The following is a 144,179-nucleotide window of genomic DNA, read 5'->3' on the forward strand; positions in this document are numbered from 1 at the left end:
GTAGGAAATATATCTTCTCTATTTTTTTAACGTATCGTTGCCTTCAAATGCTAACCAGAAATGTCTTTAAGAAACTGTATGTGAATAGCTAAAACACATATAGTATTTCCACCTATTTGTGCTCTTAGCCAACATTCTACTTCCCCTCCCCTCTAAAAAAAGTGAATGCTGCAAAAAAAAAAAAAATCACGTATTACCATTTAGAAATAATTATAACCTTGGAAGGCTGGTTTTCATGCCTTCCATTTTCATCCTAGAAAAACCTTCCTGAAGAGGTTACCATAGTAATGGCTAACTTCTATTAAACAACTATTTTATGTGCCTGGCTCAGAGCTAAGCACTTTGTATGTATAATCGCATTAACCCTTCCAACAACTTAACAAGAAGGTACTGTTACTATCTCATTTTGCAGATGAGAAAACAGAGACCTAGAGGAATAAAGTAACTGGCAAAGCCCATGTGGATTTTGAGGAGTGAAACCAAAATTGAACAGAGGAAGGTTGACAGCATTTTAAGTTCTAAGAGAACTTAATTACTATAATGGTCTTACCACCTGTCATAAGATAAGGTACTGATTGCTGGCTGCTTTCTATATTCCAGAAAGATGATGAAGTCTTTCTTAGCCACATTGCATTTAATTCTTGCTACAACCTGGAGAGGTTGCGTCTATTCAATTCTAATATACAACTAAGAAACTGTTCAATAATTGCTCATGACTTAAATTAACATTTTTCCTGTCATTCTTTATCCCCCCCATCCTGCTCTACTATTCTTTTTTAATTGAACCTACTTCCACCTGATAGGTGTTTTTATTTTTTTAATTTTTTTTTATTTGAGAGGGAGGTAGACAGAGAGAGAGAGAGAAGAGCAGTGGGAAGTACAGAGACCAAGTTCCTCCCAGGGTGCAAGAGCAGGGACCGACAGCCCAAACAGCACACAAGCCCCTTTTGTATTGATTCCTTCAACCACTGGACAGATACTTGTGATGTACCTAGTGTCTCTAAGGCACGGCTCTAGGCTCTGGGGGTGCACCAGTGAACAAAACACAAGGAGCTGGTGATAGAGGGGAGATGGGCAATATACAAATGAATATAAAAATGTCAAGTGGAGGGACACCTGGAGGGCCCAGTCAGTTGGGCATCTGCCTTCAGCTCAGGTCATGATCCCAGGGTCTTGGGGTCGAGCCTCACATTGGGCTCCCTGCTCCATGGGGAGCCTGATTCTCCTGTTCCCTCTGCCCCTCCCCTACTGCTTCTTCCAAGGGCCTGAAGTGGTTCAGCTTTGCACCCAACCTCAACTTGGGAATATGTCTGTCATTTTTCTTCTCTTGGCCCTGACCTAGAGGAGGCAATGACCGCAGCATCAATGAAAAGCAGTTCTGAAATCCTGTAAAGGCCAGAAACAACGTCTGGCAAATCCTCAAGCTCCCATTAGCTAAATAATGGAACGTAGCAGATGCACTTTAGACCTGTTCCTTGAGTCTGGAGTGGATGCCAAATTAACAATATTCCATCATAACTCTTCCAGAGAACGGGATGAGTTTCTTGGCCTAATCTTTGTCGTCCTGGCATCATAATGCCGAGGAAAAAGGGTCTAGGGATTTGTCTCCAACAACCTGCCGCCCCAGGCAATAATGTGATCCTTTCAGCATCCAGAGACTCTCCCCATCTCTTTCAACTGCCGACTTTTGCATCCTGGCCTTTAAGATGACACTAATATATGTGGACGACATGGAATCTGACCCTGGAATAATTGTTCTGGTGAATTGAATCTGACATAGTGTGCCCTGAAATTGAGCCCTTGACGATTTCTTCAGCTTCATCTCCTACTATCCCCGATGAAGCTGCTTCATGGCAACCATGCTGCCTCCACTCTGTGTTTGCTCACGCTGTCTCCTCTTCCTGAAGGCCCCTCCCCTTAGTGACCTCGCCAGTGTTTCCAACTTCCTCCCCGGGGCCCCCACCCCCTGTATGAGCAGTGCTCTCACTCATCATCAGATACTTACGGAGTGCCAGTTACTGAGGAGCATGGTGATGCTATAAGGTAACCGTAGGACCCTCTGGCATTTCCCCAAATTTCTCGTGGAAACAATACTGGAGTTAATATACTGTGATCAGAGCCCTGAAGCAAGTCACTCCCAGATTTATGTGCCGCTTAATCAGAAAATAGGCTGTACGTGGTGAAGATAGAACATCTAGTATTTGCAAAAATCCTGTTCATTTGCAAATTGGAATTACCTGACTGGAGTGTTTTTAGAAAACAGACAGAAACTGGCCCTTCAGTGTTTCCAATGAGGGAAGAAAGTTGATCATAATCTCAGCTATGAGGAAAGAAGGAGAGAGTTAGGACACTTTTCTATCTTGGAATGGTTTCCTGCTCAGACAGGTCAGTCCTGGCTACAAGCAGAGCCCCTTACCCACTACTCCCCATACATCTTTGCATTTCACCCCAAGAGCAAGTGAACTGGCCCTGCTCCGTGGCCTCCGCCATTCATAAACTCAGCCCCCTCACCTTCAGAGAGCAGGGGCAGTGGGGACCTCTATGAGATTTACAGGGTCTTGCGATTTCTAGGCTGCTCTCTATCCCTTTATTTCCAGAAGCCTCGATCTCTTGTGGTTGAATGAATCACAGCAAGGACAACCCAGAAGAGCGGTGTCATCATTCCTTTTGGGAGATTGCAAGACCAGCAGTGAGCAAAACAGATGACTTCCTTACTGTCCTAGAGGATAGATTCTGGTGGATGTTGCTATGATGCCCTGTGTGCATTTCTATGTGGGCATCTTCAACATCGGGCTGCAATCGTTGGTTTATGTTTCTGTCTCTTGGGCTGTAAAAGTGTCTGGAGTCCCATTCATCTTTGTGTCCATGGTGCCTAGAGTAACTCCAGCTCCCAATCAGTCACACAAGGACTATTTGGTGAGTGAATGAAACTGATCACAATAACATAGACTTCTATATAAAAGCAGGGCGCTTAGAAGCCTTCCTTAGTCATTTTGGGGGGAGAAGTGTTTTGGGGAGGTACTTTATTCATCCATTTTGGGAGAAGTGGGAGAAATATTAAATCTACAGTAACTTTTATATGGAGAAGTAATTGTTACAGCATAAAAGAATTTGAGCTTTGGCCAGCAAAGGTAAAGGAGTCAAGAATGGTAGATGGTGAATCGTGAGAAAGAAGAGAGATAATGTTTTGAAATACCCCCAGATCAATTGGGTATGGGGCTGGGGGCTGGCAGTGAATGAGAAAATGCTCTAGAAATAAATCGATGTGAAGACTGATCTCTACAAAGTTAGAAATGAGGGCAGTATTTCTGCAGCCCGGCATGGGCTGATTGTCCTTCAGCTGCACTTCAATTCAGTGGAAAGTACTGGAATAAAACCTGGAAGGATACAGGAGAAATTTTGTAAGCAGCATGGAGGTAACCTACCTTTTGTTTCAGTAATTAGAGAAAAGAAATACGGATGTAGTTTGCATACTCGGGAAGTATATTATTTGTGTTCTTAGCTATAGTTCTTTAGGGTGACTCTATTTAACATGAAGCATTACCTTTAGTTTGTTTGCTATTTTTCTTAATTTTCCCTTTTACCTCCTTAAAGATAGATTTAAATTGCAAACTGTATTTCCTTATTTCCTTCATGATATAATAAAAAAACAAGAGTCCTCACAAATTTAATTAAGCATTGACTATTTGGTTTTTATGTGCTTCTTTGGATATAATAGAGTGACATTTGTTCCCTCCTCCTCCCCCTCTCCCTTCTCTTTTGCTCCCAGACTAGCTCTCACTTTCACTTATCGAGTCTGGTAAAAGTATAAAATAACAAGACTGTGTCAGAGAAGGAAAATTTTTTTAAAAAGTCAACTTACGACAGAAGTCAACGTACAAGTAAAGAAGTCCCTCCCCTGCCAGTTTGCTATGACAATTTCCAACTTTTCAGAATTGAACGCTCACTGTGTTTCTCTTACTTTTTGAAAGTCTTTCCAATATCTTTCAACACCTTTCCTCCACATCTTTTTTAAGGATTGTAGACATTAAAATATTCTTCACTGTAATGAACATAGATTGAGGTTTTCAGCCCTTATACACACTAACTTAAAAGAAAGAAATAAAAAATCCACTTTATATTAAATTTTTTTCACTCATTTGTCATACCAACAATGCAAATACAAATTTAATCTAAATGTACAGACAGACTCATGAGCAACAGTGCAGCCTTTCTTCATCCTCTATGCTAAGCGATATAAGAAGATGCTTTTTTGCAACAATTTAGTGTATTTTAAATACTCTAATAAACCTCTCTTCCTATCCTCATCCCTTCCTAATTCTCTTGTATAAAACAACTCTAAGGCATAACTCTGGCTATTCCAACTCGTAATTTGTCATTGACAATAATATAAATTCCAAGAAAATAACTACAGTAATTTTCAAAATTATTATTAAATCTCTAATGGTTCTTTAAATTTGATTGTAAAACATAGACTGTTCGTACAAGCCCCATTTTCTGAACAGTAGTGTTGTTGACTCTTGTGCAATTTCAGAAAATCATAGAAACAAATCAGTAAATAATGGCTAGGGCAACATAGTCTTTAAAACTGGAAATATGCCACGCAGTACTCAACATGGTTCCATTGATGTGATAAAGTATCTGAATCCTGTATGAAAACCGGAACTAAATGTGCAACTGACACAAGGACAGGGTCATTATGGATTTCTTAGGATAACATTGACAAGATTCTCATGATAACATTTTAACTGCTTTTGGGAATGATGATTATCATTATCACAATTATCACAATTCTTTCAGAGTTTGAAGAATGTGTTTTATCACCTCCCCTACTGTGATTTTGCAACTCTGGTACCCATTTTTAAAAAGTATTTTGAATGTAGTGGCTGAATTAGTAAATATTTTGCCTTCAGCTTTAAAATGTTAATTGTGGAGTCTGTGGAGATATATAAATGTATATTTACATATTTATGGATGCATACACACAGTGATTATTGTACTTTTAGATCTCTAGTTGTTTCCCCAGGTTCTTAGATTAAAATGTTTTTATTGCATAACTGTAACTACCTCTAGCTCACTGTATGTGAAAGGCAATCTATGAGGATGCAAGGGTGCCTAATGGAAACCGGGGGAGCTGGACCACAGGAATGTCCTGGAAGCGAGTGTGACTCCTGTCTCTGTCTCTCGTCTCCTTGCTTCCCTCTGGGCCTGGGATTGCTTCTTTCTTCTTTCCTGAAACCAAATTCTTCCATTTCAGTGCAATGCCAACAACACGTTCCAAGCTCATGCCTCTCCTCCTCAGAAGAACCACCAGACTCTTTAAACTTAGCTCTGAATTACACGTACCCTTGGGGAGCAGCCTATTGGTTGGTCCAGGCTCACCTTGTGTCTGGCCCTTAACTAATCTGTTGTGACCAAAGGCAGAGTCACATTATCCAAATATGCTTGCCCGTGAAAATACGAGAAAGAAAGGAGGGGGGAGCCTGTTTCCAGAAACGAGAGTACTGCATCAGTTGTCCATGAGAGGTACAAACCTATGCCAATTGGACTGACTTTCTCCAAAAACACATTCTTTCTACATTTTTTTTGTGGCTCATCTGCCTCTTCCTTCTCTTCTTTTCCTACTTTCTCTTATCCCTTTATATGTTCTACTTCTCTTTTTCCTCCACTTTTTCATCATTTTTGTCTTCTGCAAAATAGTTCCTCCTTCCTTGTACAAAATGATCTGTTCTCCCAACTTTATAAAAAAGACAAAACTCCTTTCCTTGAGTCTTTTTAGAATCACTCTAGCCAGTTCAAAGTTCTTGGGGAAAAAATATCAACAGCAACATGCCTTTGACAACATTTCTTGCCGCTCCAGACCTGTTCTCACTTGTCTCACTGTGTATAAATCTCAGTCTAATGAGGGTAGAAGTCCACCAAGGGCAGCCAGGACCCAATATTCATTTCTGCCTGAATCCTGGTGATGCTCTAACACATTACTTAGTTTCATATACAAATCAGGAATATGGCACATCTGTCTGAAGAATGTCCCATCTGAAACACCATTAAAATACCAGGTTATATTAGATAATATCTTTCAATACTTGATTAAAGAAATCTAGACACACATCTAGACACATATAGTACATCTGTAGCATATGCAATGAAAGTGTGAGAATAGTCTTTAGATTATTCTACAAAGCCATGCCATTTGAAATGTTAATGTAGTGAAAGTTTGAGAGATTTAAAGTCATTATGAAACTGAATTTTTCAATTAAATTTTTAAACATTCCTGAAATATATCTATCTAGAAGTGAAGTATTTGAAGTTTGACAACTACAACTGGAGGATGTGTGTTCATAAGGAAATTAAATTAAATAAGGTTATTCAGCTATGACAAAGTGGTATGATTTATTGCAAGGTGTTTGTATGCTGAATAACAATATTTAAATACATCTCTCTGCATCAGCAGAGATTAATAAAGTTCTGTTGCGCTCACATGCATTGATTAATTAGAAATTGATTCAAGTTTATTTACTTAATTTATCATATCCAAGGCAATTTAATATTTCAAGATGCAGTGAATATGTTGAGTAGTGAAGCCCAAGAACTTGAACCCAATATTGAGGATGGGGTAGGAGGTATGTAAAATAAATACTTAATAGAAGAAAAGTGAGCAGAAAAGAATGAAAAGATTGTCTCTATTTCTGTGTTGGGACACCTCAGAAAAAAAAATCTTCCCTTTAATTTTACACTCTGAAAGTGAAAACAAGAGTTTCCTTTTTTTAAAATTTTTAAACAATTTTTTAAAGAGTTTCCTTCACTAGATAGCATCAAAATATTGCTTTAATAGTCTAGCATTTCTCACTAAAGCAAGAGTCCTGAAAGGTTTATGGGCAGAGTTAGTTACAAAGAGGGACGGATTCACCATCTGAAATTGTCATTAGGGCTTAATCTCTCTCCATATCTTGGTTCATTTCTTCTAGATTGCTCCTTTGATGAGCAGTTTCCTGGCTTGTGGGGGTAAGGTGGTTCCGGCTGTTCCACGTTTATCACCTACTAACACAAAATTATTCTGGAATTGTGTCTTGTTACCAATAAGCCTTTGGTACTGGATCATGTGCCCATTCTTGATTCTGGGGAAGGTTCTCGTTTCACAAGAAGTATGTGGTCTAAGAGTAATTCTCCAAGTGTAGCTGCCCTGTTGTTATTTTCGAAGGGGAGGGAGCTCTGAGTAGGCGAAAACATTTATCTTACTACCATATGGGGGCTTCTAAGCAACTCTTTAGTGGGAAGAGATGGAGGGGATCACATTGCTTCCTGTTTAGAGAGAAAGCATCATCTCTTGTTTAGCAGATAGAAATGTTGACTTCTCAGTGTACATGCGTATGTGCATGGATGTGCATACACACAGAGGCAGACAGGATAAAAAGAAGGTAAAAAATCTAAGAATAGTAGTGTCAGAGTCAAACTTCAGGAAATACAATAAAATGTAGAGAAAGTCTCTAAGGATTAGTGTAAGATTCTAGCTTGGCTGGCTTGACTGGCTATAAAACTGCTAAAAACTTGCCACTCCTTCACGAGTTGATGAAAACCAGGTTCATAGCTAACTAATGGCTTTACCCCTGTATATACATACCTAAGTTGAGCCTTCTTAACTTGTGCCATTTAATCTACTCACCCTGGTTTTTTTAAAATCAATTTAATTGGTCTAAAGTTACAGTGACAGATTCCATTCAAGCGATGTTGAACTAAAGAGATCCAAATATAAATGCAGTGAATATGTTGAGTAGGGAAGCCATTAAAATCCAAATGGTCCCCAATTGTTACCTAGAAGTCATTCTGCTGGAATTCATGAAGAGACCAACTTTGAGTGTCTGGTACTAGTTGTGAACATCTGTATTTTCAGTATATCTCCTCCTGGGTTAATTGGAAGAAATGCAGATTTAGAGGGACTCCTAAACTCTCCAGATATTTCAATATTTGCATGCATCACTGCTAATTGCTCAAGGTGCTAAAACGTGGTGGTTCAGCTGAATTTTAAGAGCATTGAGATTACAACCATGGCCCTTGGAAACCTGATAATTTTACCTCAGGCTATCTTTCTCAACCATAAAACAAAATCAGGAAGGAAAAAAAAAACACAAAAGAAAGCACAACATATTTTTTTTTCTTCTGGTCTCCTACCCTGACTCTTAGATGTCTCTTATTACTCTGGGGGCTGTCCACAGTTGCTTCTTTTTCCATCTTTGAATTAAGATGATCATTATTCAAAGCAAAATCCTATCCCAACTGGTATCCCCCCTCCACCTTAGAATTAACGGCAAATGGGAACTAAACAAAAGGAATAAACTTCACAAGGGAATTTGCATTTAAGAGTTCAGTAACTCAATGGTATCTCACAATGGTATCATCTGGAATGGAGCCATGATTCAGTAGGGACTCTATTCCCTGATCACTATGTATCAGGGAATAAAACAGAGTTGGTCAGCATATTGCCCCTCTGCTTGAGGCTTACTTCCCAAGGAACTTAGTAGCACAGGAAACGTCCCCTGAAGAGTGTGTGCTGGTTTTTCACAGTAGATACAAGAGGTCACTGAAACTGGAGACTATGAAATCTACAACTGCTGTTTAATTCACGGTTCTAAGAAATTGTGACATTTATCCTAACCATTTTTATTCTAGATATTGGGCCTTATTATCTTGCCAATAAAAAGATTTTAGCCACTTGGCAAAAAAAGGTTAATTTTAATTCCAACTTTGGGATTGAAGAAATAAAGACCATCTGGACCAGAACTATAAGAAAATTTTCAATTCCTGTTTATGGTGATACCTATAGCATCTTTAAAATACTATTATAAACTCAAAGCACATCAGCTATGAAGAATTTTATGTTTATATTCATACCAATGACTTTATGTTGTGTTAATATATCAATATCATTAATTTGGGCATTTTATGGTATGTTTTCAGGCAAACTGATTAATGCTTTTCTCAATTGGTATACAGAATACTGCTTAAACAACAAAATTCTTTCTTTTTAAATTATGAGTAAAAAATACAGAAAGATATTTAGATATTGTTGTATCAGTAATAATTTATAAATGATGGATATTTGAAAAGTCATAAAAATTCTATCGTGCTATATATACATACCCATCTGATTATATTATTGCCCAGGTATAGTTTTCAGATATCCTATCTCAAAACTCTTTTTTCTGTTTTCCACCAGGGAATTATGTTTTTAGACTTGAACTTATTAGTAGGATGCTACAGTGAAGTTTTACATTTGAACTTAATAAGATGCTGCAAATGTCTTCTGTTAGAAAAAACACATTGCGAGTGGGTTTTCATATCTTTCGCATGGATTTTTAGATTAAATAGTTTCTGTAATGTAATTAGCATATCAGAAGGACTGGCCATGTTTAAATTCAAATTACCTTCTGCTTGCTTCCTATTTCATTAGCAGAATTGAAATTAAATACAAGGAAACAATCTGTTACTAGGATTTTTTTTCATGTTGACATTCCAATCCCACCCTGGTCTATTCTACATTTGCTAAGATTTGCTTTTACATTTGAGCCATGGACTATTTTGATTAAATTTGAGATCTATTGCTGTAAATTGTTTTTTGACTAAATTGTTATTTGTTTTAATTGACCCATCAATTCATTCAAAGTGATGGATTTCATAGCTCTTTTTAGACATAGTTACCATGAGGTCAACTTCTTATTGAAGGAAAATTAATGAAGTAGAGAAATGAACCATTGACATCTGGTCCCTTGTGTTTGTCAGGAAAGAAAAGGTAGTATTTAAAGAGATCTTTGTTTTATTAAAGAAATATACACACTATTTGTTGATATTGTGAAAGCTCATCTCCATAGATGAACTGTATTAAACTAAATATGAAGTATGGCTTATTTAAAAGAAAAAAATTAAAAGACAGGTAGGTATATAAACCAGAGTGAAACTTAGCTAAAGTGTTTAAAAACAGTATCCAAGAAATATGTGAAACATTTTTTCAAAATAAGCATATTTTTGACAAATTATTCCTTCCCAATTACTCTGAATGATCTTCACTGGCCCCTGCCATGACCATACCTGAATTTATTTTGGATATTGATGACATAAAGGATCATTACTGTTTTAATCTTGCAAGGATGCTAGAAGACAAGCACATTAAGTTTTTCTTTCATCTTAACATATGGGGGGGAAAATGAAAAATCCACTGAACAGCTAGATTATCCAAGAGTGAGGTAGTTAACATTTATACTTATAGATGTATTTTTCAACAAAGAAAAAGTTTCAACTTTTCTTGGAGATGTTTTGTGTAATGTGCCCACAGTCTAGAGATGGCTCTAACCTTTTTATTGGAGAGTGACTGTTTTTTTTTTTTTTAAGATTTTATTTATTTATTCATGAGAGACACACAGAGAGAAGCAGAGACACAGGCAGAGGGAAAAGCAGGCTCCATGCAGGGATCCCAATGTGGGACTTGATCCCCGGTCTCCAGGATCACGCCCTGGGCCAAAGGCAGGCACAAAACCACTGAGCCACTTGGGCTGCCCCCAGAGTGGCTGTTTGTAGTACTTTTTTTATTTTTTAAGGAGGCACATAAAGTGTTTCCCTACAGAGTTGTCCTGTAAAGTTATGCCATTTTTTTAATAATGCCAAATTTCTCTAGGACATTGTAACACTTGTAGAATGTTTTCAAGGCTTACTGTTGACCCACACAGAAAGAACATGGTGTGGCTCCACTTTAACTCTTCAGGTACTGCACCTGATTCGGAATGATTTTTGGCTCTTTCCAAATATCAAATTCAGCACCAAAGTACCAATATTTTTAACTGCTGAGATGTATTTCAAAGACACTTAAGACAATTTTACAAGAGGAATTTTGAGAAACATCTTGAACGGGGACATTGCCATAAGAATCTGCCCTTACATGACTGATTGTTTGTCATTTAGAAGTTAGTATATGATGTAAGTTTTTAAATCTGTCTCATTACTTTACAGCCTTATCTCATAATAAAGAGGGATATAAATCATCAAAACAAAACAAGGAACCTTAACTCTATATGGACCAAGAACATCAGACTCACAAACTAGTTTTTGTCATGCTCCCTACTAATTGGTTTCACTACATGGCTATTTATGTCATCACAGATGCAAAAGTGAGGCCAAATAAATGACAGTCTAAACTCCTTTACTGTATTGCATAAATGACTAAAGATAAAAGGTAGGACATCGGAAGAACACTTGTGTTAATGAGCAAAAATAAATATATTTGCACATATAAGATAATGGATAAATGGATAGACCCTGATTTTCTGAATAATTCTTTCATTTGTTTCTGCTATTATTACTAGAATTGATATTACTATATTCATTTATATTCAAAGCAAAAAATAATTTTTCTTCAGTGCTTCAATACGTAACACACTCTCTGTAACAGGGAACTCATGAAGTTCTCCACTAGATTATTGCCATAAGAAAATTTGCTTTACATGGGGCACCTGGGTGGCTCAGTGGTTGAGCATCTGCCTTCAGCTCAGGTCGTGATCCTGGGGTCCTGGGATCGAGCCCCACCTCGGGCTCCTCGCTGCGAGCCTGCTTCTTCCTCTGCCTATGTCTCTGCCTCTCTCTCTGTATCTCTCATGAATAAATAAATAAATAATTTTTTAAAAAGAGAAAATTTGCTTTACAAATTTCTAACAAACAGGAGGTATTCTAAAGCAGTAGTCATAAAAGGGAAAATATTTTGACATAAGGGGTTTGTAAAACCATCACCAGGGTCAATAGTATAAGGGTTGTCTTTTTTATTGACAGCAACCTAACAGCCAAATTCTGATATTATGTGAAAATCAAAACTAACACAGCTCCTGATGTAAGTGAAGTAGATGTGTTTGGTAAATTAAGGGACAGTTGAAATATCTTGAGTCTTTGAATAAAAACTCAGAATTAAAATAGAAGGAGAATCCTTTGGATTTAAAATCTTCAACTTCACTACCTAACGTATTTTGGAAAAAGTCCTTTGATCTGACTCCTCAGTTTCCTTCCCTGAGAATTCTCCTGTCTCAGGAAAGAGCATCCTCTTTCATGTGGTTTGCAGGAGAAAGAGAAAAAGCATAGATTAGTGATGAAGGAAAAGAGTTCCCACATATGCTGATTCAGTCTTGACGATCCATGGAAAGAGTGATGTCTAATTCTTACTTGGTTTTCCATTTGTTTTGGTCACTTGCCATTTCAAACATTTCATAAGATGCTAAGGAATGAAAATTAGAGGGGACATATCATAGAGTTCATCTGGTCCAAACTCCCCTTCGTTGAGAACTTGGGAAAATCAAGTACTACCCATGTCAGGTGGTTGTTTTGAGAATAAAATGAATTTATAAATCTATATCTATGTCTGTCTTTTTCTATAAGTATATTCTATACTTTCTATAAATATATATATATAGTACTTAGAACCTGGGACCCAGAAAACATGTTTTAAGTGTTCATCATCATTGCATACTCTAGGCTTTTATCATCGAATTAGGTAAATTGAATCTTAAATATTAAATTTTGAATTATCAATATCAATTTTGAATATTGAATTTGAATATTGAATTTTCATTAAATATGAAGTTGAAAATAATCAAAATGAGCTCCAGGATGTCATCAAGAGGTATGCCTTTTTCACTTGTTAAACAGGACTAGTGAAATGCCATCCAGGGCATGAGCTCTGATTGAGTAAAAAAATCTTTGTGTTTCAAGAAATGAGATTTGAGCCTTACGTGTAGGATAATTCTCCGGCTGAAAATATTACACTAGTTTCATGACAAAAGTCACAAACCAATTGATCCATTCAATGTTGAAAAGATTTTGGAATAACTTTCTTTTTTTTTAAGGGAGTTCACATAAATATCTTAAATTCCCACTTCTTTTGAGACAAGGGGAAGACCTGGCGATATATGTCCTATGTCCAATGATCAGCTGGTGTAGAGCAGAAGTAGCCCCCTTGAGAGTGAAGTAGCAGTGACCAGAAGGCCACAGTCCTTAGCATCCCCTATGGTTTAACATCTAGAGTTTGGACTAGTGTCCTCCAAATATGTTTGTGTTCGTGGTTCCTTTTAGTATGAAATCATGAGAAATGAAAATAAAAACAGTGTCAAGCATTCCTGTTACATGATACACAAGTGGTGATTTCCTCTGAATTACAAGGCTGGTTATTGCAGATGTTTGTTGCTTTTTTGACTATTCTATCTACTGCAGAGACTATAGGCATTATATTTCAAAACGAGGCCCTTGGTTCCTAATGGCAGCATGGCAGGCCATACTATCACCAGTTTCTCAAATTCCTCAACCATTAGAGTGGATGTTGAGCTTTCGCATGATTTTAAAGAAGAATTTATTTTCCACTTCAGGTTAATGTTACAGAATTTGTGGTGCTGCCCTGTTGTCACTTGCTTGTAGCATGCCTGAGCCAGTAAAATTGAGGTATGGTTTCAAGATCCCTAGCTCTGACACTAGTGCTTCAACATCTGGTCCTAAGCGTGAAATTATTAAATTGTTGCCTTTATAACTGTTTATATCATCGTCATCATCCAAATCTGGCCATACCAACTTCCAAGGGGCAAAGATGGAGACTGATTGGTCAGTTGATATGAAATATAGTAAGTTTAAGGTCTAATCTTTTTTCCTAGTTGTTTTAAATAATCAGAGCTCTGTGAGAATAGGCTCTCTTCATATGCTCTTCTAGTTTATACTACAGTTTAGACAAATTGCACTCAGGAAGGAACCTCTCATTCTAGTAGACCTGAAAGAGTGGCCGTGGGATAGTTGTAGTAACAGCTGTGTCTCAAGGAAGTTAGTTCTGAGCAGACATAGGGCCAAACACTTTTCCAAACATCCGAGTTGAAGAATCATTGCAGTCTTTGCTCCATGTCAGAGCATAGGGAGGTAGAGTTGTATCTATCCTGTTCATTTCTGATGTGGTGATACCCAACTCCGTCGGCATCAAGAAAATATTACTTCCAACCCTATCCAAGTATGGGCGGGTGAATTATGTATACAGAGGGGCAAGCAGGCATTTGAGTGTGCAGGTGTGCAGGCCTTAAAGAATTGATCGTTCGTTATAAGGATCCACAGCTTTTTTGAAAATACAAAACTGTCCATTCATTCCTTCTTTGTTTGGAATAGTTCCGTCTAAATTATAGCCTTTCTCATTTTTGGTGACAGATTAAATAACAACTCTCTGTCTCTATTTCCCAACGACCTAACTTTCCAACAATCTGGTAAGGAGCAAATATTCAAATATGCTCTGGTGGCTGTCCACTCTGGCTCTCCAACAGACTCATTAAAAGGGGGTGATTTGTGGTGTCTTTATAAACCAAGAACAGTTAGCATTTTTAGGTTTGTAGATTTTTTAAGAAATAGTTTCCCTTTGCATAAGGATATTTTGGATTTATATCCTCTCTTTCTCAAATGATACTCTCATCATCATCTTGTCTTGTGATTCTCAATTCTGACTGTGCAAGAGAAGTACCAGGAGTTTGATTATTTTCGTTCTTGTTTAAATACCCAGTGTCAGCCCTACCCTGAAAGATTCTGATTTAATTGATTGCAGTGAAGCTGAGTATTTTGTGCAAAACTCCATAGGTGGCTCTAATGTGAAAATCACTGGTCTATTCTATAACCTAAATGACCTCTCTTTCCCTTTAATGTTTCATACTGAGAGCTCATTTCCCTGCCCTATTGTTTAGCAATTCATCACCTAGGAAGCCCAATGATCCACTTCTGAGAAGGTTGAACCTATGGACACCCCTCCTCAAAGGCTGAGAGCTGCTGAAAGAAAACTCCAAGGAATCCAGGATTAAAGCATATTCCTGGATCTGCTCATAGAATAATGGAAGGTTAGGGTTTGAAGGGACCTTAGCTACTGTGTTACAGAACTGATCCATTTTGCCAATGATGAAATAGAAGTATGAAAATGTAGGAATCAGAGAACTAGTGATAGCAGAGCCCAGATGAGAACCAAGGTCATGGGGCATCTAGGCTCACTCTGTCTCTGCTCCATCCTGATGTCATTGCTGTTATAGGAGAGTAGAGTCCTTCGAGAGAAGTGTCAAAGTGGAGGAAAGTCACATTCTAAATCAACCTACACTTGTGAGGTTTCTCTATGTGTTAGGCTTTCAAAGAAAATAGGAAAACTATTGCCAGGAGTGGCAACGTTTCAAAGTACTACTTACTAGGTGCCTGGGTAGCTCAGTTGGTTAAGGGTCTGCCTTTGGCTCAGATCATGATCCCAGAGTCCTAGAGCAGGGACCTGCTTCTCCTTCTGTCTCTGCCATGCTTTCTCTCTCTCTCTCTCTCTCCCTCTCTCTCTCTCATAAATAAATAAATTTTAAAAAGCACAACAAAGTGCTACTTACTTTGAAAAGGATAGACCTTATAAGTTTTGAAACTTCTAAGTTGTTAACATTCATTTATATGTTAGATCATTTTCTATGAATCCAAACTTAATATCCAAGAGTTACTAGTTGTTTGAATATTAAATAATATTATTTTTGATTATTATTTTCAGTCACAGTATTAGATATTAACATAATGTATCTCCAAGTTTTTTTTAAGATTTTATTTATTTTTATTTATTTATTCATGATAGAGAGAGAGAGAGAGAGAGAAAGAGAGAGAGAGGCAGAGACACAGGCAGAGGGAGCCCGACGCGGGACTCGATCCAGGGATCCCAGGATCACGCGCTGGGCCAAAGGCAGGTGCTCAACCGCTGAGCCACCCAGGGATCCCCTAAGTTTTATAAATTAAAAAAGAAACATACAAAAATTATCCTCATCAAGAGGCATGGAGATGAAGGCAAAGATCAAATTGTACAGGTTTTTAAAGTTTCTTTCAATCACTCCAGGGTCACTTGCATAAGGAAAGATCAACCATAGCCCCTCTGTGAGAACCACTGCCTGAGTTAAGAAGATCTAGATTGTTTAAAATGTGTAGGAAGAAGATATGGGTGCAGTTAGCAAGTGTGCAGGTCTCTGTGCCATTCCCTATTGAAACTATCCCCCCGTTTGTTGGGTGTGGATGACTGCAGAGGATGGACAGTAAGCTGGAATCTGGGACCTGTGAGCATAAGGAGATGGAAAGTGGTGGATTGTCCTTCAGAATACAGAGGCCAAGAGCAGTCCACAATTGGGTGTCCCCACCCCTTTCCCTTCCCATTGAGTAAGATGCCGACCACAGGATTTCCTAAGCAGCAAAGCCTCCATTTCTGTCAGCGAGATGACCGTAGGGAGTGAAGCCAGGCAGGAGTCAATAATTGGAGGTGCCGGGAAGCTGGAGCCTAGTAGCATAGTTCACAGCAGCCTTACCTTTGCTCCAGGCTTTTCCAGCAGTGGAGAATGTGCTTTCCCTCCAGCAATACTTACCAGTAGGAGGTAGGGAAGACATTTCCAAAGAGGGAGAACACTAAGATTTTACTCCTGGGCTGAGCTGAGTTTCTCCCTTTGTTTCTTTGCTTGGGCAAACTGAAGTTAGTGGGTGCTGGGGGCACTGTCACTGTGGCTTTAGTCTTTGTCTTGGCCCTCCTCCATGGTCTCAGGGCCTCCTCTTGCATCTAGTATGTGGTGATTCAAGGTTCAACCTGAGGGCAACCTCTTCATGTATGTTCAAGGTGTGTCCTTTCTTTCCTTGACTATATGTATAAACTGGTCAGCATGGATCAGATTTTCTTTTGGGCCAAATTCATTATTTTAATATCCTCTTGACATTTTCTAAGTTTCTTACTGAGCAATTTTACCCTTTTCTATTTTTCTAAACTGCTACAGATAGTTTCTTATTTTTCAATTCTTCAGTTATTTCAATAGAATATGGGGCAAAAGGAGTTTGAATATGTAGGCTCAATTTACCAGGAGTAATTCCCTGACTGGAACAGGGGACATTGGGATGCCTTCCCTGAAGATTATAAGGTCTAGTTGACTAATATCATTCTGCAGAACTTTTATTAAGGTCCTAGATGTAGCAAGAGGAATAGTCCAAGGGCTACACATCATTCAGTGTCATTCCAGTCTAAAATCTATGTTGACTGAGCATTTGCAGATTTGGAAAGGAGATGTTGATGGTGAGCAACCGTGTAACAGGTGGTAGCTTTATTAATTTTTCATTGACAGTTCTTTGCTTATGTAAACATTTTGACTTAGGTGGGGTAGGACTCATTTATTCGCCTTTCACTTAGTTCTTCAGTTTATTTATTTATTATTTATTGAGTATTTATGTTATACCTGACACTGTAGCTGAAATATGTCAATAAAAAAACACAATGTTCCTTCTTCTGTGAACTTATATCTAGAAGAGGAAGAAACACAAAGCAAGCAAGAAAACAATTAAATAACAATTTTACATAGCGATGATGCTTATCATGAAAATAAAGAAAGGGGGTAGAGAAGTCAGAAACTGGGGAAGAGGGCTGTTTCAGAGAGGGCATTTGGAGCTCCTCAAAATGGATGGCTTTTGAGCAGAGGTTTAAATGATATAAAGTGGTAAGCTATGCAAGTTCAGGAAGAAGCATATCTAGAGCAGAAGGACTGTGGAGCTTGGCTGGTAGGAGAAGAAGAAAAAGAGAAAAAAGAAGAAGGAGGAAGAGGAGGAGGAGGAAGAAGAGGAGAAGGAGGAGGGGAGGAGGAGGGGAGGAGGAGGAGGGGAGGAGGAGGAAGAGGACAAGGAGGAGGAGAGGAGAAGGAGGAGGGGGGAAGAGGGGGGGAGGAGGAGGAAGAGGACAAGGAGGAGGGGAGGAGGAGGAGGAGGGGAGCAAAATAAATTGTTCATACTGATAATCATTCATGTTTAATAAAGAAACACAGGTGATGGGGAATCATGCCATGCAGACTTCTGATCTTACAGGTGTGTAAGGAGGCGGGGAGGAGGAGGGCAGGGGGAGGAGAAGGGGAGGAGGAGGAGGAGAAGAAGGAGAAAAGAGGCCAGCATGCAACAAGAATGGTATGTGAGAAGTCACACAAGTCCTTGCAAACACAGAAAGGAGTTTGGATTTTTGTTCCCCTCCTGTAATAAGTAGCCATTAGAGGTTTTCAAGCTGAGGAACCTGCTTACATTACTTTGAAAAGATGTCCCTGGTGGCTGGGCATAGGGGGAGAAGAGTGGAAGCAGTGAGCCCAGTTAGGAAACAACTTTAGTGGTGCAAGGAAGAGGTGATGCATGGGGAAGAGAAGAGACAGGTAGAAGCGAGTAGATTTGGGACAAGTTGGGATTAGACTGTGCTGCCAGGCTGGCTGTGGGAGTGGAGCCAGAGAGAAGAATCATGGGTGCCTCCTGGCTTTTGGAGTTCACATGTGTGGATGAGATAATGGTCAGGTTTGGGGTTCATTTAGGGATGGGAGAAATCAATAGTTCCAAAAGTTTGGGATTTCTGGTGGTGAAATCAATACTTTTGGAAGGTTGAGACTTCTGGATGTGACTATGTTAAACAGCCATGAAGGATGGAGGGATTAGTCCTGATGAGGACTAATTATATCTTCCTTTTCTTGGCTGGTGTCTGATGGGCTTTTTAAAAATTTTTTTAAAAGATTTTATTTATTCATTCATGAGACACAGAGAGAGAGAGAGACAGACAGACAGACTGACAGAGACAGAAACAGAGACAGAGGGAGAAGCAGGCTCCCTGTGGGGAGCCTGATATGGGACTCAATCACAGGACCCTAGGATCATGCTCTGAGCCAAAGGCAGACACTCAACCACTGAGCCACCCAGGCATCCCTCTAATGAGCTTTTTAAATCAAAGTGTGGTCAGTACCATTGATGGCCTCAGCCTTGTAGGAAGATCCACACTGTGGATCTCACCATAATCCTATTAATCAGAATCTTTTTAACAAGACCTCCATGAGATTCCTATGCACATTCAAGTTTTTTTTAGGAAGAAGTAACTGAATCTAACGATGAGAAAACATCAGACAAATCCAAACTGGAAGACATTCTACAAAATAACTTGTCTGTAATCTTCAAAAAGTCAAGATCATGAAGGTCAAAGAGTTGGACCTGTTCTAGCTTAAGGAAAGATAAATACAGGTGATAATTAAGGGAAATGTATGATCCTGGATTGGAGTTGGATTCTTTTGCTTTAAAAGATATTCTTGTGAGTATCTTTTCACAAGAATGCCAAGTTTGAATGGCATTTCTGGGTCAAGGGCACATAGAAGTTTCTTACTGGGTGGCTACTTTTTTAATGTATGTTTGAAGGTAGGTTTTTTGTTTGTTTGTTTTTGTTCTGTTTTGTTTGTAATTTTGACTGGTATGAGCCATTTTCTGCAGTGTTAAGATAGATGTGACGGAGCTTGGTGGTAGTGGTGGGGGAGCAGTTTCTGGCAGCCTCATTTCAGTCCAACAAGGCCTTCCTTCACATCTTACCTAGTGGGCAGCAAAGCCTTCCCAGGCTCACCAGGTGAGCCTCCACACATTTCAAGCCTCTCACACATTTTACTCTGAGGCGTATCGCAGGCAGCGGCATCAAGGGGAAGTCTCATCAAGTCTCAAAGAGGTACCAAGAGAAAAAACTTGGGTCAACCTGAGGTCACCATGGCATTCAGTCCTGAAAAGGCTATAAGAAGACACCATGGAAACATTGGTGACTCTGGATCCCTTTTTCTTCTGGTTCATTTTTTCTATCGATGATTATTAAATAAATATTAAAAACTTTATACTTGTCTCCTCCTGTACTTGTAGAAATTTATGTCTTTTTATTTAAAATTGTCAGGGTACAATGCTAGTTCTACCTCCAAAGCACAACTTTTCACAACCATAAATGGTAATGATTTGCTCTATACACTTGGAGAATTCATGAACAGGTTTGTCTTCATCCCAATGTGGTTGAAGACTTCCTTTCCTGAAAAAAACAAAATCCAGTAGTGTTGACTTGAGGATCCTAGCATAGGTAATTTGTAAGTTTAGAGATGATGTGCTATCATACTCTGAAAATGAAGGGCAGATGATTCTTAGAAAATATTAATAGAGTTGAATGAATCTCAAGGTTAACTCAACATTCATCAAGCAGGTATCTTTCATTGTTGTTTGAAACTTAAGTTCCTGAATCAAAGATCAGATTTCATGTTGAGTAGCAAGAACATTTCAGAAAAGGGTTTGTTTCTCCACTGAAAATATAATTAGGTCCCCAGACACACAGATTGAATAAGTAAATACAGTTCCATCAAAATCATGCATTTATTGCTCATAAGTTGGGACAAACCACTTCATAGGAAATCATGTGCTCATTTTCCCAAAATCGTTCCATTGTAGAACATCTGATTTAGCTGCTTAATCGTGACCCATTGTGATAAAAGTGAATGATGTGGTGAGTCCACTTGGTTTGTTCCCAAGCTGTGGGATTTCCTTGAGAGATACGAGACACTGTGCTGCCGCTTCCTTTTTTATTTCTGATGCCCATATTCTGTGCTCTGTGGCGAGTCCGTCTTTGAAATATGTTGACAGCCCTCACAGATAAGCAATGTACTCAGCCTCAGGTCAAGGACTAGAAAATGTACTGGTCTCTGAATCATCTGCTTAACTCAGAACCCATCTCTTAGGGAGATGAAGCCGATAGTGTGACATGGAGGCTATTGTGTTACCTGGTGGGGAGCATACCTTTGATTAGAGGAGCAGTATCTCTTTTTACTTCCTTGCTTTGTTGTTCACTTTGATATCAAGTGTATACAAGCATAAGTATCCAAAAGAAAAATGGAAAAATATAGCCTTGCCAACATTCTCAGACACTGTTTTCTTTCCTCATGCATATTGTGAAGACCTTAAATGTATGCCTGATTCAAAAGTTATTATGGGATTTAGCATGATGGAAAATTATCATAATAATGATTCTTTAGTTTAAGCTCTTTCTTTTGTGTTAGGTTTAAGCAGCTCAAGTGTTAAGAAAGCAGACTTTCTTTTCACATCCAACATGACCTAGGCACGGAGGATGTGTTAGAGACCAGGTTGCATTCGCCTACATGGACCTGAAGAAAAACAAACATGTCTGTGAGACTTCTGTCAAACAGGGGAGAAGTTATGAGGGACCAATGCAGTGGCTGATGGGGTAAACTTTTATTACTCCCCTGAGTAAGTCTCTGCTTATTCAATACATTTTGAAAAATATTCAAAGGCTGTTCAACCTAAATGTTCCTAAAACTGCTTACTTAGTACAATAGTATAAAGAACCACTGTTTGTTACCATTTTCAACGGAAATAAAGGCATTAAAATATTTTAAGAGTCTGTGGTTCTTTAATGATGGATTAATATGACTGCTAATGCGAATGCAAAGTATCTGCAGATTGAAAATTCTTAAAATAAGAAATGTGTGACTCTCACGTAGCCGTGCCAATGTACTTCATTTTGGTTACTCTTGGCCACTATCAAGCAAATACGAATTTCCCTGGAATCCGAGGGAACCATTGACAACCAATACTGACCTGTGACTTTTTCTTAAGTTAGCTAGATCAGGTTATGGCATCTCATGAGTCCCAAAGGATTTCACGTCCCATTTTGCAGTCTTTACACTGAGAAACAGTGTTCATGTAACGACTCTTTTTGCAGTCACCTGCTCCTCAGTTTAGGAACTTGGCATTCTCCTGGTAGTTGCTAAATTCAGGGAAAACAAGAAGTCACCAGGATTGCTCATGCAATCAATGAATCTATGAACACTGGTAATACCAATCTTTATCAGTTCCCTCAAAGCCATTCCAATGAAACATACCATCTTTAAAAAAAAAAAAAACAACAACAAAAACCTGTAGAATCCTTGAATCATCAAGGATTTGGTTTAATATCTCTCTAACTGCACACCAGTAATAAAGTTTATAAAGGCATACAAGTCACCTATTCCCCTCTCAACACCTCTTTGTAGGAATTCTCAGGTTACCTCCCTGAGCATCTATAGGTAACACTTATCATGCTAGGACTTTATCTTGCTCTCAGCATCCTTAAATCTGGTTGGTGAGAAAATACAAACCTGAAACAATTCAGGTGTTACATGATCAATCAATTCAATGAGATCAATTCAAGAGCAGGTATGTTATTAGCTTTTTTTTTTTTTTCAGAGAAAACTAATTGAGAAGGCAAGACTTGATTTGAAGTAATAAAAATATACGGATAATGGAAAAATGGGATTTTCTTACATTCTCTCAATCTGCAGGATTTAAATTAGTCAAGATGTTGGGTGTGATATTGCAGGAGGAGCAAGCAACCTGAACAAAGATATTGAAATGGAATTTGCTCAACAGACTTGGAGGAAATTGTTCTGATTGGTGTGAGGAACTTATATTAGAAATTACTAAATATGAAACATCAGATTACAGAAGTGAGGTAGGAATGCATAGTTAGTGCTATAGGAATTAATAAATCAAATTTCGAGAAATGGCCAGACATGGTAAAAAAAAAAAAACAAATCCACACTTCTCTACTAAACTGACTTCTTATATTTACCAAACTTGCAGAATCATACACTAAAAATATGAATTTTGCTGTCTCTACAATATGCTCTGAAAATATAGGAAAAATGTTTATCTAAAGACAAATATGGGTTAAAAGTAAGGATGACTGTTGACAGGAAGAAATAGAAGGAAGAACTGTTAAAATTCATTGCCCTAATATATTAATCAAAAACTTTGAAATTTTCAGACCTATCAAAGGAGATAATATGTGGAATATAAATACATGTCTGAGGACTATACGTGTAATTTTACAATGTCTTTAAGAACTACAATGGTCTCTTGAACAGAGGTAATCATCAGATTAGCTTTCAGGTTGTTTTGTTAGTTACTATCAACCTGGGATGGTTAGGTAAATAGGAAACATGAGTCATTAACACCATGTTTAAACTGTTAACAAGTAGCAAAAATAATATTCAAAAAAGTAAAGAATTACATTAGCATTATTGCTCAATATCAGAAATATTATAAATATATTAAAAAGCAAACATAAGTAGGTTTGAGCCAGTTGGATTGGTTAGAAGATATTGAGTTCCTTCTGAAATGTTGGAGCACTGAAATTTGGAGTGATTTATTACAGTACATTATTGCAGAAAAGCTTACTAATACAAAAGTCAAAACCAAATGTTTGGGAGCAAACATGCAAAAAAGGCTTTATATAGTTGATTATAAAATAGTTATTGTTGATTATAAAATAATTGATTATAAAATAATTGTTCACCTCAATACATCTATTGACCACCTACCTACATGCTATATAAGATACTATTCACTATTCAGAAATTAAGTATGAACATTATTAAACAGATTCTACATTAATTTCTTTAAAACTTGGGCTATCTTTCTTTAATGCTTTTAAAATATGTTCATATCCATTCATGTGCAGATAATAATATTTTGTGTTATACTGATTTTTAAAGTGTTTTTATTTAAATTCCAGTTAATGTACAATGTGATATTAGTTTCAGGTGTATGATATAGTGATTCAATACTTCCACAAATCACCTGGTACTCATCACAAGTGCATTCCTTAATCCCCATCACCTATTTAACTATTTTTTTAAAAGCTTAAAAAGTTAGGTTTTACTTCTTCTTCTTCTTCTTCTTTTTTTTTTTTTTTTTAAGAGAGGGAGAGGAGAAGAGGGACAGGGGAGAGGGAGAGGAGGGAGAGAAAGAATCCCAAGCAGGCTCCATGCCCAGAGTGGATCTCCAACACAGGGCTTGATCTCAGAACTCTGAGATCATGACCTGAGCTGAAATCAATAGTTGGATGCCTAATCAACTGAGCCACCCAGGTGCCCCAGGTTTTACTGTTGGTTAAGAATTGAAATAATCATAATTTTATTCTTCTAACTCCAGTTTTCAGTATTTTTATAAGTTGAAGTATGGAGAATACTGATCTGAAACTATTGAGAATAGGTAAATACCTTCAAAATATACAATAGAAGATCAAGTACTCATAGTATATACCCTACAAGTATACTTTGAGTTGAAAGGAGAGGAGTTAAATAAGGCAATGACTGCATCTCTTTAAATGGTTGATAAATAAGCCTAGTGTTATGTTTATGTTCCTTTTTTAAGATGGCTTTATTGAACTTTAACTGAAATAAAATAAACTGCACATAATTATAATGCACAATATGATAGATACATTTTGACATGTGGCTATACTGATGAAACTACGCCCATAGTTAAGACAATGACCACATCTGTCTTCTCTAAGGCTTCCTCTTGTTCATTTGTAATCCCTTCCACATACCCTGTTCTCTTTTGGTAAAATGAAACTTTCGGGTTCCATTGTAAATTCTCAGGTCTTTCATTTAGTAGGCTCCCAATAAATTTGGTTGAGCAACACTTAATTCTAAGGAGTACTGTGCTTTTTTTCACATATATATTTATCAGAAGAATCTTTCAAAATGTTTTTCAGACATGCAACTCTATAAAGTGATTTTTCTTATTATTGGCCTTTTTATATGAAAGAAGAAATAGGAGATTGGAGAGGTAATGGAATTGGTTCTGAAATTTAAACTTTGGACCTCATAAAGTGTGTAGGTGCTCACTAAACACCCAACTGACTGAGCCACCAGGTGCCACATGCATTTTTTTTAAAGTAGGTTCTACACCCAAAATGGGGCTTGAACTTGTGAGCCTGGAGCCAAGAATCACATGCTCTACCAACTAAGGTAGCCAGGTACCCTGCTCACTGTGAATTTTAAGAGGTGGTAGCAGAAGCAGTACTTCCCAAAGAAGCCTGACTACAGAACCCTTCATATGTATACCTGATTATTATTATTATTAATATTTCTAGATGTAGTGCTCTTTGGAAGAGAGTTTGACCTAGATGATTGCTTTTAAAATTTGAGTTTCTGTGATTCCAAACTAAGTAACAAAGACATTTTAGGAATTAATTTTGTTAATAACTTTATTATTTCTAGTGGTGTAAGATAAAATTAAGAAGAATTTAACCTTTGGTGTAAGGAAAAAAGTATACAGACATATATGTATATATATACACATATGTCTATCACACGTATTTATATACACACATGTGTGTATATATATATACACACACAATCATACAATAAAATGTGAAATAATGACAAATAAGAACTAAAAACTTATGACATATTTACCACCTTCTTGATGCAAATGATAATTCTAAGTCTCAGCATGGGGAGTGGAATGAATAAAGAAGCCTAGGTCCTCTGTCTTTCTCTGCAATTATGCTCTTAATTGACATAATTCAAAGAAGAAACCAGATGTCATGGCATGGAAAATGCTAATACCATGTTTTCATGCTTCTGTTGGTTGTGGCTCTTTCCTCTAGGGCCCTGTGGTCCTTGTCTATCGCTGTGGCCAGAATGTCCTTGACAGGGTTTCCTTTACTCCTCTTTATATTCCATCTGCTTCTTATTAAAGGATCTTAGCTGTGTCAGTACAAGTTTGGGCCATGTATTTCCTGGTTGTTACAAATCCGGTTTTGCCACTAATGAGTTGAGGCAAGGCTGAAGGTGCCAAGCAATAGGCAAGGCGTATCTGTGGCTTATTTATCTCCTTAAACAGTAACAGAGAGAGTTGCCAATATTTTAACTGTGACTTAGGTTATAGTAACTACTGTGAGGGAGTCAAAGTGTCTTGCAATTTTCACTGAGAAAACACACACACATTTGTACCATTATGCCTCAAGGAGTTTCCTTAATTTGCTACTGGCAGTTTAATTATAAATCATATTTACTTGACGAGTGCAGTATTTCCTGCTTTGAATCATTTTCACAAATATTTTTTCCAATTTTTAATATTGCAATTTTTTAAAAAAGCAGATTCGCTGAAATATAAAGCAGAGAATGGGCAAGAGATTCCTGTCCTTTTCCTAGAAAACTTCCTTGCTAAGGACATCAAGGTAGTGAACAGATTCCTTTATTTATTGACCCATTCAGCAAACATTAATTCTTTGGATGCCTGTAGGGATGTCAGCCACATGAAGTTTTTATAGGCAAAACAAATTATTTTAAAACCCCGTGTGTTTAACATGTAAGATCAAAGATGAAGTTATTATAAATGTCTTTTGGCAGAAGTTAAAGTAAATCCTAAGACATTTGAGTTAGAATTCTTGCTCATCTTACTCTTTCCAGAACATGAGAAAACCCCTACTTCTATAATTTTTTTTTACCTCTATAATTTTACACATAGAGGCTTCCAAAATGATCCCTCCACTTGGAAATGCCAAAGTCTCAGCAGAGCACCCTATTTTACTGCAGATAAATGTGTTATCATGAATCCCCTGGGCATAGAGTATAAGAAGCAGAAGTGCTTTGTCTGAAACCTGGATCAAATGGAGAGCCTTGGAGGTAATTCATGTATATATGACTTAGAGCCACCTATGAAGTTTACCAAGGATATTAGAATCTATCCTTTTGATTAGTTGCATTAGTGGCAGTTGAAGTCATTATCTGATTAAGCTTTTAAATATTTGTTGTTGTTCTTGAAGACCCATTTGCCTTCTACACAGGTCAATGTAGAGCAACAGGTAGAAATGGGATAGGAATTCCTTTCTTTATATCATTCAAGTTTTTAATAGCTAAGTGACACTAATATCTGCAATTCATTCCAAGAACAGCTGTCCCTTTTGGAGATATATATATATATATATATATATATATATATATATATCTATCTAATACATGTATTTGTGTTGCATAGTTTTAGTATCAGAAACTCAAAAAGTAACCTTTCGATCACATTGACCTTTAGCCTATAGATTAAGGAAAAAATGGCAAACATGGGATGGATTTGAGACTCCTGGTGGGCCTCCTGGGAAGTAAAATTTGATTAAGCCATATGCTCTGACTCTAATCTTTGAATTGCAGTGACTTTCTTGTGATTCAGTCATTAGTGACAACTTGGAGTCAATTTTCTGTTCTGAAAAGGTTCCTGTTCCCCAGTGCCAATCATCTTGGGAAATAATTGCAGGATCTTTTGAGAAAATGTAGAAAGAAAACATTCTCAATGTATTTGTAATGTTGCAGTGTCCTTCCTAGAGAGGAAGGGTGGTTCTTTGAGTTAAGATAGGGCTTACCCTAGGTTGGAATTTCATCAAACTGAGAAAGCAATTATAAGGACTCTCAATCAAATCACTACATTTTATCCTGGGCATTCATGTTCACCAGCTCATCCTGTTCTAAAATTGTGCTCCTTCTTCCTTGGTGCAATCAACCTTAGTGTCCATTCCCATACATGTTTCTCATTTTTCTTTGCTTATATAATTTAGCATGTTTCACATTTCTTTTAGTTGTAAGAATGCTTTGCCCAGGTTTGATATTGTGTTGTCCCTACTTTAGGGCAAGCTAGATTAGGACCAGAGTTACAAGCCTAACCTCATTTCGTCCTGTGGTTAGAATGCTACTATTGGAATCACTCAGTGCTTTTGTATCCAGACCCTGTACGCCGCCACCACTGCCATGAGTATCTGACGCCTTTGACTTTTAGAGGGGATTCCCACCAAGATGCGCATTAGATTGGATGCCTTACACCAAGAAGATGACTAATATTTACCACATTTTATAGGTGGAGAAATGCAAGAAAATGAGAAGTTCTTATTAATTTTGTATCTTCACTGTGATCCTATGTTCTTTTGTGGGTTCCTTTGAAATGTCTCCTCTGTCAAGACTCTCACCAAATATATGACAATAAAAATAGTGTATAATTCTAACAAAAGCCTATATTTTATATGACGCATACAGGGATTTTCTTCCATTCTCTCAATCTGCAGTAGTAATGAAGTCTGTAGCTAAAAATTTCACAGAACAGGAAAAACTGAGTGGTTATGGCAGCGATGCATATCTCAGGAGTGCATATTGCATGTCTATAGTACTTAGAATCCTCAAGTCATTTTGGAAATAGAACATTTAAATATATATTAGAAATATGATAAAAAAATTATCATGCTTTAGAAAGTTTTACTATACTGATGCTAAAAATAGCTATTTCATTTAATTATAATGTAAAAGTATTTATTAATACAACCTTACTATTTCTTGAAAATGTAGTTTTAAAAAGTAATCACTTAGAATGGGATTCTTTGCTATGACCAGAGCTTCATGTACTAGTTGCTATTTTTGTAAATTATCTTTTAATATCATATATGATCAGATATAAGGCACATCATTTCCCAAATCATACCTTAAAAAAAGAGATGTTTATCTTATATTGGTGTCATTATAGATCTCTTATAATGGAACTTTAATGAAAGTACTTTAATTTGAGCAAAAAAAGTATTCTGGGGGGAAGAACATATTTGCCTGAAATTACATCAATCAATGTTAGTCTGGATGCTTGGAAAACTACCTGATAATTGGTCAAAGGGCTGACAAAATTTTAAGAAAGATTTAATTATTCCTGAGTGTATGACATCACAATTTGAACTATTTGCAGGTAAAAAAGTAGCCGAAGTTGTGAACAAGAACACTGTTTTTGATAAAATGTTTGGGGAAAATGAAGAAATCACCATATATTTGCTTATACTTACACGATAGGCGTATAAAACCTCTTATTTTGTAGCTCATTATGAAGCTAGCATTAAGCAAATATATGTCTACACATGTGCTTAAATAAGACTATACTTAACATCTGCACATATAATTACATATGTTAACATATGACTGTATTTACGAAGATATGTTTGTGTTGCTACATTCTTTCCTATTGTCTTAGTTCTATTAAGAAAGATTTATTTATCCTTAATCAATCTGATATGTGAATTAAACAATTTTGTAGTCATAATTATGTTCACAATTATACTTGCAGCATTTTGTTGTTGTTGTTAGTAAAGGGGTCCAATACTATTTGTACACAGAAATATGACCTACCCTCTCTACTGCGGCTTCTTTGCAAGTCCAGGCTTGCATAAAGGCCGTATGAAAGCATTACTCATGAAACCATTTGGTCCTTTCCCACTCGATATTTCTTTAACACAGAAAGAAAGAATTAGACTGAGTTACAGTAATTTCCATATAAGGTCCCAGTGTGGGTTTATTTCACATTCTTAGAAACTGAGGCAAAATGGGGTTAGAAGCCGGAAGTTAGGAACACACCATAGAGTAGAGGCTCTACCTGTAAGTACGTGAACAAGTCCACTTGATGCCTACAGTGGGTCTTCACGTGCTATGTATTTAGAGTAACTTGCTCGTAGAAATTCACTTAAGCATATATATTTCTTGAACTTGCATCTTTAAAAGTAGTTAGCAAAACCAGCACAACCTGGGTGTCCAGTCTTGTGACTTGTAGTCATGCTGTGGGATTTCCTCAAACTGGGGAGGGGTTGATTTTTCTTTGTGATTAGACAGGCTTTATACGAACTGAAGATGAGCAGAGGGTGGAGGCAAAGCCGCGCACGGCTCCTCGGCACAGCCTTCTCTGCCAACCCAGCAGAAGGGTGAGTTGGGAAACCTCTGATCTCATCAGTGTGAGCTTTGAGCTGATGGACAAGATGGCAATTTTTAAGAGTATTTGGAAGGATGAAAGACAGTGTCTTGCCCCAAAAGTTGTCAGTGGATCACATTACCAAGGACAAGAGAAGAAACCAAACATATTTATTGTTTAAAGCTTAAAATCTTCATTTTCTCCTAGAGCACTGTATATTTTTCTTTTTTCTTTTCCTAAAAGATTTTATTTATTTATTTATTCATGAGAGACACAGAGAGAGAGAGAGGCAGAGACACAGGCAGAGGGAGAAGCAGGCTCCATGCAGGGAGCCCGATGCGGGACTCGATCCTGGGACCCTGGGATCATGCCCTAAGCCAAAGAGGCACAACCACTGGGCCACTCAGGTGCCCCAAGCACCTTATATTTTTCTTTCATGTTCTTCACTTCATCCCCTGTGCCTAGCAGAGTATCAGGCACCCCTTACTTAATAAATGTTTGTTGAGTGAATAAATGACTGTGCAAACCTCTCAACTCTATCATCAGGCTGCACCCCAAATTCACTTTCTCCACTGCTAACAGGTCATTGCACAAAAATATATACATATACTTAAAAATTATAATGTTCTCTTTATTAAAATATTTTTCTTCCCTCTATATTTTAAGACTACTTCAATATTAATTTTATCTGTGTTGAGGTAATACATCTCATAGTTTTTCTTTAAAATGGTGGTGAGGGGATCCCTGGGTGCCCCTCAGCAGCTTGGGCCCTGCCTTTGGCCCAGGGCGCAGTCCTGGAGTCCCTGGATCGAGTCCTACGTCGGGCTCCCCGCATGGAGTCTGCTTCTCCCTCCTCCTGTGTCTCTGCCTCTCTCTCTCTATGTCTATCATAAATAAATAAATAAATCTTAAAAAAAATGGTGGTGAATTCTTATAAACCAGCACAGAAGTCCTCCTAAGTCCCGGCCTCAATCCCCGTGGTAAACATTTGACTCATAGTTTTCATCCCACTTACATATTTCTAAATGGTTTGCTTATTCTGCTATTTCTTTACTTAGCAATTTTACTCATTGTTTATTGACTGTTATGATAGTTGAGGATGTAGTCATCTTACACATGTACATAGATGGTCTTTCCTTATCTCCACCCGCTACATATATTTTGGGAGGAAAGACATTTGCCTGAAATTACATCAATCAATGTTAGTTTGGATGATTGGAAAATTACCTGGTAATTGGTTAAAAGGCGGGCAAAAGAATGCAAGGAAGATTTATTATTAATAATTATTTAATTATCGCTCGCATCCTAGTTTATAGTTACTCTCTGGTCAGCGTTCCCGTTATTGTGATCATATTGTGGTCACATCTCAATAAAGTGGTGTATTATCATTATGCTTCTTTTCTCCCCCTGGAGTTAGTAATGTCCTTTTTCAAATTTGTTTAGTAAACTTTGTGTCTACTGCGAGTTATTCACAAATGTCCCCAAATGATCTTTCCAACAGTCAGAAGAGTCTAACTGCTATTAACAAGCAAGCCCCCAAATCTCAGTAGCTTTATATGGTATAGGTTTATTTCTTGCTCATGTCATGGGCCAGTGTGTGGCAGCTCCGGCTTCTGTGCCACACGGTCATTCGGAGTCACACAGTTCCTTCATCTTGGGGCTCTCATGTCTTCTAAAGCCTCAGAACTCTTTTTTGAGAATTGTGTCTGGAGGAGGAGGAGGGAGAGCACGGAGGATCTCCTGAGTTATTTTATGGGAATGGCCTGGAAGGAGTGTATATCCCTGCTGCCCACATCCCATTAGCTAGAACTCAATTACATGTCTCTGCCTGCAGAGGGCTAAGGAAAGAAATCTATTGGGGTGCTCAGGAAAAAGAGGACGTGGACTCAGATGAGCACTTGCAGTCTCCCCCCAACACACATTTATCAATAATTTTTCAAATGTATATGTACATCAGATAATTATATTTTTTTCTTCCTTTTCTTGGGAACTTTCCTACTGTAATTCATCCTTCTGCTTTCCCTCCAGGCCTGCTTCACAATTGTCCCGCAGAGTTTACTTTTATGTATTCTATGTTGGACCTGCATTTCTTGGGTCCCATCTCCTTCTCTTTCTTGATTTATAAGCTTATTTCGGAAATCTTTCTTTAAAAACAGTACAGGAAGTACATTTTTGAATCCTTGCAAGTCTGAAAATATCTTTCATCACACTTGGCTGACATTTTGTCAGGGTCTACAATGCTAGGTTCAAAATAATTTCATTTTCATTTTTATTTTTTTTAAAGATTTTTTTTATTTATTCATGAGAGACACAGAGACAGAACGAGAGGCAGAGGGAGAAGCAGCCCCCATGCAGGGAGCCCTAGTGGGATTTGATCCTGGGCCCCCAGGATCAGGCCCTGGGCTGAAGGCGGCGCTAAACTGCTGGGCCACCAGGGCTGCCCAAATAATTTCATTTTAAAAATGTGAAGTCATTTAAAGACTCTTCTGGATCCATTATTGATCTTGAGAAATCCAATGCAATTTTTATTCTTTTCCTTTGTATGTGATCTGCTTTATGTCGCTGGAAGATGTTTTATGTTCTTTGTTCTGAGGCTTATGATATTTCAGAATGGTTTATCTTTGTGTATGCAATTAATTAATTGATTTTAAAAACTCTTCTCTGCGATTTTTTTGTGGAAATTTTGATCCCAAAGATTTACAGTCTTCATTTCTGGAATTGTTTTTTGCGCTATTCCTTTAATTAATTTTTTTTTCATCCCATTTTGGGTAGAAAGAAATATTTTCTGGACCTCTCTGGCATTGCCATTAGTCCGGAAATTTGCCCCTTTCTCTAATTTTTAAAAATTTCCCTAGGTCTTTGTTCTATTTTCCTGAAGATGTTTTTCAACATAATCTTACCAACCTACCTGTCAAATTTAAAGATTTTTGAGTATATTTTCAATTTTGAGAGGTCTTTTTTTTCCTGTCTTGCATATAAATTTCTTTTTAATTCATTTTCTACAGGAGCAGAGTAAAAATATGTGTTCATCTTGTTAAACCACAGATTACTCTAGTTTACTTTCTCCAGAAAATAAACTTCCAGTCTCCTGGAGACTGGGTTGAGCAGATGGAGGGACTTATGGTTGGTTGATTGCACGGCAGTGGAAAAGGAAGCTTTGGGTGCAAGCATTCTGTATACAAACATCTAACCAAACCTCTGTGCTCATCCCACCACCTGGCCTCCTTATCTGGTGGCGTTTCTGCCTCCTAGGCCTGAGGCTCGCAGGCGAATGCACAGAGAATCATTTTGCTTCTTATCCACAATCCCTCCTACGGGCACTCAGAGTGTAAACTCCTCTCTCCCAAGTGAGTTACAAGCCTCCATCTGACCTAGTTGCTTCCAATCATCTATTGCTGTTTATTTTGTCTTTGGAAGTCTCTTCTCCTTTCTATTTATCTCTATTACTTAATAACATTTAAAAATCCATTTACTCTCAAGTTTGAGGAGTTCGGGGTGGGGGGATGAAACACATGTGATCAATTTGCCATTTTTAACTAGAAGTCTCCCATGTGCACTTAGGTATCTGTTCACTTCAGTGCTGTATTTATTGATCGATAAACCTATTGACAAATTATGTCTATTTAATTCGTGCCATAGAAACTCCAGGTACAGGAAAGTATTTATTTTTTATTATGACACATGATGCTGTCCCCCTGTTTTCACTGGGTTTGCAGGCTCTTTTATTCTGCTCCATCTCTGGTCAAAGTAGCCTACATGAGACAGCTCAGAATCATTTCTCTCATGTTCTCCCACCACCTTCTCCTTGGGACCCCTCTGCTCACTGGGAAGGAAAAGTTCCACCAGTGTCGTGTACCTGAATAGCATCACTAAGGGACATTAGTGCCTCTGAGCTTCAGAACCCACAGATGAGACTTATGTGGCGGGTGATTCCCGGAGGGCTGTCCCTGCAAAAATGTACCTGCGAAGCAGCTGGTACACTTATCTGGGGAAGGGTGACAAGGAGAGAAGATGATACACGTCTTTGTTAGACTCTCTCACGGCAGGAACTTTTTCTAGAAATCCTAGGCAGGAAGCACAGTATAACGACCATCCTGAGCCCTGCCTTTGGGACGAGCAACCTGAGTTCTACCTTTATGGATCTTCATGATTCTGGACACCTTGTTGGGACTTTCTCAACTTCGAATTCTTCTTTCTCTAATTGGGGACAATAAAAATAATAGATGCCTTGCTTATTTCAAAGCAGGTTGGTGAAAATCAAATGACCTATGGGCAAGGGCTTTAAAACTCTATATGGGAAATAGTATCTATTTGGATTAATGGAAGTGAACGTGTAAACTGGGTGAAGAATACAGATTATCACTAATTAGCACAGAGAATCATTTTATGTAAAAAAAATTGTTTTGAGAATCATTTTAGGTTAATGTGCTACATACAATAGAGTCAATTCAGAGTTATATTCTTTCTTTTATCTCTCTCTAGGCCCAGTGACACATGCTTGTTTTATACTCAGAGATTGTTGATGGACACAAAACAGGTTTACCATATATAGATACCCGGTACACATATAGATACCCAGTGTACACGTAGATACCCAGTGTACATGTAGGTACCCAGTGTACACGTAGATTCCCAGTATACATATAATTTGAAAATCTACAACCGAAACCTCCTATACTTTCTCCTAGTCGATCAGAGTAATTTTTATTAATTAGATCTTACTTTGGGGGGCTGAAGTGGATAAGAACTACCACAATAACATGTAAAGCAACGCGTCTACAGAATTTACTGGGCTGGGCACTATTCTATGTGCTTTGCTGAAGTGAACTCATTTGCTCACAATAACCCTATAAAGGCATTTTATCATCCCCATTTTCAGGCCGAGAACCTTGAGGCACAGGAAATAGAACTACTGTATTTTTCAGTATAGTCTTGTGGGACCAAATACTTTCTGCCGTTGCCCTTTTCTTAGCTGTTTTGCTACTGCGTGTTCACTTCTGGTTTTGCTTGGGGCTCTTCCTGCAGCTCCTGGGCCCCTAGAGCTCCGGGTGGGGGGGGGGCGCCCCAAGCTGCCCAAAGCCCCCTGCCCACCCGACAGAAGCCCGATGGGACAATCAGAGCTGAAATAGCGTCTCGCTGTTGACCAGCAGGGGTTTGAAGGCCGGCACTTCCTTCCCAGGGGAATGGTCCGACTGCCCCCGTGTGCACGCAGCCTACCATGGGTCCCTCACCGGGGGCGGGGGGGTGGGGTCTAACCTGTGACCTCCAGAGAACCGGCCGGGATCTCCGCGGGGACAGAGGATAGTGGGCGCCGCAGGGATACTTGCCCAGCCCCGCTGCGGGCTCCCGGTCCCCCAGGTGCGACCCCCACCTCCCGCCCTCCGGGCTGCGGCCAGTGAGGATGCTGCGGCCAGTGAGGCTGCTGAGGCCAGTGAGGCTGCTGAGGCCAGTGAGGGTGCTGCGTGCTGCCTAACGTGCACCAGTGAGGGTGCTGCAGCCAGTTAGGGTGCTGCGGCCAGTGAGGGTGCTTCAGCCAGTGAGGGTGTTGTGGCCAGTGAGGGTGCTGAGGCCAGTGAGGGTGCTGCGGCCAGTGAGGGTGCTGTGGCCAGTGAGGGTGCTTCAGCCAGTGAGGGTGCTGTGGCCAGTGAGGGTGCTGAGGCCAGTGAGGGTGCTGCGGCCAGTGAGGGTGCTGCGTGCAGCCTAGCCTGCACCAGTGAGGGTGCTGCGGCCAGTTAGGGTGCTGCGGTCAGTGAGGGTGATGCGTGCTGCCTAGCGTGCGTGCGCGCCAAGCGGTGCATCCCGCAGGGCGCTGCTCGCGGGGCCCCTTCGGCTCCGACCCCCGTCCTCCGCCCCCCCCCCCCCCCCGCCTTCCGGGCGCTCGCGGGAAGCGCCCGGGGTCGGCGGCAGGTGCAGCCCAGGCGCGCGCCCGCGTGTCCCGGACACGCCCCCGTCACCCCGCCCTCCTGAGCGCTGTCGCCCGCGGGGCCGCCGGGCGAGCGGGGACGAGCCGCAGCCGCAGCGAGGACGGGCCGAGCCGCGTCCCCCCGCGGAGCTCAAGGGCCTGGCGCGCGACCCCCGCCCTCCGCGGGGACCCTGGGCAGCCGGTGAGTCGGGCCGCGGGGCCGCGCTGCTGGGACGGGGCGGGAGGGGGGGCAGGCGGGGCAGGTGGGGCAGGTGGGGCAGGCCGGGCAGGTGCGGGCCGCCCCGGGAGACCCCGCCGCGGGTATCCAACAGCTGCTTAGGACGAACCCCCCACCCCCCAAAAAAGAGAAAACCCCAACAGCCACAGCAATGCCATCTCCCTTCCCCTCGCATCCCCAGACGGCCAACATCCTTAATAACCACAGAAATAACAACAGCGTGTGTGGACTTTCAGGGCAGGGCAAGTGCAGGCGCTAGGACAGTCCTTCGCACTTTCTCGGGGCGGGAGCCACAGAGAAATCAAAAGTAATTTCTGTCTTCCAGGTGTCCTTTATTATTATTATTATTTTTGCTCAGTTATTTCCAAATTCTGAGCCAAGCTGGCAGCTACTGGGGTGTGGGCGTGTGTGCTCCTCCAAGGGGTCGCAGGACCTTAGCTTCCAGGAGTTTCCCCGCCCAACACAACATATTCAATCATCTGAAAAATGCCGGAGCAGGTGGCTAGCGAAGGTTGGAGGCTGTATCAGGAGGGAGAAGCTGTGTTTGGCTGAAGTCACCACACCTGTAATAACGTGCTTGCTGGCTTTTTATTTCAAGATCTAAAATTAAAGGTCTAAGGGTTCCAGCTGATTAAATGGTACATTATCAAATTAAACCCAAATTAATAAAAGTAGTTCCTGGGTTATTAGCAGCAAAATTACCATTTAACATAACAGTAGCTATGAATTTTGATTTAGTTCTAAGCCTTAAAAATATGTATTAGTATTTAGTTACAGTCCTCCGGATTTAGTGATATTATTAATAAGTATATATATTGATATGCATGTTTGTATAGTTCTAAATTTGAGAAGTTAATAAAAAAGATGGACTTTGGCATTACAGCCTTAGACACTTAAGTTTGTTGAATCTTCAAGTTATTATAAAGTCCACGTCGTAGTATTCAGTGAGAGCCATACTTGCCTTGTGCCATTCCTCCTAAAGAGTTCGTTTTCATAGGTTTTTTTTTTTTTTTTTTTTTTTTTTTTTTTTTTTTTTTTAGCAGGATCCTCTATCTAGATGGGATCAGCCCTTTTTGTTTTTTTTTGGGTTTTTTTTTGTTTTTTTTTGTTTTTTTTTTTGATCAGCCCTTTTTGAAGGCAAAAGGGGATTCTTACGGATGACCAGAACAGGGTAATCTTGACAGATAGTTTAATATTAATGAGGCTTTTCTGCTTAAGGATTATGGGCCTCTCATAAAATATTACCATCATTATTTTCAAAAGGAAAACAAAAGATTTCAGATGGAACTGGATGAGCCTGTTCTCGTAGTTGCCAAGAAGAAATAAAGGGAATGTGTCAAATATTAAGCAAATGACAACTCTCCTAGGCCATTTCTGGAACAGGAATATTTGACCTGATAGAGAAGGGAACCCTAATAAATTGGTCTCCTCAGCTCCTCGGCACACCAGCTTATTCTAAAATTATCTGCTGGTGTCTGAGTTGCTTTTGGTTTAGTTAACTGCTTTTTTTTTTTTTTTTCCTAGAAAAGTGGAAGTCAGCCAAAACCTCAGGTAGTCCAGAAGAGAAATCTGTTCTTTTCCCACCCTCACTCTGGGAAGTTTCAGGTTAGGCTTTTGGTCTTTCAGATCAGTAGAGCATGACACATAGGCCAACTATTCACATAAAGCTCAGCTCACAATTAATCCAGTTTCTTGAGTTGATTCATCAAGGTAGCTTAACCAATAGTTCAGCTCTTGAGCAAGAAATTGTAGTGTCAAGATGCAAGAAAACAATTACAGTAAAAACAGACAGGACAAACCAGGTGTTTCCCATGAAGAGTAGGTCACTTTCTAGAGCTGGTGGCTAAAGGAGATTGATTCTTTACTCATTATTAGGTGTACACAGGGCTGAAGTTTATTATACAGTAGTAGGAAGCAGCAACATCGCTAAGCATAATAAAAGCCTACTGCAAACCCCATAAATGGAGTTGTATTACTTAATTTGTTTCACACAGTCATTATTCATGCTCTCCAAATATTAACCTTCTCTCATAGGCCTTTCCTTGAATGAAGGAAATTTGCCTAGTCTTCAGTAATGAGAGTAAAACTCGTTTAATGCATAATCAAAAAAATCTTTAGCAAGTTGTCTTTTTTTTTTTAAGATTTTGTTTATTTATTCTTGAGAGACACAGAGAGAGGCAGAGACATAGGCAGAGGGAGAAGCAGGCTCTTCACGGGGAGTCTGATGTGGGACTCAATCCGAGGACCCCGGGATCATGACCTGAGCCAAAGGCAGACGCTCAACCACTAAGCCACCCAGGTGCCCAAATAAATTGTCTTTTTAAGTAAACAACTGCTTCATGTATTAAGAAAAGTTATTTAAGTTTCTTGTTCATTTATTCAATAAATATTTATTAGTGTCAAACACTATTCTGGGGTTTATGTGGACAGAATTGGACAAAACAAAAAACAGACAAAAATCTCTGGCCCCATGCAGGCTTGCCTTTCACCGCAGAGAGAGAGAGTCAACAAGATACGTGCAAGCTGAATCTATAATACATTAGAGATAAATGCTGGGAGAGAATCTAAGGCAGAAGATGCACACAGAGCGTGTAGGCAGCCTGGCCCAGCGAGTATTGAAATTTTAAATCAGGTGCCTGAGAAGATGAACTTTGAATATTGGTCTGAAGGAGGTCAGAGAGTGAGCCATGTGGTTATGAGGAGGAAGAGTTTTCCACATTGAAAGGATAACAAGCAGGGGTTTGCCTGGCATCTTCCAGGAATCAAAGAAGCCTGCACACCTGGAGAGGGGCTGGGTTAGCAAGAGATGGGGGACGGGTGATAATGGAGCCAGATCACTGAGGGCTTTGAAAGTCCTAAAAAACATGCTGACTTTTGATTTTTATTCTGAACGAGGTGAGAAGACACTGTGATTTAGATATTGCCTATTGAAAATTTGTTCAACAGATACTAAGCATACCCGGAGTCTTGGTATCCTTCCAAGCCAGTGGATAATAGAGGTTAATAGCATGGAAATTAAATTCTAGCTTAGAAAAATAGACATCTAAGTCAAAATACAAATTAGCAATTACACAAATTTCAATGATATGTATTTTTTTAATTTAGGGACTTTGGGGGGCTCAGCAGTTGAGCGCCTTGCCTTCAGCCTGGGGCATGATCCTGGAGTCTTGGGATCCAGTACCGTGTCAGGCTCCCTGCATGGAGTCTGCTTCTCCCTCTGCCTATGTCTCTGCCTCTCTCTGTGTGTCTCTCATGAATAAATAAAATAAAATCTTAAAAAATAAATAAAATAAAAAATTAATTATGAAATAATGAGAATGACCTGGGAAGGGTAGAAGAATGCTGTATGATTCAGAGGAAAAACCCCAGAGAGGGCCATCTTCCTAAATGATCACGCTGCCCTCCTTAACAAGAATGTAGCATAGGCCAAGCAGAGAAGAGATACCAGGTAGGGGCGAGGCCAGCAGATGACAGTGGCATAGATCGGGGTTGGAACAGTGGTAGTGGAGAGAAAGAAATAGATTCAGGACCTGTTTGAAGGCAGAGCTGACAGGACTTGCTGACAAACCAAATAAGGAGGTGGGTTGAAGAAAAGGAAGAACCAAAATGATCACTGGGTTTTGTATGGAGATACAAGACACCTGGTGAAGCTCTCTCCTAAGGTGGATAAAGCTAAGAGAAAAAACAAAATTGGAAAGTAAATGCAGAATTCATTTTGAGCCTCTTGAGGTATGTGTAGGTATCCATGTGGAGATGTCAAATCCAGGCTTTTGGTTACAGAGTTTGGGGAAGAAGTCATAGATACACATAGAAACTAGGAGATACAGAGTCCATGGATGCTCTTGGTCTTGAGGATATCACCGAAGGACCGCATTCTGGCTTGTTCTAACATCAAGGAAACTTGCAGAGGAGCCAGTAAAAAACTCCCCTCTCCCCCAGAAAAGAGTGTCATCATGGAGCCCAAGCCAGAAAGTGTACCCAGAGAAAGGGAATGGTGACTTGTGTCAGATGTTGTGAAGATGCAGAGTGAGAGGAGGACCAGGAAGTGATCATTGCTTGTGACAACTTGGAATCATTGGCAACTTTGACAGAAGACAGAGTTCTTAAAAACAAGGAATTCAGATAAACTAACTTTAACAAATGCTGGAAAAAGCATTTCACATAATCCCCAAAGAGAGACCACTAGAGAAATTCATGAGGCTACATAGAGGTTCTAGTAAAATCAATTTTAAAAACTGGCTTGTAGAACAGATGAACAAAGGGACACATAATTAGAAATACCTACAAAGGTGTTGTGAGCTGTCAAGACAGTATGAAGAGGATTACAACCCAGAGTGGGCTGAACCCAGAGAGCCAAAGATTCCTCTAGCATTGTTTAAAGCAAAGCAGTGAATAAGGACATTAACGGATGTGAGTGAAAGTAGAATTATTTAGTTTCTATTGTGCTTCCCTCTTCTCTCTACAAAAAAGAAAATCGTGTTCCAAACTGGGAAGGAATTGACAAAAACTGAAAGAAAAGTAAAATCATAGGAAGTTGAGAAGTTATTGTGACACAAGTAACTACTTTAAATGGGAAAGAATAATGTTGGGATTGGTCAAGAAGACCTGTCTGAGGAAACTGTTTCGGTTGAGACTGAAGGGTCTGGGTGCCAGTCCTGTGGACAGTTAGGGGAGAACGAACATTTGAGACAGAGCCAAAGCACCTGCTGAGATCTCCACCCAGGAAAGAGCTTGGTGCATTCAGTGAGCTTCAGAGGGTTTCGGAGAAGGCAGGGGTTGGAGAGGAGCACCAGGTGAGGCTGGAAAGACCGCTCAGGGAGTCATCGCAGGGACTGGATAAAACCAAAGAAGACCAAGGAGTACGCCATTCTCAGAATTATTTGTTGTAGACGTGGCCTGTACTGGGACATTGAACCGAATGACCTTTATTATCCTTGTTATCTTACCCTTGATCTGATCCCTTGTATCTGGGGATAAGAGCATTCCTAGATAAATGTGAGGGGGAGATGAAAAGTGGAGAGTAAGCACCGGTGTGTGTTGTCCTCCGATGGGGAAAGCTGCCCCAACCCCCGTGCTTGGTCTCCTCTGCAGACGTGGAGAAGGCCTGGTGTGCATCTGCTTCCTGTACGAACTGGGAGGAAGTCTTTGACTTCTATGACTTCTATGTGGTTTTCTCTGTAAAGCGACTGTATGATAATAACAGTTATTGCAAAGATGGATTTCCTTTGAATCACAAATGTTCTTCTTTCTAATTCCCAGCAGTGTCTTTTTTAAATTTTTTTTTAAATTTTTATTTATTTATGATAGTCACACACAAACAGAGAGAGAGAGACAGAGACACAGGCAGAGGGAGAAACAGGCTCCATGCACCGGGAGCCCCACGTGGGACTCGATCCCGGGATCGCGCCCTGGGCCAAAGGCAGGCGCTAAACTGCTGCGCCACCCAGGGATCCCCCCCCAGCAGTGTCTCTAATCAAGTGTGGTCTTCACGGCTCTGAATCCTTGCGGTTGTTCACTCTCTCAAAGTACCCTCTGACATTTAAAATAAACCCATGCATGAGGCCCAGGAAACCAGAGGTTCCTTTCCTATCAGTTCCTGGAAGGTGTTGAATTAGGCTGATTTTAGTAAATAAAGACTTGAAGTCTGGTGCATTCAGTCTCAAGTAGTAATGTCATTTAAATATCCACAGGCAAGGATTGTCTTGGCTGCGTGAGAACAGAAGTAATTCAAAAGAAAAAAGAAATGTGTGGGAAATATCAGAAAGGGAGACAGAACATGAAGACTCCTAACTCTGGGAAACGAACTAGGGGTGGTGGGAGGGGAGGAGGGCGGGGGGTGGGGGTGAATGGGTGATGGACACTGAGGGGGGCACTTGACGGGATGAGCACTGGGTGTTATTCTGTATGTTGGTAAATTGAACACCAATAAAAAATTAATTTATTAAAAAAAGAAACAATTCAAATTCCTAAATGTTGACTGTACCCTTAAAAAAAGATGCCATGTTTGTGTCATAATATTTTATAAACATTTCTATTTGTCTTATTTTTCAGGAACTATGTTTTTTAAAAGTGTGTAGAAATTGGAATAGGAGGATTAAGGAAATAGTCTTTTAATTAGTCTTTTTCCAATTAGTCTATTTTTTATATATAGAAAACCTGTTATTGTGCATGATAACTTGATCCAGAAGCTGAAAACGAGAACTCAGAGAATTATTGACACCCTTTGGTGAACACAGATTCTACCCAGAAAGCATAAACTTTAGAGAAAATGGCATTAGTTAATGTCAAAATTGACAATAGATTTTATTGCAATAAAAGATCAGCTCACCATATTAAAACAGATACTAGCAATTTAACTTCTGGCATAATTTTTGCGTATCTGAATTTTTTTATTAAAAAAAGGTCATAAAGCGCTTATGATGTGTCAGTGGCATATTTGGTATTTTGGTTATAAAAATGAATAAGACAATTCTTGCTCTTGAAGAACATAGAGTCTGGTACGTGAAAGAGATCCATGAACAGATAGTTTTACCGTGACCGAGCAAGGTTTAAGTTAGTGGTTTCAGTGCAGTATTGTGATAATAAACAGGTAGATACACTGAAAGGGGTTAAAACTAGAGAGCTCAGTTAGGAATAGGAAATAAAATCTGAAGTGAGCTCAGTGATTGTAAGGCTGGGGAAGAGGTGTCAGATTAGAGAAATAACAAGAATGGCATTGACCAGCTATTGTGAGAAAGAAGGGAATTTTATAAAGTCCCAATTGCTGGTTTTAAGGAAGCAGTAGAATGAATGAAAAGTGGTCCCCAAAATTCAAATTAATCATAAAAAAATGTGAACCACGTTTGGGGAGAAAGACCTAAGACATATGGGATACTTGTGCTCATTCAGTTGGATATATTCAGGGAAATGGCTTCTGGAGTCTGAACCTCCTAGAAGAGGTCAGGCCAATGACAGCCACGGAGATATGCTGGCCAAATCCGTAAAACCAAGTGCCGTACTTCTCTTCTCAGGGAGAAGTAGTAGCCGTAACACAGGACTCCTGATTTTCTTCTTTTTCTGTAAGCACTGATGTGCTTTGGCTAATAAAGACATTTCAGTTCTGAGAAGAGGGGAAATTGAAGATTATATCTAATGATAGGTATATATTCATCATCATTATTATCATTATTGTTAAATGGGAAGAATATGTTAAAAATGTCTTTAGATCTTAGTTTATGCATATGACATCATTTATCCCTTTTTGTGGGCAGTCACTTCAAGTAGCCCTTCCCTTTCTCTAGAATTCCTTTCTCTACAATTGTTCTGTATTCTCTCTCGGCAGCCCCTTGTGAAAAATGACGGGCGCCTCAGTTAGGAATGTGTTCCAGTACCAGAGAATGGAAAACCTAACTAATTCCCAAAGGGAATGAAGTCTATTTATTTGAGCTTAATTAATAATTAGTACCATGCCATAAGAACTGATACCCAGCCAGTATCCATTTAAAAACCAGTTCCCTCCCATTTTCTTCAGTAGCTTTGTTCTAGCTCTGCTATGACGGACTTTTTGACACTTTAAATTTCAAGATCTACTTACCAAAATATAAAAAGTATCTTGATGTTCTAAGACTTAAAGACTAATTCTCTAGTACTGATTACTCTTGCAATATCCAACAAAACGTAAAATATTGTCAAATGTAAATATATGTCAAGTGATTGACCCCATTTAGGGAGACTTCTTCTCTTTCTCCTACCTCCTCTTTCCCATCCCATTTTCATCCCCATGATAATATGCTTTCTGGTTCACTGCTTGAAAAAAGTCTGGGGAATATTTTATTGCATTTAAAACTATTCTTTATACAATCATTTGACTGCCTCTCACTCTCCATTTCAAGTATTTCTGATTATTAGTAACTAGTTTGAGAACATTCTGCATGCCCACTTGTCCAGTTGAGGTGTTCTCTCTGTACCTTCTGGATTCCTGGTGTGTAAAGCATTCTTTGTTATGGATACATCATTTCTGACATCTTGTTCTGCACGAATGTGTTTTTCATGAAAGCTGTCACTTACGATGGACTTTTGTAGATCACTATCAATTATAATTCTTTGATCTCATTGTCAAGGGTGAAAATTTGCATTAATAACAAGTCCTTGGTTAAAGACGGACAGCAGTCACCATCATTTCCAGCTTTGAAATATTACCTCCAAAAAAAAAAGAAAAGAAAAGAAATATTACCATCAAAAGAATGCATTCACTTAATGCATCAGTTTTCAAATCTCTGTTACTGTGTAAGAAAATAAAAAGCTTGATCATTTTCATTTTAGTGGGCACAGTTTTGCAAATTCTACTTTTTCTTGCTACTGCTTTCTGTTTGGGGTAAATTTTTTACATATATCTTCTTGAGATTTCAGGCATTTATACAATATATTTGCAAAGATGAAAAAGATGAAAGAAGGTTAAACAAACATGCCTCACGTGTCTTCCAGCCATAATCTTTATGAGTTTAGTTTCTTTTAGCACGATTGCCAAAATCAGCCCAGGAATGACTTAAAGGGAAAATTGAACTGAATGGTGTGGGTGACATTGAGGTCTTTTCCAAACCACAGGATCTTGAGAAAAGGGCATACAAAGGCAGAAGTAAAGGTTTTTTATCTATTTAAGGTTTTTCTTTTGGCTTGGTATACTCTCTAGCACTCCCAGATATTGGGAGCAGATATCAAATCCAGCGCTAATTAAGGAAAGTAAGGAGTAGACTGAATCTTGAATATTTCTTTTTATTATTATCTTTATTCAATTCTATTTAATATACAGTATTACAGTAGTTTCAGGTGTACAATATAATGATTCAAATATTCTATACATTTCTCAGTGCTCATCAAGATCAGTGTACACTTAATTCCCTTTATATCACCCATGCCCCCCCAACCTCCCCTCTGGCAACCATCAGTTTTGTCTCTATACTTAAGATTCTGGTTTTCGGTTTGTCTCTTTTTTTCTTTGTTCTTTAGTTTTTTTTTTCCCCTTAAATTCTACATATGAGTGAAATCATATGGTATTTGTCTTTTTCTGACTGACTTATTTCACTTAGCTTTATAGCCTCTAGGTCCATCCATATTTGCTGCAAATGGCAAGATTTCATTCTTTTTATTTTTATTTTTTTTAGATTTTTTTAAAAAATTATTTATTCATGAGACACACAGAGGCAGAAATATAGGGGGAGGGAGAAGAGAAGCAGGCTCCCTGTGAGGAGCCTGATGCGGAACTCAATCCCAGGACCCTGGGATCACAACCTGGGCCAAAGGCAGACGCTCAATCACTAAACCACTCAGGTACCCTGAGTAATCCTCCACTGTATATATAGACTGCACTTTTTTATCCATTCATCAGTGATGATGGAAGCAACACTGGGTTGCTTCCATATCTTTTTGATTCTTTTGAGTAGCAAAAATCACTTTATTCCCATTACTTTGAAATTACCTTACTTCACTGGATCTGAAATGAGTTGAGACTAGCATTTACCAGGAGAATAAAAAAATAAAATAAAATAAGAGGAGAATAAAGACATTTATGATAATCATTCCATTGTTGAGTTTCCAGAAGTACATTTACACTATAGCAGTGGTGTCTATGAGTAAATTCATAAAATTCTTAAGACTAGTTGCTTCTGTTCTGAAGCTGTGTTAAGAAAGAAATGAAAGATTCTTTTGATAGACATTTTTAGAAAAATGATATATCCTCTCCTACATAATTGGAAATAAGTAAGCCTCTGATAAGGCCAGGCATTCCCTATGGCCCCCAAATTCTTTCCTGGACAAAAAGTTTTATTACGTTGTCTATTTTGTCATGGAGGTAAAATTGTCTCCTTGAGTCTTTTTTTTCTTTGACATTCATTGAAAGTGGAGCAAAGAACTTCCTTTTTAGTACATGTCAAGGGAAAATCATTCTTTGTCAGAACTTTCTCAGAGCCTATCTTTTTCTCTTTTGATATTTTGTTGCTTCCAAGGTGGGAAATTAATGGCTTATTGACCATTTTTTTTTTAGATTTTGTTTATTTATTCATGACAGACACAGAGACACAGGAAGAGGGAGAAGCAGCCTCCATGCAGGGAGCCCGACCTGGGACTTGATCCCGGGTCTCCAGGATCAGACCCTGGGCTGAAGGCAGGCGCTAAACTGCTGAGCCATCCGGGCTGCCTTTGACCAGTCTTTCTAATGAGTTAATTTCTGTTACAGTATCAATGACCAAAAGCAGCTAATTTACTTAATGTAGCAAAAATCCAAAGGCACGTATCACGTTAGAAATTGCAATTGTGCAAATAGAATTGTAGGGGAACAATTTGGGGCCAAAAAAAAAAAGAACTTCATAAATAGAAGCTAATGTGGTCCATGTGTTGGTGATACTATGGCCTGAAAATCCTGGAGCAGCTACCATATAGAATCTTCCATCATTAAGGGCAGATCCTGGGTTAGATAAGTGTTCAAATCCCTAGTTCTGAAAATACTGTCAAATCCCTTTGTAGACAGGGTCATTGGTGTCCTTCTGTAGAGTCTCTTAAGTCAATCCTCAGGAAGAGAATTGGCCCTGGGATAGAGTTTGAGGCTTGCTCACCATTATTGCCCATAACCCTTGACTATGTATTCTTGACAGTAAGTTCTCCATTTCCTGTCTCTTGGGTCAACATTACAAATATGTATAAGTAGACTCAGGTGGTAAGCTGGCAGACACTGTGGTTAGTCTGCAGACTGAAGTAATTGTAATTGATTAAGCAGCCTAAGCATTTTTTCCATCAGGAATAGTAGCATTTTTCTGAGCCAACCTCAGCCAACTGCTGGTATAAGAGATGAACTTAAAAACGGCTGCATAATCTCCAAACAGGTCTAGGCCCACAAGTGCAAACTAAATGGCCAACCTTTTAGATACATGACACCAAAGATCTCTTGGTTGATTACATCTAGGTAATTTTAGAGTAATCTTTAAAACCATGACTGCCCTCTGTGTTGTTACCTTCAGAAATAGACACCAGTATACTATTCAGTCCAATGTCTAACCTGTCGGTCTAGGAAAGCCTATGTATTACAGAAAATAAAATGGTCCAGAATTGAGATTTAAACAATTCATAGAAATCATAAAGATAACAGTTTGATTCTCCTTAGAGATAAAAATATACCTTATTGATTATGGTAAGTAAAACAGAGTCCCACATTTGCCACGTTAACATATTTGGAAGTGTTGTTTAGCAACAACAGGGTAGGTCAAGTGTCTGATGATAGCAGAAGGCTGCTATGTAAGAAATAGCCCAAAGTAAACTAATTAGTTCATCATGGGAAAATTTGGACCTCGTTTTCTATCTGTGCTTGGCTTATCTCCAAATGATAATTTCAAGTCAGTGAAATTTAGAAAACTGATGGAAGTAGTTGACCTACTTGTTTGTAAGAAGGGTTATGTAAGCAGTCTTCTATTTATCCCACCATAAGAAAAACCTAGGTCAGATAACTACAGGAATTTTTTAGAAGGATTTTATGGGATTTTAAAATTTTTTTGATCTTTTGCAAAACTACTAGAACACTTCATCAAATGCACTGAATTCATTTCCAGTCTCTTCAAATACATGAGGTTTTAAACTATTTTTCAGAAAAAGCGTTCTGTAAAGCTTCATGTTTGAACAGAAATTTAGATAGATATTTTCAACTAATTTTTAAGCATAATGTGATTTATCAGGACAGTCTGAAGTCCATTAAAGCTTAGATGATAATACCAAGAAAGACAAAGAAAATAACCAGTGGGAGCATATAAACAGGATAGGTAGAAATCCTTTTTACCATGGTGTGGGTCAAAGCAGAAATCAAAACATTGATTACAATGTAGTTTAAGAAATTTATTGCTGGTAAGTTTTATCTTTTACTTTTAAGAGAAAAATGCCTATTTAAAAAATATTCTTAGTCTGGGGAGTTAGTTGCAACCATTTTACTTTAGATTTGCTAGTTTCAGACAAAAATATCTGTTGTAAGTATCTTCAGTTTATGCATTTGTAGCTTTTTCGCATTTGTATTCTTTTTTAAAGACTGTAAAGCTCTACAAAGTTAATCACTGTCCTTCAAATTTGCTTATACCACTTGTCACTGGGTGTTGTGTCAGCTAGGAGCATAGTCTGACCAGGGTTTGTGCTACAAATTTTTCTGATGATTGAGGCTCAGAAAGGCATTAAAATAAATTAGCACCATGTACAATGTTTAAATATTTAATAAATATTTTATATTTTAACCTTTGATTTTCCTATTTAGAATTTAATGTATTTAATATTTGTATTTAATATATTTACATATTTTATATTTATTATTTATTAAAGCTTTGTGGTAATAGTGTACCTATAATTTTAGATTTTTTTAAAGGTTTTATTTATTTATTCATGAGAGACAGAGAGAGAGAGAGAGAGAGAGAGACAGAGACATAGGCAGAGGGAGAAGCAGGCTTCCTGTGGGGAGCCTGATGAGGGATTTTATCCCAGGACTCTGGGATCACAACCTGAGCCAAAGGCAGATGCTCAACCACTGAGCCACCCAGGTGCCCCTAACTTTAGGTTTTTAATAAAATTTATTATTATTTTTTTGTTTTAGTAGTGCTAAGCCACCCTGTAATAAGAAGGTGCTTCTGATAGGAGAACTTGAGCTTGAAATGGTTTTATAAAAATAGCATCAACTACTTTGACAGCGGGAGGGTGAGGTATGAAGCTTTGGGATGAACCCAGCAGGGAAGGAACTAAATAAAAACATGTATGCATATCTCAAAAAAAAAAAATAGCATCAAGGGGCAGCCCCAGTGGCTCAGCGGTTTAGCGCCTGCCTTCAGCCTGGGGTGTGATCCTGGAGTCCCGGGATCGGGTCCCACGTCGGGCTCCCTGCGTGGAGCCTGCTTCTCCCTCTGCCTGTGTCTCTGCCCCTCTCTGTGTGTGTGTGTGTGTGTCTCTAATGAATAAATAAATACAATCTTAAAAAAAATAGCATCAAGGATGTATTCAAAGGCATCTCTCCTGTTTCCTCTCCTGACTCCCTAGGACTAGGGGCACTGGAGCTGTTGGACAACTAGTGTGGCACCTGCTGATTAGTAAGAGTAAAGGAACATTTAAGCCACATTGGTCTGTGTCTGCTGCGTATAAGCCGGGCCAGGAGACCAGTGTGAAACTATTACACAGTAACACAGAACAAACTGGTTTATTTGGAAATCAGACATATCTTAAACTTCAGTCTATTTGATTCCAACATGTTAAAATGTCTTATGGTAACAGGAGGATTATCTCTGTTCTTCTGAAGTATCAATGTAAATGATGAAGTCTTTGAAAAATTTCTTCATATTTTATAAACTTTGGCCAAACTGGAGCGATACATTTTTCTTCCATTTCAGATAATCAAGATTAAAATAATTCTAAAAATCATGAATATGAGTACAATCATCCCTCATATGCTAGAATTTGCGTGTCAATGGCTCCTTCAGATAGGTTCAGAATCACAGGCCAACTAAAGGACAGGAAGTGCAAGCGCCTCAGAACTCGAAGGAAAGCCATTCCTTAACCATGAGATAGTTTCAGTGTCATAGTAATCAGGGTGGAGTCTGAAATAACATGGGTGTGACTTAAAGAACCAAGCCAAGTTTATGAATAAAACACAGGTACAATTATGGCTTCTCTATATATCAATATCTTCCATGAGAAATAACCTTGTGGGAAAAGATATTAAATTAGCCACGAACCATGACAGAGCTGTGGGTTGAAATATCTACAGAGCTCACTGGTGCTAAAATTCCCAGTAATTTTCACCGAATGAAAGGTCCAAGAGGGTTTATCAGTGATTGTCCAAAGAGACAGAAAATGAGTCTGAATTTTCATGTCATGAGCTAATTAGCTTTAACATAGAACGGTTGCTAACTTTGTTGATCCCTGGAGGACTTACTATGTGCAGCATCCTAACAGACCGATCTGCTATCAGTCCTATTAAATTCACACGTGTCTTTCCCAACCTGCCTTTCTACCAATTTTTGCCTAATGTGTGTGAAAATGGAGGTGTGGGGGAGATGGGAGTGGTTCTTCTAGGTTTAGTAACATTTTTCATCATCAACTAGAAAGAAGAGTCTCCCCTGAGATCCACATGTTACAACTTTTACTAATAATTTGGCCAAAATCAACACATTATGTATTGGGCTTATTTTCCCTGAAACATATTAGCACTGCAATACTTGGTCATATAGCCTGACATTTGTACTAAGTTTAGTGTAGGAATCTATTGGGGAAGAAAAAAGTCTCCCTGAATTCCCCTAGTTAAGCAATAATGGGTGTAATAATAGGGCCACTGCAGTAGGAAGAAGTACAGTTGTGAAATCTGTTAATGCTATGTCCATTTTAGGCTTGCCTTGCTTCTCCTGTCCTTGTCCCAGGGACCTGAGTCCCCAGTGGGACTCCCTGGCTGCTCCTCTGGGATCTGCTCCTCTTGCCTTTGCTCAAACCTTTCTGCTATTTCCACAAGATAATCAAAGTGCACCTGTCCCATTCCCTCAGGCCCCTCCTCTCCACTCCATAATTTGATATTCTAACTGTGGCTAATGCACTGATTAGCCAAAATATAATAATTCCCCCAAACTATAATAGTTTGGGGAAATCATGCAACCAGTCCTCATAATTTGCCACTTGTAGATTTGTGCATTTGCCTACTGGCTAAAATTTATGTGTAACTCTAAGATCATCACTCTTGCTGTCTTTGTGGTCGTTCACAAACATGCATGGACGTGGGGAAAACTTTGAGTCTTCTGCTGTGCATGTTCCCAGCTGTGGTCAAACAAGTTGACTCTGTTTTGTTTTAGTTTCTTTCCGTTTGGTTTCTCATGCTGTAAACAAGTGTCCTTTCCATGGTTTATTTAATGCCACATGTTTCCCGTTTTTGTGCTTTTAGGTGGTGGTTTTTCTGTTTAAAATGTCTCCCAAGCATATCACTGAAGTGATTAATGTTCTTAAGTGTGAGAAGGCTGTGATGTGCCTTATAAAGAAAATATGTGTGTCAGATAAGTTTCATTGAGTCATGAGTTATGGTGCTATTGGCCATGAGTTCAATGTTCATGAATCAACCATAATATTAAGGAAGGTGTCCTTATTATAAAAACACATAAAACAAGGTTTATATTGATCAGTTGGTGACCAGTGGCTCACAGGAACTTTATCCTATATTTCTCCTAGGAACAATGGCTCAGTATTCACTAATTCAGTATTTGGAGTGACTTTATAGAACAAAACTACCACGATTAACAAGAATCAACTGTGTTTACGTCTTCCTACAGAGGGTTTGCGATAGTTTAGAGATAAAAATGCAGTCAAGTAGCTAAAGGAACCAGAAAAAAACAAGCAGAAAGAAAGAGTTGTGTAATCCAGGAGTAGGGAGAGGTAAAGTAGTTTAACCAGGGAACCTTTGATCACTAAAATGTTAAGGAAAAAAACTGAATTCTGATCTTCCAGGCAACGGAAACAAACAAACAAAAATACTGCGTACCATAGCTTCTCTTATCAGATTAAAGAAAGTATATCGATTTATCGGGAGAGACACATTTCTTTTCCTGTCATTACGTTCTAATAGTAACTTAATAGCACAAAGCCCATTATGGGTCATGTTTTTAATTGTAGTTTTATAAATAATGTAGAAATGGACTTTATAGGTTTATATTGACAATAAAAAAGCCTAAGACACTAATCCTATTTTATTGTTCTATGAAGGATTTCCATGGGGATCTAAAGTTCTGTATGTATGTTTCCGGGATGCTGAAATGAAATGTAGTAGTATCATACATGTTATGCTGACATTTACATTTTTAAAGAACTTCAGATGAAATTATTATAATGGTGGAATTATCCAGTTTTCTGGTAAATGGGAGGGGGGATATAGGTTTGAGCAGCCTACTGCTGTGGTGCTTCCAAAGTTACTGTAGAAAGAGGACATGTGAAGTTGCCTGTGAATTGGAGAGGCCAACATGGAGCATCCCAAAAAAATGGGGAAAGCTATGGCCTCTACCCATACCAGACTACTCCAGTTAAGAACACCGTGTTAATTAGAAAAAGCATGTTGATTATGAGGTTAGATATACATGAAACTGACTCCACCAAGCCTGTCTCCTTTAGGTATCTGTGCTCATTTTTATTTATGGATTCATCTTACCACCGGTGCTAAGAATTTTCTGATAAAATTTGGAGAGAGTTATAAAGTATAGGCTCAAATGGTGAGTAAAGAAGTGTTACGATAAAAGCACTTATTCATACATAAATGTACACATATTTCCCCAGACTCTAGATACAAAGACATTTAAGAATAGGCCATTGACCTATAGGCAGGAAAAAGCAAGAGCTTCAGAAAACTGAAGGCAAACATTCTTTTAACCATCTTAGTTTATAAATGATGTAAACAATTCAATTTTCCTTTTTTAAAATGAAGAGTAAACAAAAAAACTTGATTCAATTACATATAATAAATACAATTAAATGGAGATGCAGTTTGATTTATGGAAGTAATAGGAGTTTTATGCAGATTTACTACTGGCGGTACCTTACCAGAATATAATGCATTCTGGAAAATATCTACTGAATCAAATATATGTAACTATAGAAAAATAAAGAAATAAATTTCATTGTATGGTATGGGGTGGTAAGGGGTGGGGAGGTGGAAGCTGAAAGTAATATAAAATCCTCAATAACTCTTGGCTATTTAGATAAAATCTTTGATGATCTAGCATTTTATATATATTCTTTAATATTGTACTTTCAAAGAAAATACTCCCTTTTATAAGGAATAAAGAGGAAGATAAATAGAATATTTAGATGATGGCACAAATACAGCTTCACCAAGTGGTATCTGACTTTGGCAAATGGAGTCACTGCCTGGCCAACAGCATATCTGGGCATGGTTTTAAATGACATTCCTGGGTTGATTTTTCCTGACTTCGGAATTGTAATACTGGCCACTCAGAAGAGTTGATGTAGTGTAGAAAGCACAAAGTTTGAACATGGGGAGGTCAAGTCTTGCCTTAAACTCACAGTGCTGCTCTGGTTGCCCTTGGGCTGGAGGGGACACTTACCTGCCCTTCAACCACTCCTATCCCAACCTCCGACAGAAATCCTGGCAACTATTCAGGGAGTCTGCGGCTCTCTTCTTAATGGGATGATGGCTTTTGGTCAACTGTTTATAAAATTACTAATCTTAAAAATGCTTGAAATAGCCTTTGATTATCAGTTCCAAGAGATAAACCCCTTCCTCCCATTCCTCACACTTTGCCATCTAAATAAGGCAGATCATTGGGGGATGCCTAAGGTATATAGACCAAAATAGATTTTGGAGAAATCTTTTAAAAACCATTCACAAGAGATAACAAAGTTGTCCTCTAACGCATTCCTGTCTCAGTAAGCTATGAAAATAGTACTGGTTTGATAAGTGACACTCTGCTTCTCTATAACAAATACTTACTCATGCTTATTTAAACAGTAAATTAGCTAAAGGCAGACTCAAGTTAGAAATTTAATTTAACTGATTAAATCCTTTGTAATTTAGCAAAGTATCCTCTGCACACATAAACTACCAGTCATGTTTTATATTAAGACCCTCAACCCTGAAGGACAATTAGCAAATTCCTAGATGATCTCATTTTGTGCCCTGTCCCAAAACAATGGGATTGAGCTCAGTCATATTTATCTTCTGAATTTAACACACTTTGTTTAAAAAGCAGACTCCCGGATTTACTCTAAAATACAAATACGATTACATTTGCATAAATGTCATTGAGAAACAACTGTCTTGGAACACAAACATTGCATAAAGTGAGGTGCGCTTGCATATTTACTTACCAAGAAAATACTTACCGGGGTGTCACGTTTCCTAGCTCGGTGACTGATGTTGGCATAAAATGAAAATGTGCATTCATTGCTCTGCCTTTTTGCATTGATTTTCATGCCCAAATACAAATTTCCTGACTTTGGGAATCAACGTGCTGAAGACAGTAGAGCATTGTCTTGTATTTAAAAGCAACAAGCTGTGGATTTGGACTGACCCAGATTTAAACCCCAGGCCTGCCAATCATTAGTTGTGTGATTTGGGCAAGTTAATTAATCTTTCTGAGTTTCAGCCTTTTTGTTTGCAAAACCCCCAAGGGTTATTGTGAGGATTAAATTAAAGTGTATAAAGTGCTTTGCGTAATAGCAACTCAACAGGAGGCTGCTGATATTAATTCCAATTATAATCTGGCAACTCAACAAGTGATTGTTAATATTAATTCTACTTAGGTCTACGCTGAAAAACCAGAGTATAATAGAGTAAGATGTTTTGACAGATTCCTACCAGTTTTGCTTTCTAGGTATTATATGTATTAGTTATGTCCTCTATTGATTCTTCACTCTCATTATAAATTATTTATTTTCAATTTTTATAATGCTATTTGTTTTAAAAATATGGAATGCTTTCATGTAGTTTAAAACTTAAAAGACACAAAAAAGTACAGTGAAAACTACCCTCCCTTTCCTCCTATCTCGTTCCCCTCCCAGAAGCAAATCTTCAAAATCCATTTTATACATACATAATTAAACAGTTGGATACCCATATTCTTCTTTCTCCCTTTTTTACACAAGAGTTATCATACCAGTTAGGGTTGCCAAATGAAGGAAACACATGACATCCAGTTAAATATGCAGTATTTGTGACACACTTACACTAAAAAATTAATTGGTCTTTTTATCCAAACTTCTAATTTAACCGAGCGTCCTGAATTTTGTTTGCTAACTCTGGCATCCCTAAATTGCTAGTCACGCTGTTTAGCATCTTATTTGTCTGCTTTTGATTTGTTATTTTTTTTTCACATTAGAATCATGAGAGCTGATTTGAGAATTCCCTGTCCCCAAATCACACACTCCAGACCAGTTCCATCAGAATCATTCAGGGTTGTAGTTGGGCAACAGTACCTTTTTCTCCCCCCAGTGATTGTCTATAACTGAGCGAGAGGCCTTTATTGCAGTCACAAAATGAGAAATGTTATTAATAAGTGTTTGCAATTGCCACACTAATTACAAAGAAACACAAAGATTACAAAGAAATTGTTGCCAATAGTGTTTTATACCAAGATCGTTTTCACCTACTCAGTGTCTCCTCGTTGGCTAAGTGACAAACCAGGTGTTTACAAACATTGTATGACCCCCAGTTACACAGGAGGGATCTGAGAGCCAGGTTTAATAATTATTCATATAGCTAGTAATTAGAAGAACAGGAATTAGAGTCATGTCTGACCCCAAAGTCTTGTTGGGGGTCACATCCTGATTTGACCTCATTCTGAGATTCTGAGAGTCAACTGGACATAATTATGAGCTGTGACTTGGGAAAGGAAGCAGTGTTTTTTTGTTAAGGAGCTTTATCATTCTGCTCAGATTGTGTGTATATCCTACCCATGTCTTGGTGCAGAACTAAATGAAGGAACCCAAGGAAAATGAGGGGTGGGTATCTTACTCCTGCGCATGCCAAATACTTTCTTTCTCATCCTTTGTGGATGTGTTTGATGAAGTGCAAGATGTAGAGACAGACCACAAAACCATCCTGGGTTTTGTAGCAGAGGACACAATGTGAGTATCTGTTTAAGGGCATCTCCTGGCAATGATATCTTCGGCGACTTGAGGCACAGTTTCAGGGAGGAGAGATGAAACTGAATCCAATTCCCAGCTTTGCTGCTTTCATCTGTCTCTGTATTCACAGCACTTATGAACGTCTCTTGATTATAGTTGATGTTCAGTAAATGTTTGTTGAGCTGTCTTGACATTCTGCTTTAAAATTGAGAATATACGGGTCGCCTGGGTGGCTCAGTGGTTGAGCATCTGCCTTCAGCCCAGGGCGCCATCCTGGGGTCCCGGGATTGAATCCCACATTGGGCTCCCTGCATGGAGCCTGCTTCTCCCTCTGCCTGTGTCTCTACCTCTCTCTGTGTGTCTCTCATGAATGAATAAATATAATCTTTTTTAAAAAAACTAAGAATATACTCTTTTCGAGGTAGTTTGGCAACGCAGGGGTATCGGTGGGGCTGAACCCAAGCACCATTATCATGGACTCAGAGACTGCAGATCAGCGCTGGGGTCTTAAGTTCTCTGAATTTTGATCATTTCAACTCTAGAAGCATCTTCAGAAGATCAGCTGACCTTGAAGTCTTAACATCCAGCAAAAAGTAGATGAGAAAGAACTCCTTAAGGTCCAGTAAATTTCAGAGTGCGTGATGCCTAACAGTCCAGAGCAAATTTGGATACTAAAAAGCAGAAGCAGGAGGAGGAGGAGGTGGAGGAGGAGGAGAAGAAGAAGAAGAGGAGGAGAAGGAAGAAGAGGAGGAAGGAGGAGGAGGAGGAGGAGGAAGAAGAAGAAGAAGAAGAAGAAGGAGGAGGAGGAGGAGGAGGAGGAGGAGGAAGAAGAAGAGGAGGAAGAAGAAGAGGAGGAGGAGGAGGAGGAAGGAGAAAAAGAAAGACAGAGGAGGAGGAGGAGATAATATCCATGAAACCATCTAGATGATTCCAGTAGTTTGGAATTGGGATTTGACACAGCATCCAAAGAATATGGCTGTGACAGCAACAAAGAAATCTTAAGTAAAGTTTCCTCTAAAGACTATGAAAGAAGGGGAAAAAATGGAAACCAGGTCAACTTCTTAATATTAATTCTCATAGTGTTTTGTTGATTTTATGAGTTGGTCCGAAGTTTCTTGATTTGGGCTCTTTTAGAAGCATGAGGATCATGTGTGCTTTGCCGCATAAAGGGTTCCCTTGCTGTGCATTCATCGTGGTGCACCACCTCCGGTGGAGAGACTGGACTTTATAAGCTCAGAATGATGTATAGCTCTTGTTAGGAGTTTCTAAAATCCCCCTTTGTCCAGCCTGGGTCATTTATTAGTCTACCTCTAATGTTTTCACCATCCTTCATCTTTGTTCTTCACGCCGCTTACTTGAATTTTTTGGTAGCCTTTCGCCTGTGGCTTCTTTTACATCTGGAATCCAGTAATACAAATATGTCAGTGTAAATTGTGGTTCAACAAATTTGGAATTTCCCCTTTACTCCTCGTCATCTTATTGTGTCTTTTTTCAACACATAACTGCGGACTTAATGTATTAGCAAAAGTACGGATTATTATGGATTCAATGAAATGCCACTGATAAAGGGCAGAGTGGTTTTCTTAAGTTAATTATTTACAATGGCTTTTAGAATCTGAGGAGCTCAACCAATTAGAATACAGAGATTTAGAATGGGTTTGACATTTTTAGGGCCACTGGGAACAAAATTGTGAGGGAGGGGAGAGAAGGGGCTTGATTCTATATGCCCCCCCCATCTTTCTTTAATGCCCCAACATCAGCCCATTGACTTTATTTTACTAAATTTCTTTTATTTTTTCCCATTTAGGAATTGCATTCATACAGATATGCCTTCATCAACCTTTGCCTCTTTTTCATTATTCATTCAACAAAATATGTTGTGTCTCTTTTTACCAGGTACTCCGTTAATCAAAATTTGCCTTGGAAGATGTAGTTTAGGTGACTGTGGGAGGTAGTGAGTTTAATGAGTCAACCTAATCAACACTAATGAGTGAACTAGTTAATATATCACCTCCTTGGTGACTTCTTGTTCTAATACAGTTAATATCCGTCCACTAGATCCTCAGGAGTATCTGTTTCATAAAGATTTCATGAGGGCTTTAGGCTTGGTGGCTGGGCAGATGCTGGGGTCAGAGGTGGTTTCAGCACCCCTCTAAAACACCGGCTACAGATGCCACTGTTTGAGGACAGCTACCAAAAAATACATATGAAAAAACACAAGAGGTTTTCTGGCATTTTGCCTTTGTATCACACAAGAGAAGATCAACCATAACCTTTATTTTAAAAATAGGAAGAGGCTGAAATAAAGCAGGTAAATTAAGTAAAAAAAAAATTGTAATCCTTTGTAAAGTCTTTATTATACAGATTCTGAAAATTCAACATAGGCAGACCTGCCTTAAGAGCGTAGTTCCTTGCTGAGCTATTAATGTATCCTGTGTCCAAGAATCAAGTCCAAAGTGAAAACAGTCACAACTCAGTAGCAAACTTCTTCCTTCGGGTTGCATATAATGTGAGTTGTTTGCATTCCACAATGATAATGTTTTCTTGGATTTTCTTACAACACTAGCCATATTTATATATTTAAAATATGATTCTTGCTTTCTCTTGAAGTACAGATTATTTTTATTTTGTATTATCAAATACAGATCTAAGATATTGTGTTGCTTCATTAAGAACTTTACATATGAGTTTGTAGGAATGAGGATTTGAGCCCATGATTTTCTTTTTCTTTTTTTATTACTTATTCATGAGAGACACAGAGAGAGGCAGAGAGAGAGGCAGAGGGAGAAGCAGGCTCCATGCGAGGAGCCCGATATGGGACTCGTTCGCGGAACGCGGGGATCACGCCCTGAGCCAAAGGCAGACACTCAACTGCTAAGCCACCCAGGCATCCCCGAGCTCTTGATTTTCTTCTGTGAGATTTTGTGATATTGTGATTTATAAGAAATATGTATATATATATTTGATCATTCAGAAAACCAAAACATATTTCTCAAATAGATTTGGTCTATATCTGCAGTTCCTGCCTCATAGCTTCCAAAACCCTTGGAATTTCCTGAGCGATAAGAGTAGCAGAGCATCTTTTGCCATAATTTTTGGTCTCCACTTCTCATTTCCTGACAGTTTCAGAGCCATCGAGGTGACATGGTGTCTTGGTATTCATAACAAATTCCTTTCCATTTCAACCAGGTTTATGTTAATGAGATGACTTTTGGAAAAAGGCCATGGGATGAGGGAACCAATCAGGAATAGGGGGTTGGGATCTTCCTTCCCACCTGCTGATTGCAGGGTAGGGGAGAGGAACTGGAGGTTGAGTCAATCACCAATAGCCAATGAGTCAATCAATCTGCCTAAGTAATGAAGCCTCCATATAAAAAAAAAACAAAAATGGAGGGGGTTCAGAGAGTTTCTGGGTTAGGGAATCAAAGATGTCCACGTGTGACCATGCCGGGCCCCAAACTTCATGAGGACAGAAGCTCCTTTGTTTGCTACCTTGCCCTCTGTATCTCTTCATCTGACTTTTGATTTGTAACTTTTAATAATCTTTGTAATATATCAGTAATCTGGGGAGTAAACAGGTTTCCTGAGTTCTGTGAACAAATTAATAGAAGTTAAGGAGAGGTTGTGGGAACCTCTGGTTTACAGCCAGTGGGTCAGAAGTACAGGTAGCTTCTGACTTACAATTGGCATCTTTAATAGAGGGACGTCTCTGGAATCTCTAATTTGTAGCCGGTCAGTTAGAAGCACAGATAACAACCTGGGCTTTCAGTTGATGTCTGAAGTAGAGGGCCATCTTGTGGGACTGAGTTCTTTACCCGTGGAATCCAGGTATAATGTCAGAATCGAGCTGAATTCTCAGACACCTTACTGGTGTCAGAGAATTGCTTGTTGGTGTAGGGAAGCCTGCATGAGCACGTACGTGTGCACACACACACATATACACACTAGAAATGGTCCAGAACCCCAAAGGAGGTTTCCTCTTCAATAATCTTACCCTGAAGCACTTACATAAAACCCTTTCTAGCATCTCATCAAAATCTTGTGTATTTTAGCCAGACATGGCTCTGAAAACCAAAGAAGCAGAGGTAGATATTAAAGCCGTTACTGTCTTAGAAACAGCTGTTGGTGGAGTCGGAAACCATACACTCAACCACCAGAATTCTTTAATTTTATAGCTTTATACTCGTGAGTTTTAGATTAATTTCTTCTTCGATTCAACATGTAAGGTAACTTTGCTGGTAAAGACACTGTTATTTATGCAGAGAGTTCAGGGTTTTTAGTGCACAACCTGAAGTTCTCCAAGACCAGCTGTCTGCATTACAGACCACACCAATTAAATCCAACAGAGCCTATATTGGTGTCTCCAGCAAATATTTGCAGAACACCTATTTTTAGCGAGGCTCCAAAGTGAACAAAGCATGAGCAGACTCCCCCCACTCAGAGCTTGCAACTAGATGGGAAAGCAAGTGATAACAAACAAAGGCAGACAGGAGCTGGGAAGAAGGGCCACATGGAACCTAGGGGGATGCCATAGAAAGTGAATGGAGCCTTCTTCAGATTTGAGGGCCCTGTGAGATCCCTCTGAAGAAGAACCATTTAAATTGAAAAGTGAATGATGGTAAGAAGGCCCTTTGTGAGACAGGGGAGGAGAAGGGAATGTAGGCAGAGGGAGCGGCCCATGCAGAGGTTCTAACACGATGAGACGTGGCTCCTTAAAGGAATGGAACATTAGCAGGAAGAGTCAGCCGGGGCATACAGAGCTTTGTAAGACAGGACAAAGGACTCCAGCTTTATTTTCATTTTGTTGAATGCCATTGGAAAATACGAGGCAAGACAGCGATGTTGCCTGACTATAATTTTGAGGGACGGTCTACTGGTTACGAGGAGAAGGCTGGGGGAAAAGGCAGAGCCAGAGGCACAAAGACCAGTTAACTGCTCTTCCTGGCTGCAGTGACCACACAGTTTGTTCAAATGTGACTCTTCTGAGAGTGAAAGGGGCCACCGTGAGCAGATCGGAGCGGCAGTGGCCTGTGGAGGGAACAAGCAGTTGCTGGAGTTGTCGCAGCTGGTGCGGTAACGGGGTGGAGGCCTTATGCTGCACATCATCCCTGCACGAAACTCTGTGTGCCCAACACATGACACGTGCCCAATAAATATTTGTTGGGTGAGCAAATGAGCGAATCTGGGGGAGATTAGTATTCTTGCTTTATAAATGGAGCTGGGAGACAAGCATATTGTGAAGCCTAATTTTGACTATAAAGCCCATCCTCTTTCCTCAATTTCTTACCTGATGCCTTATCATTGTTGCTTTTTAAGTGTTTCTGAGTCGTCTCACACTTATTTCTATTTTCCTTCTTCATTTCCTCCTCTCTCCTGGGGTTAGTGTTCTATATACAGAAAGAGGTTCGGTAAATGTGTTTGCTGTACTAATTTTTATCAAAGGCAGGAATTGGAGTAGCCATGGACAGTGTCAGGTCCCCAGGCAGCTTTGTGAGCTTTCCTTTGAAGCTCCCTAGGTGACATTTCATGCCCATGCTCATGAGGTCTCCACCTGGGCAATCTGTCAGGGTTGATTCAACAGGGCTGCTACTGGGCGGTGCCTTAATGTTGCACTTGCCCCTTAGACAAAGAACACCCTCCTCTGTCTTTTTCTGCCCATCCAGGAAACTAGTACCACCTAAGTTCTGGGTGAGGAGACCTAGGAATCATTTCAAAAGCACCCAGCATACTCTTTATAGGCAGAGTAGCTTCTGCATGTTGGATAGACCGCACCAAATCCTCAACAACACAACAAAAAAGATGGTCTCACTCTTCTACTTGGAAGTATAGGCATAGAAAACAATTCAAATTGTGTGTCTTATATAATTTGTATTGTAAATTGTACATATTTCTGGCTTACTCCATGAACAATTCAAGCAGACTTATTTTCTGGCAAGATCAGATTAAATAGAAAGCTGGCTTTTAGGGAGTGGTGTGCACAGGCTTCACGATCTTTTCATGCTTGATGAGCCTGTGCCTTGTGTGTACAAGTGTGTGCGTGTGGCATGCATGCATAGGTGCTCATCATGACCCTGCTGATCCTTTATAATCAATAACTGATGTAACCCAGTGTTGTGCTGGAGAAGAATGTTCCAGCTTGCATTCCCATACTCCTTCCTCAAATTTTATATCCTACTTGCTTGTTTGCCTAAGACAATGCAAATCCATCTGCCAGGAGATATAGTGTATCACTTGCTAATATTTGTGAATATTCAATAAGCAGCCTTACCTATAGCTGGATTTATAAAACTGGTTTTTGTTTCAGGTCTTAGGAAACGTCTTCTCTTTCACATGATGTTAAAGTATTGTAAGGTGAATAATATTATAGTTCCACCTGGGCTTAACTAGGGGAGAGACAACGGGGTGGGGTGGGGGAGGGGCATTAGCCTGCCTTTGTCATTGTGTAAATAGGAGCTAGATTAGCTGCTGAGTCACATTATCAAAGGGAGCAGAGCCAGCTTTATTCTGAAATATAAATCCTTCAACAGTCATATACAATGGTATATTCACCTTTCTGTGCTCAACAGAAATATATAGATGGAACAAATCTGAAACTTTCCTATTTTGCTATTAAATGCAACTAGAAGTTTTACTTCTGAAATGTAATACACAAGCATTAAGCTTCCATATTTTTCCCTCTTATTGTAATAATATTCATCCAAATGGGCTCAGATTTCAGCATGAAAACCTTTACTTCTAACTATAATAATATAACTTCTTAAAAGAAACCCTTCGCTTGTTACTGGAAACTTAGGAAATAAGACAGTTAAGGAAGATATTTGGATTTTCCTCTTCAAAACAGTGGAAATGATATAGAAAGAACATTCTTTGATATAGGGGAAATGAATTGATTCCCCAAAATTTCTTTGAGACACAGACTTTCCGTAAACTGGAAAGTGTCGGATATAACAAATGCTATTCTTTGTGACAGATAGCTTACTGTGATTATTTTTCTCACTAAAATCTTAACCTTTTCCTTTCAGGATTTTGATTTAAAGTGGTAAATTATGATACTTGTCATTTTGTTAAAAAAAAAATACCAGAAAGTAAAATGTAAATCTTTAATGGAAAATGTGATCACGTTTTTCCTTGGGCAGGAAGGGACTTCAGGATGGTGATTTTGCAGAGATGAGAGATCACCATAACCCGATCTGTGTTCCTGCAGCATACCGCAGTTTCCTCTCATCTTAGAACCAATCTGGAAAATAGAGGCAAAGCTAATTTTATAAGAACTGTCTTGTAACAAATCTTAGTTTATAAAAACTCCAACTCTTTGGCATTTCTTTATTGAGGTCACGATTCTTTTTTGGTGAGAACAGTCACTATGGATATAAACAGTCAAGGGGATATGTTCCCACATGAAAGTCCCTTTCTCAGTGAAAAAAAAAATTGGACAAAAGCACAATGCAAAATTATGAGTAGCAACCTCTCTGTAAAGTATAATTTTAGGAAACCAATCGCATCGTTGAATATTTCATGACTTTTCTCAGGCCAAAATTGTTATTAACCAAAAAATGTTCACCAGCTCTCAAGTTAAAGGATGTTATGGAATGGAGAACTATGCTGGCCGGCTAGGGCTCTGAGCAAGGCACCAAGCTGCCTTCTGCTCTGTTCTGATTAGACTTGAAAAAGCACCAAACAGCAGGGATGGGAGTACATAGCTGTAAATATCTTTGTGCTAATCATGACTTTTCTTTTCTCACCAGTAACAGCTGGAGGTCAAAGTCATCAAAAACAAAATTATAAATGTTTTATATTGGAAAATACTAGGTGAGTTTAAGGCATGGTCAGTTGATTAGGTTACTGCCAAGAAGTAAACAATAGGCTTATTAAAGCGGTAATTAGGCATTGTTGACATACTGTATTTTTAATCAGAACTCCAGCAGGGGGGATCCCTGGGTGGCGCAGTGGTTTGGCGCCTGCCTTTGGCCCAGGGCGCGATCCTGGAGACCCGGGATCGAATCCCACATCGGGCTCCCGGTGCATGGAGCCTGCTTCTCCCTCTGCCTGTGTCTCTGCCTCTCTCTCTCTCTCGCTGTGTGCCTATCATAAATAAATAAAAAATTAAAAAAAAAAAAAAAGAACTCCAGCAGGGGATAAAGTAGTTGAATTAATCTAGTGCTTTGTCAAGTAAAAGGAAAACCAGCTTTTTAAAATTTAGCTATGCCCATTTATTGGTATTTCTACACCACCTTTGTTCTGGGAAATTTGGTGACTTCATTTTAAGTTACAAAGGAACCTGAAGGAATTGATGAATTGTTTTGTGGTTTTGTTATGTTGTGTCATTGGTCAGAATGGTTGGAGTTTTTTTTTTTTTTTTTTTTTTTTTTATGGTTCTCTATTTCTTGGCAAGTTAAGAGTGGAAGGGGAATACATAATGATCGAATGCATTGAGCCAGGTACTTTACATACTTACAACAGCAGGTAAAGACTGTAAGAATTAAGGGATGTGCCCTTGGCCACATAGTGGCAAAATGGCTGAAAATCCAGGGCTGCTATAAACATAGGGGTGCATGTATCCCATTGAGTCAGTATTTTTGTATCTTGTGAGTAAATACAACTAGTGCAATGGATGGATCGTAGGGTGGTCCTATTTTTAACTTTTTGAGGAAACTGCATACTGTTTTCCTGAGTAGCTGCACCAATTTGCATTCCCACCAACAGTGTAAGAGGGTCCCCTTTCTCTGCATCCTCACCAATACCTGTTGTTTCCTCTGCTGTTGATTTTAGCCATTCCGACAGGTGTGAGGTGGCATCTCATTGTAGGTTTGATCCGTGTTTCCCTGGTGATGAGTGATGTTGAGCATCTTTTCATGTGTCTGTTAGCCATCTGGATGTCTTCTTTGGAAAAAATGTCTATTCATCCCTTCTGCTATTTTTTAACTGGATTATTTGGTTTGGGGGCTTTATGAGTTTTTCACTCTCCTCTGAATACCACTTAGAATTAGAGCCATAGATTTTCTGGTATAGAGTCTGTGTCAAATAACTTATCAGATAAAGAGACTTAACATGTATTTATTTTCTCTCCAATCACATAAGGGTTAAGAACCACTTGTAAGAGCATTCTATATTTTCTACTCAGCCTTGTACATATTACAGAAATAAAATTCTAATCTAGAAATTTCAATTAACATGAACATCTACATAATATAGAAAGAGCCCTTGAGATAAGTACTTTCTTTGAACTAATTCCATTCAGATACATACAGTCTTTCTTTTTCAGCATTTATTAAGCTCATAAGATGATTCCTGTTAAAGATCAGCTAAAACAACAACCAGCCAACATTCCTTTCCTAAAGAGGTCATGGATTTTTTTTTCATCTTTTTTATATTTGGAATTATATGGCTCTATGAGTTACCTAGAATTAGCTTTAAGTGAGAAAACTGTACTAATATGGAACTCATCTTTTTTTTTTCATAGACACATGAACCCATAGACACTATCTAACTTGGCTCCCTCACATTTGAGAAATGCAGAATTTGTGGGCAGATATTTTGATTAGTATGCCCTTTCTCACATAATGAAGCAAAGCACTAGAAGTTTGGCAAGACTTCCTCAACGCAGCAGCCAGCTGGAAAATGATTACAATTTTGCAAGATTATTAGGCCAATGTCTGAAAACTTAGAAAAACATCTTATTAAATGCTCATCTCTTTAGCTTAAAGTCATATCTGTCTTTTATGTGGAGACGTTAAGAATTGAAGCTTCCATTTACATATATACACCCAATGTCTTCCATATGTCACATAACTCTATTGAAAAAGATGGATTGACTGCCATCACAGAGGTCTCATGCCCTGTCATGATGAGGGAAAGCAGCTCCTGTGGCCGGTGCCAGTGGGCCCACTGAGGCTGGGACCTATGGTGGGAAAATGAATCCTCTTCTAACCAGCCACTGCCTTAGGAAACAATATGTCTTCGTGAATATGATCCACTCTGCTCTCCTCTTAGCTATAGTAGGAAACTCGGAGTTACTTGCACTATTGAAATTAGAAATCATTCACTGGCAGTGAGGAGTCTCTCTGCTAAAAGGTAGTGTGGTGGTTCTTGGGACGCCTGGGTGGCACAGTCGGTTAAGCCTCTGGCTGGGTTTCGGCTCAGGTTGTGATCTCAGGGTTGTGAGATCGAGTTGGGCAGGGAGTCTGCTTAAGATACTCTGTCTCCCTCTGCCCCTTCCCCTCACCTCCATCCCCTGTTCACCATGTCCATGTGCACACACTTTATCTCTCTCTCAAATCAATAACATCTTTAAAAGGCAGTGTGGTGGTTCTCAAACTTGACTGTAGGTTGGAATCATCTGGAGAGCATGAAAGAAATATTAATGCTTTTGTCTCACCGTCAGGAGTCAGATTTACGTGATTTAGGGTGTGGTCTGGGCATCAGGAAGTTTTAAAAGCAGCCAAGTTTGAGAACCACTAGGTTAGGAAGACCCATTTTCTGGTCTTGCTGACTGGCTTCAGGGAAGGTGTCAACCTCTATGTGTATACTTCCTAATGTGTTGTATCACCTCAAAGGTTTTTTCAGTTCTGGAAAAGATACATGTCTTTCCATATAAGACTTTGCTGAATTTCAAGTAATTTACATTTATTTTTCTTGCTCCCTAGTTGAAGTCCTGGATGAAAGGACCTAAAGAGGCATTTTTTTTTTTAAGTAAGCTCACTAATGAAAGATAAATCATATGATTCACTTAAGAAGATAAGCATAAGACCTTTTCAAGTCAAATAATAAATCTTTCAAAAAATTCTAAAAGCTTAATTTACTTAAACATTTATGCAAAGTCTTCAGTGCATTTAATGTATGTGGTTCCAGTGGTAAAAATGTTTTGAGGACTAATCCTAACTTTCAGGGAAACAAGGTTTAAAATATGTGAAGTAACAAAATGATACATAGCTGGGAAAGCACGTCAAGGGCTTTGTAGTAGCGGGTACGGGCAGAAGGAGGACTCCAGTAGCCATGTGCCAAGCTTGGCTGATGGCAATCAGCAAGGGGAAATTGCTCTCAACTGTAACAAGATCAAATCAGATAAACTGACTTTTCTTGACCAATGGGTTTTTTTTCTACTCAAAATGAGTTGCTGAAGTAGCTTAAGAGTCTCAACCGTCTGGAACAGTTTCCTGTATATGCCTCAAGGTGAAAAAAGACGAAGAAAAGCAATTCCCAAATCTGGCTGTTGTACTGTAGTACTTTAGTGGAATATGTAAACTCGAAGTCCCAGGACCTGCCTGCAGAGATTCTGATTCTCTAAGAATTCTGGAGACATCTTAGAGTTTGTGCTTGTAAACTCCTCAGGGAAGGCTGATGATCAGCAGCATTGGGACCCGTATCGTTGGGACAATACGCACACCCAAGTTCTGTTCCTGGGCTGTTCACAGGCTCCTGACCACCAGTCCACCCTGCTGTTTCTCAGTGATTTTTAATTACTCCTGATTTGTGAGCCCACTTGCTTATCAGGACCCAATCAATTGAGGAATTTTTAAAGAAGATTTATTTGAGAGAGAGAGAATGCGGCAGTGGGCAGCAGGGTGGAGGTTGCACACCAGAGGGAGAGAATGTCAAGCATACCCCATGCACTGAGCCTGGAGCCAGAAGTGGGGCTCGATCTCAGACCCTGAGGTCATGACCTGAGCCAAAGTCAAGAGTCAGACACTTAACTGACTGAGCCACCCAGGTGCCCCATAAGGGATATTTTTATAAAAAAAGAAATTACTGAGAATTAGGTTCATAGAGTATATTCTATAGGTCCTTTGCACTAGGGTTCAGGAGGATATTATTATCTGAATACACATGATTCTTACTCGTAATTGACTTCATTGTAAACAGGTATTAATTAACACCCAGCTAGGGGAGCTCAGCTAAAAATAATATTTTAAAAATAAGATATGATATTCTTACTTTGTTGGGCTTTTCCAGTAGCTCCACTGAATGTAATTCATATATCATAAAATTTACCCTTTTGGGGTATACAATTCAGTGCCATATAGTACATTCACAAAGATGTGCCCCCATTAGTATCTAAATCCAGAACATTATTATCATCTCTACCAAAAGCTTCTTCCCTGTTAGCAATCACTTCCCATCCCTCCTCCTCTCTGCGTCCCTGGCAAGCACTAATTTATGTTCCGTCTCCTTGAGTTTGCGTTTCTGTATATTACATATGTATTGAATCATAAAATCTGTAACCTTTTATATCTGGCCTCTTCCACTTAGTGTGTTGTCAAGGTTCATCCACGATGTAGCATGTGTCCATACTTTATCCTTTTCATGACTGAATAATATTCCATCGTGTGGCCATGCCACATTTGGTCTATACATTCATCCATTAATGGACATTTGGATTGTTTCCTTTTGGGGAGTATTATGAGCATTTGTGTACAAGATTTTGTGTGGCTATATGTTTGCATTTCTCTGGGGTATAGACCTGGGAGTATTGATAATTTAGAAGCTGGCTGATTGATATATGAGAGTATACTAGTATTCCCTCAAATCTTATATAAGTTTGAGATTTCTTGTAATAAAAAGTAAAGAAAAAAAAGGGGAAAAAACCCTCACATAGTTTCAAAAGTTACCACGAAACTAAGCCAATGGAAAGGAAAAATGTTACTTTTGAGAAAAAAATATTTAGACAAAATTATTCATTGGCTTAGAGGTGAGTTTAATATGTGAGAATAATTTAAAGAATTTATATCACTGGAGATAAATCAGTTTAAAGTTGACTTGTGCTAGACTTTTTACCCCTTATTTTCAGGGCAAGTAAGCTAAACTTTAGAGTTCAATAATTTCTTGGTTTATCTCTGTTATAGTAGATCCCTTGATCATAGAATGAAACAAAACAGATACTTTTTATCTTTTAAAATAGATTTGATTGCTGCAATAGACACATTGACCATTGTTAGCTGAAGTCAAGGTTGTTTGATTAAGTTGATATTGATTTATACTTACAATTGGGTTTGAATTTTCTGCACACACTCATGTCCATTAATTATAAATAGTCTTTAAGAAGAATCAAAATGAAAATCTTCCCAACAGAACCAAATGCTATCAAATACAATTTTTTTAAAATTACCCCCATCTTCCCTTCCTTCATAAAATGCCTTCTATCCTTCTGATGCACAGATTATAGGTCCTTTAAGTACCATCTATAATTTATTTTTTTAAAAGATTTATTATTTATTTGAAAGAGAGACACTAGGGGGGAGGGGCAGACAGAGAGGGAGAAAGAGAATCTCAAGCAGACTCCCTGCTGAGTGTGAAGCCCCACATAGCACCCAATGTCATGACCCTGGGATTGTGACCTGAGCTGAAATTAAGAGTCAGACACTTAACCCACTGTGCCACCCAGATGCCCCCAGTTCCAGCCATAATTTAATTCTAACCCCTAAGCCATGAATGTGGTTCCAAGATCAGTCAATAAGAACCACCCTCAAGCTATCACTCAATGACATCTTGCCATGAGAATTCCAGATTTCAAGATGTACCTACTGGAGCCCAATACAAACCAGTTGAATAAAGATACATGAGGAAATATTAAGCATCAATCCACTTTATGCTCGATAGCTTTACTTTATTTAAAGCACCTACAAGGTAATATCACTGATATTTTGTCTACTATTTTAAGCTTCCGAAGTGCCTTACACATATTAGGTTGCTTTTGAGACCCGTGGGTGGCTCAGTCAGTTAAGTGTCTCACTTCGGCTCAGGTCATGATCTCAGGGTGGTCATGATCTAGGGTCCTAGGGTTGAGCCCTGTTCTGGGCTTCCTAACCAGCAGGGAGTCTGCTTGTCCCTCTGCCCCTCCCCCCTCCATGCTCTTTCTCTCCATGTGTGTCCCCCTTTCTCAAATAAATAAGTGAATAAAAATCTTTTAAAAAAGGAATATTAACTTGGTTTTTATCGATTAATAAGTTCAAGTCACAGGGTCATAGCTTATCATGGCATTTTGAAGATTGTTACTTGAAGAACTTGCACAGAACATTGTAAGTTTGCATGAGTAAGCCGCCTGTATCCTGGTCATCCATACATCTCTGTAGTGTTCAAGCTCCTCCCCTCAGGAGAAAACAGCATATCCTCAGAGTCATACAAAATATCATACAAATTACGAGGTGCCAGTGAGTATGAGTTAGATGGGTGAATGGGTGCTTTCATGTAGAAGCCCAGTTCTGAGCCCTGACCTATTCAACTGACAAGTTTATATGCTCTTTGCCAATACAGCTCTCACTTCCAAAAATTACGTTCTCTCTGTGCTTTCTCTGTTCCTAGTTTCTTTGAAACTGCTTCTCTGAAGCTATAAATATCCTATTTCGAGAAGGTTTTTATAGAAATAGAAAAATGAGCTCAGGAAGCCAAACCCAGAATGTCCTACAAAGATCATTTAATCTAAATATTCACTCCACAACTGAGAAAGGAAGGAGAGAAGTCCTGAACTTGGAAGGATACCATTTCCACCAAATGCTCAAAGATTAATTTCATTAATTATGACATTTGCGTGGCTCTGACACTCAACATATATGTGCCTCTAATATATGCCGACCGTTGTACTGGACTCTGTGGATCCAGCAGTGGACAAAGGACATTCCGTTTCTGAGCAAATAGAATTTATGTTGAACAAGAAGGAGGCATAGCAGTGGGGAAAAGAGAGAAAGGAACTGTGGGCAGCCTCATTTGAGAGAGTCTAACTATGAAAATCATGTTCCTGTGAAAAACCAGAGAAAATTCCTTTCCCTGTAGAAGGAAAATTTTTCTACATTCAACCCATCTAACTCACTTTTCATTTCAAATTATAACAAACAGCAGTCTTGGATTTTTTTGTTAAAAGCTGTCATCCCACCAATCACATAATTTCTGTGCACGTGACTTCCTATCTGGAAACTGAGGACCGCGCCACAGGGTAACTTAGATTTCCTTCTATCTTTGAGATTCTGCATTAAGCAGAGCCTCCCAAGTGTTTTGAATTCTTTTTCCTACTCTTCCCAGCCCCTTACCCTCCCATGAGGGAAGGGCTCTGAGGATGATGCCTCAGTTTCTGTGTCTAAAAGACCTCGTGGCTCTTGAGGTATAGCTGGTGACACAGTGATACTGGTAGAGAGTCAGACATCTTTCCTAAAGTACAGCACTCTTCTGGCTTTTTCTTTACTTTTAGATCCATAGAACGAAGAACTGACAAGACCATCAATCATTGTGCAAGAATAAATACTGCTAAACTTGTCAGCTTTTTGATCCTTCCCAGATCATTTTTTTTTTTTTTTTAGCTCTGTTCTTGGTAAAGGAAACTTTGCCAAGGCTTTTATTTTTCTTTGTGGTGTCATATTTGCTGGGCCAAGGATAGAATATTGAGGTCATATGATTTTAGGACTCAGAAAATCACATGGTAATAAGAGAGGAACCGCATTAGATAACTGTATGAATAGTGATATAAAAATGAGAAAATTCATTTTCAAAAGAAATTTAAGAGGCAAACGATCTCATGCTGAGTCTACTTTGTCAATTGCTTTAAGGAGTCTACTAGAGACACTAAATAAAGGTTTTCTATAGTGCCAGCCTTTGCATTCATTTTGGGTGGAATTTTTGTCCAATGCCACAAAGTAGCCACAACCCTCCACTTATAGAAAAGAGCCAGTGTGGGCCACATTAAATATGATCCACGGCTGCCAATTGTTCACTCTGGATTAGAGCCTGAGCAGGAGGCAAGTCCAGTATTGCCCCAGGCAAGTTTATGTAATAACAGAGAACAAATTGCTGATCAAAAATACCTGGTAGGTCATGTACCTTCTAAGTGGTGATAGCCTCATTCTACGAGTGGGAGGTCATCACATACAGTGGTCCTGTATCTTCTTTCCTCCCATCTAATTCTTCCCTTTGTTATAAAGATTAAATGCAAGTTCATCTTCCTCTACAGAGTCTTCTCAGACCATTGCAGCCCACGAAGATCACTGTTTTGTTTGCACTAAAAGCACAACTATTTGACTCCTCTGCCAGTTACTCATGTTTCCTGTCTTGTAAAACTATGTTATATTTTCTTGCATCTTTAAGTTTTAAGTGTATGCATGCCTGATCGGAAACTATGTTATAAATCACATTTTTAAAATTTTCATGGTTGGACCTGATACAAAATAGAGAAGATATTTAACTAGATTTGCTCGGACTTAGCTTTTTCTTAACTCTGTCACAAAAAAAAAAAAAAAAAAATTGAAAAAGACATAGTTAACTTTAAGCAAAAGTTTAAAGTATATGGGGACACCTGGGTGGCTCAGTGATTTAGTGCCTGCCTTCAGCTCAGGGCGTGATCCTGGAATCCTGGGATCGAGTCTGTCGGGCTTCCTCTTCTTACTTCTCCCTCTGCTTGTGTCTCTGTCTCTCATGAATAAATAAATAAATAAATAAAATCTTTAAAAAAAATTTAAAGCATACTGATCTACCTTCTTGACTCTATCATTTTAATTTTTCCAGACCTGGGCGCCGCAGTATCCTCCAGCTTTATCTTGTATTTAGGCAGCCAGTAGCTTTAATTTTCTCCCCCTTGATCAAGACTTGTGCTCAGGGAAGAATTCAGCTTTGGTCACTTGTATTTCAGAACAAATTTAATTCTTCTTTCCCAAGAGAATGAACAGTTTCATCTGATTCTATTAGTGAAATGACAGACTTTATCACCCTTCAGAGGAGTTGCACATGAGCAAGTTTGGGAGGGAAAGAGAGAAGAAAGTTGAGTGATGGTGGCTCTGATATGCCCAAATGGGGGGAAATGATATTGCTTTGACAGCAAACTCCTCTAGCAATGCATTTGGCTCAAAGACTAGGAACGGCAACTTCTTCAACTATCAAGTCTGGTAAGATACTTAGAACCATCTGAACTTAGAACTAGTCGCTGCTATGTAGGCAATCAATGAACACATTTTCCAAGAAGAATTTCATGTCAATACTTGAGATATCTGCATCCTTTTATTAAGGAAGGCTGGTTGTTGGTAGAAGCTAAGCATTTCTTCCTGAGCAATGATTGTACTTTGTATAGACCCTGAACAAAAGTAACAACAATAAGAGAGAGAACTTTCATTGTCAGCGAACATTCACCATGAGAGGCCCCTCAGTGTAGAAAGCATATTACAGGGGAGGAGAGCTTTAGCATAGAAGTATGTATTAGCAGCTCTCAAAACACTTAACTCAAAATGCTTCATTAATTAAAGAAACCTACATCCATAATATATTTAACAGGATTTAGCAGCAGTATGGTTCAAATTTTAGAAAATTCTAATGTAAAAAATTTGCCAATCTTCCAAATGATGTAATGATACTGATTTGCTAAGTACCTAATTATCGTCTCGTCTTCATCATTATTTATCCAAAGACATGAAACCTTTTAGTTTTGATCACTAACTAAAGTGACTATGTAAAAAAGAAAATTTTGTTTGGAGTGATGAACATGTACATCATTTTCTTACAGGTAGAAAATGATTCGTATTATCTAGCAATTTTTAGATGCGTCTGCGGGATAACTTGTTGAAATTTAATTTTAATCACTCCAGAACTGAAGAGTACTATGTTTTTTGGATTTGTAAAGGTGGAAAAATATTGTCCTTTCATGTAATAGGAGACACACTTTTCTAGGAACTTCATAGGCCCTCCTCTACGTGGGGCTGTAATAAACCCATTTCTACAACTCATGAATTGGAAAGTTTTATCAAAGGACAAATCCTTTCGCCGACCTCATTAAGTATTCAGTAGGTGAGAGTGTACCTTAAAGGTATTACCAGTGTTGTAGGTGTTCTTGGCTTTAGCCCATGGGATCATCCATAGGCATTTTAACAACACAAGAAATGAAGACGGAGGCAAAGGAGGTCAGGACAATGGGAAAATTGGCAAATGGCATTCCTCCAGGCAGGAGAAATACTAGCAGAATTGCCACAGTCGTGCCTCTTACTAGCTCTTCTCCTTTTTCAAGGTCTGGAAAATATTCAGCAGATTTGCCAAATACAGCAGATTTGCCATTGGAGAACAGAGGCTTTGGTATTTCAAAACAGAAGATTTTTAGACACTGCTTTTGAAATGATTTCAAATCAATGTTTTTAAAGGTTGTCATCTCAGTTGTTAAATTTTTTAAATTAAAAAGGAATATTTTGCATGCACATAATAGAAAGCTCATTATGCATGATGAGATGTAAAATATTCCCTTAGGCTTTTCCCTTCCACTACCCCCTATGCAATTCTAATCTCTCCCTGGCCTACCTGCATCATCTTGGGCAGGCTTTTCCGTTTCCTGTGACCTCCTTTTCTTCCTGGCCCCATACTCCTGGCCCCAAAGGGCACTGGCTTTAAAACAAAAGTTCGACTTCTGCTGTGGCAGTGGCTGCTGTGGGGATCGGGTAGCTTTTTGTTCCATATTAACTGCCGTGATGTAGAAAGATTGGTATTGAGCGAAGTAATAGAGGTGCCCTCACTCCTGAAGCTCCTCTGAACAAGTTAATTCGGAATTTGACAGAAGTGTTCAACTATTTTAACCCTGAAACATAAATTTATGTTGTATTTTGGAGGAAGGCCAGGGGAAACTGATTTTTATCATAACCTACTTATTTTTCCTCTCCTACACAGGCCCACCAAGACCATCACTATGACTGATGGGGACTATGATTATCTGATCAAACTCCTGGCCCTTGGAGACTCGGGGGTGGGGAAGACAACGTTTCTTTATCGATACACAGACAATAAATTCAATCCCAAGTTTATCACAACAGTAGGAATAGACTTTCGGGAAAAACGCGTGGTGAGTTTTTAACCATACTGGTATGTTAATCTTGTTGCTGGTTCCCTCCGCTGGCCCCATATAAAATAGAATTAAGAAGCTATGTTTATTGCATTGCAAGGTGTCTGTCTTTTATCCCAGGAAATTCATAACCTGTCATTTTAATTCAATTTAGAATATGCTTACTTTTGTCAACTATAAATAACATTTTGCTAAGAAAAAGATTGAGTGGCACTCTCGCCAGTCTCCAAGAGCACACAGGACAAAAGAACTAATGTACGGGTTTATATAGCATGTGTTCTATGAATTTTCTAGGAAACTCTCAAAACTCGAATTATTCGGGTTGCAAAAACCTTAAGTCTTGATGTGAGTTAAGTTTCCCGATAAGAACTAGTGTTCATTTCTCAACTCTTCAGAGAGAAGTTAAAAGAATGATTGGCAAATAGCTGGAACATGAGCTTTGTAAGTGCTCGCTGCATTTTTATTTATGTGTAGACTCAGCTATCAATCACTAGCTTATTATGAACAGAATGTGAGACCAGTCCATGCTATTTTCCAAGATAAGGGAGTTTAAGTGAGAATTACAACTGCTTTCTTCTCCTATGCTAGACGCTAATGACAGGAATAAGGATATTGTGACATGTGAGACGTGTAGCATAGACACATAAGCTGAGCCAGATTTACTGCCACCCAAGGTATTCTTGATTGCCAACACGGCTGCGGCTTCCAGTTGATGTCACAAATCTACTCTTTGCCTGAGAGTTGGGGGGAAGAAAAAGGAAATAGTGGTTGAGAAGCTAAATCGTGCTTCCTTATAAATTGTGTACCTTATCTGAAGGTCAATACATTTTTAGTGTAGTCTTAGCCTCCTTGCTTCCAACCCCTGCAAGGTTTTCCTGTGACTTCACCCCTCCCAAATGTCTCCACTGATCGAGGTATCGAAGTCCTTGCAAAGTTTTCCCTTTAAACATTTTTACTAAGCCATACTTGATGCTAAGCCACACTTTAAACATCTTTATTAACCATACTTAGGGGAGCCAATTAAGTATTAAAGTTGTTGTGCTTTGTTTAAATAAGAAGCCCAAAGGCCGTAATTTTGAAAATTTAAATGTTAGGAGAAAGAGCCTTTGAAAAAAATGGCAAGCAAAGGAAGACTTGAAATATCTTGTGTAAACTTATTGAGCCATTCTGTGTGTATTTTATGCGTAGGTCACTTTGGCAGTCCAAGTCACAATAAAGGTTTTCAGGTATTACTAAAGCATTTTACCATTTTGAAAATGTGTTCACATTTGTTACTACACTGAAGTTTGCAGTAACTCTGTAAAGTAGGAAGAGACTGTGGGCCTCCGTTTGCTGTAAGAAAATTAAGATTCGAAGAAGTGAAATGAAGAGTTGATATTCAAACCTAGAACTTGGGTCCTAAATCTAATGTTTGCTGCCTCCGTGAGGAAATGACAGAAGGTGTCTAATTTAAGTTTGCAGTATGCCTAAATTGTGTTGAAAATCATACTTGTACTTGACATTTAAAAGTGAGAGTATATGTGATACTTCTGGAAAAAAACAGAGCAAATATTTATTCTGCACTATGAACTTTGATTATAGTAATTGAGAAAAAACATGCTGAGTGAACCCAGAGAATGTGAATGTTGACAAAATCCAAAGTAATATCAACTGATGAAAATTGTATCTTTTAGGTTTATAATACACAGGGACCAAATGGATCATCAGGGAAAGCATTTAAAGTGCATCTTCAGCTGTGGGACACCGCAGGACAAGAGCGGTAATAGTGAATTACTTTGTTTCTAGCTACCAACAACTGAGAGAAACTTCTTTTAAAGTGAATACTGGATGTGGACTTGAAAAGCGAATGTTGTGCAACTCTTCTCCAGGTTCCAAAATAGATATTTATGTCAAGAAATAAAAATAAATTATTTAGAGTTAATTAACCCTAATGAGCATGATGGATTTGGTACAGATTTCAAAAATCGGATCTTCAGCAATCTGGACTTCCTTGTTATGTGTTGTCTTTGTACTTTCTAATAGGGGAGAAAAAAAAAAAACAACAGCAACCTTCTCTAGAAATTAATTAAAGTGGGGAATTAACATGCTTACAAATGCGACCTGAAGAGGGAATTGAAAAAAGGGTGGTTAAGACCTTTCCTATTTGTTTTCCATTCTTCTGCAGACTCTCTGTCCTGTGTCTCCCGATTGGCCTAGTTTTCTAAGATTTGGGTCACACCATTGCTCTCTAGCTAGAATGTTTTCGTTTCTCCCCACCTTCCCTGATCCTCTCCTCTCACCAAGCCTGACACAGCTACTTCCTCTGCGGGGCCTTTCTAAATGTCCACCTGAAACAAACTCCCTCTTCCTGGGATCTCCTACAACACCCATCCTACCATCTGTTAAGCTACTCAATTAATTATATGCCATCTTGTAATAAGGCAGATTTTTTTCACCTACGGCCTTCTTACCCCAACAAAGCTGTCAGCATCACAGGGACAGAGATTATGCTTGGTTTTCCAGCATCTTCTCTGGTACAACGTCTGAGGCAAGAGAAGCTCAGTAGACAGGAGTGTTGTTTGCTTAGAGCTGGAGGTGCTGTTCCGTTATCTGATGAAAATATATTTCTTTGAGACCCAAGGTTTCAAAATGCTAAAGACCACAAGCTAGGGAAGCTTTACAATATCAGATTAAATAAAAATTGGCAGTAGGTTGTCAGAGAAGATATTTAGAAGGCACATACCTCCAAATTCAGCATCACATGTCTTAGAATGTTTATGCTTGTAAACACTTTAGTTTTTGAAATGCGTCCAAAGTGTTCTCGCCTTCAGTGACTGTAAACGCCAGGAGAGGTGCCGGGCCCTCTCCGTTAGCTCTTTTGACTGTGAATTCCATTTACACACACTCTTCAACACTGCTAGTTCTTCTGAAGTCATTCCTCACAAGAATTTCTGTTCATATGTCAGTTTTGTTGTCACGAAGATGTATGTTTTATAGACCAATTTAATTCATTTTTGTAGAAGTAATATGAGAAAATGTGGTTCCCATATGTCCTCACACATGATATGTCAGCCCAGCATGATGGTAGGCTTCTCTCTCCTGCCCCCCCCCAAGGCAGCTGCTCTGGGAAGTGAGGAATACTGGGGACAGTCTTAGTAACACTGAGGTTATTCATCCCTTGAGAATTTGCATTCTGTGTATATATAAGGTGTAGCTATGCAAGATAAACAGTGTCTCATACCTCAGCCCTGTGCCTGAAAACATCTGGCAGTAGAGCCTGTATAAGATTATGGTTATCGATAAAAGTGGTATCATGGGAATGAGGAAAAAATCGTACCCCTTTTGTAAGCCCCAAAGATACCGGGCACAGCTCTAGTTCCCAGTGAGGGAGAAAGAAATAATGTGACTTTGGAATCTTTGTGTGTGTGTGTGTGGGGGGGTTAATGTGGTCCTGCCTTTTCCCACCCCACTGACTCACCAGACAGCATGAGATTGGTGAGTAAAGCTGGAAATCAATGGCCTTTCCCCTGGAGTCACCTTGGGAAGAATGGAGATAACAAGGGAGCTGGGAAGAATGGTCCAGATATGAGCCTGTTCCAGAGCAAGAATGTCCTATCTGTGTTGCTGTGGATACAAGATGTTCATCCCAATGAAATCCATATAACAAGCATGTTTTGAAAATAGCATAGCCCCTCTTAGCAGGATGGCCCTCTATGACTTCCATGTGTCCCCACCCATGGTGACAATGACACAAGTCCTGATGGCGTGCTGCATGTGGGGGTTTAGCATTGTCTGTGTTGTACTGGAGTGAAATGGGTATCAGGCTGTCACCATTAACACACATTTTTGAAAAGAAACCTTTCCCAAGGGAGCATCTTTGAACTCTGTTTTTAAAACGTTCTGAGCCATGACTTGGAGCCAGCAGAATTGGCTGTGGCTGTGGGCCTCAGCATGACCATTAGCATGGCTGTTCAAGAAATTACAGCTTATGTCCATCCCAAGTTGTGAATGCTAGCCTCTCCCCCCCCAATAAAAAGATCATTAACATAAAAGAATAACTTTGCCATGTGCTATGGGCAGTGAGAGGAGGGCATGGCACAGTCTTGTCCTTAAGTGAGACACACACATAACACACAGACACTCTCTCTCTCTCTCTCTCTGTCTAGGAGAGAACAGAGAGCAGATGTCGTAGGCACACCATTGTAGTTGAGTGAGAGACAATTTTGTGAATACAGCTCATCCCCACACAGAAAGAAAACTTCAATAAAAGCACTATAAACTCTGTGAGCTTCCAGCACTGGTAGGAACAATTCCACAAGAAAAGAATTGAGTAAATTTTTTTGGTATTGCGTAATTATTGTGATTACTGCCTTACCAAAGAAATCAAATTTGCAAATAGTCATTAAACTATCTGTTCTCTTTGCTTTGGTATTAAAAGAATCGTTCTCTACTTGAAGTCATTGACATCTTTAATAATTTTGTCTCTTGCTATTCTCTTTTTTTTTTTCTTCTCTTAGTTAGACAAACACTTTGTGAACAAACAGTATGTTCAGGGCCATGAAAATATAATGGATAACAAGTTAGAAACATAATTCATTTCCTGTTGGAGCTCACAAGTGTAGGGTGGAATTTGAATAGATAACGAACAATTACCATATAACCTTAGGATAGTGTCAGGAAAATATAGGTGATAGACAGGTACACCAGGTGGAGCCTCTAACCCAGATATGGGTGTTAGGAAGGCTGCTTGGGAAAGCGATATTTCCTCGGAGACTGATATATATATATATATATATATATATATATACTCATACACAATGTATGAGTGAGAGAGTCTTATCCAGGCTAAGGAGGTAGGAGGTAAAGGAAGCATTAGGCCAGGTTACCCACAGAAAGAACAGCATGTGTGAAAGCCCAGGGGAGAGAGTGAACTTTCTAAGAACTAAAAGAAGATCAGCATGCCTGTGGGTAGTCAGGAGAGGAAGCTAGAGGGATGAGCAAGGGTCACTTCATGCAGAGTGTGACAGCATATTGAAGAGTTCAGCCATTATCCTAAGAGCAATGCACCATCATCTAGATGTTTTTAGCCGAGGATTTACATAGTCAGCAGGAACGGATCCACGAAGGGGAGGGTCTCCAACAAAACTGGAGACAGGAAGCCTGTTAGGAAGGCTGTTGAGGTTATTCAGATGAAAGATGATAGGTTCAAAATGAGAGTAGATGGGCAGAAATGAGAAGATCAGAAAATGCTTGGTAATCATACATAGTAGGTGAAGGAGAAAGAAGCCATGGCAACCCCAAAGGTCATGATGCATTGATAGAAGAAGAAATAAAAAAAAAATAAAATAAAAAAGAAGAAAGAAGAAGAAGAAGAAGAAGAAGAAGAAGAAGGAGGAGGAGGAGAAGGAGAAATCAGGAGGGGCCAGGTGGGGTCTAGACTCTCGAAGTTAGAGGTGCCTCAGTTTCCTCCAGCTGGAAACACACAACATGTAATTGGGCACACAGCATGGAGGACAGGATAAATCTACACCTATCCATTTGAGGTCCAACATAAAGGTGTCAACTGAATCAGGGAAGTAGATGAGGTTACTCAGTGAATGTATGTCGAGTGGGAAGGGACTGAGAATAGAACTCTAAGGAAACCAAAGAATCTACAAATAGGCTAAAATTAGGATACCAATAATTAGGAGGGCATTTAGGACAGGAAGTGATAGTCTGTATTTCAACGTTATGTGCCTTCCTAAAAACCCATTTCCAAATTCACTTCTGTGTCAGTATAACCCAAACCTTCTCTGGTCCCTCTGTGTGGTCTCTGGTTTTGCCCATTCCTGCCATTGAAGTGCATCTCAGCATACCTTCAACTGTACTGAAGGTTTTGGGGTGGAGGAGGTAGGAGCAGGGGAGAGACAGTCTTCACACAACACGGGACAGTGTACATTCTCTAGAATCTTCCATCACAGATGAGTGTTCTTACTTTCTGTCTCCAACTACTATGTCTGTCTGACCTTGCCTTATTTTCCCTAATCATCTTTCTCTTCCTCCTTTCTTCAGTGTTTTTCCCTCTTTTTATGAGACACGGATGCCAGGGTAGAATTGAGCTTTACCCCTAGAGTGCTGACACAGGAGTTTTCTCACCAATGTTTTTTTTTCCCTGCAAAAGAACCCCAGTTTCGGTTGCTAACATGCCCATGGTTGTGGTTTTCTGCATGTAATCATGGGCATTCATTTTTAGGCTACCGAGTGCCAAGCTTTCTTCTAGGCACAGACAAGGGAGATTGAAAAGTATAAGTTGAAGTCCCCATTTGAAAGTGGCTTTCATTTTAATTGTGGACCACAAGATATCCAAGAAAGAGTCCAAGGGGCTGTGTAAGCCAGCGTGTGATTGAACGTTACAAACTCTGTGTGTATAAGTGCTACGGACCAGAAAGCCATGTTGTGGTCCTAAAAAATGTCTACAACCAGATACCCTCCCCTGACCCTTTAGCAGTCTTTCTGTCCACTCTCATTCTGTAGGGCAATCCATTAGGGATGCCGTGGGGATTTCATATTTCAAAGGGAAATAGTGTTGTTGTGTGTACTGCCATCATATGTTTGTGGGTTAACTTCCAGAACTATCTGCTGTGCTTTCTTGGCAGATTCCGGAGCCTTACCACTGCATTTTTCAGAGATGCCATGGGTTTCTTATTAATGTTTGACCTCACCAGTCAACAGAGCTTCTTAAATGTCAGAAACTGGATGAGTAAGTGGAACCAAGTCACTTGCATTGGCCATTTGAGGCTCCCAACAGCTCTATTTGCCTCTTTGCCTCCCAACACAAAACCAGATTGGGTTCTACAGATGAACCTTGGGAATTCACGACTTTAGCATTTCTTGTGTCACCTTCAAAGTGATGCCCTGTATGCGGCTCACCAAAGGGGGCTTGGGATCATATCTTCCTTTGACACTCTTAGAACAGCCTGTGTAACTCTCACTTGATGAGAGAGCAAGCTCACCACAATCTACCTGGAAGAAATGCTCAAATGAAAAGAAAGGGATCCATGAAAGCAACCCACATTGGCTACTAAAGCCATTCAGATCTCACCCATTTTCAAATGACACAGGCAAAATTATACACTAACCTGCTTTATTTCAATGACTTCCTTTAAAAAGGGCAAATTTCTTGGGATATTGCATGATCACCATTTTAATCATGATTAATGGAATTGCTGATACTTTTCTAAAATCTAGGTGCTATATGATATTACCTTTTTATAAAAACTTTTCAATATAGGCACAGTGATGGGATATAATATTTGACGATTTATTACTTGTAACTATGAAGGAAATAAAATCAGAAAGTAACACCTATATATAGGTGTTTCAGAAAGTAACACCTATATATAGGTGTTACTTTATATATATATATACATATATGTAATTGCAATTGAAAGGCTATTAATTCCACTTATACAGTTAAGTCTTAAAGGACTTCTTATAACCATGTGAGCTACGACATCTAATCTGGAAAGGAGACAGAAAAGTAGCAGCATTTTCTGAGAGGGTTCACTGGCACCTAAAAATGTATGCCCTTGTACACGGCTTAACTTATGCATGAATTAGCAGACGGGTTAATTTGGTGAGAAACTGCTCCAGAGCACACCAGCCACAGGAAGATAAGGCACAGCGTGTCTTAGTTCACACTGAAATTTTGCATTTTTGGAAAAAAAATGTTCAAAGGTAAGGAAGCCTCAAGTAGAAAAATCTATATAATTTTCATCTAACATTAAGTTAAAAGTAGCCTAATCAGTTATTGAAGATAGACTGATATGTGTCAGCATAGGAAAGTAGTATTCGAGTTTCCTTTTTCAAAAATCAATGTAGCACTAAAGAGAATATTTCATTTGCATTTTTATTACAAATATGAATTTTGATCCTAACACGGTATAGAAGCAGTGCTATGGACCGGTGATAGGCTTGTCATTTCAAGATTTGTTGGAGCTGTCTATGGCCAGAGTGATATTTCTTCAAAAATTGGGTCATGTTGGGACACCTGGGTGGCTCAGTCAGTTGGATATCCAACTCTTGGTTTTGGCTCAGGTCATGATGTTGGAGCCGTGGGATCGAGCCCCACCTCGGGCTCCAAGCTCAGCAGGGAATCTGCTTGAGATTCTCTTTCCATCTCCCTCTCTTCCTCCCTGCCATGCCATGCACCCCCCGCCCCCCACCATCGCTAAAATAAATAATCTTTACAAAAAGCATCAGATCATGTTATTTCCCTGGTCAAAGTCCTTCTGGGACCTCCCAACTCACGTGGGCTAAAATCCATAGTCTTTCACTCACTTGCAAGGCCCTGGTGATCAGGCCTTAGATTCCTGCGTAATTTACTCTGATCCTGTCCCAGCTCACTGGCCTCCAGCCAAACACCTCTCCTGCTATTCCCGGGACAAAAGGCCCATTCCCTACTTTGTGGCTTTTGTACTTGCCGATTTTCTCTGCCTGATATCTCTTCTCCCATGTATAGAGTGTGCCAATTGTCTCATCTCCTTAAAGGGTTTGTTCAAACTTGATTTATCTCTTGAAAGAAGCCATCCCTGACCATGCATCTAAACTAGTATGCTTCATTACTTTGTATCTCCTCAGCACACTTTACATTTCCTTTTGTCACCACCACCACCTGACATTATATTATGTTTTTCTTTGTTTACTTGTCCTTTGGACCCTCTGCCACTAGAATGTGAGTTCTATGAAAGTGCAGACTTCGTCTGCTTTGTTGCATTGCAATAGCCCAAAGCCAGGATTAGTGTCTAGCACAGAATAGATACTAAAAAAAGCCCATGTATTTCTTCTTATTATATATTATTTATAATTTACATATAACTGCTTTAAATGTGAGTTCAAAAATGCAGTTGCTGCAGCGGCGACAAATACCAACAAATTCTGACTTCCTTCGTTGCTTCTCCAACTGAGTGTTTATCCTAAGATTTGTCTCTATTTCCTTTTATTATTGTATTTCTTTCTCCAAATTTTGGTGGTATTATTAGATTCTGAGGAGATAAAGAGATAATAAGATTATCAGATTCTTTCAGGGAATGATTTGTTCATCCTTTTTCAAGGCAGATAAAATTCTTCCTTATTTAAAAAAAGATCCAGAAGGATACTATTGGGATTTAAGATAATTAATTGGCATGTCTCATAACACTTTAATTTTTAACACCCAAATAATCACTGTTACAGGGTAAGCAAGCTTTGTCTTCCTCCTTGGCAAACTTGCACACAGCATGCCTTGAGATAGAAAGTAAAGTAATCCCCGTAACTTCAAAAACAAGAGTTGACAGATTTTGTACCATTTCCTTCCTTCTGTCCTTCCTTCCTTCCTTCCATCCCTCCCTCCTTCCTTCCCTCTCTCTTTCTTCTCTCTTTTGTGCAGTGTATCCTGGAGAAAAAGAAAAACAAGTCACCTGTCTTAAAATTGTTTCTACATGAATTTGTGGTGGTTCAGAAATGTTCTCTTCTGATAGATCATCACCTTGGACTTCAGGAGGTAGAAAAGTAGCCACCTCGGGGCACCTGGGTAGCTCAACCACTTAAGCATCTGACTCTTGATCTCAGCTCAGGTCTTGATCCCAGGATCATGAGTTCAAGCCCCACACTGGGCTCCATGCTGGGTGTGGAGCCTACTAAAAAATAAAAAAAAAAAAATGTAGCAGCCTCTTGAAGGAACATACTTACACACTTAAAATTCCTGTTCTATTATCTCTACTTATATTTGAGGAACAAATAGTATGAAGCAGTATGTCCATCTTGGAGGACAGTTTCTCAGATGCAGGAGACCTACGGATCGGTGATCATATAGGTGCTTCATAGCAGTTATTATTAAAACTCATAATCTGCAATTTTTGAGGCATTATCTTCACTCATTTTATAGATGAAGAAGGTATAGTTGAGAACAATTAAGGAACCTGGCTAATATGATATAACTAGTAAGCAGGCAAGCTGGAGGTGAACAATTAGATTAGGAATTTGAAGTATGAAAAAAAAAGGAATTCAAAGTATGAGCAGTCATTTGACATCACTTGTTTATAACTAATGTGCTGGGTCCATCTGCTTTCTTCCTAAGGCCAACTGCAAGCAAACGCTTATTGTGAAAATCCAGATATAGTATTAATTGGCAACAAGGCAGACCTGCCGGACCAGAGGGAAGTCAATGAAAGGCAAGCCCGGGACCTGGCTGACAAATACGGGTAAGTCATTTACTCGGAAATGTCATCTGCCCTTGCACACTGCGGCTTAGTAGTGGAGCAGGGACTTGAGGTTGATACTGGGAAGGATTCCCTTGAGTCAATAATGGCACAAGAATGAAAAAGATCTTTCAGGGGAATGTATGTGATCTTTTAAATCGATTCCTTAATAGTAGTAGTGGCTAACAATGGCTGAATCCTTACTACTATGTGCCAACAACTCCCCCTAGACTTTAACTCCTTTAACCACTCATAACCAAACATAGGAGATCTAGAATCATCCCATCTTATATATGAAGAATTGAGGCATAGAAAGATTAAGTAACTGATGGAAGGCCAGGTAGCTAGTAAGGAGCAGAGCTTGAATTCAACCCAGGCAGTCTGAGATTAGAGCTCATGATCTTCAACACTATCGTCCACTGCCTTTCCGCTAATAGCTGCAAAACTCTAAGAAATAACACCTGACAAGGACATAATATTGCAATCCTCATCCTTGCTGAGCTTAAGTGGCAGATCAAAAATAATTTTAAATATCCCCCTACGATGATAAGTTGACTTCCAACACAGACTTTAAATTTAAAGCAGTTGCCTCATACCTGCCAATTTTTTACTGAAGAATTTTCCTTGAGAGCTTTAAAAATGTGTATGTCTTCTTGAAACTTTTGATTCCATATAAATATAGACTGTTTATTGACATGCATATCCTCTTCAGTGCCTGCTTAATTTCTAAGTCAAATTACCAGATAATTGATTAACAGGGAAGTGCTATTTTAATAGTAAATATTTATCACTAGTTTAGTTATTTCTACCTTCTTAAATTTCTTGTGAAACAGTGATAATACATTAGCTTCAAATTCCTAAGTACCTCCTGTATCCGTTTCCTTGTCCGATATACCCACATGAGAAAGCAGCCTGCCATTTTTTACTCACTGAGAAGAAACAAGGATACTTTCCAACTCAGTGGGCAAAATAGTGATTATTTCGCAATCTCTATGCCAGCCATGTTTGTGCCTGTTATTCATTTGTACATCTTGTTGTATGTTTTCTGATTTCTTCCTCTCAAAAATATGTATCACTTCTTCGATGCAAGTATACCATATTTTGAAACAAGTGCTGCAACTGGCCAGAATGTGGAGAAAGCTGTGGAAACCCTTCTGGACTTAATAATGAAGCGAATGGAACAGTGTGTAGAGAAGACACAAGTTCCCGACACTGTCAATGGTGGAGACTCTGGAAAGCTAGATGGGGAAAAACCAGCAGAGAAGAAATGTGGCTGCTAGACTCTACCTAGGAACTGATCATCAAAACCCCCACCCAAATATTACTTCCAAAAAACAGTGACAAACCACAAAATTGTTGTTGAGTAGACCATGCACAATGGCATGTCTTTCCTTTTCTGCCAGAAAAAAATCTATTTTACAAAACCAGAATAGTCAACAGTGTTCCAAAGAATTGACCAGTTGTCTCTGAGGCACCCTCCAAACAAGATCAAAGATTTTCTAATGTGATCTCACTGTCACGGATGCTCAGTTTGCTTTTTCTTATAAAGAAAATGAATATGTAAGAAAGTATTCAAGATGATATCAATAATAATCAATAAAACTTATCAATAAGTTTTAAATCAGAAAAAAAATTACCATGTCATATGGGGGAAAGGGATAGGCCACTAAAGGAAGAATATAGAATGGCGGGTTTTTTTGTTTGTTTTGTTTTTTAAAGATTGGATTTACTTCTTATATAAAATTTGGTTTATACTTTTAGTTTTGCATTGGGGGAATATATTAGCTAAAAATGGGTATACAATGAAGAAGTCTAAAAGGATCATTAATAATGACTACTATATATACCCAATAAGCTGTCTTAAGGTGACTCAAGTACTGGTAAGGTTATACGATTGAGAATCAGATTTTTGTTAAAATGTGGGAGCCTGGATATTAATGTTGTTTTTATACTCTTAATAAATGACAGATAGACAAGAACAGGACTGTGGACGACAGAGTACAAGAGAAATGCCCTGGGAGAAAAATGAAAGTATGAAAACATGGCATTTGGACAAATGAAATTAAATGTGTCTGTTACAGATGTCTGGAAGAATCATTTAGCCAAATTTCACTCAAGCCAATCAGAAGTTGACATTATCAGTTGGGATTAAGAATCTCCAGAGGTTTCCCCTTCCAAACAAAATTTTGGAATTCGATTGAGTGTTCAGTTTCACATCTCATTTTTCTTGGTAAAGGGTCACGAGGAGAAATTAAAGTTGTCATTTATTAAATATGTCTTGAAAAATGCAGTCAAGAAAAATTATTTAGCTTTAATTGTTTTTAGATAAACTATGTTGGTGATATGAAAACAAAAGTGACTAATAACTGTGGGTTTCTTTTTAATTTACAAAAGCATTGGAAACTCTAAATCACATTTCTACTCTCCATGCCCACCCCTGACTTTGAATCAATTATAAAAATACAAGTGTGTTGCCTTGTAGATCAACAACTTTAGGATGATGGATTGATTTTATGGTCACTCTGAGTTTTCAGGTCATTTGTCACATAAAAATTGATGATGCCTCATGCCATATTACAATATATTTCATATTTGTTTTCATTTTTGCCTATGGCAAAATATCCATGTTTGAACTATATTACAGAGTAAGGCAGGATTGGAGCTGTGTCTTTTCTCTCTAAAAATTTGGTTAATCACTTTATTTTTTCACATAAAACAGCCTTTTCTTTTAAAAATCATTGCAAAAGGATTTTCCATTGGCCTATTCTTATTGTGCCTAAACTGGTATGACATTGCCTTTTTATTTTTGTTTTTGATAAGCATAAGCAACTTCTATTAAACTATTATTTAAATATTTCAATCAGTTTTATCAGTAACAAAGGCATCACGCTCCAGATTTTCTCTTTTTATCATGAGTATATAATTTTGAAAGGATGGTTCTTCTTCCTATAAAATTTTGTCAGTTAAACTGCATTTTTTCCACACTCTGTGCATATTTTTTAAGTGATAAACATTAGAAACCCTAAATCACAGTCCTGCCATTCCCCCCTTGAACCTCTCTCTACAGTCGACATCTGGTATGAAATCCATTTTAGGAACACAGATCCGAGGGACTGTCTAAAATATTCTTGCAAAATTCTCAGTGTGAACTCCTCAGTCCCTCTTATTTCTACAGCATAATGCCAACTTCTAAGATCCATCATGCTTGGGTATTACCTCCAGTGGTGTTTTTCTCTACGATGTGATTCATGACCTCAGTGCCTGAGCCATGACGATAGAAATCTACTAGCTGACGTCCAGAATGTTTTGACTGAAAGAAAAGTGAACAGAAACAGTATAATCATTGCGATGGCAAAATCTGATAAATGTCTATGGTCATTTTACTGACTCTTCCTTGGATCAGGTTGTGATGCCCCCGGCATTTCCCTAATAGGGAGTGTTTAGCCTTTATGAAATCCTAAAGGTATTCTATTTTGGGTTTGTTTTTCAGTTTCTACGCTTTTTCCAGTTATATGATTGACTTACTTTTGCCAAGGTTCTGTCATTGCCAGTTATTTGACGAACATTTATTCAGGGTCTATTTTAAGATCATTATTTGATAGCTGTAGCATGAAGCAGAGGGTGACGATGCCTATAATTATAGAACTCTGCCTATAAAAATAACAATTATTGGGCAACAGTCTCAAGAGGAATGAAATTTAAAGAAGACAAGAAAATTAATTTAAAATAGAATTCTACTTATAAATAAATACTTGACCTAAGAAAGATATTTTTTTCCTTTCAAGTTTGACATCTAATCCCAAATTCTGTGTCACCATTGCTGCAAATGCCTTCACTTATTATTACAGAATTAATTATTATGTGTATTTCATTTTACAATTTCGAATTGATTGGGGACCATGAAGTATACAGGCTGCTTCAAAGAACTGCGTACCTCCTTTAACAAAATAGCATGTATTTTTAGCCAAGATGTATCCTGTTACTTGTTATCTCCCAAACGCTTTGGTAAACCATACTGTATTTTGGGGAAATATTTAAAATGTACATGAAATTCCTTTCTGATATAGAAATCATTTCTGGAGTGCTTACACTAGTTTGATGTTTACATTGCTCTAACACAGTGCCTCGAATATCTCTATGACCAAATTTGTCTCCAACCATATAGCTCATTTCCTATTATATCATATCTGAGAAAGGCCTCACAGAGACACCAATGCAGCTAAAGGTATTCTAATATCTTCAGCAAAGGGTTCAGGATGTTATTAGCATCTGCAGAGTATTACCACCATCTTCTGGTCTCCTAAACTGCTCATGGAATGAGTGGGCATTGACTGAGACTCAACTGTGAGTAGGTACAAGGTTACTTTTTAATACAAAAAACAAAAACAAAAACAAAAAATCCTTTGAAAAACATATCAAAAATAGCTGAGAAAACACTTTTTTTTTTTTTTGGTATGACAAGGGTCACCAGTCATGAATTGGCAAAGAGAAAATGCTGCATGCTAGGAATCGAGCTTGTGGGTCTCTGCATAAGTTTTAGAATCACAAGTCACCACTCTAGTTGATTTTCTCTCATTTCCACAGAACCAGCTATACATTGCAAAAAACTCAAAACCAGCATTTTCTAAAGTAAATATTTCATCTGTTGTTTTTAACCAGATGGTCCATTCCGTGTATCAGTGGGTGTCTTTGTTATGCTTCCAGACTAAGTTATTCTCTGCCAGCCTGTCAAGGTAAAATGAATTGGGCAAGAGGTTTAATCAGACCTTTTCCGTCTCCTTTGTAAAAGAGAGAAGCTTGACCATCGAGAAGTACAGGACCACATTAAAACTTATTTAATAACAGCCAAAACATTCTATAAACCGCAAGTTGAATCAACTGGAAATCAACAAATTTGATGAAGCTCATATATCAGCTAGAGGGAGAGGCCATATGTGTAACAGTGAACAACTAGGTATAGTGGAAATCCAGTACCTGTGTGTATGACACAAAATTATTCACCATTCTGTATCTCTCTTCACTTTAAAAAAGGGAACCTATGCTTTCCTCAGTATGTATCACAGTATAAAACATTGAGGAAAGATTCTCATCCATACAGAGTCTTGGAGTTATGAGCTCAAACTCAGATTATAAAGAGATAATATTGAAGTTTCTGGTTTTCTAAGATACTTAACTCTTTAAAAGAGAGATCTGAAAGCTGATATCAGCCAAAGAGATGGAAAAGTTGTCTTTCGCCCAATACCACCAAGCTTTATAAAACATTAAAAGACAGCTAATATATGTGAATATTTTAGGGAAAGCTTTATTATCTTTAAAGATGTCCAGATACTGTCTATATTTGAAAAAATTGTCTGAGAATTCACCAAAACTGTATTTTCTTCTTGATCTTTGATCAATATGATATAAACTTATTTCTGGGGGAGTGCTGAGCTCTTAAACATGGAAGGTAGAAGTTGAATCTTATCTGAGATGAGTGTTACTGCAATGCTTTATAAACCCGCGAAGATACCTGTCTCATAAAGAAGAACTGATGAAAACCATTTTTAGAAATCTAGGGAATTTTAGGAATTTATTGTCTTAGAATTCCTGGGTGAAGACCCAACAATGATGACATTGTTGAGGAAGAACTATAAAGAAAGGTTAGAGTTCAATGTCTGAATAGCATTCTTAAATATTGCAGAACACAGAGAAGGCCATATATGTGGAGGCTGATTTTTAGGTAGAAAACAAAAAAAGAGAATTAGTAACAAGAAGAGCTTTTTAAACTAGATTCAAGGCAAGTATCTATATCCATCATTTTTATCTATCAAGTAGAAGTTTATGCCTTTAGAACTAAGCTAATAATAATAATAAAAAAAACATTTAAACACCCAATTTTTCATTAGTGGCATCAAAATGTGGGAAACTTTGAAACATTTTGTTGGCTCTATCTGAATTTAATTTTCTCATACATGGCACTTTGACTAATTTTTCGAGGAGTGGAATCACAAAGATGTTTCTCCGCAGAGCTCCTTTTACCAACAGTGTATGGTTATTTTTGAGCTTCATACACAGAGAGCAAAAGCATTAGTAGTGGAATTGTGAGGTTATTTCAAAGAGTGTCAGCTTTTGAAGAAAAAAAATGTACCAAGGAATCATCTTTGGATTGACTCATTCAAATTTGTTTCCCAGTTCCTTTTCTTTCCAACAGATTGTAGAAATCATGGCTAATACCCCTCAGCTGACTTAGTCTCTAAGCATCATTAGCAAATTTTGTAAAAGCAGACATGTCTGTCCTTAACTTAATGGATTCCTTATTCAATCAATGCGTCTTAGCCTGATGTCTGCTGAAACATCAAAATAGTGTCTGTGCCTAGTAAAGTAATAACATATTCTTATACTTACTCTTTTCTTGTCCAGGTTACTTTTTCAAATGCTCTTTGAGAGGAAGCTTAGTATTATAGAAAGGAAAGTGGGCAGAAAGAAAAATTTGGGGACCCCGAGTATGTCATTAAATATCTTAGTGGCTTCTCCTCCTATGGAGTTTATTGAACCCTGTGTGCCTCGTAGGGTTCGTGTCAAGCTCAAAGGAGAATCTATATAAGAAATTGGTTTGTAAATTATTTTCCATTTCATAAACGGGCACTATTATCACAGGCTAAGAATAATAAAAAAAATTACAGTAATAATTTAAACCACTTGTGAGAAGAAGTGTCATAGCAGGGGCAAAACACTAATTGTAGTCGTGGGTACTGGAAGCTATCGGTGGTTAGCAACTTGAGGTCATTGTGTGTGATTGAAAATGTTTAATATAGCTCAAGTTATTGAGAAAATAAGAGTTCTATTTCATTTTGTATGTCATCTTGTATTTCTTCCAAGGAGTCCAATTACATTCTAGATAGTATATTACAACTTGGTCAAATCATCCTTGTACAAATAGGGCTTTTGTGTCCATAGCCTTGTAAAAGATACCGACTGCATCTGAAAATATCTAAGAGATATAAGTTACCCTGCTTAATGTGTTACAAATAGACAATGTTCTAACCTAACACTGAAGTGCTTCACTGTATTCGACAGTCTACCTTTAAGTGATACTATTCTCATTTTTAGGCTAAGCACTTTTGGTTGTTTTGTCTGTCATCTACACAGATCTCTGTTTTGTCTAGTGCTATGAATGTAAATTAAAACCTTAAACATGGAGTTTTTATTCTCTGTGCCCCTAAGTAGACTGTGGTGCCTGACAAACACTGTTAGATCATTATTTTGTTGTACCAAAGCTCTAGTGGCTTCAGAAATCATAGCATCCAATGATTTTGTGGTGTCTGGGTTTGAATACTATGGTGGAGAAACTGTATTCAGTGATTGTTCCTGCACATTTTTCAATAATAAAAATGCATTTTTATCAGTTATTTTGTGTACTCAAAGCAAACTTATTTCTGTGCTGAAGTTGCATGTATGGTGCATGGAGAACATTAAATCAGAATCAACATGGAACTTGTTTCACATTTAAAATGGTATCCATCAGGGCAGCCCGGGTGTTCAGCGGTTTAGCGCCACCTTCAGCCCAGGGCGTGATCCTGGGGGTCCTGGGATCAAGCCCCACATCAGGCTCCCTGCATGGAGCCTGCTTCTCCCTCTGCCTGTGTCTCTGCCTCTCTGTGTGTGTCTCTCATGAATAAATAAAATCTTTAAAAAATAAAAAAAAATAAAATGGTATCCATTAGAAACTGGGAAATAAGGAGTAACTTGAATTTAGCCAAGTGATTTTTATCTATCTCTCTAAAAATTTCATTTACTATTTGTTTAAAGACTGGGCTTTCAAGGAAAATGTCCTAATAATTTTGAAGGATACATGTATAAAATTAGCTGTTGGGGATCCCTGGGTGGCACAGCGGATTGGTGCCTGCCTTTGGCCCTGGGCGCGATCCTGGAGACCCGGGATCGAGTCCCACATCGGGCTCCCGGTGCATGGAGCCTGCTTCTCCCTCTGCCTGTGTCTCTGCCTCTCTCTCTCTCTCTCTCTCTCTGTGTGTGTGACTATCATAAAAAAAAATTAGCTGTTAATCTGTTAAAGTAAACACCTCAATATATTAACCTCTTTCTTCCCCATAATAAGATGCTGAGGCAGGTGGTGGCAACCTCCTTAGTCTCAGACTGGTGAAAGGACTGATGTTCGAGGCCGATTCAAGACCATGACCATACAGTTTCCTTTTAAATGTTCATTTGCAAAGGCTGCCTTGTTCCCAGAGCTGCTCTCATTCCATATGTTACTTAGATAGTCTTTGCCAAGATAATGATGAGTTTTTAATTTAAAGATAAACAACTCTCCCACTGCAAGCAAATAAATCCTTGGCACCATGCTCTCAACTTGACTCCCTGGTAGCTGTAATGCTGTTTCACATAGGCAGTGTCTTTTGCCCTTTGGTTTCTTAAGTAATTTATAACAAGTCATTAGAGACTTGCTTTTCCTAACGGCTTTAGAGGATTTTTAAATAGTCACAGCATGCCCCCTATTGATGGGGAGAAAAAAGACCATCTTTACATTCACTATCTTTAATGAGGAAAAGAGAAATCTTTTAAAAACTGTATGTAAGGTATTTGGATTATTTGCTGCCCTCTCTACCAAAAAACATTTCATTTCAATATAAAATTCTAATTCCGGGGGTGCCTTGGTGGCTCAGTCAGTTAAGAGTCCGACTCTGGGTTTTGGCTCACATCATGATCAGGGTTCTAGGACGGAGCCCCATATCAAGTTCTGTGCTCAGAGAGGAGTCTGCTTCTCCTTTTCCTCTCCCTCTGCCCACCCCCACCCCTGCTAATAAATAAATCTTTAAAAAAAATAAAATTCTAATTCTAAGAATGTGAGCATTGCTCCTCTGTTAGAGACTCATTTAGAAAAAAAAAAACTCATTTAGGTGACTTACATTATGCTTTAAAAGCCAACACACAAATTATAATTTGACGAAGGTTATATTATAGGTATTAGAAATGTTTCGGGATAATAATCAGATTTTTGAAATTATCGAAGCTTTAAACCATTTTTGTAGGTCTCTGAGAAAGTGACTCTTCTTTACCAAAAAGATTTAAATTAAAACAAAACAAACAAACAAAAAACAGCAGCGAGGTTAATAGTAGACAACTTCAAGCTGTTTGCTTGATTCTCCAGAGAATTTTATATCATGACTCATTCACCGATGAAAAGAATGAAGCAGAAGGAGTGATTTGGAATCATGCTGGTAAACTACTGGATTATGAATACATGCTGCCTGGCTTCGTGGACCCTCTTCTCCTTCCCTGACTCCCAAGAGCAGCTCGGCATGCGTCCTCTAGGCAAAGGGCGTAAAGTCAAAATAAGACCACTCAGCTGAACCTTTCAAGAGTAGTTTTCCCTTGACTGAGCCTTCTGAAAACATGGGTTTTCTCAACATGTTAGGAAAACATAGACAAAAATCGAGATACAGATTCCTAAAACTCATTAGCTCACCACTGCTCAGAATTCAAAGAACTGGGAGGATCATTCATTGTTCAAATAAAAGGAATGACTTCTACAAAGAAACATGAAAGACTACGTTGCATGGAAGATGACTTAGACGAGGTTGGAACTTCTTCACGGGCCAAGTCCAGCTGCACTGACATCCTAGCTCTTCCAGGACACACCTGGTCTGTCTTCCGGAGCCTGTGCACCTGCACTTGCCTCTTCTTGGACCCTTCCTCTGCCAAATGACAACACCCTGTAGTTTGGTCACTTTCCTAGCCTTCCTCCTGTCTTTGTTTAAATGGTATCTTTAAAGAGAGAGGTCTTTTTTTTTTAAAGATTTTATTTATTTATTCATGAGAAACACAGGGAGAAGCAGACACAGGCAGAGGGAGAAGCAGGCTCCCTGCAGGGACCCCGATGCGGGACTCCATCCCCAGGTCCCAGGATCAACCCTGGGCCGAAGGCAGACGCTCAACCACTGAGCCCCCCAGGCGTCCCAAAGAGATCTTATTTAAGATTACTCTCCTAGTTAACTTACCAATCCATTGTTACCACATTTAAAATTATCAACCTGTTTAAAATTGCAACCACAACCATAAACCCCGTAACTCCTGATCCCTGTGTTCTGCCTTATTTTTCTTCACAGTCTTGGGACATTATTATGAACATTATTATGTTCTTTTTTTCTTTTTCTTTTTTTTTTTTTTTTGTCACTAGAATATATTTACATGAAGGTAGAGATCTTTCCTTTTTCTTTCTTCCCCAGCACATGCACGCCCTCTTCTTTCTCCACTGTCAGAGCCCTGGCATCTAGAACAGTGCCTGGCACATAGAAGGCATTCAATAAATACTTGTTGAAAGAAAAAAATGAATGAATCCTTTGTGCCAACCCGATTGGGTGGCTAGAAGAATAACAGTGTTAACTTACATTTTTTTTACTACTTTATTGAAGTAAATATTTAAATTCTACAAGGTATTGACTTCTGTCATGGAACACATCCATGGAAACATCACCATTCTCAACACACCGGCCATTTCTACTCCCTCCCTATGTGTCTCTGTGCTCCCGTGCACTCTCTCCCTCTTCTCCTGTCCCCAGGTCAATACTGATATGCTCTCTGTTGCTGTGGGATCACATAGCATGTCCTCTTTTTCTCCCTCCAGATTCTTTCACTAAATTTAATGATTTGAAGTTTATCCATTGTTGTATATATTTGTTTGTGCTTCTTGTTTCTTCTTATTGTTGAGTTATATTCCAAAGTATGGATGTACCACATTTGTTTACCTGTTCACCTGTTAATGGACATCTGTTGTGTTCTTAGGTTTTGGCTATTACAAACAAAGGTGCCATGAAAATTCAGATACACAGAAGCTGTTGTTTCCTGGGGTGAAAAAAAAAAGTAAAGAAAGGAGTGGCTAGGTCATATGGCAGGTGTATATTTAACTTTAAAAAAAACACCTGTCTCTCAAACTGCTTGTACCATTTTTGCATTTCCACCGTTATATAATCTCATTGCTCCACATCCTCATTAAGGCCCATCTTTTTATTTTAGATGTTCTAGTGGTGTGTTTGGCATTTATTTCTTAGTGGTTTTCATTTGCATTGCCCTGATAACTAATGGATTAAACATCTTTTCATGTGTGTGTTTGTAATTTGTCTTACTTGTTTTATGAAGTGACTCTCCAAACATTTTTGCCAGTATTCTTTACTGGTTTTTCTTCATTATATTTTAAAGGTTCTTTATATATTCTGAATATGAATCCTATACATGTGAGTATTTTCACCCATCCTGTAGGTTGGTTTTTAATATTGATGGTTTTTAAAATTTGTTTAGTAGCGTCTTTAGTTCTAGTAGCTGTTTGGTAGAGTCATTAACGTTTTCTACATTAACAATTATATGAACAATAGACAGTTTTACTTTTCCTTTCCAATCTGTATGCCTTTTCTTCCTTTTTCTTTTTCCATATTCCAATGGCTAGGACCAGTACAATGTTTAAGAAAAGTGGTGAGAGCAATTATCTTAACATTAGTCTTTCATCACTAGTTATAGTGACTGAAGGGTTTTTGGTAAATGCTCTTTAGCAGAATGATAAAGTTTCTTATTCCCAGATTGCTCAGTTTTTATCATGAATTTTGTCACTTTCCTTCACTTATTAAAATAATTATATAATTTTTCTTCTTTATTATGTGTAAATGGCTAATTACATTGATTGATTTCCAAATGACCCTTCCAACTTTCTGTAGTTCTAGTTCGATTTTTAAACCCTTATAGATATATATTTAAATAATAACAAAACAAATACGATTATTTAAATCTATGTTGCATCTTTAATATTTCCCACCAAAAAAATAATAAAGAAAGAAAGAAAGGAAGTAAAAAAGGGAGGAAGTGGGGGGAATTATAATGATTATTAGTTGAAGGAATTTTCAGTCCTTGATGGATTGGGTCCCTACTTCAATATTGATGAGGATTCTTTAATTATTTCCAGCTCAGAGGAGAGGTAAAGATTTTCAAAATAAAGAAATATGAAAATGCTTGAGAAGCATGTTTGTTCTTACTTTTATAATGCTACTATTTTTTCAAATTCAGAATAAAAACTTAATAGATTACTTTTTCCATTAATTTGGATCCAGGGAAATTTAACAGAAAAATTCAAGGAGCCATCTGAATACCTGCTCACGGCAAAAACAATCCATTTTTATGGTTTATACTGTCATGAATAATCAAATATAAGTGACTTAATTCACTTATGCATAATAATGTTAATGTAAAAAGAAATAAAAAAATTAACAAAAAATGGTATCAATTTCTTTATTGTAAGGCATACCATAAGCAATTACTCAAAAGATACATGTATTATACTAATTGTTTAAACATTTCTTTTGTTGTTGTTTAAACATTTCTTAATGAAGATTTGTTACAATATGTAATCAAAGTGAAACTAACTTTCTTTTCATTTGCTCATTCTTGTATTCAAGGTCCACCTCAGACTTTAATATCTTGATTAGCATCATTATAAGTATAACCATTTAGACTACAACTGAACTTGTGTTTCTTTTCCTGTATTTCTTGTTTGGCATTACTTTTAGGTTAATGCTTTTTTATTTTCCATTTAATCCTTTGTTTTATTGCTCAGAAATATTTATTAAAAAAACATACCAAATGGTAAAAGCTGAAACCATAAAGATATAGGAAGTAATCTATATATGACCAAAAAATGATATTGCTGATGCTACTTAAAAATTACTTTTGTATTCGAAGAGGCCAGACTGTTTTAAGCTTCTGAAACTGCTTGTTCTTGTTCTCAGGAAATCCAAAGACCATATCAGGGTGAATGTGGAGAGCACATGAGCAGGTCCTATCTGTGTAATGTCCAGCTGTACTTCCATGTTCAAAAAGGAGCAGAGTTAAATCCAACAGCGTCTTCCCATTTTTGACTTTAGAACACATTATTCTAATGGGAATCATTCTAGTTGTTAGCTCAGTTAGATGGATCCGTTTCAAAATCTCATATTTATTACCATCCATCCAGGTGACTGGGGTGTAACAGGAACCTAAGTGATCTCCAGGTGAAAGGTGAATTCACCTATTACACTGCAACTGCTTGACAGAACTTGTGGTCCCAAACTCCCTACAAACGTGTCTGAAAATACACTGCCAAAAGAATCTTCCATGTGGCATAAGGTCATAAAATAAATGTAGAATTTCAAGATTTTTAGCAGGGTAGTTTTTCTGAACCAAGCGCTCATGAGGGTAGTCCAACAGGTGAAAGACCAACTTAATTGCAGCAAAATATTTACTTTATGAGTAAGGGTTGTTTCTGACCATCATTCACAGAATAGCTCACATAGCCAACAAGGAAGCTATGCTTGTTAAAGTAGCAAAAAGAGAGGTATTTCTATAGTGTGGAAATTGACCACCTAGTGAACAGATAGAAAGAATACTGATAGCCAAGCAAGAGGTCCAAATCCTTGCTCCATCACTGGCAGCAGGGGAAATTACTGGACCTCACAGTATCTACCCCTGTAAGACGGGGTAATAATATGACCTGCTTTTGAGGCCTGTTGGGAAGATTCAAGTAATTAATTCAGGTAAAGTACTTAGAAGTGTTCCTGGTGTAGGAACTGTGCCATAAATGTTATTAGATAACTACACTTGAAAAACTAGCAAGCAATAAAAACATGAAGCATGAAATGCACACATAGAATTATGCGACATTTAAAAGATTAGAATACTCTGATGAATTTATAAATACATTACTTTATCTCCTTTGCATGTATTTTTAAATATTTCATAGACAATACCGCTAGCTCACATTCCACATTGAAAGCCTTGAAGCATCTTTCCTGAGAAAACGTTTACAGTCATACTGCAGAGAGGAGGATCAAAAGGCTTACAAGGAATTCACCCTTTAGTATGGCCAAGGCTGCCCATTATTGCTTCAGTTCAAGTGTTTTCTGTGTGTCAGCATGTTTGCATTTCTACGAATTAGAGTGTGGTTTTCTTCACAGCAATCACAAACTCCACCTGTGATGAATGCCTGTATCAAAAGGTAAATAAAGCACTGGACATCTAATTCTAATTCATGAATTCAGGTCTTCCTGGCTGCGGACAGCAGCCACTGTTCCTCTAAACCCAAAATATACACACTTTTATGGAGGTTTCTGAGCTGCCGGCATTGTGTTTGTATTCTTCCCTCCAAATATCTTCTTAGATAATATAATGAATCTTGAAAAGAAAATTAGTCACGAAGCCAGAGTAACAAACTCCATTTCTTTGTGCTTATTTGTGGGTTGTCTCTAGCAACCAATTTGCAATCCTAACTGAAGAACAATGGCTTCCTAAAGTGTGGTGAGATGCCATGAGTCTCAGCTTTGGAGGGTTATGTGGGTTGGGGAATTAGCTAAAAAAACCTACTCCTCCTCCTGCCCATAAGGCAGTAAAGAATTACTCTCCCACTAACAGTGGGTCAGGAGATGAATTTATAAGTTCACGTTAAGATATTTTTTATTATCCAGAGTTAACTTTAAAATATATCCTTGACTCATGCACACATACACTCTTCCATTTATATACATAAAACCACTATTGAAAGGTTATAGTTGACAACCTTAAACCACCCTCTTCAGCAAAAAATCTGCAAAAAAAATTCAGATCTTTTTTAAGTTTAAAGCAAAATTCATTTTCCATCAAAAGCCCCTGATCTCTTCACTTAGTAAGTTTTGAAGGAAGAGTTCCTTCCCTTGAATATATATTCGTCTGATTTTCTGGAATGTCATCTTTCTGCAAAAGTATTGATGTAGAGTAAATTCCATTGAATACTGGCATTGAGCCATTTTAACAAGCAAGTTTCGGCTGTGTTTCAAGGAATAAATAAGACCTATATAGTGATCTTCCTCATTCAGATCTTCAGCCAGCCGGCTCATTTCCGGAGCCTAATCAACATCAAATAGGGCGTAGTGCCGACAGTCTTCAATTCACTGTAGAAAAGACCATACAATTATCAAAATCGAGCACATTAAACTTTAGTGATATAATTGCCGTATCACCAGCATTCCCGTCTCCACCACCGCTGTACTACCAAGTCTGAACTAATTGCTTTAGTCTAAGAGAAATGGTGGTTAATTGGGTGATTCTAATTCCCCAAGAGACATGCTAAAATCACAAGTGGAAGCATCAAACTTATGCAAATTCAGCCAGTTGTAGTAGGACAAGAGTGACGAAGAGCGAGGGGAGGGGAGAGAGACTTAGAGCCTGTCTCTGCCATTCCACACAGTGAAGACATGCACTGGAGTGACTCGAGACCTTAGTCAACCCTTCTGCCAGGACGTTTTAATTCTGTGGGCTTCTCAGTCTGAACTTCTCTCCTCATTGTGTGATTCTAGTATTTAAAATATATGGGTGTGCAACTCACACACACTTCCACGTGTGTTCTGTTGTTATTGTCTAAGAACAAGACCCTCAATCTCCAGTAAACACCTCTTCCAGACAACAAGACCCTCAATCTCCAGTAAACACCTCTTCCAGGGTTCAAGAACTATCTCTATGTTCTAATGCTCAAGGGAAACACCTTGCTTTTTGGTACTTACTGAGAGATATAGAAGTATATTTTATGGGTGATTAGGGAGATTTGCCTGGATTAATCTTGAAATGTACATGATTTTTCCCCCCTTAACAGCTACTTTCCTACTCCAATCTCTCCCTTGAGTTATAATTCCATTGCATATGGGTGAACCTGGACTTACCAAACCATACCATAGCTTACATTCTCAAAGCAGCCAATTGGCCATATTTCATTTTGCAAACATGAGATCTATCAAGTCAGAGGAATTAAAAACAATCTTTAAAACCAAAAGATCTTTAACAATTAATTTGCTACAGGTAAAGAATTGGCAGTAGAAGTCATTCTCTCTAGCACATTCCCTTTGTGTTAGAGTATCCATGTTCAAGCCTGTTGTTAGAATATAGAGACAACCGGTTGCTCCTTCCTCTACTCTGCTCTGGCTGCACTCCCTACAGGGTCAAACAGCTGAGGATGGCCAGGATGCTGTAGCACCCTAAGGGGACTGCTATCTGGTGAGAACGTAAAAAGGCAATCACCTCCCTTTCCCTTGGAGTCATGCTTGCCCTTCTATACTGGACCCTTCATTTCTTCCCCTACTAAAGTGACTGCTTCTCTCACTGCTTCTGAAATGTGGGTATTTCACTTTTCTCCTTTAATATTTCTAGGGCTTTTTCTTTTCTTTATTGGAAGTTGCAGAGCTGGCGGCCAAAAGAATTGATAACATAGCACCTGGAAGCCCAATGATTCTCGAAGACTCGATTCAGAATGGCTTCATCTTGTCTCTGACTACATACATCATTAACAAAGTGAAGCATGGCTGCAGGGAGTTCTGAAGGGGGAGATGGATCTCCCTGATTTCCTGGACTGATGCGAATCACAGCAGGGCTGACTTGCTACCCCAGGCACTGCCCCGAGGAGAGTTTCAGAAAACAGGCTTCTGCCCTAGAGGGACTGGCCTGGGAAATTCAAAAGCTGCTAGAACAGGAAGTTTTTAATCACTTTTTAAATCATTCATGTAATTACAGACTCTGTTTTCTTTTAAGTGATAATTTCATAGACTATTATGGAAATAAGATTTGAGCCCAGAAGTCTTTTTTTTTTTTCAACTTGTCATTTCAGATTCTGTCCTGTTAGAAAGTGACTTTGATGGTTTCAACCAACATTTTGATTGCTGTAGTGGGTCATTATCATTGCTTGATTCTGTCATTATTAGATAGTTACTGAAGACACTTACTGTCAGCAATACAGGAAATAAAGTGAAATACAAGGAACTATTCCTGCCTTCTTGACATTTACAATCTACCTGGTTTGAAATATGGACATTCACATAAGTACAAACAATTTATAAATAAGTGCTCATCAACAGAAAAACAGAAATAATGGAGAAACAAGGACCATAGAGAAGATGATGTGTGCTGTTTGGAGAAAGTGTTGAAGCCAAGACGAGGCCTGTTTAATGGAACAAAGCAAGAAAAGATATCTAAATTAATTCACTCATTTATTCAGTAAGTATTTCTATGTTGGGCTTTGAGAGTTCAATGATGAATAAGTAACATGGGGGGACAACAGGGTGGCTCAGCAGTTTAGCACCGCCTTCAGCCCAGGGCGTGAGCCTGGAATTTGGGGATTGAGTCCCACGTCAGGCTCCCTGCATGGAGCCTGCTTCTCCCTCTGCCTGTGTCTCTGCCTCTGTGTGTGTGTGTGTGTGTGTCTCTCATGAGTAAATAAATAAAATCTTAAAAAAAAAGAATAAGTAACATAGGTCTTATTCTCAAGAACTGGGAAACAGACAGTAAACCAATGATCACGTAAGTACTAATAGATTGGAATTATTTCTCAAGTGGGATAAATGTCAACATTCATGAATGAATGTCCAACAGAAGCTTTGAAGGCAGATGGTGGCGGAGGAAGACAGACCTTACCTTGTAGAGACAGCCTTTGATACTGTTGTCCTAGGAGTGTCAGACCAAAGTGCCACCTTGGTTTTTAGTTCTTTATTCTGCAGTTGAAAAAAAAAATGTGCAGAGATCACATAGGTAGCAGATTTATCAGTCACATGCTTAATGCTTCTGATCAACCCTCCACCTACATTACTCCTTGGCAGTAAGCTTGTTTCAGTCACTCTATTAGAATACAGAATACAGCCAGTTGAGAGTCACAATTATCTCTGAAATTACAAACACACCTTAAAAAAGTGCACAATTTTCCAAGGGATTAAAATGGAGCTACTCTATGTTATCTTCTGAAATTTAACAGCTGAACTGTGTTTGATTTTAGTTTCTTTTACATAGACAGATGCAAAAAACTTCATAAAATAATTTTGCTAAAGAACCTTGTTAAAGACACCCACGATATTGATTACATGTTTGGCTTTCTTGTGCAATCTCCTGATTATAAGCTCCGTGAAAATAAGCACCATCTGTTCTTTACTATACAGTTCATGGCATTTTTAGCCCTAATTTTCTCACTGAAACCTCAGTTTCTTGATCTCTATACTAGTGGTAAATGATACACATCTTGCCTAGCATGTATTAGTTGTTGGAAGAAACAAATCCCATGTGATCATAATATTTTAAATCTGGAAGCACTCTCATAATTCTAGGAGATAGTGTAATGGTATTAATAAGGACGACAAGAGTTTAAGTTCTCAGGCTCAAATCCTTGCCACTCAGTAGCTATGTGACCTCACTTAGTTACCTAACCTTTCTGAGCCCAGTTTCCTCATCTGTATAATAGAACCATAATCTCTTCTTCACAGGTTCTGAAATGACATATCAAGATGTATTCAGTTCAGTGTCTGACACAGATTTTAAGACTTCAGGCAGTTGGTTATGATTTTCTAGTTCAAGTACCATTTTTATGATGAAAAACTGAGGTCCAAAGAACTTAAGTGCCCGCCATCGTGTTCATGACAAAATTCAGGTTCAAGACAGGTCCTCCCAGTCCAGAGCCAACGCTTCCTCTATAGGGAAGTGGGTTGCATGGACCTCTATAGGTCAGAGGTGTTTAAAGGGTACACCAGCCCAGCAGGGGCTGGGACAGAAAGGGGGCGAGGTGGGAGGTTGACAGGTGGAGCTGTGGCTCTAAATCTTTTTTTTTTTTAAGATTTTATTTATTATTCATGAGAGACACAGAGAGAGATAGATAGACACAGGCAGAGGGAGAACTCGAGAACTCCAGGCTCACGCCCTGAGCTGAAAGTAAAGCTTAACCACTGAGCCATCCAGGCGTCCCAGAACTGTGGCTGTAAAAGTAGAGTCACACACTAGCTCCAATCCCTATTAGGAAACTAAGGATTTAAAGTGTCATATAATTGAAGTTTAAAAGGTATTTCTTAAAAGTCCACCAGACGGTTTGGAGTAAGCCAACACCAAAATGCATGGTTTAGGGAAATAGATGTTAGAATTTTGATGGAAGCAAGAGTGTTAATAATTAGGAGTGCCTACCAAATATCAAGACACTTGTCAGGTGCTTTCTGTTCATCTTTTCTTTGATAACTTTTATTCTTATGCATGTTAAAGAAAGAAGGCTGGCAAAGCTCAAATTGTTTAGGTAACTTGTTTCTAATAACCCACACATTGTATATGTAGCATTTTGTATAATGCACAAGTTTAATGCATAAGGCCTGTCTGCCAACTTCCATGCTCTTTGTCCTGTTAGATATTTTTCTGTAACCAGAGGAATTAGTTCAGCCTTCTTATATTACAAATAAGTAAAGGGTGAGCCTCAGGAACACAGAGACTCAATGATTTCTAAAGGAATTCCAGATATGATAAATAGGAAATAGATAAAAAAAAAAGTAAACTGTCAACAATTAATTTAGAGCAACTATCCATCCACACATCCAGTTAGTCAGTCTCCACCATGTCTATGGCACCACGCCGGGAGCAGAGTGAATGTGAAGAAGTGCAGGAAAGCACAGGTCTTTCCCTCCAGTATGCAGGATGCATAATACAGTGGAGGTGATAAAACAAATGCATGAACATTAAAAATAAAAATAAATCAAAGCAGATCAGGAGATGCCATAGGCAGTAGGTAATTAATTGCTACATAAAAGGTATAACAGAAATCAGTGTGACTGGAATAGTTTATGACATTTTCATATACAAAGATATTTCACCTGGACCTTGAAGACAAAGTGAAATGGCCAAGGTGGAAGAGAAGGGGGAAAAGGACTAAGGCAACAGTTCTTAAAGTGTGATCTCAGCATCTCAGCAATATTAGCATCACGGGGGAATGCTAGAACTACAGCTAGAACTACTGCTTCCTCAGTGTCCAGCAAGACCTACAGAGAAACCCAGATGGCCAAGCGATTTGTTTTAAGAAGCTCACCAGATGATTCTGACATCTGCTCAAGTTTGAGAACCATTGGACCCAAATGCTGGTTTTCAGTGCCTGTTGTATATTGGAATTATCTGGGGAGATAGAAAATCTACTGATGCTAGGGCCTCATCCCAGAGAGTCTGTTAACTTGGCTGTAGTCTGGATTCAAGAGTTTTGGAGACTCGCAGGGTGCCTGGGTGGCTCAGTCGGTTAAGCGTCTGCCTTTGGCTCAGGTCATTATCTCAGGTTTGTGGGATCGAGCCCTGCATCCATCTCCATGCTCAGCTGAGAATCTGCTTAAGACTTCTGCCCCTCCTTCCACTCTCTCTCAAATAAAATAAATAAATAAAATCTTTATTAAAAAAAAAGAGTTTTCAAGACTCCACAGGTGATTCTAACGTGCTGCCAAGATAATAAACTACTGGAGTAAGGAAAGCAGAGCAAGATACGGATTTTGCCCTTTCTTATCCCTCGGCATCTATACTGCATAATAACTAAAATATCTTCACAGACTACGATCAACGACCATTTCACTGTAATCTTTCAAGAGATAAGCATTTAAGTCTCAGGTATGAAATGTACTTCAGATTTGATAAATTGATAATAAAGATGCTCCTTGGATAATGGAGATAAAGCTAATATACACTCCAAACAAGCATAGGCACATATCACAGGCCAAATACGCTGCTGAGAAAAACTCCGCACAATATTCTATGAGTTAGGAAGCAAGATGAATCACAACATCCTGATGACAATGAAGATTGGAATAAAAATAATCTACGCTGGACAATTACGTAAAGGCTATTGGGAGTTTTTCCAAAATAAACTCCCAGTTTCTCAAGTTCCTGAGTATCGAGCAATACAAAAACATAAGAACTATCATGTTACACTGTCTCTATGCTCATTTGCCTCAGCTCCTGTGCTGATTTATTTCAGCTACTAGATTTAGGGATTTATTTTTGATTCACGGCCTATCATAGTTTTTCCTTTAACTAGGACATTCATGAGTTTTATTACATTATTATTTTACAAAACTATAAATCACTGACCATAATACGTCTGCTATTATGATGACTCTATCCAAGGATAGTGTGTTGACACGGCTTTCCAAAAGAACCTAATTTTTGCATACTTTCTATCAACACATGTTTGTTAAATTAAATTTTAAGGATCATGATGAGTATATAAAATAATATAATCTTCAGTGTTTAGAAAATGGAGTAATTTCTGAAGATGTATTTCTATATCAGCAGGTCATTAGTGAGGAAGCTAGAAATGCATGCAATGTGAGAGGAATGTCGGAGCTGAAAATTAAGATGATAAAGATACAGCAAGAGTAGAAAGAAAAGTAAATAATTTTGGTAGTTAATCAGAAATCTTCCAGTGATATTTTTTAAAGTTTTAAAAACCTTAAAGTTGTTGTTGTTGTTTTAAAGGATAGAGTTATATGAGTAACTACATCTCCTTCGCAGAGAGGGGGAAAACCTGCTAAGATAGAAAGAGTACCACAGAAAAAAAGTATTTGTTATCATGACTCAAAAAACTGGAAAATGGAAAACACTGTGATATAGTTACTGCGACAATGACTAAAATAAATATAAATGGTCAGGCGAATTTACCAACTCTTCATTTCTAAATACATCTTGTACGCACACACATGTATTTCGCACATGCACATACACACTTACCCTCCCAACATACACTTAAGTAATCACACCAACAAATAGATTTTGTGGTGGTGATGGGGCGGGAGGGGGGGAGGGGATGTGCTTCCAAGATAATAAGACTCAAATGAGTGATTTTGAATGAGTTTCTTAACTTCTCTGAATCTCAGTTTCATCACTTATAAAATGTAATAACTTTCTCCCAGAGTAGTTTTGAGGATTAAAGAAAATGAAGCATGTCGCATGCCTAAAAAGAGATTAATGTTTTTGGTATGATGCTGTCTGTGTGGTTTAGAAACACAGTTGATGTGTTTAAATGGGTTGCTCAAGCTTGGGTGACCATTTTCATAAATGCAATCAATTCACCCCGTTACTTAACGGATCCCAACATAGGCAGTGGTCTTACATTTGCGGTGCAAGATCGTATACTCCTGCATAAATCATCCAGCTTAAGAATTTCATAATAAAGCACTGATTAGGACCAAACCAGAAATAGGCAAACCATGGCTCAAATACTCACTGAATTCGAGTACCTGGTCAAATATCACAGGCTCAGAGATGCCCTTCCCGACTACCATCACTCTATAACTATCACATTGTCCCATTCTACACTTTTCAGAGCACTCGTCCCTCTCTAATTATGTTGTTTATTTACCTGTTTATGCGTTTATTGTCTGTGTCTTTATTTAAAGTATAAGCTAGGTGAGGTCAGAGACAGTCCATTCTGTGCAATACCCATATACCCAGCACTTGAAACATTTCCTGATACATCATAAACACACAAAACTATTTGATGAATAAATTAAATTAATGTGGCTTGGACTTTTTAAAGCTGAAATGGTCATTGTAAAATTCCTTGCTGTGAAGGAAAAGATTTATCTACTCAAGATAATTAGTTTTGAGAATATAAATATATTTATCAGATACTGCTACAGCTTGAAGACTTTTTTTTAAATAAAAGAAAACATTTAAAAACAGAGGCCTGAATGGAGCCATGTACAGAGAATCTGAGACAATATTGACAGGTATTTTTACATCACTGCAGAGAGTCTGCAGCCAACCAAGAAGTTTCCATGAGGGGAACAAATCTGTTGCTTTCTCGTGTAACACTGAGTGGCTAATCAGCAATTATTTGCTGAATTTGGAAAGACAGAAACAGTGTACAATGGAAAGACCAAAAGGCCGATTGGATAACGTATTGCACCTGAGCAATCTGAGTTATAGTGCCGGTCTATTTAAGACAAGAATATTTGTTTTGGGGATGACAAAATAGACACAACTAAATGAAATAAAACTGAATTAAAACAGCAGTACCACTGATACCTTGTCCTGAAAAACAATCTAATGTCCAATAGTACACCAGCACAGTGGCTGTTATGTAAAAGTAATGTAATTGGTAAGCAAAGACTTCACATTATATTGTTATAAAGAGACAAAGACTCCTTGGCATAGTCCATGATCTAGCCCCTTCCTACCTTTTCAATGCCATCCCATGCTATTCCATACAACTCTTAGGTTAGAAGCACTCCCAATGGCTCCCTGTCCTTCTTCCTGACATGTTCTATCACCCAGTTGTTCACTAGGCTCAGGTTAAAATTCATTTTCTTAGCTTACTCCCACCCACCAATCCAAGTCCTCCACCCAGTGTTATCTTGCTCTGTCCTTGCAAAATGCTTCCATAATATTGCTAGTTACATGTTCCTTTATGTGTGTCTCTCTCTCTCTAGACAGTATATTCCAGAATGTGGGGTTCCTGTCTCTTTTGTTCAATATCGTTTTCTTCAAACTTAGCCACTTCCCAAACTTAGCCACTTCCCATACCTCTACAGCACAGCAGCCACTCAATAAGTACTTACAGAATCAATGACAAGATTGATGATGTGAACAAATGAATGAAATGAATAGAAGCTTAAAAACCCAATGAAGCAGGCATAACGTGATGCCATGTACATAGACCTTACATACACAGGCATGTCACAGGCACATCGAGTCCCAGAGAAACACAGATGGACACAACTGATTACCCATGGGTGGCAAGTCTGCATGATTTCCTTGTTAGATGTACTTAGCTGTATTTCCTAATTTGTATGGGATTAATGAATATATATTAGTAACAAAAATAATGTAAGAAAAAGTATTTTATCAAGTAATATTTGCCAAAAAGCCACTAAGTACAAAAAAACTGTGAGGAAATCCCCACAGAGACATTCCTTGGGAGGAAGAGGCTCTAATGTGGTCTGAATCCCATCATCTGAGCCCCTGGGTGTAAGCGGGCCAGCCATTAACGGGTAGTTGCATGCACACTAGTGTTGAGCCAATTATTCCACTGCCCCTGCACTTTACGGTTGCACGGGACTTGTGCAAGCTCTGCCTTTCTCCAACAGCCACAGGCAACCTAAGGAGGGCAAGCATCGAAGCACAGCCCGAGGCTCAAAGGGTTCACCCTCCAGGACGGAGAGAATGGTGACCCTCTGGGAAGGGGAGAAATGGCACAACACGGCTGTGGTTACAACGTTTAAGATGTAAAACTATTTAAAAACTGTGCTGAATGGATTATGATTTGCCTCTTCTGTTTGGGGAAAGCAGAGAGCAAGGGGGCAGCTCCTGTCTGGTCTATCGCGGGGGCTGGGGAAGGCGAGCAGCTCCGTGTTCCACGGGACAGGACAGCAGGGCTGGGGACAGCAAGCAGGGAGTCGGAATCCTGCAGAATGAACCAGAACAGGTGACCAGGCCCGGGCAGCCAGTGAGGAGCCGCCGGCAGAGAAGGAAGAGGTGGCACCGAGCAGCAGGCTGAGCCCAGGGGCAGGCGTGGGCCTCGGTCCCTAGGGAGGGCTTCCCTAGCATCAAGGGCAATGAACGGTTGGGGGGGGGGCACGTCCTATCACAGGAAATGATAAAGTGTTAGGTACCCTAAGTTTCAAAGCACTGAAAAATAAGAAAATTACAACAGGCTTCTCAAAGTGGATGAGCCCGATGCAGAGTGCGCCAGCTGCCGTGGATATGAATGCTAGAAGGGAGGTGGGGGCAAAGGGACACCTCGGGGCAGGACACAAACAAAGACATAAGAGAACCAAGCCAGCTACCTGGCTAGAGCTGAATTCACACAAGGTGGGCCTAACCAAGCCTCCAGCTCGAGGCCACACGGTGAGATGTTATTATCTGTCCCCCCAGTATAGCAAGCATTCCGGAAACCGGAGGAACTTTTACCAGTTATTTAATAATATTAATACTAATAATTTAATACTATAAAATAAGGTTTAATACTGCAATAATTATTAGGAATACCTCTCCCATGAATCTATAATTTCTTATACATAGAAGACAAATATACATACACATTCACGAAAAGACACTCATATACACACAGACACATGCATGTACACTCACACATAGATACTCAGGCACAATCACACAGATACACTCACACACCTGCCCACATACAACTCATCATGTCTCACAGCACCAACACACACAAGCACACGCGACACTTTCATACACAGACTCACAGATACACCGAGCACACACACATACGCACACGCACACTCACAATTGCCCTGAAATACACAACAGATTCCCCTCTTACCTGGGCTTCAAGGATGTTAACTTTTTCTTTCAGATTTTCAATTCTTTTGTCTTGCTCTTCTAAATTATTTTTTAATCCTTCCATCTAAGAGTTAAGAAACACAATTGGAAAAATCTAGTCAGACAAGAGGGGAGTTACTTACGTCAGAAATTGCACAGGTTTCTATGGTCAACTGACATCCATCAAATTAAAAAATAAAATAAAATAAAATAAAAATAAATAAATCCCAAAGCATTAGCAGATTTAGCTAGGTTTAGGTTACAGAAGAGAGCAGGGTAAATTGGCACCCGGAGCTGAGAGCGCACAGGCAGTCCTATTAAACATTGTGATCTTTGGAAAACCTGTCTAAGCCAAATCCAGCGGGCACACATCCTGCGGAAAGCAGCTTCAGCCATCCTTCTATGTGTCTGGCACACAATGTTTTCACATGGCAGATGCTGGTGACCGTTGTGCAAGGCCACCACCCAGAATGGGGAAGCTCCCCAAGGCAGAGATCTGGTCAACCTGCAGCATCATGAGATGAGTCTGCTCCGCTTGGGAAGAAAAGCATCTGCCCAGAAGCCTTGTGGAGCAGGCTTCTGGGCAGAACAGAACAGGAAGAGAGGAAACCCAGGGATTCTCAGGCCCATTCCGCCACCAGCTCTGTCTTTTAACTACCAGGAGTCTCTGTTTTCTCATTTGTAATTTGAGAATGTGGGCTGCTCCCAAAGTCCTTCCTGACTCTCCAGTGCCATGACTCAATTCCTTGGCCTTTTAGTGAGGCCTTAGCCAAATGATGCATTTGAGTCAAGGAGGCTTTGGAGTTATTTCAAAGGAGTCCTTTTGGAGACAAACATTAGGTAGTAAAAAATCAGCGTAGGTCTGATTTGGAGGTGAAAGCAGAGCCCCCCAAACCAGATCAATAGATTTCTTGAAGTAAATCGCATGATTTCACAATCCACCACCATCCATCTGGCTGCCACCACAATGACCTCCTCTCTTTCACCTGCCAGGATGTTTCCAGAGAAGAATGGCCAGGCTACACCCCTCTCCCCACACACCTACAAAGTAAATTTACTGTTTATGAGGTCATGAAAACAGATCATCTCGTCCTCAAAAACGGCTGAATCTTCTAATCTCCAAAATCTTCTAAAGAACAGTGTACATTATCTGGCTCTGAACCCCCCCCCTTTTTTTTAAATCACCTGAACAACCAAAGTGCAGTTAAACACAATTTCCCAAAAATCTTCATTGAGAAGGGCAGTGAAAAGAAAGCCATGTTGCATGGGAATACAAAGGAAATGTCAGCGGAGAGAAAAATCTCACTGCGTGTAAAGTCCAGGCAAGCTGCCTGCATTCCGTCGTCTCACTGCACACATACCGTCTACCAGAGAAACACACTTGATTAATCTGACCTCCTGGATGACACTGCGCAGGTTCTGATGTTGGGAATGAATCACAAGCTGCAGATGAGAGATCTGCTCTTGGAGAAGGGAAATCTCCATCTGAAGATTGTGGCAACTGGAAATGCAAAAGGAAAAAGAGAGCTAAAGACTGGCTGAAGCATCGCGAAGCCACTTTCTGCAGTGGGGCTGCCAGGCTCCCCTCACACAGGACCCTCTTACTGGGCATCCTGTGGGAAAGATGCTGGGGGCCCCATATGCCACACAGGACACGGAAAGTACGCAGCCGCAGAGCAGCTTCTGGTTAGCTCAGACAGGCCCTGGAATGAGTATATCCATTCATGTCAGAAGCTCCCTCCTGGCCATCTGTGACTTCTCTCCCTCCAGGAAGTGGTTGAGTCAAGCTGTGTTAAGCAAAGGAAGCACTCACACAATTAGACTGTCTTGCCTAGGGAGCACCCACAGACCCAGCACTCATCAGAATGCCCAGATAATTGCATAAGGATGTGAGGCTAGGACATGGGGGGCCAGGAATGGAGATTTTACTTCTAATGGGAAACCAGCTTCCAATGGTGCAGTTAGTGTATATTGTAGGTCGCCTGTGTTTGTCTTTTATTATTATTATTCTTAATGACTATTATTGTTTTGGCTTTCTGCTTTGGGTCATTCTACTACCTGCAAATGGAGTATTAAAAAAAAAAAAGGAAATTAAATTACAACAAATAGTTTGAGTCCACATCAACCATTGTGAGAAAAGAAAAATGTTGGGGGGTCTGGGAGGGCCCAGTCGGTTAAGCGTCTGCCTTCAGCTCAGGTCATGATCTCAGGGTCATGATCTCAGGGTTTTGGGATCGAGCCCTGAGTTGGGGAACATGCTCAGCGAGGAACCTGCTTCTCCCTCTCCCTCTGTCTTTCCCCACTACTTATGCTATTTCTCTCTTTCCCAATTTTTCTCAATAAATAAAATCTTAAAAAAAAAAAAGAAAGACAGATGAAGTTTAAATTTAGATTATTTACACTTTTCCAAAACTCCATTTAGGTAACTGGAATTGATTAAACAGCTTTTGACTTGCCAATATTTTCTTCTTGTCAATATTATTGGAGTTCTGAGGCAGCGCGCATTGTGACAAGGTCACCAAACTTGGGAGCATCGTGACAGGATTCACGTAAGCTTTCTCAGCCTCAATTATTCTTATTCTCAACAGATAGAATAATTCCTACTTCTATTTCTTTACAAGAACATACTGTGGACTTCAGAAGGTAAGTGAATATGCTCTTGGAGAAAAAGCTTTTTACACAACAATATGTTAATATTTCTGTAGCTATTAAGGTTTCATAATTAGTAGCCAACATCCAATGCAACTACAATTCTGATTTTTATAGCCTTGGCAAGTATTATGAAGGAAGTAGACAGTCATGTGACACTATGGAACACGTTCTCATTCAAAAACCAGAGAGTCTCATTTTGTTTCACATCACGTACTAAAACATTGCTTCTCGAACTTTGTATGCATTGGAGGATCATATTAAATCATGAGGGATCTTGTTAAAATGCACATCTGCTCCAGGAAGCTGGGGTAGAGCTTGAGATTTTATGTTTCCAATGGGCTCAGGGTTGTTGCCAGTGACAGTGCTTGTCCACACTGTGAATAGCCCAGCGCTGAACCGCTGATGGTGGGTGAATAACTTCTAGTATGGAGTATCCTCGAATATTTAAGATAGTCTTTTATTTTTTCCCCCTCTTTTGGTTTTGCATGAGACAGCTTAAGAACCATTTGTTTTACCGTAGAAAACTAATTTCTACAAAACCATAGACATACTTGCGCAAATACGAATATTGCATAACTGACAGCCATTACTATTTATTTATCCTATGGAATTAAATAATTCTTACTATAAAAATGCTGTGTAATTATATAAAACAGATGTAAAATGTAGCTCATTATTGTTCGTAGCATAAAAATTAGAATACTCTAAATGTTCATCAGTAGAAGACTAATTAAACAAATTCTGCTGTGCCACTTTTATTTTAGATACACGTATATCACAGGGATAGACCAACAGCCTTGATTTGTATCAAAGATGGTTCTGCAGAATGTTATAAAAAGGATGGCCCTTTCAACAAATGGTACTGAGACAACTCTACATTCATATAAAAAAAGAAAATTAATCCTAAACTCACCTCATAAGAAAAATAAATACCATGTAGATGGTAAATAAAGCTGGGGACCCGAAGACTTTCAGAACATAATATAGAAGGACATCTTCGTGAATTTGTGATAGACAAAGATTTTTAAAAATAGAACTCAAAACTGTATCAACCACAAAGGGAAAGACTGATAATTTTGTCTAGACAAAAATGAAAAACTTGTAGCCATCAAATAAGAGGGAACAGGATAGCCTCAGCATCTCAGTAACTTCAATGACTAACAAAGGCATTGTACCCAGAATACACATAAGGATACATCTGCCTATCTATGGAACAGACACCCTGGGAGAAAAATTAGAAAGGGACTAGAGAGATACTGTACACACACAAAATGAGATGAGGACATATGGACCAAAACAGCAGAGAAGGCAAACAGAAGTCTGCCCCACAGCTGGTGGTGCTAAGATTAAGAATGCTCCCATGAGGAGGAAAAAATAGAGGAGGGAAGGACCAGTCAGACTCAGGACTTCCTTGAGAAATAAGGAGAAAGAACTCAGGATGCCTCACAGAGGCAGGCTGGCTTTGAATACTCATAAGGTGTTCACAACCCCATAAAAAAAGCTAAAAAATAAAAAATAAAATAAAACAAACAAAGATGTTAAGGATGAGTATTCATAATGGTCTCATTGTGTCCTATGATGACCCAGAACTTAGACCAAGGGGCAAGAAGGGTGGTTTAGGAAAACAGGGTGTGGTAGATGTTGAGCTCCTCAGAATACGAATCTCAGGAAATTTCCCCACGTATTCCGTGATGCCATTACCATAGAAGTCACTGTAGAGAAATAGAGAAATAGAAACCTGAAATAGGGCTCAAGAGGGAAGAAAATAATTTCTAGAAGCACTCTTGAAAACACAGGGCTTTCACACTCATCTGGATTAATATATTAGAAGAGGGAGTAACAGAAATTGAAGAAATTCTCTCTTGGGATTGTTCGATAAATATGAAACCCGCGTTCAAGGTCTTTAACTGTGAAAATATACTGAAGTAAACTGTCTCTTGAGCTCCCTATAATCCCTGCTTGTCATTTGTCTGTTAAAGCAACTCAGTCTTGATAAAGAGGCACTAAAGCAAAACAGCAGAAAGAAAACATTACAAAGGCCAGGCCTGGAAGAGGACGCCAAGCCTTTAAGAGATGTCTCATTCCTGCCCTGCCTCCCAATGCCTCAATATAAAGCAAAGGCTGAAATTGAAACAGAATTGAAAATCTCATACTTTGGGAAGATGTACATGCATCCTTCCCTAACCTTCCCACTGAATACAACCAAAAGCCTGGAGATGATATGTCAACAAACACAAGAAGACTCCGAAAGGTGGCGAGAAGGCCGACCAGCTCAGGACCTTGGAGTCCGAGGCACAACACAATGGTGAGTTCCCTGGGGGGTTTCTCTTTTGCCTCCTATATCCCAGACTTGGAGCTGAAAAAGTCTGCAGCCTGGAAATGCCAAACAGAGCAAACAAGAAAAGCCCCATCAACAAGAGAGGAAACTCTTGGCCCTATTCTTTTGAGGAAGGGAACAGAGGATCCTGTCACCAATCAGCACTGGCAGAGAGTGAACAGAGCACCATTTCTGATATTCTTTCTTTTAGATTCCTTCATGTTCAAGAAGGTAAATCAATTCTATCATTAATTCACAGAAAGGTGAGAACAAATGGCTCAGCCTTTAATAATATGGGCTGATTGTGGGGTAGGTACTCGGCAAGAGGCATACCCTCCCGCACTCTGATGGCCAATGTCTACCAAACACTTGGTCAGAGGAAGTTGATAGTCTTTCTACCCATCCATCAGGATACTTTAGGATCCACATGGGGTGACTTACACCGTCAGAGGGCAGCATGATTTGACCATGCCACTTTGCCCTCTGCTCCTCACTGTTAGAGTGGTTTGGGTTGAATTGTTTTCTGGCATTGTGCTATTGGGTCCTAAAGGGTTTCTCTGAGGTACAGCTCCTGTGCTTCTCCGAAAGGTCACTCTAAATCGGACCTTTGTGTTTGTGTGTGATGTCACAGGGCAGAGGGACAAGCTGGGACACTGCCTTCTGCTCACAGACACAGCAGGGAATTAGGAAGCCAGTCTGGGGGAAAGCCTCCAGGGGTCTCCAGAAATGAAACAAGGTCAAATCTCTGTAGCAGGATGAGCACGGGCTGCTGTGGCAGTTCTAGAGCCCAACACCCCCAATTCTACGCCTTCTGAGTTGTATAATCGCTTCACCCATGAGAATCTCAGTCTCCTCCTGAAAAGTCAAAGAAAAGATTCAATTAAATAAGGTACCTGGGCTGACTCTATAAACAGCAAAACATAATACACGTGCCGGTTAGTAGACGGCAGTCCAAGTACAGAGTCAACCTTGTTTTTAATGAGATGCTTGTGCCAAATCTTTTGACTCTTGTTAAAAGTAATTGTGGGGATTAGCATAATATATTATAATTATATATTCATATCCATATGCAAAAAACCTGTCATTTTCTCCTGAATCACAAATACTTAAAAGTCATCCTCTTTAGAGATGCTTTTTTGATATTAGAAATGCCAGGTTAGAACATACTGAATCTTTCATCAAAATGGCAGAAAGTCATGCCACCTGTCATACCCACCAGCCTACCTCCAGGGAACTTAATCACCCAGGGCCCCCTGCCCAGAGGAGAAGCTCCAGGCTATTTGGGGGGTAAGGAAAGGCCCCTGTAGGACTGGGAGCTGGTGCCTGCCAAAAGGCCATTGCTTAGATGACAACATAGGGGTTGGTTAACATAAGCAATCTGCCCAGCAGAGGAGGTGATGTTAGGCCAGTAGACTCTTCCCTCTGTAATTTGAAAGGAAAATAAAGACGATAAGCCAGCTGGAAAAAAAAACACACCCCAAAACTTCAAGAAATCACACAGGAAAAACAAAGAAAGAGGAAGAGTGAAACTCTACAAACCCACAGAATGAATAACAGCAACAAAATAATCTGGCTTTTAAAAATACATTAGGTGCTAAAGGGTGGTCCTCCTGTCTTCCCCGGAGCCGCATCTTCTTTATGGCCAGATCTATTCAGTCTTAACCCACCAGAAATCCTCTTCCTTGGTAGCTTAAGCAAGTCTCTATTGCTTTAACCCAAAGAGTCTGACTCCTACTGATTTCATTTTCTTGTCACTTAGCAGAGTGAATACCTCCACACACAGACAAAGTAATAAGTAAGATAAATATTTGTGATGCCTACAATCCATGAAAATTGCGTAAGCCTTGATGTTCAAACACCTTTCTAGAAACACAAAACATCCATTTCCCTCAAGACATTTCTAAAACCTCCCTAAGAGCTTTCTGAGAATTCCTTCTAACAACCGCTCATTTATAATGGAACAGAAAGAATAGTTCAGTTTGGTTTTTTAAATGGTTACATTTTGGGCTCAAAGACTGACAAAAACCCCATTATCAATAAAAATCATTTTTAAAGAAAAAAAAATCAAACTCAGATTGTCCAGGCTCTTGCCAATAGTTCTGCTGCATGGGCAGGCTCTCTCTTTCAGGAGAAAAAAAGAAAACATAATCCACGGGTTTATTAAGAATTTAAGCTACGAGCATATGCAAATAATTCTGAAGACCTAGGGATGTCTTCCACGGTATTCCTTCATTTTCTACGGACATGTGCAGTGCTATCCTGCGCTCTCTTAGAAAGTCACCTCCTGGGACTAGATGCTTGTTCACAAATACAGGTAAATTAATATTAGTGGTATTCCAGTGTGCTCTGAATATGTATGTGCAATTGCCAGGGTCAGTGCAGGTATGGACTTTGCCACATGTGGTCCAACAGAAGAACATGAACCAGACAGAAGGCAGAAGCTGCTTATGAGAGATGAGAAGAGAAAGATAGATAATGGGAAAGGAAAGAGAAGCAGAAAAAAAAATCGAAGACCAAGAGAGGGGGATATTTGAGTATATATTATTGAATAAATGAGAAGAATTTGTACCTTCTATGGCTCACATGGTGAGCCTTACCCAACGGAGCAATAGTTCCAGATGGATGAAATAAGACCTCAAAATAGACTTGACTTTGAACATTATATCAGAACATATAACAAACAGTGGCAGGTTTAGAATTAGAAGAGAAGGGAAGGGAAGGGGGGGAAGTGAGGGAATTTTATATTTTATAAGTTATTACATGATGTTCCAGAGAATTTTTCTAACAGCATCAAAGTAGTGCAGTTGGGTGATATCCGTGACCCACGCCACCCCCATACTAAGGACTGTAACAGCTTGTGGATTATGAGTATTCACCTGTCAGTCCAAAGAATGCATTCAGAGTGGTTCCTTCATTCTCTGCAAAGTTGGGGAGCACCATAAAATGATCTTGCAATTCCACCTGTGGGCTAGCCGATCTGCTGCCGGCTATAGCAGGGGCCCGGTAACAAAATCAGAAGCATCGGGGGGATTGAAGGCCTCAACAGCATCCTCGTGAGCACCCAGGGTAAAAAGGGAAGGGACGGGCTCATTCATTCTGCAGAAGGAGTAAGCCTGTACCCCCAGGGACCTCTGCTCCTCCCTGACTCCCCAGTGGGATGGAGGGGAGGCACGTGGCTGTTAATACCAGGAAAGCTCCTGTTGTCCTGCACTGTCAGTCTTCCTGTGTCCTGGGAGCCTGCTAGCCAGGGGAAAGGACAGGTGTCAGGAACCCCTTTAATAAGGAGAGAGATGTGCAAACCTTTTAGCACACGTAGCATTGGCTTTGAGTTGCAGCAGCTTGTTTTCCAAAGACACTTTTTTCTCTAGCAGTGTTCTCTTTTCCTAGGAGAAAATAAAATATACAGTTTCATTTATTTATCCGCGTGTGTGTGTGTGTGTGTGTGTGTTTGGTGTTTCTGTGTGTTTGCTAAGTCATTTTTGCAAACTGTTCACAAAAGACACTTCTCATAATATTGGAAATATGTTTTGAGCTAAAGAGCTGATTTCAGATGGTGCTGTTACAACCGACCCCAGTGGGACCGGGCCAGGCATTCCCAGCAGCTCAGTGACTGTACTTGTCTTCACTCCTCTAATTTGCCTGGAGAGTTTTTGCTCCTCCTCCAACCAACTATTGAAGTGTACCCTGCTCAAAGTCCTGGTTCTCTCCATCACACCCCAAATGCAAACGGCAAGCTCATCTCTCTAGGCTTTGGCTCTTCCTCCATTCCACCTGCTTCTCCTACATCAGACTGAGTTGCTAGTACCCAAGGACACTATTGGCCTTATACCCCTACCTGCTTACATGGCATCTGTCAGAAAGCAGAAAAGTAGTATATGAATCTTTAGTGAAGGATCAAAGCCACAAGTAATAAAGTCACTTTCCAGCTAGAATATAAGAGAAACTTTGACATGGAGAAAGAGAAGCTAAAGAAATATCTGAGTGTCATTATTGAACAAAATCTTTCCATTCAAAAGAAAATAACAAGTCCATGAGAAATCAAGCTGGGATGATGGTGGGTTTTTTAAAAAATATTTAATGGTAAGAGATGCTTTGACACTGTTTAAAATGCTGTTTAAAACCATTCCTACTACGGTGTTTATATGGGTAAAATGCGAAAAGCAGTGTTGTAGAGCAAAAATGCGGGAATCTCTTTGGATGTGGACTGACCTAGTTTTGAAACTGTGACTATATAATTTTTGCCAAGGCTTTAGCCTCCCAGGGCCTTATCTTTGTTAAGAAAAACTAGCTAAAACTTGGAAATCAAAACAATATATGATTTTAATGTCATATTGGGTCATTGTTAAATAACCAGTTCTCATGGAGAATTGCTCTGTGTTTGACTTTATTGTTTATGATTTGATTAGAGCCCTGACTCTATGAAGTTGCATGTTCATTTGTAGATTCCTGCCTGGTAGAAAAGATAATCCCACAGGTTATGGTTTAATTGATTTGAAAAATATTAACCAGCATTGTAGCTTTTCTAGTAATCCGATTCTATATTCCTTTTTTCAAAATGCCTAATAGTCAGTTTCTCAAAATCACCTGTCGAAGCCACCTTTACCATCTTACTGGTTCCCTTATTAATGAATGAGTTGAGTAAAACATCTGACATGGATTCATTCTATATTTGTTTGAGCCCTGGTTTTTTGAGTCATGACTTTTTGAACATCCCTAAGATGGGGTAATAATACTACCTATATTGGAATGTTGGGATGGTCGGAGATATTACATGTGAAAGGCCCATATGCTTCTCTCACACTTGTGAGGACCTCAATTAATAATAATTTGAAGGCGCCAAACACTTCCTACCTATGTGCTATTATTTTTCAAGTTTATATTAACTTTTTCCATATTTTCCTGTAGTATTCTTGTCACATAGGAATCACCCTTGTGTTCCCTTGATGTGTTCAAATTATTTTTGAGGGATCACAGGTATGCCTTGTAAGCTTATTATGATAATCAAAGAAACACATTATTGATAATATATTTTGATTTTGTAGGCAGGAAAATGCAGTTTCACATTCTTCCTAATGGACTTACTCTCAATTAATGGATCTTCATAACGAGGGTCCAAGCAGACCGGACAACTGGACAAGTAAACATTGTGCATGGCCAAGGCTCCAGCATGTAGCTTGGGCTCTTAGTGCCTCCTCTCTGACAACAGAGAAAGTCACACCACACTGGCTAGCACTTTTTCTCAGGGACAGTGTATCCTGGAAAAGGAAAGGAGTTCACAGCACCACCCAGTGGGCAATGCACTCTTCCCAAAACTGCACCTCCGGGGAGCTCAAGAGTTCCCTGGCCCTATTGATCAACGTGCAGTAGACACCATTTTAATAATTGCCATATGTTAACATCTAAATGATTTAGGAACCAAGTATATCATTTTTATCTGACTCCAGAGAAGATAGAGGCATAATGGAAAGCATTTTGAACTGGTAACTGGAGGACAGTGGAATCGTTCCTTGTTCCCACTGTCCTCATTTATAAAATGGTGATGAGGAACTAGGTGGTCTCCAAAGCACCTTTGAGCTCTAAAATTCTAATAGAGCTAAATCAATGACACTGGAAAACAAATATGATGCAACAGAATTGCACTGCTAGCAAAAGGAACATATGCCATATTAAAATGTTCTTATTGGGCGTTTTTGCTGGCTTATCACTGTGTTTACGGAATTCATTTTCACTGCATTCCTGATTAAAGTGGGACAGATGGTGAAGGTTTTAAGTAATGTGTTCATTACCAGACCTCATACCACTAATGGCTATTTACTGGAGCAGTGGCTTGTTCAAGTGAGTAGAAAATGAATCCTTCTCCAGGGGCCACCCACTACCAGGGCAATATTTATCAACCTTTGTTGTGGGTGTTCATTTTTAATTTTCATTTCCTTTCTGAACTCATGTCTTTTTCCTACTAACACAAAAATCTAGAGTTCCCCCTTCCCTCATTCTGACACACACCCTCACCTGAGGAACCCTTCATCACAGCCTTAAAAGCATTCTCAATATTATCTTAACACAAGAAGACATTGCCAAGTTTTGTTTCTTATAGTTTTATTTATTCGCTTGTTTGTTTTACAAATATCACATTATCTTTAAACTAAATATATCTTAAAAAAAACTCCTGCACAGTGCCCTTCCACTCCATCTCCACCTATCTCCACCTATCCTAGATTCCAATGGGCTTCACTCTAATTACTGAACTAGAATATTCTGGAAGGTTCCTGCATGGCCATGAACCATGGACATCCTGTCCACTCACTCTGTCACAGACACCTAGAGACAGCCCACCATTATGGGTCAGTATCAAAATAAATGCAAAAACAAAAATGACAAAAACAAACAAAAAAAGATAAATGCTAGGCTATCACTTCTCAAAAATGTCTGCCAGTATCTAAGCCAGTCAACTTTATTCTGGGGTAAACCAGCTTTGTAGCTATTCTAGTAATCCAATTCTATATTCCTTTTTTTCAAAATGCCTGTAAATAGTCAGTTTCTCAAAATTGCTTTTCAATATGGATGTGTGCCTCCCTAGGGGCCCGGAGGAGAATGAATGATGAGAGAGATATGGGAAGTTCCTTTAGTCCCACAGAACCCAGATATACTACACTGCAATCTCCATAAAGAGACATTCACAAATAGATACCTAGCCTCTAGCTCTGCGTGGGACACGGTGTGTGCTTAAATAAGTGTTGAACGAACAGTCAAGTGTATGTAACTCAGAATTCTGAGATGAACTCACATCCAGTGCAGATTTCACAGGGTTTCTGGGAAAAAGAAACTATATTCCACTGTTCTGTTGTTAATTTTCAGAGACAGCTGGCTACTAAACCTGACCCAGTGTTACTGGGTTTGAGGTGATCACAAGTCTCAATTTAAAGGAAAGCTGGTTAATCAATCCTATTTGCATTCCAGAATTGTCTTCCTTTCCTAAATGCAAGCACTCTTTGTGCTTAATTTGCTCAACTATTTATTATAGGATAAATAGTCTAATGCTACAAAGTATTCATCCAAATGTTACAGTTTGTCCAAAATATTAAAACTATAAACTGTCATACTAGCCAACCAGCTACTTGAGGACATTCTAGCCCAGTGATTCTTGGCTACAGTAAAATCTTCAGTGACCCAACACACAACACAGATGTAGCTATATATTAGTACTAGATTTAGTTAAATTTGGGTTTATTTAATTTTTGTGATTTCCTCGTAGGACCTTCATTGAGATTACAGATACAACCAAACTCAGTATTATAAATTAAATTATTGGGAAATATGTAACAAATTAATCAAATTTCCTTTGGCAAGAAACCTGAATATTGAAATGTGATACTTTTGAAGTGACATTTCTAAAATGGCATCAACTCATGCAGACATAAAACAGAATAAGGCTGAGAAGGAGGCAAATCAGGGAATTATGATAAATATAAGAATTTATTGGGCAATATTTGCCAGAAGTCAAAGCCTATTTTTTTTAAAGATTTTTTAAAAGTAATCTATCTCTACATTCCACATGAGGCTCAAACTCACAACCCTAGATGAAGAGTTGCATGCTCTACTGACTGAACCAGCCAGGTGACACCCGCAAACCTATATTCTTAATCTACCCCAAATCCAGTTTTAAAGAGCCCAATTTTCTGTCTGTTTGTTTTCTATTAAAAACTCAGTATTCCTTGATTTCTCTGTATTCTAAATTCTAATGGATGCATAATTAAATCTATATGCTCACCATCTGTATATGCTTGGAGTGTCAACCACTCAAAAGCATACTTCATGAAATTTTTAATAATTTTTGTTCTGTCACTACTCTTCCCTAAATTGTCTCTTACGGAAGTTCCAGTTCCTATAGGATGTCTTTCCTTAATGTGAATTATATCCGTCCCGATGCAGTCAGAGGTATTCACAATCCTAAAGTGAGCTTGGGTGGCCAAAGAACGGATATTTCACTGACTCTAATACACAGAAATGCTATGATTACAGGGATCCACTGTATGATTACCAATAGGTGGATTTTGTGATTGTTCCCATTGTTTCCACTCACAGTCTCACCTGCTTCCCTTTTCTAAGCCATACATACACCAGAGAGAGAAAGTGACAGAGGATGATATGACTGCAGCATTTGGAGAAAGGCCAATTAGTGACAGAACAGACCATGTTAAGTGTGTAAGGGGAGGGACTAACATTACTGAGTTCTTTCTGAAGTCTTAGTTGTCGAAAAGTGTACTCATTTTCAACTAATATTTTATGTATTTTAGGGGTACCTGGGTGGCTCAGTCGGTTGGGCATTCTCCTCTTGATTTTGGCTCAGGTCATGATCTCAGTGTCGTGAAACCAAGCCCCATGTTGAGCTCCATGCTCAGTGGAGAGTCTGCTTGAGATTTTCTCTCTCCTTCTCCCTCTGCCCCTCCCCTCCCCCTGCTTGCTCTAGCAATGCATACTCTCTTGCTAAAAAAAAATATATATTATTACATTAATACATTTAATTATATAAATTTATAAATTATATTTATAAATAAATAAATTCATATTTATATATAAATTATATAGATTTATATATCTTATTTATTTTAGTGTTATTTTCTTTCATTCTCTCCCTAACCCTGTCTGGAAGAAATTCTTCTAATTCCCCAGGGGCTCACCTTTTCCATCCTCTGCACAAGGTTCTCCAGCTCTGTGATTTGATTATGTTTTTCTTCAAGCTTTTTAGCAATTTGATTCAGATTTTCAGCATGTTGTTTCAATTGCTGTTCTTTTTCAAGTTTGTTAACCTTTGGTCAGTAAGACAATGGTGAAACTATTGTTTTTATTAAGTTTATACAGATAGTATTGCCCTCTATAATTTTGAGTAACCAAAAAATTTAATTATTCACACTTCATTCAAATTACTCTTTTGAATTTAGTGTTTCCTCCAAAACAAACTCAATGGGCTGCAACAGCACTAAACAATATAGAATTAATAATATTTCAGCATTATTTCTAGAATGTTTACATTTGTTACCATAAAACATGCTACCCCGACTGGTATAAGAAAGACAGATGCTAATTTAAGAAAAGCAAGATTTTTAACTTTTTCTCAATGAAATTTAATTAGAATTAAAATCTTAGATGCTCAAGTAAAAAATGTTTCACTTTTTAATGTTTTATTTTTAATCAGAAAGCGTCATAAAAGCAGAATAATGATCCCCACTGTGTTGGGGGTTATTCCCCAGTCCTATAGCAGGAACGGTGCTAAAGATCATAGAAGTGAAGTCTTCATCTGGCAGCCCACAGGCCACACTTGAGTGTCTCAAGTGACTTCTAACTGACATGCATGCACACATCGGCATTTATATTTAATAAAATATGAGATTTTACAGTAGAAAAAAAGTATCTAGTTTCTTTCCTTTGGAAACACCAGGAGGGCTTTCCTGCCAGGCATCCTCAGGATTTGCAGAACACATGCATTCCCTTCCCTATAGGCCGACCACTCACTCACATGGAGCACTTGGGTGCTCACTTCATTCACTACAGTTCTTTATCTGTACCCTCACATGCATGTGAGTTTCCGACCATCACCAGCACAGAAGCATGAAAGTGTGTCACCTGCACAGCGGATTTCCTACTATGATCCCGTGGAGATCTCTTCTGGGCCTGAGCTGTCAGAGGCCTACGTACCCCACCCCAGCATGAATGAGCTTCCCTATTTGGAGTTTTGGTGAATATATACATATAAACACTCGCACACACAAACATACACACATTTCTTTCTTCCTTTTCCCAATCCTAGAATTCATTTTTCAAATAATGGTGTATTGGTCATTGGACATTTTAAATGTATACGTCAGATTTAAAAATAAACCAAAAAATGTATGCATGTGTTTATATGTGTATGTCTATGCATATGTATACACACACATATAGACACATGTATACATATTTGTTTTTAAAATATTTTAATTTATAGAGTTATATATTGAAATATGAAATATGTATTTTAAAATATAAATGTACAGATACTTTTTTTAAATTTGAAGAATGTATTCTAGGACAGGGTCAAAACCATCTTGAAACCATTGATCTAGCCCAACTCTTTCATTTTAGAGACAAGGAAATCCAACTCCAGAGAGGGGAAAATGACTCTACCTAGGTCATCTACTTAGTCAAAAGCAGAACCAGGAGAGGAGTCACTGGCCAGTGTCCCTGGGACAGCCCTGATTTCTAGACAGGGTGGCCCAGCTTCCTCCCACCTGTGCTCCATGGGGCCTCGGGCAAGAGTGGCAACACCACAGCTGAACAATGTCTGGGTGCCAGGCTAAGCAGGATGTGGGGAGAGATCAGGACAGAAGATGGGCACCCTGCCCAGTCCAAGGCTTGCCAAAGACATGGGGCCATTGCTTATTTCACATCTAACCTCAAAAAGGGAGACGTGAACCAATACACATACACATTCTCTGGGGTGTCAATTCTCCAAAAGACAAGCTGCTAACCCAGTACCTCCAGTAAGCGTTTACCATCCTCATGCTGCTTCCTAACTTCTTCAGACTGTGTTTGGTAGACTTCAAATAATCTCTGGGCCACGTTTCTCAGAGCCGCTGCTCCTGCTTCTCTGGAGGCTTCCAGCTAGAAAAAGAGGTCACGTATGTTTTGGCATTTACAGTAGAAAGGATTAAAGTCAGAACAGTCTGATAGGTGACTGAAAACAGAGAGGCCATAACTGTACCATTCGCACCCTCCTATACAGCAAATAGGAGAAAAGACACTATTACCTAGTAAGAGGAAAAAGTAAAATGAGAAATATCCTATTTAGGGAAACTATCATGCACAAGGATTTGCACCGACCAGGCCAAACCAAAGCTCCACAATCAGTGCCCTGCACTTATAGACTGCACCCTTCAAAGAGTTCCACAGTGTCTCATCAGCTTATACACTTATTTACATTTTATCGTTGATGTCCATGATACTAAAAAGATGTATTTTCCTAAGACAGCAGTGGGACAAGATGTGAGTATTAAGGCAAGTGTCCAGGATTTAACCAAAAGAAATAATCAAGAATGGCCACAACGATTTACCTACAGAAATATTCATTGCAGGACTGCAAATATAATAACCCCCCAACCCAGAATATATAAAGCATCCAATAATAGGTTAATTAAACAAAATAATGAGCCATTTGACTATGAGCGTTCTAATTAATATTTATTAAATATGAAAGATTTTAAAAAACTATTTAGGAGGAATACTTAACATGAGACCGACCTTCTTAACATATTTTTAAGTGTATGACACTGTATTAACTACAGGCACAGTACCAAACAGCAGATCTCTAGAACTGATTCATCTCGCACAACCGAAACTTTATATCCGTTCAACTTTTGTAAAATCTTTTCAACAGTAAAAGTAGTCTCCAAAATAGAACAGTGAGATTTAATTTATAAAATGGAAAAGTGGTTCTCTATGAAGGTGAGCATACATGTGGATCCGTGGATGTGGAAGGATGTCTGTCTGCTTTTACACATCCATGAAACTATCTTATTGGCTCAAAGGCCCAAAAACACAAAATCAGAAATTTCTCCTACACCTAAAATAACTACCAGAAATTCCTCCTGGGTGGCTCAGTCAGTTAAGCATCTGACCCTTGGTTTCAGCTCTGGTCATGCATGATCTCAGGGTTGTGAGATTGAGCCCCACATTCAGTATGGAGTCTCCTTGAGATTTTCACTCCCTCTCCATCTGTCCTTCCCCGTATAACAAATAAATTAAAATCTTAAAAAAAAAAAATTTCTCCTGATAGCCATACCTTTATTTTCAATATTTCATTTTCTTTGTTCATTTCTAAGAGCTGCTGTTCTTTCCCTTTCATCCTTTCCATGAGCAGATCCAAACTGCGAAAAGAGGGATCCATTTCAAAATCCGAGCCACTCTGAATGTTTCGACAATGCTGAAATGAACAAACATGAAAATCGTCAACCTGACTATTCTTTTCCTCTACAAACTTTGACAACAGTAATTATCACTCACTACTAATATATATACAAAAACCATTCAGGTCAGCACAAATAAAATAAATATTTTGAATTCAAATATCAAAGGGGAATTCTAGATGAAGCAGCTGGCCTCTGTATTTGCTCAAATTTGATTAGGTTCTTATATTAAAAAAAGGTAGAGGAATATCTTTTATAGTTTTTATTCCCTATAGTTTTAAATATACCATTAAGTCCTTTTTGGGAGATAAATATAATATTCACAAGGCCTATTTCCCCCCCTTTTTTTAATCTAAGTTGCAGACAGAGATGCATTTTGGTTACATTGTATTATAAACGAATATAATCGGACCTAATAGTTACAATACAAAATAGTCAATGTTCAATGATGCTTCACTGTAATCACCCCATATTAAATTTCCAGAGATATCAGAACTGAATGTTATTGCCAGCATGACCAGTGTAAACTCTTACCTACTGAAAATAAACTTAGAGAGCATAAAATAAATCTTATCTAGAATCAAGGACATGTGGAAGTGGAAAGATAATTTGAAACTATCTAACTCAACTACATCAATTTTACGGATATCAAAAGTGAGGTACTGAGCCTCAGTTAACACGGTAAGTGGGAGAGTACATGAAACAGCCTCTTGAGTATCTATCCTACCTATGCTTTCTGCTCTTCCAAATTATTTCAAGGCAATATACAATTCTACATACCCTGAAATGAAACAATTATAAAATAATAACTTCCTTTTAGACTTCTATTTAGTAAGCACCTATTATGTGCCAGGTAATCTTTTAGAGGTTTTATAAAGCCCCCTTTGTCTGAATGCTGCAAACACTAGAAGGCACTATGTCCATTATTCAGAGGAGAAAATTGAAGATGAGAGTGTTTCACTAGTAAGCTTACTAGCAATATTAGTAAGTGTTTTCTAGTATTTTAGGAGGTTATACCTAAAACAACCACCAGGACCAGAACTGGAACCCAAGTTTGTTTAACAAAGGCAATATTCTTTCCAGTACAAAATATAGGTTACATTTACAGAAATAAAAAAGCAGAGAATAATATAGTGAAATAAATAATATATATAAATATATAAATTTTAAAGACCTGTAATTCCATCATGGTTTTGTTTATTCCACTCCATACCCTACTATATACTCTCACTCTCCCTATATAAGTAATTTTGTTTTTAATTTGTAAAAGAATACTCCATGGAAAGAGTCTTGTAGAAGGTAGATTGCTGGCAGCAGTAGATAGCTGCAAAGGTCATGGATTAGTGCATCTTGAACTTTGATGTGTATATGAGTCACTTGGTGATAGATCCAGTTAAAATGCAGATTCTGATTCACAAGGTCTGGGGTGGAGCTCCAGATGCTGTGTTTCTAAAGAGCTCCCTGGTACTGCTGCTGCTAGGAATACTGCCTACACTTGGAGAGCAGCAAAGCCCTAGATCAGTATGCTGAATTCCCACATGGACGTTTTTTTGTTTTGTTTTGTTTTGTTTTGTTTTGTTTTGTTTTGTTTTGTTTGTGTGTGTGTGTGTGTGTGTGTGTGTGTGTGTGTGTAAATATTGCAGAGGAAGGAGCAGGTCCTTTGAGGCCATTATTTGCTGACTATCTTGAGGTTTGAGATGACCAAGGCAGACACACTGGCAACACAATTCATCTCCATTCCTAACTCCTATCAAGGTCACCAACCTCTCCATTGTGATATCCAATGGTGGATGTTCAGTTCTCAATTTACTTGACCCATCGGCACCATTAGACATAGTGCTGAAACCCTTTTTCACTTGCCATTCAGTGACTCTCTCTCTTCCGGTTTTCCTTCTAATTCACTAGTGCCTTTTTCCAGCCTGCTGTGAGGATTCTTCGTCTTCCAAAGTGTTGGATATCTCAGGACCAAATGCTCAATTTCCTGCCATTTAATTTCTTTTAAAGATTTATTTATTTGTTTATTTATTTTTGAGAGAGAGAGAGAGAGCGCTCCCATGCACATGAGGAGAGGGGCAGAAGGAAAAAATCCTCAAGCAGATTCTCTCCTGAGTGAGCCCGGAGCCAGAGGCAAGGCTCGATCTCAGGACCCACGAGATCATGACCTGAGCCAAAGCCAAGAGTCAGATGCTCAACTGACTGAGCCACTCAGGTGCCCCCGTCATTTCTATCCACACTCACATTTGCCAATCTCCTCCAATTTCATAAATTTAAATGCTATCTTTATTTCTAAAATCTCTGCCCTGTGGCCTGGATCTTCTACCCAAACCTCTACCTTCAACCCCAGAATCAGACACACAGTACCCATGATAAATCTCCACTTACAGGTGAAATAAACAACTCAATAGAACCAAAATGGATTTTTTTTTGGCCTTTACCACCATTCACAAACATTAACCTTTTTTTCTAGTTTCTGAGCACTTAATATAAGAAAATTTTTGGAGCTGGTTGTGTTAGTTTGGCAGACTGAGCATGATAAAGGGAACAATGTTTATGCCTCATACCCTATGTTCTTCATTCTCTATGGCTACACTATATAGTGGACAACATTGGTATTGATGAGGTGCACTTGGCTTCAGATGGGCTCTAATCCGGCACAATCCAGGCAAGGCTAGTGTAGATTGCTTGACATTAAGAATATAAGGCCAGTCACAGGGGAGACGGTACATTCAAGTTTATCAATTATCTGATCACTTGGCCTAACAGCTTAATAACTTCGACTCTGTGTCCATTGGCATGACCCAGGTGAGCCTAAAAGGTTGTACCTCCATCACCCTTTGAGAAATGTTGCTGCCCTATATCCTGGCTGGGCTGACATCTTTACTTATACTTTAGATAAGTAAGCCCTATTTAAAATATTAAGTAAGGTCTAGTCCTTCCAATCTGAGCCTGCTAATAACATCTGTGGTTAAATATTTCATACATATGCCCAGTAACATCTTTAGATACTGACAAAATATTTAACATCCATCATTCAAAACTTCAAAGAATAATTTAATAATTATCTTAAAAGTTATTTAAATAGGGCTTATACTGTTTTATGTTTATTTACTGGAGGAATAAAGTGGTACATTTTGATCAATTTATTACCTTTGTTTCTAGTTTGTGATTTGTATTGTTATGTCCTACTTCGTCTTTAAAAATTTGATTTCGGATCTTTTCCAGAGTAGTTCGGATCTAGAAGAAAAGCATATTTAAATTTTTTTTCAAAGGCATTTAATGTCAAATACTTTTTTTCTTTATACCAGCTACAGTATACCTGATTTATCTGGAAAGTAATAATAAACACTGATCTGAGATTTAAATAACTGCCATCAACCTGACTTGCATTTAGGCTAATATTGTTTAGACTGCCGAAAATGAACATTTGGTCTTTATAATTCTTTCTCAGTCAAACCTAAAATATAACCTAAATGAATATTATGCTACAAAATAATTACTATTTAGTAATTAGTATTTAATACTATTTAATTCTATTTTTCCTATGTAGCAATTTAGTACTAATTTACTATTTAGTAATTACTATAAAACAATTACTATTTAGTAATCACTACAAAATAATTACTAGCTAGTAATTACTAGAGAATAATTACTAGCTAGCAATTACTATAGAATAATTACTATTTAGTAATTACTACAGAATAATTACTAAGAGAAGATCATACAAATTTATGCATGAAATATAAGCCTCATGGCTTAGTGACCTATGGAATTGTAAGACACTCAAAGATGAATTAATCTAAGTAAGTTATAAACTAGCGAGGTTCAAATTTTTCTATCTGTTCTAAGAAACAGTTCATAAGAATATATACTTTTGTCAGCCATTATCTCTGGATTCTCATAAGATTTCACATTTGTAATGAAGTCACATGCCAACATGTGATCACTGAGGAGAGCAACCCAACACCGTGAAAAGGAAGCGGTAAGGAGAGACAGTAACTCAGAGAGAACATAAACATCTAGTTGGGAGCACAGTAGCAACACTCATGAAACAACTGAGAAATGATATAAAACAGTAGGAAGTGCAGTGGTGAAGAGTGTGGGGCAAATTAAGTGCTGATAGGTGTTGTGAACCCTTCTGGCCCATGATTCAATTTTATGCCATGTGTGGGAACAGAGGTTTGTGTCCTCAAGAGAGGTTACCAAACATGTGTTGAAATTTCAGCTGCTGGGATTGTCCTTTACCAAATGTGTCCTCACAGGTTCTATGGAGGGAGAAACAAAGCCCACCCATCCATGTTAGGTTGCATTTTAAAAAATCATGATCGATTTCCAACACCTGCATACCTTTTTCACATATTCAGTTTCTTCAATAATGTGAGCTGATGTGGACTCATACAGGGCAGAGTTATTTTTTATTTTACCACTTGGGGGAATCTCTGTGGTCACTGTTACTGTTGTCATTGTGAATTCCGGCTCTAGGAAAACACAAATCAGTTAGTCAAAACTAACTTCTTTGATGATATGATAATACAGTCCATAAACTGAAAGAAGATCTGTATTAGCACTATAATTAAATATAGTAAAACATGTGATTAATTATTGATATCTGGATATATCCAGGAATTAATTTAATATAAAAACAGCACCAGCTGAAGCATTCATTGATCAGAAGTATAAAAATCAAATTATCTGAGAAGAAACTATGTAAAATGTCTCTTTTTACTCCATGTCATATTGGACTATAAAAACTTAAGACTACAGATTGCATCTTATTCATCTTTATATTCCAGCACATTGTAAGCACTTAATAAATGTGGAACTAAAACAATATATTATAACAAATTATATGTATATATCATATATATATATATATATATATATATCTCACTTATATGTCACTTTATACTCTTTTTTTAACTCTCAAGAGCCTATAAAGGTCATCTACTGGAGAACTATTTGTAATAGAAAAATATTGGGAAAAGTCTAAATATCCACAAAAAGAGGACTAGTTGAATAATCTGCTATGAAGTCTTCTCTAGGATACATTATTCAATAAAAAAAGACATGGTGCAGAAAAGGTTATATAAAGGATGTATAGCATAGTAATTTCTAAAAGAAGGGAGAGGTGGATAGAAGGGGAAAATCTGTGATTTAAGTTTTGACACTGGACAATGTAATTGTTTTACCTAATTATAAAGTAAAACTAAATTAAATAGGAGAAAAGGAAATCCTTCTAAAATAAGAAATAAATACACAAATAACTATATCTGTATAACAAGTTGAATTATTATTGAATTACTTGAAGTGGCTTTAAAACACATGCCAGGGGCTATTTATCCCAGGTGTGCTATGCCCTAAGAACAAAAAGAAGTGAAAAGCAATCTTAAACTATACTCATTAATAATATTGTTAGTGGAAATATTGGTATTGCTATTTTGAAAGTAGTATATGTGTATGTGCATGTACATGCACTCACCCACATAAATGCATGATGTAGAATAAAGCCACAAAGTCATTCTCTTAATATCAAGAACTAAAATTTTGAACATAGAGAAAAAAAATCCTACAATTAGAGGAAAAATGTTCTGTAAACACCTTATAATCCAAACTGAAATTATGAATATAAAATAATGATTTATTTTCCTCTAAAAATGTATTCTAGGTCCAGCCACTCAAAAATTTCGAAATATAAGCAATTGATGCTCCCAGTGCCCAGACCATGGTCTCAGTATATCATTCTCTACTAAAAAGAAATCATGGCTTCTTGAATGATTTAGGTCTGAGACAAGAAATATACAAGGTAAGTCTGAGATATCTTGTTCTACCAGAAGGCAGAAGGTGACTTAATACTACACAAAGCCAATCTGATAGAGGAATGACTGTGAAGGATTGAAAAATACGAAGGATTACAAATTCCTGAAATCATGGTGACAGGAGAAAAACCACCACCAACAGTAACCATCATCATCCAACTCAAAGGAGAGAGGCCATCATTATACTAACATCAGCTCAAAAGAGGAAGTGAGATAAACGCACCAACAAGCATTTATCTTGCCTTTCTTGCATGAATTATATTTTATGGTAACCAAATAATTGATTCTTTTTTTTTAAAGAAGTCCTGCTAATAAATCTAAGTGGATGATAGAATTAGACCTACATTTTGCAATCCCTTCTGAAATAATGGATCTAAACAACAGTCATCAACCAGTGCCAAAATCACTAGGTGAGAGGTTGATGAAGAATGCATTAACCTGGGAACCTTACTAATCAATCGTGACAGAAGTAGAAAGAGACAACCAGACATTTTGTCCTCTAGATGTCGTACAATTACATGCAAAAAGCATCACCTACAAAGTATGCTTTAAAAAAGAATTGAACTTGAATCTAACCAAGCCTCTATATCTAAGGACAGTAAGCATCTGAACAAGAGGAAAATGTTCAATGACTCTACAAGGGCGAAGGTTGCAATCAGCCAAATCCAAATTATGTGACATTTTATGAGACAAATAACTAGTTCCTTCCACAAATTATATGAAGAAAGATGGGAAGAAGAGAAGGAAAATTGCCATAAATGAAGAGTCTTAAGGAAACATGTGACCAAACGCAATATCTGAATCTTCCTTGGCTCTTGATTCAAATAAACCAGGTATATGAAGACATTTTTAAGACAGCTGGGGAAACTTTAAGTCTAATTGGTTAATGGGTTATGTTAAAGAACCATTGCAATTTTGCTAGGTATATTAGAATTATGATATTCTTTAAAAGATCTTTTCTGTTAGTCATCCATACTGAAATATTACATTTAGAATTGCTGTAAAATACTCTAGCAGAGAGAGAAAAAGGGGTGGGATAAAGATGGAAGAAATTTGGCAAAAATGCAGGGAATTACTGAAATAGGTCAAGGGCACATGGAATTCACTATGTTCCTCTACTTTGTCTCTTGTTATAAATTTCCCCAATAAAGAGTAAAGAACTAAAAATAAAGAAATCAATAAAATGAAAAGCCCTGTGAGGTAGGATTATTCACCTTACCTTACTGAACAGGAAACCAAGACTCCTGTAGGTGGTAACTTACCCAAGGTCACTGGAAAACGAACAGAGCTGAAACTCAAGCCTTTGTCTTTGGGACACCAAGTTCAAGGGTGTTTCTATTACATTAAGGCTGGCTTCCCTGGTGAGGAAAACAACAACAACAAAAATATTTAAAATTTAGCAATGACCTATGCTGGTAAAGCACACAAAGAATTTTCGTATTAGCTATTATCACTTTAAAACTAGCTTGCTATTGGAATACTTCTAAGTCCTGAATTTATTCTTAATCTTCAATGAAATTGACAGAGTATGCCAAGATTTTTCCATTTTATTATAAATCCTCTTAGACAACCACTATGGCTTCTATTTATTTCGTCCAAAGTCGTTTGGCAGCTGCATCTCAGCAAGTCTGCTTTTGCAGAATGTGAGTGCAAGTACCTCTGGTACTTGGTCTTCTGAAGTCTCTTCTGGGATGAAGTGCTTGGTCCAAAACATCAATTAAATGCAACTTGAAGTAAAAGAAACACCCATTGAGACAATAAGCCATGTGTTTGAAAACCAGAGGGGGATGACCAAGCCTGAGTGTGGTCAGCAGGCATGTGAGCCCAGTCTGGCTTGCCACCTATTTGCACAGTCTGTAAAGTCACAATGGTGCTTACATTTCTTAATGGTCTAAAATGAACACACACACACACACACACTTAACAAAAATCAAAACAGCTACATCATTTTGTGCCACATGAAAATTATACGTTGTTCAAATTTAGTGTTCGTACTTGAAAGTTTGCAATACCCACAGCCATTCATTTCCATATTCTCTGTGCTGCTTTTGCTTTACAACAGCAGAGAAAATATGTGGCAAGCAATGTCCCAAATATTTACTATCTGGTCCTTCATGGGATAAGTTTGCTGACCCCTGGGTTAGGATGGAGCAGAAGTGGGAGCAAAATCTGTGGGAAAATAGAAGTGAGCAGAACAACCAATGTGGTCTGAGTTCCGTTTGGTTCTCCGGTTCAATTCTCCCTGATCTACGGTCCCATGTGATTGATTTGCATCCTTTTTTTCCTTTTTAATATGTTACCCACCGTGTACATTAACAAATGATGAGAGGTGTTTCAGCATAGGAGTTAATCAGTGTTTGGGAGCGATCCCAAATGCATTCTCATGGTCTTTCACAATTTGAAAATCACACCAGGCCCCACGTTATATGTCCTAAACATACTCTCTTCTGAGCCTTTTATTCTTAATATCAAGGAATTTGGCTCCTTTATCACTGATATTTCTCAAAACATCGAACCTCTTCCGCTCACTAGTTGGGCCATCTTAAACAAGTTACGTAGAATTTTAGCCTCAACTTACCTTTGTCTGTAAAATAGGGATAATAAAACACCTACAGTTGTAGAACGGAGTGGTTTTTTTTGTTTTGTTTTGTTTTTTGAACTTCATTGGTTGCAGCAGGCACTCAATGGGCAGTAATGGTTAATACCATTGCTCCTATTATTTTATGTTATCAATAACCATAGAAGATACGCAGCCGATAACAGAGGAGGTAGTTTATGCCCATCTGGTTGCAAAGTTTATATCCAGTTCTATTCAAATGAAATCCAATTCCATTCCTTTCTTTGATTCAGGAAATTTTTGTGATCACAGTCCTTGATTTGTATAAAGAAACCCAAGGGGAACTTAAGCCAGCAAAGTCCAAATTGCCATATGGCATTACCATCCTGGGGAAAATCCATCTTAGCATTTTATTTCTGCCAGAAGTAGATTAGGCAGATAAAATTTTCAAAATAAAACACAATCAGTTAATTAAAGTGAGAAAAGAATTTTATTTGCTTTATGCTACAGTGGATTGAAGACAGCTTATAAGTGGCATCACGCCAAGAGGTGTTATTTCCCAGATCAGGGCTTTTCAAACAGGGCTCCCAGGGGAAGGGGAGGTGCTAAGTAGACAGGGCTTTGCCATCCCAACTTGAACCAAAGCGCTTCTGCTTTGTTTTGTCACACACTGAATTTTTCCATGAGATTTTCCATGAAGAAAGAACATTCTCCAATGAAAAGGTTTAGAGGCAGACCGCCTGGTTTCACAGTTTGCCTCTGCCACTCAGTAGCTGTGTGACCTTGCACAACTTTCTCAACCACTTAGGCTTTAGTTTCCTTATCAGCAAATTTCAGATAATATTAATAACTAATGATGAGACAAACAATAAACAACATGGGGTCGTTTGCAAGGTAACATTTCCCCAGCATTTAAAACAGTGCATAGCACACAATAAATGATTTGTATGTTTGTCCAATGAGTAAATGAAATAATCCATTATCCACAATTATTGCTGATAAGCAGTCTGAGTAGTAGAGAAGAACTGGGTAATATTTTAAACCATCTGCAGACCCAGGTAGGTTATAAAGGAAGATCTGCTTCTGGGATTTTAAGACAAGAAAATCCATGGTATCAGTTCTTTCTCAATAATGCATCAATAATTCATCAACATCCCCAACTGATTATGCTAACGTCTAATGAACAGTTTACAGTTTACAAAGTGATTCATATACATTAATTGTAATCTGTACCATAAACCAACACATCCCTGGGCGCCCAGGATAACGTAAGCAAACCTACTTCTCTGTTTAATGACGTGAGAATGGCTTATCCATTATACAATAAACACATGTGAAGCACTGCTATGGGTTGAGTATTGCTCCTTCCCCATTCCTACAATGAAGTTCTAACTTCCCAGTATCTCAGAATGTGATCTCATTAGGAAATAGGATCATTACAGATGTAATTAGTTATGGCAAAATCACCCTGGCATAGGCTGGTCTCCTAATCCAATACGATTGGTGTTTTTATAAAAATTCGGACACAGATGCACACAGGAGAATGTAAAGCTGAAGGCAGAGCTCAAGGTGATGCTTCTACCTGCCAAGGAACGCCCAAAACTGCAAGCAAACCACCAGAAGCTCGAGGAGAAGCATGGAACAGGCCCTTCCTCACAGCCTCAGGAAAACCCAACCGTGCCAACACCTTGACCTTGGACTTTGGCTTCCAGCACCGTGAGACAAGCAATTGCTATGTTTAAGCTACTTAGTCCGCGGGACTTTGTTACAGCAGTCCTAAGAAATGAGTACAGGCAACTGCTTGTATTCAGAGCTTCTAACAACGGTATTTTCATCATTTATTTAACCTTTGATTGAGTCATTCATAAATGAAACGTTTATTGAATAGAGCTGTGTGGGGTGCTGTGACCCCAGAGGTGCACCAGACACCCCGCCTTCATGAGACTTTCAGCACAGACGGAAGACAGATGTTATAAAACAATGAAACACTTGGGAACATGAGAGGTGGGGACAAACGTGAGGAAGAAAAGCAGGGAAGGGCAACAGAACAAAAGGAGGTGCTGTTCTGGTTGAGTGGTGAGGGAAGGCCATCTGAAGAGGTGGCATTTGAACCAAAGACTTGAATGGAAGGAGGAGATGCTGTGTGGCTGCCCAGGAGATGAGGGTTCCAGGCAAAGGGGCAGTAGGAGAAGAGGCTGGAATTTGCTTGGAGTGGTAGTCGATGAAACACTAAAGTACACAGTGTAGCCTACCACTTTCCTTTTCTTTTCTTTTATTTTTTTTCCTTTTCTTTTGATGTAGCAGGGACTTTTTTTTTTTTTTTAATAGACTGAAACTTGTTAAGACTTCCAGTTTGCCCAAGGAGGTGTCTCCTCAGCTACCAGGAACAGGTCTAGCCCTGGCTGGTACGGCTCCCTCAGGATTGAAGCAAAGTGTGGGACCCTGCCAGGTGCCAAGACGTCAGGGGACAGAAGGGACACTAAAATTCAGTTGACTGCCACTGGTATTCTCAACTCACTTCTCTGGGTGCTACCCGAAGGCACCATGGTGGACGCATGGCATGCTTTGCCTCTCTGGCACTTGATTCTCCTTCTCAGATACACCGAATCACCACCTGTATGAGTCTTTGCGGGAAAAGACTTCTTCTTCCTCACTCCCTTGGGCTGGAGCACAGGCCAACACCTAGACTCAGCCAACCCTCAGCTAACCAGGTGCTCAACACCTAGACTCAGCCAACCCTCAGCCAACCAGGTACTCAACTCAACACCTAGACTCAGCCAACCCTCAGCCAACCAGGTGTTCAAATCAACACCTAGACTCAGCCAACCCTCAGCCAACCGGGTGCTCCCATCTGGAAATGCCAGTAAAGGGATTGGCCCTGGGGCTTGTTGAATCTGGCGGCAATGAAAACCTCATTATTATTCTGAGAAGGGAAAGAGTCCCTCACAGAATGCTGCCTTGTGTCCAGGGAGCAAGAACACCAGTGGTGACATCTAGTGACCAGTGGCAATGCCAGGACCCTCTCCTCCTCCTGTGATAGCCTGCTCTTGGCTGAGGGACCAGCACACTGGATTCTCCCATTTCTAAACCGGGAAGTTCCTTTTCAACTTGTTATCCAGAGCCAATGAACTTAACTGACAGGTTTGCAACCAAGAGCCCTGATGGGTTTCAGCACAGTTTCTGAGTTCTGAGCTGACAATATTGAATATTGTTTCGTCATCATTCTTGGTCACTCTTCTAGAGAGCTTTGATGTTAGAAGCTGCAAAAGTAAGTTGCAAGAAAAGTGAATCAGGGAAATTAGGTTACATGAGGGGAAAAATACTAACATATCTCCAAACTCTTGAAGAGACTGACCGTGTCTTGAATATTAAACAGCACACCTGTTCTGCAGCTACATTACACAGCACAATGGTGACATCCAGTGTCAGCTGGCTAAATCTCAGGTGACTGTGTATTTTACTGGAAAACGATGCACACTGTATCAGAAGACATGCATGGTAAACCTTAGCCCCAGTAGTAATAACTTTGGTTCAAGTAATAAACTAAGATTTTTAAAGTAGAATTAATTTTATTCATTTGTGATACTCATTTATATACAAACACATATTTACATCATAGCCAATGCTACAGAAACTCTTAGATATGAAATAAAAGCTATCTCAGTTTTTTAAAAAGATTGAAATATCGGCACACATGGAAAATACAAATAAATGGGATTGATAAACACCCTGCCATTTACTGAAGAATCATTTCCCATAAATTGTCAAAATTAAGGACGCCTGGGTGACTCAGCGGTTGAGTGTCTGCCTTTGGCCCAGGGCGTGATCCTGGGATCTGGGATAGAGTCCCCCATCAGCCTCCCTACAGGGAGCCTGCTTCTCCCTCTGCCTATGTCTCTGCCTCTTTCTCTCTGTGTCTTTCATGAATAAATAAAATCTTTTAAAAAATTTGTCAAAACTAATCATGACAACGTATTGTACAACAATACCTACCATCTATATATCTACAGTTTTATCTAAGTCCATTCATGTACACAGGTATAATGCAATCAAGTCACAGAAAAGTGACTCAAGGTTTTCAAGTTCATCAATTAACCTCCACCTGATATACCAGGTGGCCCAGATATACTGGCCTTAAATCCTGGTGTCTTTGTAAGGAAATAATCTATCTTCATAGTTCATTGGCATAATTTGAAATTTTGAAAGCAGCTGAAGATTTCGCCCAGTGCCCTGTATGGCTACTAAACTGCAAAAAGGAGCAAATCACGTGAGTCCCATCCACTTTGGGGAAACACTGGGGAGAAGGGACCAGAGTCTGCTGAGCACCTACTACATGCAGGCTAGGGTTTGCTACCTTTAATAATCCTCACACACACCCTAAAAGGTTTGTGTAACTATTCCCACTTTACAGATGAGGAAAGGAGGCTGAGCAAGATGAAGCAAAACAGCTGGTTAGTGATGGTCGTGGAGGTCAAGCCATGAGTCTGCTGGGTCTTTCCAGCTCACCACCTTGCCTTCTGCTGCATTCTGAACAGATTTCTAAGCCTAATTTTTTGGGCCCGAGCTAGTTTAGTAGTCAGACCACTGAGTAACCGTCAAGTAACTCCTGTTGTGAGCTCCCTGGTGCATCCTCTAGGACCATGAGCAGATGTTTTTGTCCCAGTAGATTTATTCCCTGTACAGAGGCAGTGTGGCCTCATGGCTTAAAAATGGTGGCTTTGGACTTGGTGGTGCTGTGCATAAGGCTGTGCTACTTCCTGCTAGCTGGGTGGCCTCTGAACAGTTTTCAAACGTCCTAGGCTTCAGCTTCCCCAAGTGAAAATTTCAGATGCAACTGTTGAATTTACCACAGAGTTATACGAGGATTAAACAGTACAGTGCACAAAAAGTGCTTCACGAAGTATCTGACCCGTCATGCACATTTAAAGAATATTAAATCATCATATTGACACCCACGGCCCATAGCGGGCATCTGCTTATAGGACATCGCTTGGAAGTGTCAAAGCCTCAGCTCAGCTGACCCCTCACTGTCCACCCTTCTAGTCAGACCATCCCTCCTGTATTGACCTCAGTTAACAGTCAACTCAAAAACCACTGAGGACTTGGCAGTGAAGAGCATATGAAAAAAAGCATACGTCAATGACATTTATCTTAGTCATTTGTAACATTTAAAAGGAAAGTATCCTTTCAGAAAATATCTCTTGTGACTTTATAAAATATTTTAAGAGTAAAAGGTTCAGGAATAGACGAAATATCTTTAGCTTCCTAAACTCATCCTGGAATATTTTAGCTCCAACATAATTTACTTCATTTAAAAAATTATCCAGGGGCCACCTGGTATCTCAGTGGTGGAGCATCTGCCTTCGGCTCAGGTCATGATCCCGGTGTCGTGGGATCAAGTCTTGCATTGAGATTGCGTCTCCCTCTGCCTAAGTCTCTGTCTGTTCTGTCTCTCTGTCTCTGTCTGTGTGTGTGTGTGTGTGTCTCACGAGTAAATAAATAAAATATTTTTTTAAATAAAAAATTTCCAGTAAGTAGGTAAGTATGAATGAGGATACAGAGTGGCTGGAGCTCCTGTCTGTTGCTGATGGGAATGCAAAATGGGCAGGCACGTTGGACAACTCTTAGGCAGTTTCCTATAAAGTTAAGCACTCACTGTTCAACCAGCAATCCCACTTCTAGGTATTTACCCAAGTGAAATGAAGGTCTATGATCCATACATCAAGATGTTACTAATTGCCAAACACTGGGGAAAATTCAAATATACATCCATAGGTGAATCCTAATCATCAATAAGAAGAATGAAGTACTGATGCACACAATGTGGATGAATCTCCAAAGCATTTTCCTTAGAGAAAATAGCCAGATCCAAAAGCCTACATACTCTAGTTCTATTTATATGAGATTTAGAAAATTCAAAATTACGGTCACAGAAAACAGATCAGTGGTTAACTAGGGATTGAGAGTGGGGGGGATTGACTACAAAGGGGACACAGGGGAATTCTGGTGGGGAACAGAATAACATAACTGTTCTATATCTTTTTTTTAAAAAGATTTTATGTATTTGAGAAGGAGAGTGAGACCATGAGCAGAGTAGGGGGGAGGAGGCAGAGGGAGAGGGAGAAGCAGACTCCCCACTGAGCAGGGAGCCTGAGGTGGGGCTCGATCCCAGGACCTCGAGATCATGACCTGAGCCAAAGTCAGACACTTAACTGGCTGAGCCACCCGGGCACCCCATAACTGTTCTGTATCTTGAAGGTGATGATGGTTCTGTGACTGAAACCATTTGTCAAAACTTACAGAACTCTACTAAAAAAGGTGAGCTCATAAACTTTTATTTGAAAAAAAATAATAATGCAACAACAGCTTAGAGAAAGCAAAGTACAACTGAGACCTTAAAAGCCAAGGACCTTCACTGATTTTATCAGAGCTAACTGGAAGTCACAATTAGCCGGATTTGTTTCCCTTTGTTCAAATTAGTGACCCCAAAACAATATAAATGGCAAACAAAACAAAACAGTGATGGAATCAGGATTGTTAAAAGGCAAAGTAGAACCACTGTTGCCACAAGAGTAGCCAGTGAAGCCTGACATTCCATATGGTGACAGAGGAGGCCCAGGGAAATCTTAAACATCCTACATCCTAAGAAGTTACCCATACTTATTATTCGCTAATGTGGAAAAGTAGGAGGAAATCTATAGAAGCCTATAAGAAGTAAGAATATTTGCCACGACAAGATTTAAGTCTAACTCATGAGCCTTGAACCCTCATCTCATCTACCCAACCGCTTCTTAATCGTTTTCTAGATGCATAACTTGTTTCTACTCTTCACAGTGGCCCATTTGCATGTAGACTATTGGGTTAGTGACTTCAAAGTCTGTCCAGGAAGGCCACCACTGGCAGCCAGGCCCTCCCACCCCAGGAAGACGTCAGATTGACGCACAGGCGGTGCAGCATGTTCCCCAAATCTGGGGGCTCACAGAAAGATACCAGAGTGAGAGGCAGCTTCTGGTTCTGGGTAAAATCTAGTTCCTTAGAGCAGATGACATCATCAGGAGCCATGAGTGAGTGAGCTCATCAAAATAACTCACAGACACTCACAGCTCAACGCTGATCAAGCCTCCCTCTTGCAGGTGAACAGACACAACTGAGGCAGCTCGTCCCCGCCAATTTCAGAGCATATGAAAGTGGGAAGGATGAGGAGAGTCCTGTAAATGATATATGACTCTTAGGACACATTTAGAATGACATGGTCAGTGGAAGTCTAGAAAAACACACCCATTCCAGAGATTTTCTTAAGCCTTTACCAAGTTTAAAAAAAAAAAAAAAAGGCATTACCAGTAGAGTCTGATTAATTCATCCCATCATGGAGCATCAAAAGCAGTGTTCCCACCCAGGGATTTTAGCAGGTTGTTCTGATAGTTCAAGCAGAAAAAACAGTTCCAAATGAACACATGCAGCCATGGAAAACTATGTTATTTAATCTAGACTATCTTGTTTTCAAAATTTATAATTTTAAAAATAAAGTCCTTTGCATTCTAAGTTGTCCATAAAATAGATCTTTAAGTTCTATTAATGATCTTTTTTCCCCCAATAGGAAAGTGTAATTTCAGTAGTAATGCACAGGCATGAAGAGACATATTGTCTTCTCTTTAGTTTCACAGAACCTTTTTCTAGAAGGGTTTCTACTCAACCGGAGAAATCCTTCTAAGAGGATCTTTCAGCAGAAGTTGTCAAGCATAACCTTCTAAGAATACATTTGCTGTAGTAGTTGGCACAAAGCAAGGTGAATGGAGGTGTGCAAGGGAACAGCTCTACCAGAACTGCTGGTCAATGTTCTTGATTCCTAGGAAAGGTAATTCAAAAAGGTAAATGCTTTTCAGTGTTAGTTCTGATTTGGTCTGTTCTCTGGACAACACACAGAAAACCACCACCACTGGCTGGTGAGCTATAATTTTGATCTAGGTCCTTAAAAAGGTCCCAGAGAAAAAAGAAGTGGGATTTTGTTCTGTTTTAGATTTTCTCTGCTCTAAGAGCTCAAACTAGTGCCTGATTTAGTAAATTAACAGTTGTATCTGTTTTCATTCTTTAGCACAATCATAGAAACCACAGAATAACAAAACTAAAAGCTTATAAATCCACTTGCACTCCCTTCAACTTTTTAAGGCTTGAGGCTATAGATGACTCATGCTTTATGTTAAGTGTGCCACTAAAATGTTATTAGGAAGCACTCATTTTATTTTAAAGGTTTTATTTATTTATTTAATCATGAGAGACACAGAGAGAGAGAGAGAGAGAGAGGCAGAGACACAGGCAGAGGCAGAAGCAGGCTCCTCACAGGAAGCCCAATGTGGGACTCGATCCCGGGACTCCGGGGTCACGCCCTGGGCCAAAGGCAGATGCTCAACCGCTGAGCCACCCAGGCACCCCAGGATGCACTCGTATTTTTGAGAGTACTTCAGTTATCGCTGTTAGGTCAATCATCAAAATTCACCCACTCTAAATGCATCCTTTGTGAAGAAAATGTAGCAAAGAGGTGAAGTCTTTTCACACATGTTAATGTCAAGAGTGAAACATCTTCCAAGTCCAACCTAGAATCCCAAATGATTGATGCTTTCTGCTACTTGCACAGGGTCTACTATTTACAATTCTCATGGGAATATCAAAGGAATATCACAGAAAATAGCAGTAATCCATACAGAAATATATTTTTCATGATACAAATAAGAGGTTGGCTCCTATCAATTATTTTCAAATTATGCTACCATGGAAGGTGGACCAAAATATCTGTCTTACCACTTAAATGTAAATGCAGAAAACTCTACTAGCTGGTGAACAAAACGTGGACCAGCCTTACAATGGCATGAAATAGTAGCAATAATAAGGAACCAACTACTGATACATGCTACACCCTGCATGAACCTCAGAAACACTGTTCTAGGTGAAGGAAGCCAGATGCTAAAGACCATCTATTGATGCTAACGACCATATCTATTGATATGACCCCATTTGTGTGAAATGTCCAGAAAGTGAATCTAAACAGAGAGACAGTAGATTAATGGTTGTCTGGGGGTGGGGTTGAGGAAAGTTGTAACAAATAGGAAGGTGGAACATTTTTTTTAAAGATTTGTTTATTTATTTATTTATGATAGAGAGAGAGAGAGACAGAAAGAGGCAGAGACACAGGAGGAGGGAGAAGCAGACTCCATGAGGGAGCCCGACGTGGGATTCGATCCCGGGACTCCAGGATCGCACCCTGGGCCAAAGGCAGGCGTTTAACTGCTGAGCCACCCAGGGATCCCCAGGAAGGTGGAATCTTTTGTGGATGCTGAGAATGCTCTAAAATTGGATTGTCATGATGGTTGCACAATCCCATAGATTTACTAAAAATCATTGAATATACACTTGGATATATTTTAGGGTGTGTAAACTACACCTCCAATAAAGGTGTTTTAAAAAAAAAACAGTCACAATGACAACAACAAAAAAAGCAAGAATGCCTTGAATAAAGTAAGTCTTTTCCTCTGGGGTAGAGTATAATTGTAGTCATATTTTTCTAATTCACAGGAAAAAATAATGTGATGGATAGAAAATTCTCATTTTGAAAATTTTCATTCATTGATTTATATGCTAAATTATTGGCTTCTACTACTACAAGTTTAGTTTGTATTTAATTTGCATGAAATTGATATTTAGTTCTTTTGGGCTTAA

At 38.9% G+C, this 144,179-nt stretch overlaps 2 protein-coding genes across 5 annotated transcripts in view; one reads left to right on the top strand and one right to left on the bottom strand.

Moving 5' to 3' along the window:
- Window positions 1-35,345: 35,345 nt before the first annotated feature.
- Window positions 35,346-91,486, top strand: LOC129495529 (ras-related protein Rab-27B). Its single transcript, XM_055303113.1, has 6 exons — window positions 35,346-35,480; window positions 73,731-73,902; window positions 75,576-75,661; window positions 80,517-80,620; window positions 83,978-84,101; window positions 85,189-91,486. Exons 2-6 carry the CDS (start codon window positions 73,750-73,752, stop codon window positions 85,376-85,378), a joined length of 657 nt encoding a protein of 218 aa, XP_055159088.1. The 5' UTR covers window positions 35,346-35,480; window positions 73,731-73,749; the 3' UTR covers window positions 85,379-91,486.
- A 4,899-nt stretch (window positions 91,487-96,385) lies between these two features.
- LOC129495385 (coiled-coil domain-containing protein 68-like) overlaps window positions 96,386-144,179 on the bottom strand; it is a 50,609-nt gene continuing 2,815 nt past the window's right edge. For 2 of the 4 annotated variants that reach the window (XM_055302832.1, XM_055302833.1), the window contains exons 2-12: window positions 133,174-133,269; window positions 130,443-130,573; window positions 129,246-129,332; window positions 125,975-126,115; window positions 124,672-124,797; window positions 122,838-122,966; window positions 117,460-117,542; window positions 110,586-110,691; window positions 109,192-109,275; window positions 101,544-101,620; window positions 96,386-99,037 (exon numbers count right to left, since the gene is read on the bottom strand). In XM_055302832.1, the coding sequence (XP_055158807.1) occupies window positions 98,980-99,037; window positions 101,544-101,620; window positions 109,192-109,275; window positions 110,586-110,691; window positions 117,460-117,542; window positions 122,838-122,966; window positions 124,672-124,797; window positions 125,975-126,115; window positions 129,246-129,332; window positions 130,443-130,559 (1,008 nt within the window). In that variant the 5' untranslated portion in view covers window positions 130,560-130,573; window positions 133,174-133,269 and the 3' untranslated portion in view covers window positions 96,386-98,979. Of the gene's footprint in view, window positions 99,038-101,543; window positions 101,621-109,191; window positions 109,276-110,551; window positions 110,692-117,459; window positions 117,543-122,837; window positions 122,967-124,671; window positions 124,798-125,974; window positions 126,116-129,245; window positions 129,333-130,442; window positions 130,574-133,173; window positions 133,270-134,489; window positions 134,577-144,179 lie in introns of those variants that run through there. The other 2 variants (XM_055302834.1, XR_008661524.1) reach the window with 2 other exon arrangements.

The sequence above is a fragment of the Nyctereutes procyonoides genome, unplaced genomic scaffold (genome assembly GCF_905146905.1).
Source record: "Nyctereutes procyonoides isolate TBG_1078 unplaced genomic scaffold, NYPRO_anot_genome, whole genome shotgun sequence".
NCBI classification, from domain to species: Eukaryota; Metazoa; Chordata; class Mammalia; order Carnivora; family Canidae; genus Nyctereutes; species Nyctereutes procyonoides.

Bases quoted from the DNA above. Each gene is read 5' to 3' on its own strand.
- LOC129495529 (XM_055303113.1), top strand. From the start codon at position 73,750: ATGACTGATGGGGACTATGATTATCTGATCAAACTCCTGGCCCTTGGA. The intron at 80,621-83,977 runs GTAAGTGGAACC...TTTCTTCCTAAG, and splicing joins AAATGTCAGAAACTGGATGA to GCCAACTGCAAGCAAACGCT. The intron at 84,102-85,188 runs GTAAGTCATTTA...CTTCGATGCAAG, and splicing joins GACCTGGCTGACAAATACGG to TATACCATATTTTGAAACAA.